The sequence below is a fragment of the Artibeus jamaicensis genome, unplaced genomic scaffold, assembly GCF_021234435.1.
Source record: "Artibeus jamaicensis isolate MK-2021 breed Jamaican fruit bat unplaced genomic scaffold, CSHL_Jam_final contig_497, whole genome shotgun sequence".
Classification (NCBI taxonomy): Eukaryota; Metazoa; Chordata; class Mammalia; order Chiroptera; family Phyllostomidae; genus Artibeus; species Artibeus jamaicensis.
The window spans coordinates 10880416-10996271 of NW_026521863.1; the positions used below are offsets into that span (position 1 = coordinate 10880416).

At 43.0% G+C, this 115856-nt stretch overlaps 3 protein-coding genes across 9 annotated transcripts; 2 read left to right on the forward strand and 1 right to left on the reverse strand.

Annotated features, from left to right (window-relative positions):
• Positions 1-14685: 14685 nt before the first annotated feature.
• Positions 14686-26999, reverse strand: ARMT1 (acidic residue methyltransferase 1). The gene is made up of 5 exons (XM_037156843.2): positions 26847-26999; positions 24492-24597; positions 23505-23749; positions 18999-19164; positions 14686-16394 (listed from the first exon to the last, which is right to left on the reverse strand). The coding sequence occupies exons 1-5, from the start codon at positions 26885-26887 to the stop codon at positions 15627-15629; spliced, it is 1326 nt and encodes a 441-aa protein (XP_037012738.2). The 5' UTR covers positions 26888-26999; the 3' UTR covers positions 14686-15626.
• Positions 27000-27311: 312 nt separating this feature from the next.
• RMND1 (required for meiotic nuclear division 1 homolog) lies at positions 27312-70752 on the forward strand. Of its 3 annotated transcripts, none has more exons than XM_037156856.2 (12): positions 27312-27439; positions 32031-32545; positions 40646-40754; positions 49745-49820; positions 54524-54563; positions 54742-54842; positions 56469-56575; positions 57438-57502; positions 58239-58315; positions 60331-60451; positions 68932-69048; positions 69425-70752. In XM_037156856.2, the coding sequence occupies exons 2-12, from the start codon at positions 32045-32047 to the stop codon at positions 69455-69457; spliced, it is 1347 nt and encodes a 448-aa protein (XP_037012751.2). In that variant the 5' UTR covers positions 27312-27439; positions 32031-32044; the 3' UTR covers positions 69458-70752. The 3 variants fall into 3 exon arrangements, with proteins under 3 accessions (XP_037012751.2, XP_037012753.2, XP_037012752.2); XM_037156858.2 differs by lacking the exon at positions 27312-27439 and adding an exon at positions 27644-27664; XM_037156857.2 differs by lacking the exon at positions 27312-27439 and adding an exon at positions 28944-29033.
• A 12311-nt stretch (positions 70753-83063) lies between these two features.
• Positions 83064-109053, forward strand: ZBTB2 (zinc finger and BTB domain containing 2). 5 transcript variants are annotated; one of them, XM_037156852.2, is made up of 6 exons: positions 83064-83362; positions 89407-89681; positions 90481-90598; positions 91563-91726; positions 98486-98670; positions 106332-109053. In XM_037156852.2, exons 5-6 carry the CDS (start codon positions 98498-98500, stop codon positions 107701-107703), a joined length of 1545 nt encoding a protein of 514 aa, XP_037012747.1. In that variant the 5' UTR covers positions 83064-83362; positions 89407-89681; positions 90481-90598; positions 91563-91726; positions 98486-98497; the 3' UTR covers positions 107704-109053. The 5 variants fall into 5 exon arrangements, with proteins under 5 accessions (XP_037012747.1, XP_037012749.1, XP_037012745.1 ...); XM_037156854.2 differs by lacking the exon at positions 91563-91726; XM_037156850.2 differs by lacking the exons at positions 89407-89681; positions 90481-90598; positions 91563-91726.
• Positions 109054-115856: the final 6803 nt, after the last annotated feature.

The window sequence follows — 115856 nt, forward strand, 5'->3', positions numbered from 1 at the left end:
CATTGGCTGCGAGTTCGCTGTTAACGAATGAACGATATATACTAAACAAAGTATCTTTAAATAGAAATGCATGTAAAACAAGGCTATGGACTGATCGGTTCATGAAAATGCTGTGACCAAAGGCTAACGTTGCATTTCTCCTAGGAACAGTGATTCAGTGTTTGCTAATTCAGTGTTCGAAGCAATTTTACATAGAAAATAACTACTGTGAGTAACAAAAATCCACTGTATTCCACTGCAATCAGTCACTGATTAGAGTTGACATTCGCCCTGAAGTTTGTACGATCTGCTGATTGTTTATTATACAGAATGGTTGGTATCTTTCAGTTCCCAATTTAAATCTACAAATATTTCCACTGTGAGAACTGCCATTAAATAATTAATACTTAATAATGTGATCCTTAAATGGGATAAGCCAAATGTACTTCCAACCAATTCAGGTATATGATCATATAATATGAATTTTTTAAATTATATATCCTTAAAAAATAAAAATAAAGTTATATATTCTTGTTCAAAACTATCCACCTGAAGTAAGATTAGATTTTCCAAAACACTCTACTGATACAAACTTCTGGAAATATGTCACACATGACAAAATAATGAAAAAAAAAACCTGTGAATCTTGGGGTTTTTTTTTCTGCCTTGTACTATTTTTTATTCTATATTTGAAATTCTTTAGGAATGAAAAAATGAAAAAAAAAATTAAAATGAGTTCAGAGACTTGCAGCATGTATCATGCAACCTGAAAAGCAGACCAAATGTTACTTCAAAAAATAATTAACTTTGAAATCTATTCGCTCTGTATTAATTTGATAATAAAGCTAATTAATTTAATAATAAAGTTAGTGGTATCAGCAAAAAGAGGCAGAGGTCAAAATTCACTGTGCATAATGCCTTTGAAAGCATCAAAGAGACTATGAAATTCTTTGGAGAAATATGAGGCCATGATGCTTACAAAATATCTGTGGTTGTTATAAAACAGTGTGTTCTTTAAGAGAGAGGTTTACAGTATTGAAAGAATACCCCTGCTATGCCAATGCAGTGCATGTACCACTGAAAAATCAGAACTACTATCCACGTAGTTGACCGGTTCCTCCCAGACAAGAGCCAACCCTTGGTGCCAGACTGGTACTGGAAATATCAAGGGAAACATTTTGTAAAGTATATGATTGTCTAACCACTATGCTTTGTGCCTGAAACTAACCCAAAATAATATTGACTGTAAACTATAATTTTTTAAAAACACTCCTTTTAGGTAGTGGAAAATAGTAGACTGGCTGGTGAAAATGTTGTAGGGTCAAGCACTTCCCATTTTAACAAACCTGGCAATCATACATGTGCCCTTCCTTGAAATCGTTGGAAATAAGATCGCATTCTTTTCGTATATATGAAAAAAATAAAAGGTACCAATAAAGTAGAAACTTGTGTGTCAGAGATCCTGTCCTTTTTAAGAAAACACTAGAAGTCCTTGAGTCTGTCCCTGGGCCTGGCGGTCTTCAGACAGTGGTTCAGCGGCAGGGGCCCGGAGGCGGGCTCCCTGGGATGAAGTCCCGGCCATTCCCCAGCCTCGTGATCCTGGGCCGATTTGCCCACCTGGTGGGGCCCACTTCCCCATCTGTACTTAACTCAGGGGTTGTTGCAAGGATTGCGTGAGTTAATGTATAAAAGGCCCTAGCAGAGAACCTGGAACAAAACACAAAATAAGTAGCTATTAGCATTATTTTAAAACATGGAGTAGAAAATTCCCACACAACACACTACGGAAAAAAAAAAGATTAGGAAAACAAAGTGTTTACTCTTATTCTAAATTACTCGGAACTATGGAAGATCATAGGCTTAAAAACTGTTTTGACTACTCAGTAGATGAGAACAGATTCTTAAAGCATTTTTCATATTTTCAGAAAATAAGGGTTAGAAAGGGCGGGGAGGTGGAAGCAACAGAGGCACCTCAGCTCCAAGAACTTAGAAATCAATTGGCCTTTGCTTAAACCAAAGCAGAGATATGCGGACATCTTTTTTGTATTTGCCTGTACTTCTCTGAATACATTAGCATATTTTTAAAAATACATGCTAGTCGCCAGGGCGGCCTTTGTACAAGGACAGCTCAGGGGGAAGGGGTAGACCTCAAACACCAATGTCTCGTCCATTTAGTAGCTTTATTTCTCATCTGAATTAATCAGCACACTTTCAGATTTTTAAAGCCTGGAAGTCCGTAGCCACGATGTCGACCCCGGGACCTCGCCTTCTTTCAGAATCCTCGTCCTCTCCAGGGTGTGTCCAGGTGCTCAGGGGAACAGGGCGAGAGGACCCTGGTGTCACAGCGAGTCTAGCCAGGATCCCCCCTGAGGGGGGGGGATCAGAGATGAAGAAACACTACAGCATTTTCTCAGGTTCTTTTTCGCTCCCGCAAGATGGTGTTCTCGAAAGACCCGTGTTAAAAATTTCATCCAAAAATATGATAACTTGCCAAACATGCCATTAAAATCAACTTCCAAAAGCAAATGTGCTTTCTAAATTAAGCAAAAACCCCAGCTTCTTCTGGATCTTTTAAAAGGTCTTTATTATTTTGGAAAATCTTAGGGCTTTGAGTGGGGGAGTGTGGGATTTTCCTGACCCCATTTTAGACATGCTTTGGGATTCTTTTCAAATTATGCCAACTCTCTTTCCAAAAAGCAACACATAATTCTTGGTGAAAAGAAACGTCTGTGGCAGTTGAGAGCGAAGACTGTCCACGCACTGCCCTGGCTTCTCAACACTGAGTCTAACCGCCTGCGAAGATTTTCGAAAAGCATTCAAACGCACTTCCGTGAGGTCCTTGATTCAGACCAGGCTCCACTTTATGAGCCACTGAGGTTTAGCCAACCCTACCCCATACTTACAAAGTGTCCCCGTCTCCCCCTCTCTGCAATGTCCCCAAAATAGTCTAATTTCTGGAAAGAGATCTTATCTTCTGCTGATTCACTGATATGACCTTCATTAAAATACCCTCTTTATAAGCTTGCATTACTAGCCATAAATTTCCTTGATCTATAAAACTGCATCTAATAAAAGAAAGAGAAGGAAGCAAGATACAGGAAGCCAAGCATCGAGCTAATCATTTTTTTTTTGAAGAAATGAATGAAGGCCTTGAAGGCCTCAGCCTTCTCAGAAACAGATGTCTCTTGAGATAGTTCCTGAAAGTTCCATCACTGACATGACACACTGATTTATGAGTGTACACTGCCTTCATTTCATTTGTTAAATCAGCCACAATTGTCACAAAATGCAACCATAAAAAAACTAGAGCAATATCAAAATCCTAGGGGGGCTCTTAAGAGCACAATTTGAAAGCCATAATTTACATTAATTCAATCACATAGGTACAGTCATACTAAACATCCTTAGTTTCCCTTATTTAAATCTTCAACCTATGTAACCTTAGGTAATAAACTCCATTTTCCTTTAAATTTTTTTTTTGCATTTACCTCCCTTCTATTTTCTCTGCCATTAGTCTCACTCAGACCCATAGGACAGGCCAATTCGCCTCAGTTTCTCCCCAATCCATTCTGCACACATTCTCTTAAGAGTCTATTCTCAATCCAACAACACAAACTGGCCTTTATAGGTTATAAATCCGAGCAGGTCATGCTCTGAAACCCTCCAATGGCTGCCCATCACAACTGGAATAAAAACTCAAAGTCCTTGAATGGTCCTCAAGACCCCACACGCCCCGGCCAGTGTCCCCACTGCTCCGTCTACACCTCCTTGTATGTCCTGAGACACGGCACACACTTTCCCAGCCCAGGGCCCTGTACACGCCCATTTCCCTACAGCTGGCCCTCTCACTTCCCAGATGGCTGCATGGCTAACTTCGTGTGCTTCCTTCGGGTCTGTAATAAAATCTGACCTGCTTGGGTGGCTTTTCCTGACCACTCTGTCTCAATCAGCCTCTTTTCCCTGCACCCTCCTCCACAAGACCCCTCACTTCCTGACATGAGATCACCCCCAGACTGGTTTGTGTCCCCTCACTAGACCGTAAGCTCCTGGAGGATGGAGTTTTATTTCGCTCATTACTATTTTTCCAACACCAAAAACAGTACCTAGCATGTACTTGCTGCTTAGTAAATAATCGAATAAATGAACAAATTTCCCAAAGAATCTGTAGAACCTGATTATTAATCTTTCTGGCTCAAAAACATTCAGGTTCCAACATTATTGAGCCAAGCTTCTTTCTACAGCCTTATTTCCTGGCTCAGGGTCTCCTGAAATATTGATACACACAGCAACATGGATGAACGTCAAAGACATGCTGAGTGAAAGAAGCCAGTCTCGAAGAATTTGTATTGTAGGATTCTATTTCCATGACATTCTGGAAAGGCCCAAGCTATAAGGAGAGAGGACAGATCTGTGGTGCCAGGAGCTTCGGGCAGGGGCACCCAAAGGGACAGCGGGGGTGGGGGGGAGCTTCGGGGGCCTTAATAGAACTGTCCCGTGTTCTAAATGGTGGTGGTGGTTACACAAATCTATGCATGTGTTCAAATCCACAGAACTGCATCCTCCCAAAAAGTCAAGTTAACTATAATTTAAAAATGAAAATGAAAAATCTGTAAAAAAATATTAAGTCCTAGAGACCCTAAAATCCAGAAAAATTCAGTGTTTGCTCTTCCCCACACCTTGTTCTGACTTTTCTGCCCTCCCCCTTCCATCTCTAGTAGCCTCTCTTGCCACTCCTCTTGTTTGTCTCTTTTCTAAAAGTCTCTGTTGGATTCTCCTCATTACAAGTCTTCTGCAACAGAACTGACACACTGAACTTTAAACATGACTTTGACCACTTCTCCCCTCAGAAAGTGGCTCCCTGCCATCTATGGCAGTGGTCTCCTTGCCTTCCTCCTTGTGACTCTTTGCTAAAGTGGAGTCTTTTTCAGAAGCCCGATATTCAGAAGACTGTTTTGGTTTTTTTTTTGTTTTTTTTTAATTTTTTTATTGATTATGCTGTTACAGTTGTTCTATTCCCCCCTTCATTCCCCTCCACCCTACCCCCCCCATCCCCACCATTATCCTGATGCCCCTGGTTCACCTAGCCGACTACAAGTGGGGTGCTAGAGTCCCACTAAAGTGCCCCCCAGGTCCCCAAAGCCTGGAGCCCCCAAGAGCTCAGAGAAGCACAGGTTGAGAACCAGGAGCCAACAGGACAAAGTCTAACTTTTCAGTGACATTTCCAATCTCCGAGATCTTACTACTTGTCCTAAAGAATTTATGGGACCACAGAAAGGGCAGAAGACTTGGGGACTTTGGGGTTCAGGCTCCAACCCAGCCACTTACTGGCTGTGTGAACCTTGTGAACCTCTGTTCCCCCACGGATCAAGTTACAATTAAAATAACCTATTTCAAATGGTAAGAGTTCCTTCTTTTTTATATCTGCAAGGTATTCCATTGCATAGCTTTTTAAACCCACCTACCTACTGTTTCCAGAGCTTGGCTATGGTAAGTAACACTGCCATGAACATAGGGGTGCAGGACTCTTATCCTTTGCAACGGCTCAGATGGACCTGGAGATTATTATACTAAGTGAAATAAGCCAGTCAGAGAAAGACAAATACCATATGATCTCACCTGTAAGTGGAATCGAATGAACAAAATAAGCTGATGAACAAAATACAACCAGAGGCATGGAAACATGGAACAGACTGACAGATCTCAGAGGGAACAGGTGGGAAGGAACCAGATGAAAGAAGGTGAAGAGATTAGCAAAGAACATACATGTATGGCCCATGGACACAGACAACAGTGTGGTGACAGCCAAGGGAGAGTGTGGCAGGGGCTGGGTGGAGATGGGCAAAGCAGGGACAACAGAGACGTCTATAATGCAATATAAATAAATAAATAACCGATCTCATGGTGCTCTTGTGGTGTACGTAGTATATGAATTCTTTTGAAGTGTATAAAGTGCTTGCCAAACGCATGATAGAGTATCATTGTTATGGAAGGCAAGGTAGGTGGTGGCAAAACTGTGGCTTTGGGCCCTTTTGACCTTGTTCAAATGCAGGTCCTGTCGCCTGCTGCCAACTGGCAAGTGTCTTACTAACAGTCGATTATCTCATGTGTAAATGGAGCAAATATCACATCATATTAAGACCTGGAAATCTCCAGAGAAACAAGAGGGCTTCCAGTAGCCTCTTTTTAAGAGCAATCATCGGAAAAGGGAGTGGTACCAATATGGAGAAGGATGCTGCAACCAGAGGTGGCTGTGCCAGGAAAGACAGAAGGGGAAAAATGACCTTCATCCTGTCATTGAACCGTATCGACTTCAGTTTCCACTCTTAGGGCCCTGTTGCTAAGCCAGGTGCCTCAAAGTAACACAACATTCCTCCATCTCATGAAGAATTTCTGCCTATAGTGTCTGCAGTCAATAATGACAAACTTTTCAATCAATTCCTTTTTTAAAATTTATTTTTAGACAGAGAGGAAGGGAGGGAGAAGGAGGGGGAGAGAAATATGGATGTGAGAGAAACATCTGTCAGTTGCTTTCTGTGTCCACCCTGACGAGGGACCAAACCCACAATCTAGGTATTGTGCCCTGACCGGGAATCAAACCTGCGACCTATCAATTTATGGGACGTTGCCCCACCAACTATGCCACACCGGCCAGGGTTCAATCAATTCTTTTAACTGAAAATAAATTTTACCCTTTGGTTTTATTTATCAACATATTTAATTTTATCTTTATGATTTGTCTTATAGAAATGATTTAAAATTTCCAAAATAGTGAACCTTGCAAAAGCACTTGGTCACATATAATAGGTACTATGGACCTGCCCAGTGTGGAGATGGGGCCATCACCTTACACATCAAAATCACAAAGGAAATCAACCCATCTTTCAATGGGTGACACAGAGACTAATAGAGAGTTAAAAACTAAGTTTGGGGTGAAGAAAAATGACATAAAATACAAAGGAAGTAGAATTCTTCACAAAGGTAAAATGCCAACTTTTGTGCCAGAAGGGTAAACAGGATTGCCTGTCTTAGTTTGTGGCAAAAAACACAATTAGATCATGAAATCACAGATGGAGCTAAAAGCAAGCTTACTGCCTCACATAAAAACAGTAGCAGAATAACTGAACACCTGGCTAAAAAAACAGTTACTTAGTAGCACTTCCTTGCCCAAGTTACCAACTCTCTGAACAAGAACTTACCTCAATAATGGACAGTAGCTAATGGGTTTTCCCTAAGATCACCATTATTAGGGTTTCAGCAGTTCAGCTCACATTCCTTTGGGAACTGGTGAAAAAAGGAGATAGAAATATAGAATTAAGGTGTATATTACAGATTAACATAAAATCACACCTCATTTAAAGTGGCTTATCACTAATGCTGTCAAAAACCAGACAAGAAGTGGAATCATATATATGAACAGACTTTGGACTTCAGAAAAACATATAAACAATTTTTGGTTGGAAGAAAGAGCCAGTTCATTCTCATCAAATCACTTCCATCTGTTTTGAAGAATAACTTCAAAATAACCACCCACTGTTCTGCAGCTTGTTGGTGGCATGAAACATAAGAGGCATCCCTTCATTGCTGGGTTTGCTGACTTTCAACCCTCTGCATCAAAGGTTTTACAAGACTTCCTTTTCCAATGTGGTGTTCAGCCTATTGTAAAATTCCATGAATTCACATGTGCCCAATGACATGACATATGATACAGAAACACAATGTATTCTCACCCACCCCCATTCTAAACCATTTCAAAACATAACATTGATATTCAGCTCAGTTTCTTACTTCTACTGAGACTTCGAAGTATTATTAACTCATAATATGACTTATGACCCACATCATCTGATAGTGTATTTACTCATTTTTAGAAAGAATTTGATTACATGGTTACGAATTATGCTGATGACATAATAATGTCAAATAAAAGCCCTAACTTGAGTTTTGGAGTCCAGCAGACAGAAGGTTCCATTTTGGCTCTGCCATCAATCAACTCATTGCGTGGCCTTGTGTTACTTGAAATCACCAAGACTTGGTGCTTTTATATGTTTAATGGAATTTAAAAAATCGTTTCCAGAATTTTTATGAGGACATCATGCCACATTATGAGTAAAGTACTTAATACTGTGCCTGGGACTCAGTGCTCCATAAATGGTACCTATTATTATTAGAGTGCACCGATCTGTTTGATACTCACTGATTGTCAATTATAAAATCATGTGAATGTATGTGAAAGAAATTTTTGTTGAATCTTCCTGCTTTATATTTTAAATAGCTCTTTCTGACTTCTTATTTTTAAGGTCTTTAAAATATTTAAAGAAAAAGACATTATACTTTTTTATTTAAAAAAAAGCTCCTGCCCTGGTGGAGGTAGCTCAGTGGATTGAGCGTGGGCCTGTGAACCAAAGGATCGCAGTTTCGATTCCCAGTCAGGGCACACGCCTGGGTTGCAGGCCAGGTTCCCCAGTAGGGGACACAAATGAGGTAACCACACATTGATGTTTCTCTCCCACTCTCTTCTTCCCTTCCCCTCTAAAGATAAATAAAAAAATCTTAAAATAAAAAAAAAGCTCCTAACGATAAGGTGAAGGAGGACTCAAGCCACGTGCATGTACGAAGCCCTTTACTCCCTCTAAGGACCCTGGAAGGCACCAAGCTGGACAACGGAGGATTGCCAGTAAGTGGAGTGTGAGATGGGGAAAAAAGTACGGTATAATGTATCTCTCCTTTGCTTCAGGAAAATAAAAAATGAAAGTAAACCTAACATGCCTTTCACCATATCCGTGAAAAGTGAAGAAAGAAAATTGAAAGGAGAAAAACAAGAGGTGTTCTGAATCTGCTTTTGTGCCATGTATTTCTCCAAAGAAAGTGTCTAAATTTTTGATACAGTGATAGACAGTATTCCAAGATAGCTACAGCAACTGTAGTCTAACATGAAAAGACTCATGCTTTCTGCAGGTGACTAATGTACTGGTACTGCTAGTATGTGACTTTCATGGCCCATATTTAAAATTGAAGGAATTGCTAAACTTCAATTCAATATTCATAAAAACAAAGGTGAAATTTTTTTTCCACCCAAGTGTACAGACCACCTGTGGATTCTATCTGCTGAACGCCTTGGACACCAGAATTCCTGACTCGGAGACATACTGAGCGCCATTTGTATCTTCATAAATAGAAGATAGAATTGGAATATTAGCTCCTTTAAATTTTTTTCCATCATGGTAGAAATTAATTTTCTATACTAAAACTTACAAAATAAGGAAACAAATAGAGTATTACTGTCCTTCAAACAAAGTTTAAGCAAATAGAAAGACATCATTTTCATACCAAGTTTCTTCTAGTGTGACTCTTCTACATTATTAAAATTCTTTTTTTACTTTTTAATCCTTTTTTTTACTTTTCCCAAATTTTCATTTCACTTTCAAATTCACATATTTTGAGATAATGCTATGATAAGCCACTGTAATATTTTGTTGTGGCATAGTATACATAAAATGTCAGCCAAGACAGGAATGAGGACACACTTTTATGGTCTTTGACCTGACTGTGACCATAGTGGATGCCAGAATCCTCGCTCCAGCGCAACGATTTTAAAGTTGAAACCACAGGAATGTGTGCAGTCAACAATGAAAATCAGACCCTGCCAGTTTCTCTGGCTGAAATCTCTGCACTAGAGTACAGAAGGAAAACCTAGCCACTTCACTATGCTAAAGGATCTCCCCCTTGTGCCTCAACTTTGTATTGAACTCAAGCAGGATCGAAAGTCATCGGTATGGTATACGGTATGAATTTTTTAAGAGAGGAGAAAAGCAACTTCCTTTCTTACACAATTACTCAATATTGAGGGTTTGGGGCTATAAGTCTAATATGAATAAACACTCTTCTAGGAGGACCAAAGTAACGGGGTGGCTTCAGTAATAAACAGTAACTGAAGACCTGCAAATCTTAATGGGTACTAAGTTACCAAAAGATGTTCATTTCAGCTTCTGTAATAATAGCAAAAAATTTGAACACTTTCCACAGCAGAAGAAAATATGACCTAGCTATATCCTTAAATGTTGGCAACCATTTGCCCTGGCTGGTGTGGTTCGGTTGGTTGGAACATCATCCCCATAAACTGAAAGGCCGTGGGTTTGATTCCCAGTCAGGGCACATGACTGGATTGCAGGTTCCACCCCAACAAGAAGCAGCTGATCAATGTTTCTCCCCATCTCTCTCCCTTCCTTCCCCCCCTCTAAAATCAAAAAGCATGTCCTCTGGTAAAGAATGTTAAAAAAAAGTTTGTAGCCATTTTTTAATCACATTTCTAGAAGAATTTTTAACAAATAGAAAATTGATCACAATATTAAAGGAATAAAACAGTATTCCAAATGCAGGCAAAACTCCCAGTTATATATTTCTTTAATTCATTCAACCGGTACTAAAGAGCATCACCTCAGACTTTGAAAATCACTTCAAATGCTGGAATTCATCACCCATCAGTCATTCTCTGGGCACCTGCTCTGTGCTCAATATGTGTGTGGGGGGGGGGGGCAAATACAGGAAGATACCGTTGGTGGCTGCCCCCCAAAATGTATGACTAATGGGAATTGATACTTTAGAAGTGTCTTCCATAAGAACTGGTTTTCCCTTCTATTTTCTAAAAGATCTGAAATTGGGTGACTATCTTAAATACACTGAAAGGCGGAAGGCGACCCACCAAAGCAAAGCAGGAAGGCGGACAGTGATGTGAGTGGCAGTCTCTAATGGGATGGCTCAGGTGTACTCACCACAGGCGGCAGAATTCCCCTCCCTGCCTCTGGTTTACAAAGCAGATCAGGTTTAAGGAATATCCAGGTGGCCACTAGAGGACGCCAGAATGCTGCTCTCAGCAGGCCTCGTTTCCCTAGGGAAATCGGGATTTGGGATTGCACGTCGTAGGAGCTGACCAGAAATAACTTCTCCTTTTCCAGTAAAACTGTGAGAATGTGACTTAGGTCACACAGTTGACAAGAAACCAGGGATTTATGAGTCCCAGACCACCACTGGGTCCCAGGTCATAACTGCTATCCAAGGAAAAAAGGGGAAAACAAAAAACCCAAAAATACTTCTCTCTCTCCAGGAGGAAATAATTAGTAAACTGGAATAAAAATTACAAAAGTAAAATGACGATAGCAAAAACTAACTAATCAGACAGAAACTTTAGGATCTGAAAATGTACCTTAGAATTAAACAGAATTTTAAATGTAAAATTTTTATTAGAAATGTAAAAAATGTCTATACATGGAGAAAACAAATACATGTATCAAGATCTTAACAGGGGTATTTGAAGGCGGTAGGGCTATGTTCTTATTTTCCTCATTTTTCCCTCTGCTTTATGCATTTTCTACCATTTAGAGACATCACATGTTGCTTACTGTGTCTGACCTGACATTAGCACCTCATCCAGGCAATTGGACAAGCACGTGAAGCGTTCAGTCTCCCCGATCCCAGCATAAAAGGACAGCGTAGAAAGTTTTGTGGACGCAGAAGCACCAGGACAAGGCTCAGTGGGGTCTGGGGCAGAGTAAGCTTTTAGAAAAATGGGTGGAAAAGGGAATTTTAATTAATCTAACTCTGAACTGTCCTCAATCCTCTAGGATTTTCAGAACATGTAAGTTAAGGGTTCAAACTATGGTGATATTGCCTTTCGTGAAGGGTATTTCTTTTATAGAAACATGACCTTGAATTTGAACATGGGCTCTGATTTCATAAAGGTTTGGAAGCATTATTGCATTTTGTTAAAACACAAAATACGAGCTGAAATTATGTTGTTAAAAGCTGAATCGTCCCCACAAATCTTGTTCATCTGTCCAATCAAAAAAGTAGCATAAACTACCATCTCCATTTAATAATTTACCTGCCCTGCATCCACATTTCCATCATAATATATTGGAGATATTAAAATCTATGTCTGGATAAAATGTCTTGCATGAAGTTTATGAGCTGCTTTCGGGAGTTACTTTATTCGTAACCGAGTGCGGTATCAGCAGTTGAAACAACCGCAGGTGCTGTTTTGGGAAACTTCCCAAGATGCCTCAGCCCTTCAGTGGCAACCCCCGGCGAACCTGAGCCTGAGCTTCCCCGTCGTCGTGCTGCTCCGCACCTGTGCCAAACACACACAGGCCGAGTTCGCTGGAACGAAAACAAGCGGGGCGGCAGGAGAGGACCGTAGGCAGGGCCCTGTTCAGTGGAGGACTCAGTCCCTCACTTTAGTGGCTCTTAAGGATGTTAAGGAGCAGTTCAAAAACCAATGTTTTGCAAAAATAAAAAGGAGAAAGATAAAACTGCATCAAAATCTAAAACATCTGCCCTAGGCTGGTGTGATACTGCTGATTGAGCACCAGCCTGCAAACCCAAAGGTCGCAGGTTCGATTCCCAGTCAGGGTACACACCTAGGTTGCAGGCCAGGTCCCCAGTTGGGGGCCTGTGAGAGACATCGGATGAATGTATCTCTCGCACATTGATGTTTCTCTTCCTTCCTTCCCTTCTTTCTAAAAATAAATAATTTAAAAAAACACTTCTGTGCTGCAAATGATACCAGCAAGAAAGTGAAAAGCCGCCCTAGCTCTGTGGATTGAACACCAGTCTGCGAACCAAAGGGTGGCCAGTTCAATTCCCAGGCTAGGGCACACACCTGGGTTGCAAGCCAGGCCCCCAGTAGGGGGCATGCAAGAGGTAACCACACATTGATATTTCTCTCCCTCTTTCTCCCTCCCTTCCCCTCTCTAAAAATAAGTAAAATCTTTTTTAATCATTTTTTTAAATATTTTATTTATTTATTTATCTTTAGAGGGGAAGGAGAGAGGGAGAGAAACATCAATGTATGGTTGCCTTTCATGCAGCCCCTGCTGGGAACTGGCCTGCAGGGAACTGGCCTGCAACCTAGGAATATGCCCTGACTGGGAATTGAACTACGATCCTCTGGTTTGCAGGCCTGTGCTCAATCCACTGAGCTACACCAGCCAGGGCCATAAAATCTTTTTTTAAAAAGCGAAAAGCTAACCTACTGAATGGGAGAAAACAATGAGACTTGCATATAGAATATATAAAAACTTGTACAACTTAATAAAAAGATAATCTAATTTTAAATGGACAAAGAAATGAAAGGCATTTCTCCAAGACAAATGGCCAATAAGCACAAAAAATATGCACAATATTAATCATTAGGGTTATGCAAACCCAAACCATGATACTACTTCATACCCAGTAACATGGCTAAAGTAAACAACACGGACAATAACAAGTGCTGACAGGATGTGGAGAAATCGGAGCCCTCACACATTGCTGGTGTGATGTAAAATGTAGCAAACACTCTTGAAAAGTTTGGCAGTTCCTCAAAACATTGAACATACTTTTGCATTATGATCTAGTACTTTCTGTCCTAGATATATTCCCAAGAGAGCTAAAAAACTAAGAAAAAAAAACTTGTACATGGATGTTAACAGCATTATTCCTAAGTGGAAAACAACCCAAATGTCCATCCCCTGATAAATATATCTACATGTGGCATACCCAGACAATGGAATATTGGTCAGCATTGAGAAGGAATGAAGTACTGATACACACTTCACCTCATGAACCTTGAAAAGAAGCCTGTGACAAATGACCAAGTATTTTATTACTCATATATGAAAGGTCCTACCAGGCAAATCCTGAGACAGAAAGTAGATTATTGGTTGCCAAGTGCTGAGAGGGGAATGGAGTGACTGTTAATGGGTACACAGCTTCTTTTAGGGGTGATGTAAATGTTCTGAAATTAGATTTTAATCCTGGCTGCAGGACCCTGTGAATACAGTAAAATACTATACACTTTAAAGGAATGAATTATGTGAATCATATCTCAATAAAAGCTGGTTTAAAAAAAAACCCACTGGCCCAACTACAGGAGCCCGCCCACCCCCATCGGCATTTTTCAAGGCCGCCCTGACCCCCCTTCCACACCCTGACCCCCCTTCCACGCCCTGACCCCCCTTCCATGGTGCCATCTTTCCTGCTTCCTGCAGTGCTTCCTCGCTCCTTCCTGTAGACAGGAGTGAAGTGTTTCCTGACAACCTGTTCTTAAACACAGTAAAAGAAATCCAGTGCTTTGGAAAATGTATTACATTAGAGCTCACGCTGTGGCTAAGAAGTCAACACAAATATAAAGCTGTGTTCTAACTTGTGTCAAGTGTCAACTAGTAATTCTAGTATGTGCCATGACTGGGGTGGCTGTTGGCTGGGCATCATTCTGCAAAGCGAAAAGTTCACCAGTTCAATTCCCAGTCAGGGCATATGTCTAGGTTGCAGGTTCAGGCCCCAGTTTGGGATTGTGCAAGAGGCCACTGACCAATGTTTCTCTCTCACACTGATGTTTCTCTCCCTCTTTCTTCTTCCCTTCCCCTCTCTCTAAAAGTAAATTTAAATTTTTTTTAAATGATTCCAATACACTCGATGTTTAAGTAACTTAATGTTTACAACGGGAACACATGTAGACAATGAAAGGGTAAATTTAAGCTGTGCAGGTTTACAAGGACATTTTACCAAGAAAATCTTAAGCACTTAAAGGCATACTCGGTAACTTCACTTAAGTGACAGAACTTAAAAAACTGCTCTGGCAACTTCTGCAACACATGAGTTGCTTCATTAAATGCACCTTAAGTCTTCCATTCATGACCTCCTCCCATTGGAAAAGAAAACCAATGTGACTCTCTGTATAATTCGTTTTATTTTTTAGTGTGAGAAAACATTTCCAGGTTTTTCCAATTTGAGTTGTAAAAGCGCATGTTTGCAACTAAAAGACAGTTTTTAAGATCTGACAATCGCAAATAAATGTGTAAGAACATAAAAAACGAATCAACTCCAAATTCAGTACACAACTTTTCTCTCTAAAGCACTTTTAAAACTGCAGAACAATCTAAAAATCTGTTCATTTAAAACACTTATCTGTTAAAATAATATATTTCAGCTGATTATAGGTATCACAAATAGAATATAAAAGGTACTGCATTTTTCTTCAAATATCAGTTCTTCCGTTCTGTTCAGTTTTGTGTTTCCTACCATCCATCCCAAAGGTCAATCAAAATCTAAATGCAGGCAAGTAACACAGGCTATTGAAATGAAATAAAAATTAAGGACAAAATTACAATTAACTTATGAGGTAATTTTTACTTTCATGTGTTCAAATATCACAGTTCTAAGAAACATGTCTCCTAACAAAGTGTGTTTTTAAGATGTATATTTTCACAGAGCCCTTATTTCTAGAGCCCAAAATCAAGTTAAATATAATTCCATGCTCCCTAGGATATCAAATTCCATGCGCCGTTATAATATAAAAAGTTAACTTACTCATTTATATTATGCTTTCTGCCCAATGAAAACCACTTGAAAATATGCATTTAATTTGAAATACGTTAGATTCCAACAAAAATGTAAATACCTGTAACTAGCTTAATCCATCTGTCCCCAAAACAACATATGGGCACAACGTTCAAAGGAAAAAGCATCCAGTGGGTGTAACTGAGCACCCAGAGGCCAAGCTTCCCCGAGCTAATGCACAGCAGTCAAGTGACTAAATTCACATGCTGCTGCTCTGCGGATGAAGATTGCCTGTCAGATCTTTCTACACAACTCAGAGTTCCCAAACCAAGTCAGAGTGGACCATCGAACTGGAATATTCCGTATTTCCCAGTGGTCAGCCAGTTGGGCTCGGAAGCTGTGAGCTGTTCACCCTGCCCAGGGTGCAGGCCAACCTGGACTTCAGCTTTTAAGGTTCGGATGCTGCAGAGCGGGGCGGGATGGAAGCCGTTCAAAGCCTGATGGAATGGAACTGTAAACTCCCATTTTCTGTCACCTGTCAACTTCCTGTAATTCAAGTCGCCCTTGAATAAAACTAAATGTGCCTTTTGTAGTTCAGCATATAAGTCAGGAGCAACTTGAGACATGGCACAGAATTCATGAGGCAGCGTCCAAAATATATGATCATGATAAACCCACCTGCCTACTTTAACACAGTTTTCCCAGTCAACCCCACACTTGGACACCCACTTATGATTAGACCGCTTTACTTCTTCGATTAACCAGTTAAAATCATGTATGGTGGTATCAGAAACAAACCATGGAATCGTTTTTCCATAAAAATGGACCTCGGTAGCCAGTTTAGAAGACAACAAGAAGTCAGCTAATATTAAATCTGTGACAAGTTCAAAGCCAGAATTATCCAGAACAATATCCACTCTAGTAATAGATACTTCTTCTCTTGTTTTCTTGCAACTGCTAAGTAACGACCAAAGATGTTCCGTGTCATTCACTAAAATGAAAGGCTTCAGGCCTTCCAAAGAGTTTATGATGTCGCTCTTCTGAGAACTGGTTTCCCCACCTGACAGAGACAGGTCACACTTATTTCCCCACAGGGAAATCTGAAAAAGAAAAAGGACAAAACTTTTACATTTCTTCTAAGTGACAGAAAAGCCATGTAGGATGTGGGGGTGGGGAAAAAGTTGCTGCAAGTATTCATAAATTCATTTCTGTAGAACTACTCAGTATAAAATATCCATCGAGTCTACTTAGTCTAGTAACGCAGACTATGTTTACATGTTATTGCACAAAAAGGTAAAACAATGGAACTCTAACTGGTCAATACATGGTGAACTTTAAAAAACTGGTTTGAATGATGTTAATGACCCATTATCATTTAATCAGAATGAAAACTTTTGCATCTTGCAGCTATGAGAACATGATCAGATGCTGTACAAATAAGCTGCAAAGTTTTGCTCTTTTTGCTCTTTATTTTTTTAAGCTATAACTAAAATTACATGTTTAGGAGTATAGGCTCTGGAATCAGCCAGTCCTGGGTGCTAATTCCAGCATTTCCAATTAACGACCACTGGTACATTACATATGATCTCCAAGGCTCAGGCTACGCAACTGGAAAATGAGATAGTAACAGTACTCACCTTGTAGAGTTACTGTGAGAATGGACCTGATGGGTGTGAGCAGTGTATACAATAGCCTCTGGCATGTGGAAGTACTCAATAAATATTAGCCAAAGGACAGTCTACTCTTGTGATTCAAAATAAGAGGAAAATGCATATGCCAACCAAGAATACTATTTATTTTTATCTTTTCAATTTTTCTTTAAGTGTAAGTCCAAGTCTGATGCAGAAACTTCTGATGGCGTAGAAGAGGCCCCCCCAGCTGAGGTCAGGGTCCCCGCTGGCCGCCCGCACGCTTCCTTCACACCGCTTTCCTGTCTGTGATTAGTTCTGATCTGTGCCCTTACTTCGATTGACTACAGGCCCTCAAGCCCTGTGACAGCAAGGACTGGTCTGTCTTTCGTGCCATCACATGCCTGGCATCGAGAACAGTGTGTAGACACCAAATGTTTGTGTGGAGAGAGGGAGAGTTCTACTGCTTTTAAAAACAGATCAATACTTGAGCTCCTTGTAGGAAGTCCACCTGCTGGTCAACGTGAGCACCAACGGAGAGCAACTCTGGCCTCCTTTACTGGACAGCAGAGTGGCAGTTTGGGGCAGCTGGCCGAAGCAGGTGACAGAAAATAGACTGGTACTCTTCCTCGCAATTTCACTTATGGGACAAAGAACGTGTTCGAAGACTATGAAAGAGTGGGCTGTTACGGGTGAAGAGTAACATGCTGCTTTTCTTTTTTTTTTAATTCTAAGCACAAAGAATAGTTCAGAGGGTAAAGGATTATGAGGTTTGTCAGCAACACCCCGACACCTTCTCTTCCAAACTCAAAATAAGCCTTCCCTCTGAGTCCCTCAGCTTACGCTGCTTGCCCTGAACATTTCACCGGGACTTCACCTGTCCCACAGCCTGTCAGCACGTCCTGAAGCCTCTACTTCCAAAGGGTACCCGGAGGTACAGGGCACCCACGTAACACCTCTTATGCTACCATCTCAGCCCTGACATCCCTCACACGGGTCATTTTAGTAACTCGGTTTCTACCCTGAGCCTCTTCGGTCTGTTCTCAGAAGCAATCCTTGAAACAAGTCATTTAGTGTTACTCCTCTGATCCAAACTCTCCAATAGCTCTCCACTCCATATTAGGGGTTAAAGCCGAGTCTTTCCCTTTGCTTACTCGGCGTTCTGAGGCCCCTCCAGCCCCTCCCCTTACCCCTCTCATTCCCTACGGGGTCCCTTCCAGGTTCTCACACCCCAGGCAGGCTCCCCGCTCGGGCCCTCAGGGGGAACGCCCCCCCAACATGCCCGGGGCCTTCTCCCTCACCGGTTTCAGGTCTTTCTGCAAGTCGCCATCTGAGCAGGCCCGTCCCCGGCAGCCCCATTCAATACTGCCCCCTCCCCTGCTTCACTGCTCTTTAAGACATTTCCTAACATCTTTTTCTGAAAATGTTTCTAACTTTTCCCAGGAAGTGAGGGTGGGGCACTACTGTGTAGAACTACACATTTTCAAACAGTTCTGGTCTTGGTAACACACATTTAAGAACTTTTTGAATGAGAATTTAAAACGAACCTTAAACAAGACAAAGGAAGAACTGTAGTAACACCACATCGAATGGGACACTCTTTCCACCTCACAACGATGGGAGCACGCTGGGTCCCACCCCGTGCAGCACTCACATGAGTGGGTCTAGTTTCTCACACCCATGACGAGGTGCACAGTACCACCTCGTTCAACAGGATGAGGAAACCGAAGCTCAGACACTCTGAGTAACTTGGCCTCAGGTCCAAACGCAAACACGAGGCAAAGCCAGCATTCAAGGCCAAGTCAGGCTGGGCTGAGCAAAAGACTGTGACGTATTCTCTCAAGAGTGTTAGCAGCTAGGAAGCCACTAAAATCACCACCAGTTGCAGCAGAAGAGATTTCAAAATCCATTTTCAAGAGATCATATGGATTTTTCATCTCCTGAATACTACTACTAAGATGATAAATGATCAATTATGACTATGTATATACATGCTTTGTTGTTAAATGTGTACCAGTCTATTTTTTAACTATTTGTATAAACAAATATACTTGGGAGATTAGTTATCACATTTACCTGAAGAAGTTTAAAAAACTCATTTTTCAGCTGATTTTCACCTAGATCTTCAATAGTTTTCTTCAACTCTTGCAGGTGAGTACATAAAGCCATGATAGAGTCCTGTGACTCAAAGAAGTTTTGCTCTTTTGATTCTCTGAATACATCAAAGTCATCAATTGGTGGACTAAAGTAAAAGAAAAACAGAAGTGAAACATTTATATAACTCTGTTCCTTTTTTCCCTACACATCTGAGTAACTGCAATTCTTTACAGGAAAGAAAATAGTAGCATTCAGTCTCAAAAATTACTGGCAATAAGCACTAGATATAACAGATCAAGTTACATTATACAAAAATAATCAAAGTACACAAAATCCTCCAACTCATTTTAATTAACTGTCAAAAGTTCCTTAATCAAATATTTTACTAGAAGTATTTAAATAACTAATGACTATATTCATAATTATTTAGCCCTGGCTGGTGTGGCTCAGTAAACTGAAAGGTCTCCAGTTCGATTCCCAGTCAAAGCACATGCCTGAGTTTTGGGCCAGGTACCAAGATGAGGGCACATGAGAGGCATCTCTACACATCAATGTTTCTCTCCTTCCCTTTCTCTCTCCCTTCCCCACTCTTTAAAAGTAAATAAAAAACATCTTAAAATAATGATTTACCCAGTAGGGTTTCCAAGGCAAAAGAGAGAATTTCAAGACAATAGTTTAACAACCACGTTTGGGGGTGCTCAATGTGGCAGGCCCCAAGTAACATATGGATAGAAACAGAATATTTGCATTTAACGTAGTAATCAGTCAAACAGAAGCATTATGGGACACAAAGACTACTTCAGGTAAATCAAATAATACAATGTAAATTTTATTATAATGACCAACTTTGATCATTTATGTGTAGATGTCTCATTAATTTTTTTTCCTGACAACTTTTACTCCCAAGTTGAGTCTGACCAGTGGTGATGTATACACCATGGCTACATCTTCATGCTGTTCAATGAGAGTTCAAATAATATTCATACCAGCCTAAGAAAAACATAACTAGGGAGCCATAAATGCGGACGGAATAGCCTTTTCAGAATCAGCTATGAAAGACACTCGGATTATCTGAACTCCTACATTAGCTACTTCTGTCCGGGGGTCATTCACATTAGGGGAAAAACAGTCTGACTAAGTTACGGGATGGACGAAAACGCAACCACCTACCAGAACGCACACATCCAAACGACGGCTGCCTCCTTCCCGTCAGCCACCTTGGGGGGTGCACCCTCACCCGAGGACACTGCCATTGCTCAAAGCACCTTCAGAATTCCTCGTGTGGGATCTTCTGCAGAGCCTGGGGCACGTTATTAAACGCCCTGTCAGTGACAGCGTGTGTCTTCGTCCTTTGGAGTTCATTGCTTTTTGGAAACAGCCAAAAGTCACTCAGAGCAATTTCAGCAGAATGAAGTGTATTAATCAAACGGAGTAAAAAACATTTTTGGTCAAAAATGAAGAGTAACTAAAAAAATGAGACTAATATTCTTTTTTGAGGCTTGTGGACTGGCTCTGAAAAAGTTCCAAAGAATTAGAAGGTGATTTTAGCAATGGCAGCATTGCTGAAATAAATCAGTCTTTCAAGGTGACTTAAAAGGATAAAAATTATTTGGATACACAGGTCCAAGTGTTGGGGTCAGCAAACGACGGCCTGCAGAGCTAATCTGGCCCACCACCTGTTTTGTATGACCTACAAGCTAAGGATGGTTTCACATTTTTGAATGGCTGGAAAGAACCAAAAGAATGTGCTGTGCCACACGAAATTGAAATCTCAGTGTCTGTGAATGAAGTTTAACTGGAACACAGCCATGCTCACCCATTTCTGTGGCACACAGGGCGGCTGCTGCCCTGCAGTGACATAGCTAAGGAGCTTCAACACAGAGCATGTGGCCTACAGCCTAAAACGTACACTGTTTGGAATGTAAACCACCGAGAAAGTTTGCCAACCTTTGTTCCAGGGTTTTACTAATAGATCACTCATTCAAGTCACACCTTGTATTAAGAATCTGCTTTATTTCTTGTATTTAAGAGGGAAACCCACGTAACTATATATATGGTTTCCGACGTTCAAATGCTTGCTATTTTAGAACCTACTAAAGCTGCCTGTGTGCATATACTCTGACCCTGCGGTCCACTCCTAGGTATGCACTCAGCAGACATGAATACACACAGGTGTTCGCCAGAACACGTGTTTGAATGCTGATGCGGCGCTCTTCCCAATAAACCCAAACTGGGAACTACTCAAATACCTGTCAACAAGAGAACAGGCAAACGGTGTGATAGAGTGACACACTGCAATAATATGTAGCTATGAAAATGAATGATTAACAATTACATGCAAATAATGTATCAATAGATGAATCTCACTAACGTAATGCAGAGTGAGAGAAACCAGATACAAAACTACACTCTATGTAATTTCACTTAAATGAAATTTAAAAACAGGCCAAACTAACACAGGTCAGGATAGTGGTTAGTTATCCTGAGGGGCTGTGATGGGATCCTACAAAAGTTTAAAAAACCAAAACCTCTCTCTGCTCACTTTGGAGCTGCCAGGACAGGAATGACTCCTGCAAGAGCCCGGACAAATCGGACACCTGAAAACTACTCCTGGGCTCGTGCTGCCGTGAGCGGGGCCCCCCCTCCGGCTGCCCTACAATCTGAGCTCTGGTACCCAGCTCCACAGGCCCCAGACCCTCTGATATCTGCCCGGGAGCTGGCGTAGGAGAGAGGTCTGCATCCACTGCTGACTAATACTCTCATTCCTGGAACTCGGAGCTAAATTTTGCCTCTGCCCCTTTTAACACGCTCTTCTTGTCCAGCAGACATCGACCCAGGCCGTGCAGACTCTGAGGTGTGCCAGAAAACCGCCCCCCCACCGGAAAATTAAATCATCAGTATTTCTTTTAGTATAGTGATTTCAAGTTCTGCATATAAAAAAAGTATCTCCCCAGCTGGGTTAGGTGCAGACGGGTTTGTGAACTTCTGCTCTAGATCTTTCGTTTTGTTCTCTGACCTGATCCACCTCTGAAGTAAAACTCAGAAACAGCACGCATTTTGTCCTTCTAACTTCCACACTCCGCTAAACCCAACTCCATCACCCAGTCCTTCAACCCTTCACCAACTTTGGCTACTACAGATAAGTTTCCAAATCCTAAAACTATCACCCAGAATTTCAGACTAACCCTTGTTCCTGACGTACATGCAAATGTGCTGCTTGGAAAAACATCTGACGAGGGCCCTCATCTAATTTACACAGACGAGGCTCAAATACTGGCTCTACCGTTCACTAGTCATGTGATCCTGGGCAATGCAGGCACCTGTTTGGGCCTCAGATTCCTCAGCTATAAAATGAAAACCATAGTAATACCTACATTTCACTGAGCTGCAATGTACTGGAACGCACGTGGTATTCAGTGTGTGAGAGCCCCTATTATCAACTTTATAGTCTTTTGCCTGGATGCTTCTGTGTGCCAGGGAGTGGGCTAGACTTTTAATACATTTGCTTTTAGAACTGAAGTCCTAAAACATACTTGTTCAGCAAAATCAACAAATTATAACTTATAGAGATTATGACAGAAAAAGCTAATGAATAGACTCCAATTTATTCATGTTTCCCAAAATTATTTTTTAATTTTACTTTTAGTGCTGGTTTAACTGGTTGTTTTAAATTATCCTATGCTACATTTAGATAGATACCAAGATTCCTCTCATTCTGCAAATCTGTATTTTTTAACCTGTGAGCTAAAAGAACGATCCACGTTACATTTTCTTCTGCTCTAGTAAATCAGTTCTTTACCAGAATTGTTTAGGAAAAGTAAATTAATAGACACAAGTGTATAAAAAGTTATGTAAAATGTTTGTTTAACCTTTAGTCTGTTTCTAATCTAACCATTAAAAAAAAGAAAGAGAGAAAGAAAAATAGGCCTTGGCCAGGCAGCTCAGGTGGTTAGAGCATCGTTGGAATCCGTGGAGGTCCCATCCCCAGTGAGGGCTCACCCAAGGATTAACCAACGAACGCACAGTAAGGGTAAAAACACGATTGTTTCTCTCTCTCCCCTTTTCCTCTTCGTAAAATCAATTTAAAAATAAATACATACATAAAACAGGGCTCAAATTAAGACAATGCTAAAACAACAGACTGATTCACTGCTGTTGATTCCTTATACCAAACTGACAAGTTTATCTATTTTTTTTATACAAAACAAGCTTACTTTGTCCAGTCTTAACTTTTAAATAAGTAACTATTTCAAATTAACATTTTTCCTCAATAAGTACAATTTACTCTAGAAGAAAAGTATCTTCATAAGGATTTTGAGTTCGTTCCTACAGATACTCGATCTTCTACCCATTCCGGGGCAGTGGCACTAGTATCTGCTGAACTGAATTCAGGTTTTCACTGGTTTTTATTTTTAAACTTATCATCTTGTCATTTCAAAAAAAGAATCAATTACCTACACATTTATCTGATGATCATACACTCACCTCTGGAGAACTGCTTCGTGAATTCTACGATACATGTAGCATTCCACAAACAGCCACGGCGAGTGGAACCACCTTGGTTTCCCGTCACTTTCGTTTAAAAGACTCTGCTGATATTCTAGGTACTGATTCCATATGTCAGTATCAGCAAACTTCTCAACCAAGGGGGTGATTGGCTTATCTGTTTGTAATTCATTCCGCAATTTAGAAAGAAGAGAAATAGCTTTCTTTTCAGCCTCCATGCCTTTCTGCAGAAATATGGAAGAAACATTTATATATTTAAAAAATATATAAATAATCTACATACAAATAATTAAGTTGTATATATAAATGCTTTATATAATATATAAATAAACAATTCCCCTAAGATAACATTTTTATGGGCCTATACTTAAAAAGGAAAAAATACTACTATTACCTAACTACATTTTATGTCTTCACAAACTAGTATAAACATTTACATTTAGACTCTTTTAGAAGTTTTTATTTCCTTTTAGAGAGTGGGGGAGGGAGGGAGAAAGAGGAGAGAAACATTGAGAGGCTGGGTGCCTCTCCTGCCTCAACGGGTGACCCAACCACAACCCGGGCATGTGCCCCGACCAGGAAGTAAACCAGCGAGCTTCTGCTTTGGGAAAAGAGGCCCAACAACTGAGCCACACAGGTCAGGGTTAATTCAGAATTCTTAAGCTGAAAATCAAAGTACACACCCAGATATCAACATTATCCTGCTTATCTATTCTGCTTTCTTTTAAGATTCATCTTATGAAAAAGAGTCCTTTCATCTTTTAAAACCTTCCTAGACAAATAAAATTTAAAAAAAGAAAAAATAACTTCGAACCCCCCCCCACAAAAAGAGTCCTTTCATTATTTACAAGTGAGATGACCATTATCACAGAGGGGAAACTGCTGACTATGTTTCTGTTGAAGATTTAAGAAAATAATTAAAATTCCGAAAGCATAAAAAAAAAAGAAATTCAAATAATTTCATACCTCTCCATGTTTCTCAAAAATTTCACTTTTATGTCGATGCAATGTATCAATAGCCTTGGTTAAGATTTGTGGTATTCGGTCTTTAATTGTAAGATATGCAAATGATCTAGAAGAGAGTCACAAACATAATTAATGTATTACTTAATAGTATTAATACTAGAAGATGGGTCATCTTTCAGTTTCTGAATCACCCCATTTAAATTAAAATTCCTTTTCATGCAACCATTACAAGGAAAACCAACAATTTCTGGCTACTACATTAAGACACAGGAAAATCTGAAAACTTCTCTGGTATGTCATCAAAGCCGAGCAGTCTTTTTGATTCTAATCTCAGATTCTCTCCTGGAGTTTATCAAATCATTCTTACCTTTCCCATTCTATTCCCTTTATTTTCCCTTGTCAGAAAGTAGTTTTAATGATGTGACTTGGACAGAAAAAGAACTATCCTAAAAATCAAACAGGTTCTCCCCTCCCACATCAATTACTAAGTGACTACTTAGAAAAATTAATGAGGCGTGGATGTAAAATGGCCTAAAGACTCTACTGTGTTAGAACATAAAGAAACATGGGTATAAACCTGCTTATTTTCTCTTAGACAATTTTAATTTTCAAAGGGTTTTCCTGCTGCCTCTCTACCTGCACAATTACTCCTTCTGTCCTGTTTTGTCCCTAAACAAAATCAAGGCATGTTACCAGCTCACACTCCCAACCAAAAAAAATAGTGAGTATCAAAGAAAGCTAGAGATAAGGAAAAACTTGAGTATACTTGCATAGAAAAAAAATTAACAATAGTCCTGATTTTAGACATACAAAAACCAAGATCTACAGGTTATCATTCTAAATGTAATTAGTTTTTTTTTAAGAAAATACGTGACTCAGAAAAAGCAGGCCTTAGTAAGTGGTGACATCTGTACAGATTTTTAAATAGAGCACAAAACTTAGCTGGTCATTTCACTTCTACTTTCACAGGCAAAGTAAAAACAAAGTTGACACAGTAATTTTAAAAATACCTCTGCCAATCACCTATTCTAACTTTAACTTGGGATCATCACAGATATAACAACTCAAATATCTTACTGAAGTTTTTGAAAAATATTGGGTTATGATCTGAGTTTTTCAAGGTTTCCTCAAATGATAGCTGTAAAATTATAAACAGTAAAAACAAAAAATCACAAAATAATGATCTTGTGGCACTCAACCTAAACACTGATTAGGTTTTAATAGGTGCAATTACTACTGTGATCAGAATTTAACCTTTAAAATCACTATTAATTCCTTGGAGAAAGAGTAGGAATATTAAATGAATTGACACTCCAATTTTCCAAGGCAGTTGATACAAAAAGAAGTGACAGTTCTTGGAAGATTGTACCTAATTGGAGACTGCGTACTACTGTTTTTCCAGCTACTAAATTTCCTCAGAGGCCTGAAGGCCGGGGCAAGGTCCCGGCCAGGTCAGAACTTGACGGTGAGTCCAAAGGAGCCTGGGGCTCAAACTTTAAGCAAACAGCCCCTGTATCTGCACAACCTGAATGCCCGCTTAAATTTTGGGCCACTAGTACCTCTCATGCCTCAATCTACTCCCGGTCAAGTCACTTTGTTATCAGAATTCTTGTGTTTTGCAGTATTTTGGAGTAGGGGCGTATCTCAAATATAAATCTGGCCGTTCAATGTATACAAATGCATATTTCTTACGGTGATCTACACGATGCCTAAAAAGCAAAATGCACGTTTTACAGTGGCATTATGAATTCATCTGATCGGCAATATAAGAAACACATTTTTTGATAGATGAGATTCCTAACTTTTGCATAAAATTTTAACGCCCCTCCCCCAAAAGTGCGTTTATTGAAACATTGAAGCCACGTTCTCTGCAATACCCAATAAACTCTTAGGGCAATCATGCGGGAGTTAAAAAAAAAGGGCACAAACCACTTTAAAAACAAGTGAAATGCCCAATACGAATTAATATAAACCTACTAAACGCTTGAATAATCACTGCAGGGAGAGGTGGGGTAACTGGAGGATTTCAGCCCGAGCTCTAAGTGCGTGCCGGTGTTAAGGGAAGAGGCCACAAAATTCACCCCAAGAAAGATGCTGCAACGCGGATCCGAGTCCTGAGCGGGGCGAGTGACCACAACCAGGAGACTCAAGTCTCCGGCCTGCCTAGCCCCCACCTTAGCGTGAGTTCGCGCCGCTGTCCCCGGGAAGTGGAGCCTAACGGCAGAACTGAGCTCGCAGCCGGGGGCGAGTGGGCGCCTTTTCGCCTGCCGCAGCTTCCCTGCAAGGCCCGACTTTACGCAAAATTGGGGAGGAGGTAAAAGAGCCGAGGAGCCGAGCGAAGAAAGTGACACAAACCCTACGTCCTGTCCGGAAAGAGACGCTGGCAGCCCCGCCATCACCTTCCAAGTTCCCCGCGCCAATGCTCGGCTCTCCCGGCGTAGGACGAGAGGCTGTACGGCCGCGGAGGAGGAGCCGAGAGAGGCGGGCACCAGTGGTTAAAAAATGCTTTTGAATAAAAAAACTTTATTTGGCACCCCTGGGGCAGACAAACAATGACCAGTTTGAGGCCTCTTCCGGGGACGAAGGCGGGGAAAGCGAAGGGCTGCAAGAGAAACGGAATAAGGAAGAAGGGCGGAAGACGGAAGCAAGCAGGAACCGGTAAGTCCTAGACACCAGGGTGCGGAAAAGGTCACGGCAGCGCGGGTCACGTGGTCTGGCAGTCACGTGGAAAGGGCGACTAGCTTAGCCGGGCACAAAATTCTGTGCGCCTGCGCAGCCGGACACTGGGAGGGGCCCCAGTGCTGGAAGTGTGTGGGTTTTTTTGCGGGAGGGTGGGAAAGAGAGGCAAGGGGTGGGAAAGAGAGGCAGACGCTGCAGCTCTGCCCTTTCTCTGCAGCCAGGCGGCGGAAGCTTGCGGTTTGGCGTCCCTCTTCTCTTCCGGCGGCGAGGTTAGTGCACTGCTTTACCCTAGAAAGTTGTGTGGCCCTATGTGGTGATCCCTTGCCTTTGCTCCTGCTCCCCCTGAACCTCTCGCGTCACACTTTTCACCGGGACCTTTACGGTCCCCTGCCGCCAACAGTGATCTTTGGTCGACCTAGCTGGGAGTTAAAAGCACTCAATCCACAAGCAATTACGAAACGCCTTTGAGCCAGTGTATAGCAGTAACTGCAAAGGTAATATAACTTTTCAGTTTGAAGAATTGGAAGATATGTTCCCAAAGATTAGTGCCACTGAGCCATTGAATCATAGCCCAGCTGATAGTGTCTTAGTAGAAAATGTGCCCATGAGCTGAGTAGTTGCTTTGTATTTCATATCAAAAAAATATGACCTGTTGTGTGCTGGGCACTGTGGTCACAGGAGACAGGGTATGAATCAAAGACAAAACTCCATCCTCAGAAACTCCAAAGGGAAAGAGACAACTCTGTCCCTTCCTCCGTTATGCCTCCTAGCATCGTCACTATTTAATATGTGTTGTGCTGATTTACCATGTTTATGGTCTGTCACTCCAGTGTGATGTAAGGCTCAAAAGGTAGGGATTTTTGTTTATTTTCCTATATTTTCGGCAAGTAGGACAGGGTCTGCCACATGATAGGAACTCAGTTCACATTTGTTGTATGAATTAAATTTAAAATACTAGGTATGTCAGCGACGTTAAATGCAATGGAGAAATATAAGGGGGTGGAAGATAGAGAGTGGTGCTGATTGTGTTTTAGATGCAGTGGTTGGGGAAGACTTCGTGGGTGGGGGGTTTGAGCCAAGGCTTACAGATACCTGGGGAAAGAGCATAAAGAACAATAAGTGCAAAGATCCAGAGGCCAGAGTGACTGGAGCAAAATGAGCAAGGGAAAGAGGTATAGGAGATTAGTTAGAGTGATAAAGAGCCAGAGAATGCAGGGCCACACAAACTATTTTTAAGGTCTTTGGCTTTTATTTCAAGTGAAACATGAGACCACTGTCAAATTTCATACAAAGGAAAGATGTGACCTGATTTAAGTTGTCAAATGATCGCTTTGGTTGCTGTGTTGAGAAGAAATCTGTATGAGGCCAAGACCAGAAGTAGGGAGGATAAGATAGGGGGCTATCACAATAATCTTTGGGAAAGACAGCAACTTGGACCAGGGTGGGAGCAGTGTTGATGGTCAGAACTAGTTGGAATGAAGCCAGTGGAGTTTCCTGAGAGATTGGGTGTGAAGAATGAACAAAAGAGTCAAGGTAGACTCCAGGGTTTTGGCTTTAGCAAAGGTAAGGATGTGATTGCTATTTCATGAGTTGGGGGTGGGAGCGGGAGGGCTGAGAAGAATAAGATTTGTAGGAAGATTTCAGAAGCTGACATTTGAGCATGTTACACTTTTTATGTGAATGAGAATAGAGATGAATATTTGATATTCATTCATGTGTAGGATGGTGTGAGAGACCATGAGATCGGGTAAAATCACCAAGATCCAAGAATAGAGAAGTGGTTCAGATAATAAGCCTTGGCTCGTTCCATTTTTGAGGGATTGAGAAACCAGCAAGAGACCAAAGGTGCAGCCAGTGTGTTAGGTAAGTTGTCAGTGTGGTCTCCTAAAAGCCAAGAGAAGGTTCTTCAGGTGGGTGGAGGTATCAACTGTATCAGATGTTGCTGATAAGTCAGGCAAAACAGAGACAGAGAAGTGACCATTGGACTTAGAAATATGGAGGCTATTGGTGGCCTTGACAAGTGGGTTTTGGTGAAGTGGTAGGAATGAAAGCCTGATTGGAGTGGGTTTGAGAAAAGTCAGAGTCGAGGAGTTGGAGACAGCAAATAAAACTCCTCTAAAAGGAAGGGAGCTCAGAGAAAAGGTATAGTATATGGAAGGGAAGATGGAGCAAGGGGACAGTTGTGTTTTTATAAGATGGAAGAAATTAAAGCATAGTTGCATGCTAATAGGAATGTGCCAGTAGAGAGGAGAAAATAAATGGCATGGAAGCGGGAGGAAGAGTTTAATCATTCCTTCTGTAGGCAGGAAAGGATGAGATTCAGTGTGCAGCTTGAGGACCTGGCTCTAGATGGAACAGCAGAAGGGATGACAAAGTCTGTGGGCACAGAAGCAATATGTGGGCAGGCAGTTGACGGCAGAGAGCTTGTGGAAGTTCTCTGTTTTGTCAACCTGAAAGGAAGCAAGGTCATTACTGAGAGTGAAAAAGGAAGAGGAGGCCTTGAAGGTGTGAGGAGAGAGTGGAGAGAAGAATATGGGAGGGACACAGGGTTAAGATGTTGAGCAGTATGAAAGGCCCACCTGAAGTGAGTGGTCACAATTTTAAAGTAAGGCCAGATGGCATGCACGGTTGGTCAGTGGATTGACTGGTTGTCTCCAGCCATGTTCAGCTGCAGGAGTCCAGGCACAAATTAGGTGAGTGATACTTAGTTCAGACTAAGGTTATGTCATGTGGGTTAGTGGCAGAGAGAGGGGTGCAAGGGATTTAAGGTGGGGGTGGGGAAGAGATTACAGAGATAGACCATGAAATATAAACCGGGTCTGGAAGAAGTGAAGTGGAGGGTGAGGGACGGTAGGAAAGTGGTTGGATCATCTAATTGCAGGTTGCATCTATTTGGGTTGAAGAATTGCTGGAATTGGGTAATAGAGGCAGTGAACATGAAAGATCGGAAGTGGTGTTTGGAGAGTAGTGTGCTTGAAATTGAGAGTATGAGGTTGCAGTTACTGGTGTTGACAAGGCCCAGAGCAGCCCGTCCAGTGGAAGTGCAACGCAAGCCACATTTGGAACAAGTTTTCTAGACACTTTAAAAGTATAAAAGTAAATGGATGAAATTAATTTTAATTCATTTTATGCATCCCAATATATCTAAAAATATTATTTCAACAGATAACACAAAAATTATTGAGATCGTTTACTTTTTGTATTAAGTACAAAGTGGGGCAAAAGTAGTTTATAGTTGTTCATATGGAAAATAACACAATAGTTAATAAATAATACAAGAATAATGTTTCACATTACTCACAACTGTAAACCTACTTTTGCTCCAGCCTGTATAAAAGACAACGTACAGGAGAAATTTTTTCTTATTTTACTGAGCCACATTTCGAGTGCTCAATAGCCACTTAAACCTAGTGGCTATCGTACAGCTCAGAGCATATGAGCCTGAGGTGTGTTCTAGTGTTTAGTGAAGCCTGAGCATTTTTGCATGTTGGACGCCTTAAATGCGGCGCCTCTGTCTTTCTCAGCAGAGGGACAGAAAAACACACTTCTTGCTTGTCCTGGAGCTTTTCTTTTCTTTTCTTTGTCCTGGTGCTTCACGTAATCTCTACATGAAGGTAGTCTTTAGAGTTTGGAGGTAAGAAGTTCCTAGAAGAGAGTGGAAGAATCCAGGTCTGTGTGTACAAATTTTCTATGAGTATTTCCTTCAAAATCCACTGGTTCAACTGGCAGGGAATAGTACTAATTAGAGGTGCACTATAATATCTCATTGGACTAGGCTGAGATACGGAATTCCAACTTGTCAGCACATTTTGGAAGCAACAGGTTCCACCTCCTAAGTATCACTGGGACTCATCCTTGTCCTCTTCCTTCTGACGGATGGAAGGTGGTACACTGCAGTTGTTACAGGTGTTATATTTGAATTTGGAAAAGCCTGTGTTTTAATCACATCTCTGCAACCTGCTAACTGTGACCAGTAGTCTCTCTAAGCATCAGTGTCCTGACCTGAGAAATGCCTTCTGGGTAATTGTGAGGTGAACAAAGGCACTTGGTGCGTAGAAAGTTCTCGGTGAGTGATGCCTTTAGCCTCTCTCCAGTCTTCTTCTACGTCATTACCAAACATACGTTTCTGAGATGTACCTTTGACCGTGGGAGTCTCACATTCGAGAGCTGTGGCATAAGCTCCCAACCTGCAGAAACTCTTCCGGATCCCTTGTCATCTGGCCACTGGCTCTGCTTCTGTCCTGATCTCTCAGGCCTCCCCTGAAATTAGTACTTGATTGTCAGGTGAACAAAACTGGGGGCCTGGGTGTTTGATTTGCCCTCTGCCCTGTTGAGACCCAGTTCAAAGTGTCACCTCTGAATTTGTCCTGCCCATGTCTTACCCCAGACACTCCCTGCCCTGGGCCCCACAGTAATTTGTGTTGTATGTTCCTCCGTTTTAGGGCTTATCACAGTAGTCTGTCTGGTTCTGCTGCTAGACCGCGAATTCTGAAATCAGTGATTCATACCTGAATCCCCCACACCTAATGTGTTATTTTTTTGAAGAATTATTATTAATTGCCTACCACAGGCTTACTTTTAAAGAGCAAATTATCTTAATCTATGGAAAAGTGGCAGAAATACTCCTATTTATATTTTAACCTTGGTGGGGTTTTTGAGTTTTGTGTTTTGTTTTTTGCTAGACTCAGGTTAGGATGTATCTGGTTTGCAGATATTTTTTACAGAAATATGCCTGTTACCTAGGAAAATTTGTATTTATTTTTATTGTTGACACTGTTACAGGTGTTCCCTTTTAGCCCCCTTTATTAAGTACTTTTTGAAACTCTTTTTAAACCTGCTCTTTGAATTCTTGTTCTTTAGCTTGGGATGTGGTCATGTCAGCTGGACTTCTCAGGGCCCTGACCGGGCCTCACCGTGTCTTATCAAAAGCCCATCGATGCCAAAGACTCATTCGTCGAACAGGAAAACTGCTTAAGGGATTTGAGAGTGCAGCACGTGGCACCGTGACAAGAAGTCAAAACTTGGATTTGTTCTTTCCTCATACAGCAGCTGGTAGTCTGACCGAGTCCCAGATTTTGGAAATGAACCGGAACATATCGGACACAAACATATTCTGTGCATTAAACACTGCATGTTGCCGAGATGAACGAGTGCACCTTCCACCCAGGGAGTCGGGTACTCCCTGGAAGGCGACTCACAAACCAAATCTGTTTGGTCTTAAGTGGTTTATAAAAATACTAGCGAGGCATTACTCATCTGCAGCAACAGAAACACTGGTTTCTAAACGAGACTTTCCGCAAATCAAGAGACCACTGAAAGCATCGAGGACCAGGCAGCCCTCCAGGACCAACCTTCCAGTTCTGGCTGTGAACGAGGTAAAAATGTGCGGTGGGGGCCCTTCTGTTCCGTAATAGCCGTCCACTCGTAAGCTGTAGATCACACGCATCCTCGCCGCAGGCGTGAGGGAATTAGCGACCAGCTCCACAGTGTTTTCATCCACATCTTCGAGGCCAGTAGTAAAACTTGGTCTATCCAAAGGGAATCAAAATCTTAATTTGAAGAATTCGTGATATTTATAAAGACAAAATATAGGCAATTAAATGTAAAAATATAATTTATAGAAGGGTTAGTTATTGGCCCAAGGAAACTTTGAAAAAGAAGGCTAGTATTAAATTCAGTCTAGGAGTGGTACTGTTAAAAAACACCCATTTGAAAAAAAGTGAAACTGTAGGAATTCTTTATTGAATTGACAATTTTTGTCATAGCTATGCAGACAGGTAAGCATTCATTAGTCCATGGTGACGGCGTGGGAGGAGAGATGAAATGGCGTTGTAAGGACAAATCAAAAGGCAGGGGGAAAAATTTTTTTAAAGATTTTATTTGTTTATTTTTAGAGAGAGGGGAAGGGAGGGAGGAAGAGAGGGAGAAACATCAATGTGTGGTTACTTCTTGCAGGTGCCCAACTCTCAGACCTAGCCTGCAACCCAGGCATGTGCCCTGACTGGAAAGTGAACCTGCAACCCTTTGGTTCACAGGTTAGCACTCAGTCCACTGAGCTACACCAGCCAGGGCCACAGGGGAGGGTTTTTGCTTTTTTATTCTTTGAAGGTTGAAGGAGGTATTTTCATTCACTTTACAAGGTATATGGGAATTTGTCAGCTGTAATCATATTTCTCCTCTAAATGATGAATACTTAGGGTCAGGGTCAAGCCCTTTGTTAACTTTATTATCTTACATAATACCTAGAACTGTGCCTTATACTTGATAAGTGGATATTAAGTTATAAAGAATGGAAAAGAAGCAAAAGGATTTTTATGTCTGTGTATCTCAACATTTAAAATAGGAATGTTGAGCCCTGGCTGCTGTGGCTCAGTGGATTGAGTGCCAGCCTGCGAAGCAAAGAAAGGGTTGCTGGTTTGATTCACAATCAGTGCACATACCTGGGTTGTGGACTAGGTCCCCAGAAGGGGGCACATGAGAAGCAACCACATTGTGCTATTTCTCTCCCTCCCTTCCCCTCTAAAGATAAATAAATAAAATCTTTTTAAAAAATTAAAAATAGGAATGTAGACTGTTTAAAACTTGATCGAGCCCGCTCAATCTGTCAGAAAACAGGTAGCATGTCTGTCTAAACAGAGTAGACCCTAAGCATGTTTAATTTTGTTGTATTTTTTTACCACCTTTGAAAAGATGTGCATACCATCATCACCCATCTTCAGGTTATGAAGTTAGGAAGCAATGAATGATTTTTTATTTGGATTCTAGTTTATTTAAATTCGTGTATGGTTTCTCCAAACCCAGGATATACAGGACGGGAGAGGTGTGTATGCGCTGTTCTCCCCATTTCCTCCTCCTGGGTCCTGCTTTTTCTGTTGCATTGTTTAGATTTGTGATAGTCCAGGAAATCCATTATCTCAGTGACTGAGATAAAACCCTGAACCCGCAGCGCACACAGCAAGAGGACGATCAGCCGCCTGCTTTCTTCTGTCACATCTCGCAGCAGTGCCCAGCCCAGTTTCTTACAGAGACGCTGGCGAGGACAGAGATGCCACCTTTTCTTGTCGTTGTCGGTTGTAAACGACCAAAAGGGCATTATTTCTCTGCGCTGTTCTTATACTTGGAAGCAATCTTCCTCAAGTCCATTTTTTATTTTTCTTTAAGATTTTTTTTGAGGACTTCCGCCAAGATGGAGGCATAGGTGTAGATGCCGTGCTTCCGCACACAACCAAGTTTAGAGACAACTAAATAATAGCAACAGAAAACACAGCCAAAACACAGAAAATTGAACTTTTCGGAAGTCTGATAACAACAAATTCTTCAGCCTGACCGGTAAGAGGGACGAAACCAGCAGCTGGCAGAGCGGGGTAGCACAGGAAAACTCTGTCAGACGGACTCAGGTGCGCGGAATCCAGGCGCAGGGTTGGACCTGGCGGGCAATTCAGCAACCGCGGGGAAACAGCGAGGGAGCAGGGCTGCGGGTTGACTGTGGTCGCACATTCGTGTGCAGATAGACAAGCGAGTGAGTGGGCGATTAGATGAGAGCCAGCAGCCCCAGCAGTGGGAGGCAGCGGCCATTTCCCCGCTCTGACCCCGCCTCCACATACAGCGTCACAACCCAGCAACCTGGGAGTTCAAGGCTCCACTCCTCTTACTTAATGGGCGCAAACAGACCAAAAATGGCTCAAGAAGATCTCAAAGCCCCAGAGCCTATAAATCTAAGCGATGAAGAAATAGCAAAACTCTCAGACGCACAGTTTAAAACACTGGTGATCAGGATGCTCACAGATCTGGTTGATTATAGCCACAAATTAGACAAACATATGAAGGCGAAACTAGTTGAAATGAATGGAATTGCACAGGAAACCAATAGCGATGAGAAGGAAACTGGGACTCAAATCAATGGAGTGGACCAGAAGAAAGCAAACAATGGCCAAAGGGAAAAGAGTGAAGAAGCAAGAATTCAAAAAAATGAGGAGAATCTTAAGAACCTCCAGGACATCTTTAAACACTCCAACATCCAAATTATAGGAGTACCAGAAGGGAAAAAGGAACAGCCACCAGTGGAAAACTTATTTGAACAAATAATAAAGGAGAATTTCCCCGATCTGGCAAAGGAAATAGACTTCCAGGAAATCCAGGAAGCTCAGAGAGTCCCAAAGAAGTTGGACCCAAGATGAAACACACCAAGGCACATCATAATTACATTAGCCAAGATTCAAATGAAGGAGAGAATCCTACAAGCAGCAAGAGCTAAGGGGACAGTCACCTACAAAGGAGTCCCTATCAGACTGTCAGCGGATTTCTCAAAAGAGACCTTACAGGCAAGAAGGGGCTGGAAAGAGGTATTCCAAGTCATGAACTCCAAAGACCTACAACCAAGATTGCTCTATCCAGCAAAACTTTCATTTAGAATGGAAGGACAGATAAAGTGCTTCTCAGATAAGATCAAATTCAAGGAGCTCATCATCACCAAGCCCTTATTATATGAAATGTTAAAGGGACTTATCTAAGAAAAAGAAGTTTAAAAAAAAACATGAACAGTGAAAGGACAGCAAACTCACAGTTATTAACAGCCACACCTAAAACAAAAGCAAACTAAAAGGACAGCTAGATCAGGAGTGGAAACATAGAAATGAAGATCTCAAGGAGGGTTAGCACCAGGGGAGTGGGAGGAGGAGAAGGGGGGAGAAGGTACAGAAAATAAGTAGCATAGACAGTAGATAGAAAATAGATGGGGGGACAAGAATAGTATGGGAAATATAGAATCTAAAGAACTTGAGACACATGGTCATAAACTAAAAGGGGGGTAATGGTGGGGACGGGGGCGTAGGGTGGAGGGGAATGAAGGGGGGAATAGAACAACTGTAACAGCATAATCAATAAAAAATAAATTTAAAAAAAAGATTTTTTCTTATGCCTCCATGGAAGGATTTGAAGTAGAGTTTCAAAATTTAATACAGTTTCAAGTGAGATGATAAAAGCATTACCTTTACAATAGAGCAAACAATCGACACGAACAGAGAAATATATGTTATCGAGCACCTGGTATGAATAACTCATTCAGTTGAACATGGAGTTCTGAGAAGCCCAATGATTAAAGAAAGAAGGAAGTCCTCCTGGGTTATATATTTCTTGTTGCCTGGTGGGGTGGGGGGAGAAGGAAAACATTAAAATGTCTTACAAGAAATAACTTCCTCCATCATGAAATTTAAGGAGTCATTTATATCCTGGGTCCTTTCTATAGGAGAGATTCTGTAACATAATGGATGTGACTTCAGTTGGAGTTTTACAGAAACAGAAAAAAAAATATGGTTTCTCTCTAAAAGCCCAGGAAAATATTAAGACAAACTTACATTTCTAAATCTAAAAAGCCTTTCTAAAGTGATCTGCAATACTATAATTTTGGAACATTATTTTCTGGTGATGTTACTTTGCACAGGTGAACACAGTCTTAAGATGTGACTAGGTACTTGCTCCCTGGGGCTGAAAAGTGCCCCAAATGCAGGACCACTCCATCTCTGTGCAGGCAGCACAGGGCTGGCGAATCCGCTGTGACACTGTAGTCCTGTCTGTTCCTCTGGATCAAGACAGGGAGGGACTGTCCTTGGTACCAGAAAGGGGGCATGATTTGTCTCATTCCCCACAAGTGCCCCTGAGCTCGCCCACTTTCCTCTGCCACACAGCACGCTCTCAGAAGTGGCGGGGTGAGGTCCAGCACCCTCTCTGTCAGAATCAGCTCTACCCGGTCCTATTGGCAAAGATCATAACCTACTGAGATACTCATCCCCCTCGCACTGGCTCATACTCTATCCCAGCAACGTCTGTGCGGCCAGGCACGTCCTGTCTGTCAGGAGTAGAAGGCCGGAGCATGAAGAGTGCCGCTCCGAGCTGCCCAAGCCGAGCCCCGCACGAGTGAGGGCTGCTGGAACGCCCGAGGTTGGTTTTCCTATGAACCCCCACAGTGTGTTGTAAGTTTAACTAGCGGGTTGTTGATTTTTTAATTAATGCAATAGAAAAGGAAGTATAGGAATGCCTTACAAATGGTAAAGGTAAGAAACATTGGGGAAGCTTTGTGTCAGTTCTTGGTGTGTGTGCATATATGTATGTGTGCACTGTGTATATGAAATGATTTCTCACCATAGGTTGCAGTCAAAAAGCTAAAGTAAAGCATCATACCAGTAACATAAAGTGTATCTATGTTAATAACATTCACCTACAATGTGTACATAACAGGAAAAGCATGCATTTCTCCCTTTGTAACATACAAGCAAATTTCTGTAATTCAGTAATGTTCTCCAGTCATAGAATGTGAAAAAAATAAACTTCCCTCTTTATGCAAAGTGTTTCATCAACGCGTGTGATGCTCTAAAACAAGAATCATATATAGATTTCTAGCCCCATCTGCTGGAACATGTTTTTGCTGGCCAGGGTGAAAAAAACAAAAAACACATACTGAAAATGCTGTGGTTTTCTTGGCTTTGGGTTGTTTTGTTTCAACATTTTAAAATAGAAAGGCCTAAATTTAGTTCTCAACTCCAATGACTATTTTGATTGCTTTGGCACATTTATTTAAGAATAAATTGTTGACCCCATTTTAAAACTTTAAATTTGTGCTGTGTGTGTATATGTATAAAATGCTTACTAGGTAATAATTCACTATAAAAAAACTAAGAAAGACCTGTATGAAAATGAACATCTCACAAAGTTGCAACACCTTCGATTAATAGGAGAGAAATGCAAAAACAAGACACTCCATTGTCTTCTTTTCCTTTACTAAATGGATTTAAATACAATCTTGAAATTTAAAAGCAAAAGAAATAAAACCATAAAACAGATATGTCTTCCAAGTCAAATCGAAAAGCTTTCTGAGTCATTTGTTAATAGAAGAAGCCATAACTTAAACAGAGATTCAGATTCAAGTCTAAGGATGCGGAGAGTAGTGTGGTAGGCCACATACGCCATGTGACATTGGCCAGAACTTTGAGCCAGACTAAATAGGACATGGTGAGAGAAGGAAATGGGACAATCTTCAGAAAATCTGCAAAAAAGATCTTTGGAATGGCTAGGCGAAAAACAGATTGTGTTTTACAGTTTATTTATAATCTGACTGTTTGGAGCTCAGAATACATTTTCTCATGGAAATGATTAAATGCCTTGCCTTGCCCCATTTTTGAGAGTACAAAATAGTATAAATTTTCAGCACAGATGGTCAGTGTCTGGTCAGTTTCAGGGGGAGGGGGGTGGAGCAGGTGAGACAGTAGGGAGTGGGAAGAACTGCGTGGGCTGGAGAACCCAGGCCCCTTCCTCAACCCTAGTCTATTTTCCCCTTGATCAGAAGATGGTAGGAATGTGGGTTTTGTGTGAAATTGCTATTGAGTGTGGCTGGATAATTCGGATCTTAAAAGCACTACGGGAGTCACCTTGGGTTGGGCAGCAAGTTTACAGTTCCGATTCTGGAGACAGTCGGGCTCTGCCATTTCCACTTGGTAGGAACAGATCCCCCACGGAAAGCGCTGGACCTCCTCCTTACCCCTGCCTTCTCCTCCGTCTCCTGCGCGTCTTACTCCAGCCCAGACAAACTAAGCATGTCAGCTTTGTCGGTCACTGAGGTCATTCTGACATCCAGCCTGGTGGACTGTGCTTTTGCTTAGCAAGCTTCAGAAAATTTGTCTAGTCTTCAAGAGTAGGACCAGCCCACTGTGGCCTTCCTACCTGGTCTGCCGCCTCTTAAGAGGATTCCTTTCTGTCGGTTTAATCTCATTTCCCGTGAGCTCCTTTTTAACTTTGTGGACCCTTAAAAGAACAAACAGTACTGGCAGTTCTAAACCTTACGTGCATAGCTAATGGACTCCTAGGCTCCAGGACGTGTGCTTTCACTGTATGGATCCATATGATCGTTTTTCTACCCTCCTATGTGACCATGGGTATCGGCTTCACTGGAAAAAGGGCAATACATTGGCTCATGCTCACCATGAACAGCAGCTTCAGCTTTGTGTGGCTTGTAATTGTTCAATTGCATTAAAATCATTTTGCCCATGAGGAGATACTTGATCACCTTCAGGTTTTTCAGTTGGTGAGTATCCTCAGGTCCTCGGTGAATACCTCTGCTACTTTTTGAACCACACGTTAGAACTAACAGGTTGAAGAAAAGGCAAAGGGGGGGGGGGGGATTAGGCCAGGTCTTGAGAAAGGGCCCAGAGTTCAGTTGCAAAAGTGGGAGGACACAAGGAATTAATATACTGCTGTCCTTGAGTTTCATACCAGGAATGGACCAGACAGGGAAGGGATTCAGGAACGGAGATGAGTAAATCCTGGGAGTAAATTTGGATTTAGTGACTCTCAAACCTCTTTTTACCAATGATGGGCCAAAGCCCCATATATATCAAAAGAATAGAATCAGTAATGTTCTGACCAACAGATACAAAACACAAAACTATGAACATATTCAGACGTAAGTTACTTGACAGACTTTTTAACCTCCATAAACTTTGATGGTTTAATAACTATAAGAAATGTTAAACACTGTGTGCCAGTAGTGGCTCAAAGCCATTGTCATCCATCAGCTCGTTTACATTTACAACAAACCTCTATAAAGTGGGCATTATTGTTATTCTGATGTTCTTAAACAAATCTGTGCATGAACTCTTAGCACCTGTGCCAACAGCTTTTGAATTTTATTGACCACATTCCAAAATGAGAAACATATTTTATATGTCCATGGTGACCTTATATACATACTTAGACATATCTAAGTGACAGAAAACTTCATAAAATAAAACATCATTACTGTGAATGATGTACTCTAGTGTTTTTTAAAGCTTGTTTAGGCCCCTAAACTGATAGCAGGACTCAGCAATGGGTTACAGCTTGCACTGTGACGTATTCCTAAACCACGGAAGTTCACAAATGCTCACAGACGAGACTCAGTGCAGGAACCGAAGCACTAACCAAACCTGGATGCTGTCTCAGATTGACAGACTTTTTGTTTAATATCAACCAGGGTAAAATTTTGGTAATTTCTTTGTAGATTTAGAGCTATCTTTGCTTTTACAAGACAAGGCCAGCAACAAGCTATTAAGTGATCTTAAATAATAATATTGCTCTGAAAAATACCATGGAAAATCAGGGGTGGGGAGACTTTTTAAGCATCATTTCATCCAGGCACCTATATGATGCTTTCCTCTGTATCTTTTGTTCAGTCTGTGCTTGAAACACTAGCAGGTGGGGAGCAGCTTTCCTTTCAGCATAGCCTGTTTGGTCTTTTGGCTTGCAGGAGCAAATCCTTTTGTACATTGAGCTGCATTCTATCTCCCTGTTGCTACTTTCTTCTCATCCTTAATATACATCTTCTATGAGCCTTTGAAATGTCTGAAAAAATACTGTCTTTGCAAAACAGAGCCTTGTAAGGTGACAGCAATCGTTGCAGACACTCCAGCCACTCGCTAACTTGTGTCATGCTAATCTCGCTAAAACAGGACCTGATGCACTGCACAGCGTTTGCAACTGCGGACGAGTATCACCTTGGCACTCTTTCTCAAGACCTGACCTCTCACGGATATGTTGAAGTGACAAGCTTGCCTAGAGGTACATCTTTTTGAACCTGGGGCCAAGTATGTTAAAGTGCATTAGAAAATAACTTTCCTATGATACTGTTTGAAATATGCATGTGCTTAAATTTCATTTTCTATTTAAGGGATTGCATCATAAAAGTGGTGTTGAACCTTTTTGTAGACATACAAAAATAAGATATTTTAAAAATTTACAGAGGACTAAGTTCTCAGATTAAAATCAGTAAGATCCATTAAGCTGTAGAGCATCACTAATACATACTTGGGATGGTCAGAGGCCATGACCCTTCATTTCCGGTCGCATTAAAAAGTTGTTTTAGTATTACTGAAGAACCAAAAAGTTGATAGAAATGTTGGGGAGAGCCTTTTAAGAAAAACTTACAAATTTTTTAGACTTGGATTACAAGTAATCCAATACTTTAAGAAAAATAAAAAAAAAGATAAACATAATACTAAAATGAACTGAGGAGATTAGAATAGCATCAGAAGGATTCTTGAGAAAATAGCCTACATTATTAAAAAATAAGTAACTTGGAAAACTTTGATGAAAATTCATGAAGTTACCTCAAAGTAGCAGAAACAGTAGGTTGAAAACCCTCCTGCTACATAGAAAATTCTTAAAAGTCGTTGATCCCAGAAGAAATAGTTGAAATGTTGTTATGCTTTTTCAGCCTTGATGATCTGAACAGATCGTTTGCTTTATTTGGTGGCAAAAACAGACGTAATTGACTTAGAAAAACAGAGCTGTGTCCAGGGTCCCTAAGATGGAAAATTGGCCTTGGCAATCAGACTGGGTGGCCTGCCCACTGCACAGGTGGGGGCTTTGTGGACCATTCTCACTGCTGAGTCTTCCATTTCCACTTACGGTGCTCTTGCCTACGTAGGTGAACGCCACTCTCTGTAGGATTTAGTGAAGTTTTGAGTTCCACCAGAAAAGATAATTTAGGATTTAGTCTCAATCCGTATCCCCCAGCTTCTACCAGGAATTCTGAAATTTTGAGGATCCTAATCTGAGGTTAAGTAATTATATATACCTTTTCACAAACAGAAGAAAGGGCAACCATAGAGCATCCTGACCAGGAAATCAAAGAGACCACACCACTGAATCCCACAGAATTCCTACCGTACAAGTTCACCCTACAAACACAGCTAGCAAAGCAGAACATCAGAAAGTGCAGAAACAAACAAAAAAAGTCACCTAAAATAGGGAGACGAAAAACCCCTGCAATCAAAAGGAATGGAAGACTCCCCACTCAAAGAGCTAAATGAAAAGCAGGTAAGCAAATTATCAGATATAGAATTCAAAATAATAGTAATAAGGATGCCCAAGGAACTGAGTGAGAACTACAACAGTATGAAAAAGGAAATCGAAACTATAAACAGAGACTTCCGCCAAGATGGAGGCATAGGTGGAAACACCTTGCGTCCTCGCACAACCAAATCTAAAAACAACAAAGTTTTAACAATAATAAACGCAACCAAACCACACAGAAAATTGACAATACGGAGTCCAAAAACAACGAAATGCTCAGCTAAACCGATAAGAGGGGCAAAGCCAGCAGCAGAGCAGGTTGGCCAAAAAGATCACCAACCAGGGTGGTGTGCAGGCAGCCGAGGGCACAGATCCCAGGTGCGGGCTAGCTAGGGGCTGACACTGAAGAGGTGTGGCTGGCTGTCTATGGTCGGTCGAGCATTTGCATGCAGATAAACCAGTGAAGAGGCGAGCACTGAGACTGCATGGCGCAGGGTGGTGGGCTCGCACATTTCCGCTCGGATAAACAGGCCGGGGGCGAGCGGTGGGAGGGACTGGGCGAGGGGAAAGGACGCCAATTTTCCCTCTCTGACCCCGCCCCCACATACAGCATCACAAACCAGCCACCTGGGTGGCCCTGCCCTGGTAAACAACTAAGGCTCCACCCTTCATACGTAACAGGCACAAACAGATAAAAACATTGCTCAAGAACAACTCAGAGCCCCAGAGCTGATAAATCTAAGTGATGAAGAAATAGCCAAACTTTCAGATGCACAGTTCAAAATACTGGTGATCAGGATGCTCGCAGAACTGGTTGATTTTAGCCACAAATTAGACAAACATATGAAGGCTAAATTAATTGAAATGAATGGTAATGCACAGGAAACCAATAGTAATTGAAAGGAAATTGGGACTCAAATCAAGGGAGTAGACCAGAATGAAGGAAAAAATGACCAATCAGAAAAGAATGAAGAAACAAGAATTCAAAAAAATGAGGAGAAACTTAGGAACCTCCAGAACATCTTTAAACATTCTAACATTCGAATTATAGGGGTACCAGAAGGGGAAGAGGAACAGTCATGAGCTGAAACCTTATTTGAACAAATAATAAAAGAGAACTTCCCCGTTCTGGCAAAGGAAATAGACTTCCAGGAAATCCAGGAAGCTCAGAGAGTCCCAAAGAAGTTGGACCCAAGATGGAACACACCAAGGCACATCATCATTACATTAGCCAAGATTAAAATGAAGGAGAGAATCCTACAAGCAGCAAGAGATAAGAGGACAGTCACCTACCAAGGACTTCCCATGAAACTGTCAGCAGATTTCTCAAAAGAGACCTTACAGGCAAGGAGAAGCTGGAAAGAAGTATTCTAAGTCACGAAAACCAAAGGCCTACAACCAAGATTGCTCTATCCAGCAAAGTTTTCATTTAGAATGGAAGGACAGATAAAGTGCTTCTCAGATAAGATCAAATTCAAGGAGTTCATCATCACCAAGCCCTTATTATATGAAATGTTAAAGGGACTTACCTAAGAAAAAGAAGATAAAAAAGATGAACAGTGAAAGGACAGCAAACTCACAGTTATCAACAACCACACCTAAAACAAAAGCAAATTAAGAGGACAACTAGATCAGGAGTGAACCATAGAAATGAAGATCACATGGAGGGTTAGCAACAGGGGAGTGGGAGAAGGAGAAGGGGGGAGAAGGTACAGAAAATAAGTAGCATAGACAGTAGATAGAAAATAGATAGGGGGAGGGTAAGAATAGTAGGGGAAATATAGAATCTAAAGAACTTGAGACACGTGGTCATGAACTAAAGGGGGGAATGGTGGGGGAGGGGGTGCAGGGTGGAGGGGAATGGAGGAGGGGAAATAGAACAAATGTAATGGCATAATCAATAAAAAAAACTGTACACAAAAACCAGGAAGAAATGAAAAATACAATTTCTGAAATAAAAAACACAGTAGAAGGAGTTACAAGCAAGCAGTATGTAGCAGAGGACCAAATTAATGAGCTGGAAGACAAGGTGGAAAGAGACACGCAGGTAGAGCAGCTGCACAAAAAAAAGACTCAAAAAATATGAACGTAGCTTAAGGGAGCTTGTAAGATAATATGAAATGCAACAACATTTGAATCATAGGAGTACCAGAAGGAAAGGCAAAGAAACAAGGGATAGAAACCTGATTTGAAAAAGTAATGACAGGAAACTTTCTGAACCTAGAGAGGGAAAAAAACACGAGGAAGCACAGAGGGTCCCAATTAAGATGAACCCAAAGATGACTACTGCAAGACACCCCATAATTAAAATGCCAAGTTTTAAAGACAAAGAGAATCTTAAAGGCAGCAAGGGAGAAACCAGAAGTAACATACAAAAGAAGTTCCCATAAGACAAGCAGCTGATTTCTCAACAGAAGCATTCCAGTCAGGAGAGAATGGCAACAAATATTCCAAGTAATGAAAAACAAAGGCCTGCAACCGAGACTGCCCTACCCAGCGAGGCTCCCGATTGAAATGGAAGGCAAAATAAGGAGTTTCCTCAACAAAAGGTGGCTGAAAAAATATGCTTCCACCAAACCAGCTCTCTAAGATGTGCTAAAGGGTCTACTATAAGAAGAGGAAAGAAAAGAGAGCAAGAGAAACACAGATAAAAAGGGTAGAAAATTAATAAATCCCTATCAGTAATAACCTTAGATGTTAATGGATTAAATACTTAGGGTAGCTAAATAAATAAGAAAACATGACCCACACATGCTGCCTACAAGAGACCGACTTCAGAACAAAGACCTACACAAACTGAAATCAAAGTATTGGAAAAAATATTCCAAGCAAATGGACAGAGAAAAAAAAGCTAGGGTAGCAATACTCATATCAGACAAAATAGACTTCAAAACAATGGCTGTAAAGAGAACCCAGAAGGGCACTTTGTAATACTCAAGGAAAGAATCCATCAAGAAGACAAAATTGTAAACATAAATATGCACCCAACATAGGAGCATCCAAGAATATAAGGAAAATCATGGAGGACTTTAAGAAAGATATAGAGGCAACATACTTATACTAAGGGATTTTAACACCCCACTGTCAAAACTGGGTAGATCTTCCAAACAAAATAACAAGGATATTGTGGAAGTGAATGACGCATTAGATCAAATGGACATAACAGATATAGAGAGTGAGAACCTTCCATCCCAAAGAAACAAAGTGCTCATTCTTTTCAAATGCACATGGAACATTTTCAAAGATAGACCACGACAGGACAAAAAACAAACCTCAACAAATTCAAGAAAATTAAAATCATATCAAGCATTTTCTCTGACAACAAGGGACTGAAACTAGAAACCAACCTCAAGGAAAAAACTCAAAAACATTCAAATGCATGAAGATTGAATACCATGCTATTAAACAATGAATGAGTCAATAATGGGATCAAGGAAGAAATAAAAAAGTCTCTGGAAACAAATGAAAATGAACACACAACAGTCCAAAGCTTATGGAACACAGCAAAGACTGTCCTGAGAGGGAAGTTCATAGCAATACAGGCCTGCCTAAAAAAATATAGGAACATTTCAAATAAAAAACCCAGCCCCACAATTACAGAAACTGGGGGAACAACAACAAACAAAGCCCATAGTGAGCAGAAGAGAAATAACCAAGATCAGAGCAGAATTAAATGACATAGAGACTAAAACAGTAATCCAAAGGATCAGTGAATCCAGGAGCTGATTCTTTGAAACAGTAAACAAAATTGACAAGCCTTTAAGCACATTTCTCAAGGAAAAAAAGAGAGAGGACCCAAATAAACAAAATCAGAAATTAAAGAGGAGAAATTACAACTGATAATACAGAGATACAAAGGATTATAAGAAATTACTATGAACAACTATATGCCAAGAGATTGGAAAACCAGGGTAAAATGGAAAAATTTCTAGAAAAATATAATGTCCCAAAACTGAATGAAGAAGAAGCAGAAAGCCTGGACAGACCAATTACAGCTAATAAAATTGAAGCAGTAATCAAAAAACTCCCAGCACAGAAAAGCCTTAGACCAGATGGTTTCACAGGAGAATTTTACAAAACATTTAAAGAAGAGCTAACCTTTATCCTCAGACTATTCAAAAAAAAATCCAAGAAGAGGGAAGAGATTCCCAAACTCTTTTTACGAAGCCAGAAGCACCCTAATTCCAAAAGCAGATAAAGATACAACAAAGAAAGAGAAGCTATTGGCCAGTATCACTGATGAACATAGATGGCAAAATCCTCAACAAGATATTGGCAAACTGCATCCAGCAATACATTAAAAAGACCATACACCATGATCAGATAGTGGGATTCATCCCAAGGATGTAAGGATTGTACAACATTCATGAATCAGTAAACGTAATACATCACATAAACTAAAGGAAAGGCAAAAATCACATGATCATATCAAGAAATGCAGAGAAAGCATTTGATAAGGTGCAGCACCCATTTATGATAAAAACACTCAGCAAAGTGGAATAGAAGGAGCATACCTCAACATGATAAAAGCCATATATGAGAAACCTACAGCCAGCATCATACTCAATGGGCAAAAACTAAAAGCTTTCCCACTAAGATCAGGAATGAGACAAGGATGTCTGCTTTCATCACTTCTATTCAATATTACTATATTGAAAGTCCTAGCCACAGCATCCAGACAAGAAAAAGAAATACAAGGCCTCCAAATTGGGAGGGAGGAAGTAAAACTGTCACTTTTTGCAGATGATATGATGGTGTACATAGAAACTACTATAGACTCCACCCAAAAACTATTCAAATTTGCAAAACAGCAGGGTTCAAACTCAGTATTCAGAAATCAAACACATTTTATATACCAACAGTGAAAGATCAGAATCAAAAATCAAGAAAAAAAATTCCATTTGCTATAGCAACAAGGAAAATAAAGTACCTAGGAATAAACCTAACCAAGGAGATAAAAGACCTGTACTCAGAAAACTACACAACACTGAAGAAAGAAATTAAGGAAGACACAAATAAATGGAAGCATATACTGTGTTCATGGATTGGAAGAATTGACGTCATCAAAATGTCCATATCACCCAAAGCAATTTATAGGTTCAGTGCAATCCTTATTAAAATACCAATGACATTTCACAGATGTAGAACAAACATTTCAAAAATGTATATGGAACTGTAAGCAATCCTGAATAGCCACAGCAATTTGGTGAAAGAACAAAGTAGGAGGAATCACAATACCTGATATCAAACTATATTACAAGTCACTATAATCAAAACAGTATGATAGTGGCATAAGAACAGACACATAGACCAATGGAACAGAATGGAGAGCCCAGAAATAAACCCAAATCTTTATGGTCAATTAGTATTCAGCAAGGGGGCAAAAGCATAAAATGGAGTAAAAATAGCCTCTTCAAGAAATGGTATTGGGACATCTGGACAGCTACAAGAAAAAAAAAATGAAACTTGACCACCAACTTACACCATACACAAAAATAATTCAAGGTGGATAAAAGACTTAAATATAAGTCATGACACCATAAAAGTCCTAGAGAAGAACATAGGAAAATCTCAGATATTCCACCCAGCAATATTTTCACCAAAATGTTCCCTAGAGGAAGAGACATAAAGGAAATAATAAACAAATAGGATCTTATCAAAATAAAAAGCTTCTGCATGTTTAAAGAAAACAGCATTAAAATGAGGAGGGAGCCCTGGCTGGTGTGGCTCAGTGGATTGAGCACCAGCTTGTGAACCAAGGGGTCACTGGTTTGATTCCCAGTCAGGGCACATGCCTGGGTTGCAGACCAGGTCCCCAGTGGGGGGCATGCAAAAGGCAACCGCACATTGATGTTACTCTTCCTCTTTTTAAAAAAAATGAGGAGGGAACCAACTGTATGGGAAAACGTATTTGCAGATGATAACTCAGACAAGGGTTTGACATCCAAAATACATAACTCACACGACTCCACTCCAGGAAGACAAACAACCCAATTAAAAAATGAACAGACACTTCTCCAAGAAGGACATACAAAGGGCCCAGAGACATATGAAAAGATGCTCAACATCACTGGTCATCAGAGCAATGCAAATTAAAACCACAATGAAATACCACTTCACACTGGTGAATGTCCATGATAAACAAATCAACAAATGTTGGAGAGGTCGTAGAGAAAAGGGAACCTAGAGCACCGTTGGTGGGAATGCAGACTGGTACAGCTACTGTGGAGAACAGTATGGAATTTCCTCAGAAAAATAAAAACGGGACTCCTTTTAACCTGGCAATGCCACTATCGGGATTATGCCCTAAGGATTTGAAACACCAATTCAAAGGAACCTGTGCACCCCAGTGTTCATAGCAGCACAATTCAAAATAGCCAACTGCTGGAAGCAGCGTAAGTGCCCATCAGTAAATGAGTAGATCAGAAAATGATGGTACATTTACACAATGGAATACTACACAGCAGAAAGAAAGGAGCTCCTACCCTCCTCGAAAGCAGGGATGGATCTGGAGAGCATTATGCTAAGTGAAACAAGCCAGGTGGTGAAAGAGAACTACCATATTATCTCACCTATAAGTGGACCTAATCAACAAAACAAACAAGCCAGCAAAATATAACCAGAAACATTGAAATAAAGGACAGTCTGACAGTAACCCAAGAGGAGGAGTGAAAAGGATAATAGGGGATAATGGAGGGGGGCCCATCAAGGAGCATTTATGAAGGACATATGGACAAAGCCAAAGGAGGTGGGTGGGGGAACATGGTGGAGTAAAAATGGAGACAATTGTACTTGAACAACAATAGAGAGATATATACTTTTTACATATTAATATTAGTATATTTATTGATATATTAACATACTTATAATTTATAGAATTTATACTTATAGAATATATACTTATAACAAATATTACTATACTATTATAAAAGTAGCTTATTATTTGTATATTAATATATATTTAATAATATTTAAGTATTAACAGATGGCTACAGTAGTAATTCTCATAATTGACTTTGAAGTGGTCAGTAGCTTTGTTTCTGTATATTTTCTGTTACCCACAATTTGCACAGTTAATCTAAAATTCAGCAAGATTAGTATTTCGAGAATTATAAATAAGATGGTATTTAAAGTATGAGACTATACTAATGGTTCTTTACCTTTTATCTTAATTCTGTAGGAAGAAGTTTACTGCTTAAACCTTGGTTATATTAAAACTAAGACTTGAATAATTACTTACTACTTGTAATTACTGAATCAAAATGGCTCCAAATGAGCAGTTTCAAATAGCACATTAAGAGCACCACAGGCCGTTGAATGTTTTCTAAAAGTAATTTCGTGTGGCCTCTTCATGTTCATACATTAAATACATTCAGAAACCTTGGGAGGAAGGTGGACAGTGTGATACGGTGTGCCTCGGGGCATGTGAAGAAGTGATCATGAGTTCCTGATTAGAAGTTCATAGGTACCTGCCCTGGCTGGCGTAGCTCAGTGGATTGATTGCGGGCCTGCAAACCAGAGTATCGCGGTTGATTCCCAGTCAGGGCACATGCCTGGGTTGCAGGCCAGTTCCCAGCAGGGGACTCATGAGAGGCAACCATACATTGATATTTCTCTCCCACTCTTTCTCCCTCCCTTCCCCTCTATCAAAAAATAAATAAATAAAATTTAAAAAAAAAAAAAGTTTATAGGTACCTCTTAACCCTCGTGCCACCTCATGACATAGTGTTTCAGTGAGTCTTTTTAAATCACAGATGCAGCAAATATTTTAGTGATGGGTGTGGAGAAGTCTGCAAAAGAAGGTGATCCCGGAACAATGTTCTTCTTCAGGTAAGACAAGAAAAAAAAACCCCTTGGAGATGGCCTCTGCTCAGGTCATGTGATCTCTAAAGGTGCAGACATCCCTTTACTCCCAGCAGTAAAAGGGTTCAAAATATGGGATTTAAATTTAGCCCTTGATTCTTACTATATCCGGGAGGGTTTGTCAGTTTAGGACTCTTCTGGTAAATCTTCTTGTAAAATAATTTTTTTAACCAGTAAATAATCTTCCCCTGGCTTGTCTCAATTTATAAATCTGGATTTGCATTTACCAAGTGTAGGTAAAGCATCCTATTTTCTGTTCACCTTCAGCGCCCCTTCCTTATCAGACTCAGGATGCCTGCCCTGCTGTCTTTTCTTTCTTCTCTGCCTGGAGCTCTTTAGCTCGCACTTTTGCCCACTTTTGTCAGTTATTGTCAACCAGCCAATAATTAATGAAAGTCTACATTTTCCCCCAAGAACATGACAGAGTAATTCTAATTTTTTCAATTACAGCTTACACTCGATATTATTTTGTATTTGTTCGGTGTACATGAAATTTTACATTCTTCTTTTCAAGCCAAGTCTTTGAAACCCGTTGTGTGGCTTACACTACAGCATCTCTGTTTGAACCAGGCATGTGCCTAATGCTCACTGGCCACATGGGGCTTCTGTGCTCCCTGATGCAGAGCCCGGCTCTGGGCAGAGGGCTCACAGTTGCCCAGGCCTCCCGTCTGCCTGGCAGTGACTCGGAATCAGAACCCTGCCTGTGGCTACATACCTCTTGGATCCACATCCTGAGACTGTATGCTGGCCTGTTGCAACAGCTTACTACCTGGTCTCCTGCCTGTCTTCTCACCCCACCACCAGTCTGTCTGTCTGTTACAGGCAAGATGATTTTTTAATAGATCCTTATGATCACTGTACTCTCCAGCTTAAATTTCTATGGAGTTTGACCCAGCTCCTTATCAAAGCACAAAGTTCCTTGAAGGGTTGTCTCCTCCCTGCCTCTACCCTGAGTGCCCACTGCTTGCCCATATCCACAGCCAGTCAGACTGTTATTGGCTGTTTATTCCAAGACACTGCCCTGTACCTCCCACCTTCTGCCTGAGCCCATGGTGCGCTCTCTGCCACGCTGCCTCCTCTCATTCTCTCCTTTGGCTCCTCTGCTAGTCTTTGAAAATTGTATCCCTCCAGTATACATCAAGTATGTATGCTGCATAATTCTGTTAGACCCCTGATCACATGCTGTTGTTATTGCTGGTCTAGGTATCAGTCATTTCTAGATGGGCAAATCCTTGAGGACAGGAACTAGACCATACTCATCCTCATATCCCAGATGCTAATTATTGACCTTTACATATACCAAGTGCCTTGCTTAAGAAATGTCTGAAGATGGATAATAGGGCAGGCGTATTTTTACCTTCCTTTCATTACCATGTTACTTCCTCCAAGGCAGTAACCCGGAGCCATAGTTTCCTTTTTTATTTACTACCTAAACAGCTCAGCACATCAAACCTCAGAAATCAACAACCAGTTGGTTTAATTCCAGCCAAGATGGAGGCATAGGTGGATACACTGTGCCTCCTCACACAACCAATAGGACAACAACAAATTTAAAAACAAAAACATCCAGAACTGCCAGAAAATTGAACTGTATGGAAGTCCGACAAGCAAGGAGTTAAAGAAGAAACAGTCATACGGACTGGTGGAAGGGGTGGAGACAGGCAGCCAGGGTAGAGAGGACTCACAGTGAGGCTACGGCTGGAGGACCAGGGAGGGCAAGGTAGTGGCTGGCACAGCGGGCGATCCCACATTCGCATGCAGATAAACCAGGAGGAACAACGTGGGAGCAAGACAGACCACGTAACCCGGGATTCCAACACAGGGAAATAAAGCCTCCACCTCTGACTGAAAACACCTGTGGGAGTTAAGTTGGTAAGAGAAACTTTCAGCCTCCCAGGAGGGTTCACTGGAGAGACCCACAGGGTACTAGAACAGATACAAACCCACCCACCCTGGAATCAGCACCAGAAGGGCACGTTTTGCTTGTAGATAGTGCTAGAGGGGACTGGAAGCCAGCAGAGACCCGACAAGCAGCACTGTTCCCTCTCAGATTCCTCCCCCACATACAGCATCACACAGCAGCAACCTAGGTTGCCCCACCTGGTAAATATTTAAGGTTCCGCCCCTTACAACCTACCAGGTGCACTGAGGCAAAGAAATAGTCCCATATGAAAGAACAGATCAAAACTCCAGAAAAATAACTAAGCAATGAAGAGATAGCCAACCTATCAGATGCACAGTTCAAAACACTGGTAATCAAGATGCTCATAGAAATGGTTGAGTATGGTTGCAAAATAGAGGAAAAAGTGAAGGCTATGAAAAGAAATAAAGGAAAATGTACAGGAACTAACAGTAATAAGGAAACCAGGACTCAAATCAAGAGTTTGGAGCAGAAGGAAGAAACATTCAACCAGAACAGAATGAACAAACAAGAATTGAAAAAAATGAGGGGAGGCTTAGGAACCTCCAGGACAACTTTAAACGTTCCAACATCCAAATCATAGGGCTACCAGAAGGAGAAGAGGAAGAGCAATAAATGGAAAACTTATTTGAACAAATAATAAAGGAGAACTTCCCCAATCTGGCAAAGGAAATAGACTTCCAGGAAGTCCAGGACGCTCAGAGAGTCCCAAAGAAGTTGGACCCAAGGAAGCACACACCAAGGCACATCATCATTACCCAAGATTAAAGATAAGGAGAGAATCTTAAAAGCAGCAAGAAAAAAGGAGACAGTTACCTACAAAGGAATTCCCATAGGACTACAAGCTGATTTCTCCAAAGAAACCTTGCAGGCAAGAAGGGGCTGGAAAGAAGTATTTGCAGTTATAAAAGGCGAGGACCTACATCCGAGATTACTCTATCCAAATCTGTCATTTAGAATGTATGGGCAGATAAGGTGCTTCCCAGATAAGGTCCAAGTTAAAGGAGATCGTCATCACCCAGCCTTTATTATATGAAATGTTAAAAGGACTCATTTAAGAAAAAGATGATCAAGAATATGAAGAGTAAAATGACAACAAACTCATAGCTATTAACAACCAAATCTAAAAAAATACAAAAACTCAGAAAACAACTAGAACAGGAACAGAATCACAGAAATGGAGATCACATGGAGGATTATCAGCAGGGAATGTGAGAGGGGATAATCGAGGAAAAGGTACAGGGAATAAGCAGCATAAATGGTAGGGACACAATAGACAGGGAAGTTCAGAATAGTATGGGAAATGTAGAAGCCAAAGAACTTACATATACGACCCATGGACACGAACTAAGAGGAGGAATGCGGGTGGGAGGTGGGCTGCAGAGTGGAGAGGAATAAGGAGGGAAAATGGGACCACTGTAATCAATAAAATATTTTTTAAACCATTTGGTTTATAGGCCTTAAATTTTGCCAAAGCCAGAACTGGATGCAGAGGGCCTCCTGCGGCTTCATTGTGCAGTAGTTCTGCTGCAAGCACCATAAGGATGGGCGGCCTTGCTCCTTGGGTGACTGTGGCCACCTCAGGCTTTCATTTATCTCAGTCTCTTTATTTCAGACTGTTAAAATTGTAACCCTTCATTTTTTTCTGAAAGCCGAATCCATAAGAAAGCTGAGTCTCAACTGAAGCAGGTATGAAATAGTCTAGATACATCAAGGTAAATAAGAGGGGACCCAAAAAGACCCAGGATTTATTTGTAAAAAATTGTGCATTCGTTCTTGTTTGAACTTTAGTCACCTTCAAAGTGCTCTCCATATGATGCAATACACCTATTGAAACTTTTTCCCACTGCTCAAATTAATTTGAACTTGTTGATTTTGATACCTTTTAGTGTTTCTGCCTTTTTTTTTTTTTTTTTTTCACTTTTTCCACATCAGTGAAACATTTTCCTTTGAGGACTCTTTTCATCCAGGGGAACAAAAAAAAAAAAAGTTGCTTGTGGTGAGATTGGGGAATAGGGACAGTGGGCCACGGGGGTCATGCTATTTCTTGATCAAAAACTGCTGAACACTTAGGGCTATGTGGGCTGGTGCACTTGGAAATCGCTCATCATGAAATGGGCAAACACATTGAAAGCCTCTTCAGAAAAATTCACTGAAAGCCCTAGCTGGTATAGTTCAGTAGATTGAGTGCAGGCCTGTGAACCAGAGTATCACGGTTCAATTCCCAGTCAGAGCACATGCCTGGGTTGCAAGCCAGTTCCCAGCAGGGGACGCATGAGAGGCAACCGTACATTGATACTTCTCTCCCTCTCTCCTTCCCTTCCTCTCTAAAAATAAATAAATAAATAAAATATTTTTTAAAAAAAAACAACTCACTGAAACCAAACGCAGCCTCTCAGAACAACACCAGCTGGTCCACCAATGCAAATGGAATCCTAGGACAATCAGTGGGGGGAGCCTGGAGTCTAAGGGGCCCGCCCTCCAGAAGATAATTCCAGTTTTTGGGGGGGTGTCTTCCCTCCTATAGTATTACAATAGTTACTCTGAAAACCAAGAGATTAAGAGTTTAAAGAGTAGTTATGTTTTGGCAAATCCATCTAGGAACCATAGAGTCAAATCAGTAATAAATCATATAATAATGCATTCTGGATACATTCAAGAGTTACCTCTAAGCATGGCTTTAAATGGACGGTCCTAAACAATATATTCTACCTTTAACTTCACTGATTCTTTTATTCTTTTAAATCAGGGAAGGAGCTGCTGTGTTCTGGAATGTAAAGGACAAAACTGTAAGTATAAATGTAAAAGTATAAAAATACAGTTTTCTGAAATAAATTGTTAACCCCACAATGTGATTGTTAACCCCACAATGGTGATAACCCCACCATTGTGGGGTCATCAAATGTAATGAAAATATTATAAGCATTAACACTGTATGATTTCTAGTTAATTTTCCTTTTGTTCTAGATGAAGCATGTGTTGCAAATTCTTGAAAAACATGAAAAGCAGCCCTATGAAGTTGCACTGGTGCACTGGGAAAACGAGGAGCTTACCTACATAAAAACAGAGTAAGCAACTTATCAAACTCACAAGAAAGCACTCAGAACAATGAGATACAAGTAGTAGAGGGGATAAACGATTTATGGATTTGGAGACAAATTTTAAGGAAAAAGTTATTGTTACAAATGTGAAGCCTAAAAATACATGGGTGGGCAAAGGGAGGTTTACAGTTCAGATGAAAACTGATGCACTAATTAGTGAGTAGCAATGCAAGAATGAGCTCCTGTGTTTCACGTAGTCTCAACTGTAAACCTACTTTGCCCTCCCCTGTATATTAAAGATCAGTGCATAGACATTACTTTTGGACTTTCTCAGGCTACCCATAAATTAAAACAAGTAGGTAGTGTAACCCCACAATGGTAAGTTTCATAAGCAGCCTAAATCAGTAAAATAGTATGCCTTCATGAAAATCGAACGCTTCAAATTGTTCTGGTGGTTCTCTCTTAAGTAAATCCATTTTCCCTGTTGATATATTTTCAGTATAATGGGAAATGTAATGGGGGGGGTGATCCAAGAAAACCTCTTGAAGAAATGGGGTCCTGACATATATTCCCCAGTGAGGTACATGGGTGGGCGACATGCTAGCAGCTGCCTGTCTCGGTGAGGGGTCGGTAACAGAGCTGTTAGGACGGAAAGAGAAGGCAGTAGGAAGCAGGTTGAAAGGTCTTTTTCCTTCTGCAGTTACTTGTCTAGTGGCATTGGGGGGAAGGTTCGTGTTAAGAAAGGAAGAGATGAAAGCAGAGTTTTAGGACCGTCAGGAAGAGACGGATGGGAGAAGAGCTAAGGAACAGTAGCCGGTGAAGCCTAACTGCGCGCCCCGCCCCAGGCACTGTTTCACTGACTCCTGACAAACCCTGGCGCCGCAGTTACCGCCTCCGACCCCAGGTGGCTGCTGCCCCACTCACCTCTGTGGCCTGGGCTGAGTGCCTTCGCGAAGCGTCTTGTCAGCCCTGCTCTCTCTCGTCTGTGTGTGTGTGTTTCTTTCTTTCTTTCCCTCCCTCCCCCTGACCTCATCAGAGCAGATTCTGCCCGTCCAGCCCTCTTGGTCCATCTCTTCCTGTCTGACGTCTTCTGGAAGATTCACCCTGTAATTCTCTGATGTTTAAACTCCACGTTCCCCACACTTCCCACCTCCCCAGTCCCTTCCAGAGTTCGCTGCACGCACACCTTAGTTTCTCACAGCATCTCCTCTTCCTCCCCAGCCAAACCACATCAGTGTGATTTCACATTACACGGTGTGCATACTTTGATAGTCGACATTTTTTTCAGTTAACAATTTATTGTGATTATTTTTCTTTCCAGTAAATACCCTTCCAGAGTTATGCGTTATAATTTTTGTTGTGCGGGATACTACAGATGAACCATTCTCACATTGAACATTTAGTTTCTTTCCTAATTTTCTTACTGTTAAACACTGGACTGTAAAGTTTTTGTATACAGTCTTTCTTTGCATCTTTTGTTTCCTTAGAATGAACTTCAAGAAATGGAATTACTTGGATCAAAGGGTGTAAGAACATGCATAAGACTCTTGATACAAATTACTATAGAAAGACTGTAAGGCGACTTCTTCAAAAGAAAAAAAAACAAAGTGCTTTTTAAGATTTAGAACATTCTTTTCATTTTCCTTTTCGCAGGGGGCAGTCTAAACTTCACCACGGGGAAATCAGGTTAAATTCAGAGCTAGATTTAGACGACGCCATTCTAGAGAAATTTGCTTTCTCGAATGCTCTTTGCCTTTCAGGTAAGTTAACACTGCTTATCAAAGAAAGGATTACATAGTTTTCATTTCATCAAGGGAAGTCCAAGTATCCCATCAAGATTTGGGCATGTTTTCACAGAACACTCAGCAAAGCTTTAGCATTCCTTTCACTTTTTTTCCCTTCTAGGAGAAAAATGATACAGAGTATAAAAATAGGTATCTGTTCTAAGGCTACTCATAATTGTATTGATAAAGCTTATCCTCTCCAAAAATATTTTTTATATTGTTGTTATTACTACCTTTGTTTTCCTCTCTCCCTCTTTACATGGTGATCACTGCTAGGTGGTTTCTAGTGCAGGCAGAGAACACCCTGCCCAGTGACATTGGCACAGGCCTCTGTGTAGAAAAACACACTCTAGTTTTTCACAGGAGTGGGAGAGAGTCCCCATGGCTCTGAGGGTTTTTGGAAAAATCCACGCACCTGAATATATCTGTAGAAGTTCCCCAAGAGTTTTACTTTCACTGGTCTGCGCTAGGCTGCTGCCGGCGCCCAGCCTTACCAGCCTGGAGGCTCGGACACCTCTGAGCTATACTCGGAGCCCCGCTTTGTCCCAGGGTGTGCCCCACACTCTCTGGCTCCCAAGCTACAACGTTAGGAACTCAGCACCTCCACCTACTGGAGCTCTGGTCCGCCAGCAGGGCTCCTTCGTTTCTTCTGTCGTTTTCCACCGTAGTGCTGTCCTTTAAGATAAGGAACCTATTCTTAAATTTTAGTTTCAAGTTTTTAGCACATCTACACCTTAAAATATTGTGGAGGTGGCAGGGAAGTGCTGCGTAATTCTGCATTTTGGGAAACCACGGCTGTGATGATGGAGCAGTGACCCGCTGTGGAATTTTTCCCCAGTGAAACTGGCCATTTGGGAGGCATCGCTGGACAAGTTCGTGGAGTCCATTCAGTCAATTCCAGAGGTAACTCTGCCAGTTCTGTGTTCGTTTTCAAGGGTTAATTTCTGTTTGGGAAAAAAACCAAACTTCCCACCATAATAATATATTTGGGGGCACAATGAAATAATAATAAACACTGAGAAAGCTATACTTCATTTAAGAAAAAGAACCCCCAATTACATATAAAATGATGAATAAGAAACTTCATATTTGTTTTTACTTTTCAAGCATAAAATTCAGATTACTTTCTTCTAGTGGTACAGTATTTTTAATGCAGCGGGATTAGAGAAAAAAATCAAACTGTTTCCTCTGTAAGGAAGGAGATTGCAGTCACTTTTCTTAATAAACAAAAGGTCTTTTGTTAAATTATGAGAAAAATAGGGGCATAAAATACATATAATGTATCAAAATTAGAAAATACATTAAAAATCACATTTACTATCATTAATTTTGATTTTACGGTGAACGAATAAGCTAATTATACTTGGAATAAGATGCCCAGAATTTTCAATAAGAGATTAGGAACGTACATCGTAAAAAATGCTGGTGAGAAGGGAAATGAGAAAAGGAAATACAAAATTTCTACCTGATAAGACTGATTATTTATTTCCTCGGAGTCAGATGCCTGGGAGACAGTCAACCAGGACACAGCAGTTGCGTTGGATTAAAATTACGCCGTGTCAGAATTCGCTTTATGGTCCTGTTACTTAGTGGAGATGTACGTGTATGCATGTATGTTTTTTTTTTCCCTCCCAAACAGGCTTTAAAAGCTGGGAGGAAAGTGAAACTATCTCATGAAGAAGTTATGCAGAAAATGGGTGAACTCTTTGCCCTAAGGTAAAATGTTCCCAGTAAATAAAATATTTCATGTATTTCATGATCTCAAGAAAACACCCCCATAGTTCTGTAGCAAGGAGCCAGCACTGGCACCTTTGTGGGCCTTGCAGCTGTTTTCAGTTCATGCTTTGCACGTGTGGAGAACTCCCACCGCTGAGGAGCAGTTGGCCGGGTTGGGGCTCTGCTGGAGGAAGTGCTCCATGTGCAAAATGGAGGAGAGCCAGACCGAACTACACCTACATGAGAGAGCGTAGGGTGTCCTTTGAAGGCAGGAAGATACATTCGAGCGTTTGGATGATGGGACTTCTCAGTAAAAATATACCACTGCATCATAATGCTGAGTAGAACCAATTGCTACAGAAAAGTCCCCCCGTTCACGGTCTGAGACGCCATAAGATGCCACAGGAGAGGAGTAACAGTGCCAGTTAAAACTGGGATACGAGGCTTTTTGATCACAATCTACATTTGGCACTTGCTGAAATAGCTCTTTTAGGTTTTCTTGGATGTGGATTCTGTCACATTCTCTCTTGGGCGTACACACATTGTTGAAGGCGTTGACAATTGAGTCACAACTGCCACCTGTAAGATACCGTCAGTTACAAAGATGCCTCCCACTTTCAGAGACGTTACAATGGGAAGAACTGTGACTTAAAATTGATGAAACATAGTAAAGGCATCATTTCGAGTAAGTGTGTGAAAAAGTTTCAGTTGTTGATTCTCGTCATTTTCCCAGGACCCATGGAAGGAAACCCTGAGTCTTGTTCAGTGGTCCGTCCCCTCCAGTGTCTGGGGGGACGAACTACTGGAGTTCATTGTAAGTAGCTGGCCCGAGTTGTTCTCCACGTTCTCCTTAGAGGCGGGGCCTAGAGAGCAGCAGTCCTGAGTCTCATCATCTACGCGGTTCTCGTAGCTCAGGAGCTCTAGCTCAGGGTACCAAAAAAATAACCCCATTCCCCAGAGGCACCCACCACTGACCTACAGCCCTGAGTTCCCTGAGAAGTGGGGTGGAGTCTCTCCGCTTTTCTTGGTGATGCAGGCAGAGTTTGAGATAGCCAGTTACCAAAACTCAGGAGCCAGGGCTACACATGCTTAGGTTCGTGCAGCTCCATAGAGTCCTGCCGTCCTTGTCCCGTTTTCTTCTCTTTACAATAAAAGTCCTTACGTGTTATTAAAAGGAATGTGGCAAATCCGTGAAGAAGGACAAGTTTTCATAAAATGTGTGACTTTAAAAAATAAATCACACATTGTATATGGTATGATCACCTTTGTATAAGCCAGCAAAAGTAAGTTCATGCTTATCTGGACGTGTATGTACCATACATACGTGTGCACTCACATACACATGTGCACAGAAAAAGACCTGAAAGAACACAGGAACGTGTTGATGGGGCCTAAAGGGTTTGAGTTGTGGGTTACGATTAGAGACCCCGCTGCTGTTTTCTGAATTCTGTAGGTTTTTCCTTTTTATAGTGAGCACCGATCTGTATGTTACTGCTACAACTTAGGTTTCACTTAAAAGTGAGGTTAGACCTGTCATGTAAAAATAGAAATGAAGAGAAAGTGCGTGTGTGTGTGTGTGTGTGTGTGTGTGCGCGCGTGCGCAGCCACACGTGCAGACCCTGGAGGGATACAGGTAACTGACACTGGTTACCTGTGGGGTGGGGAAGGGAAAGAAGGGGAGCAAGACTGTTCAGGGTTTACTGTTTACTTTTTGAGCCTTGTGATCACCTGTACCCACCAGGAAAAAAATGTGTGTATATTGTACAAATTTTTAATGAAAAAATTTAGAAATAGAGAAAAATCTCATTTTGTTTTTAAATTACTTCATAAATAATCTAATATTGAAGATTAAATTAGTCTGGTTGCAAATTTTAAAATTTTAAGTTTTTATTTGTTTTTCAAAAGTATTATAAGGTCAGCTGTTACCTTAAAGCACCTTGAAAATAAAAAAATAAAGAGACCATGACTTTGAACTCAAGACAGAAAATAAAATGTATGATTTTCCCTTTTTTAAGACACCGAATCAACTTGAGTTCAGACTTCCTGATCACGCCTGATTTCTACTGGGACAGGGAAAACCTGGAACAGCTGTATGATAAGACCTGCCAGTTCCTAAGCATCACTCGTAGAGTTAAGGTATGTATTTTTCACTTTTACAGGAAAAGACACACTGTTGCCTACAATTTGCGTAACTCTGTAAAGACAAATTTTAAATTGAAAAATTGTATTGAACTGTTTCTGGAGAATTATCTTGACTTCTGCTCAGACGCCTAGATTTCCCCTTTCCATTCCAGTTCTGTATAAAATTTTCAACTCTTCTGTGTAAAAGCCTATTCGGACATTTGCTCTACAGAGTAGGTAAGACTGGTGAGAGTTTGGAGGCCCAGTGGCCCATGAAAAAGTGTCCCTCAATTTCAAGCCGGTGTTCATGGGGTCTGGAATCGTAATGGAGACTGCGAGAACAGAACTGGATTGCAGAGAGAAGCCTCCACGCAAACCAAGGGGTCAGGGAAGCCAGGCAGAGGGAGGAGGGAGGACGGCTGATACTTGCCTGCAGGTGGCAGGTAGAAAGGGGGCAAAACAGAGAGCTTTGCCCGTGGGGCCAGGAGGAGGTGAGGAACTGGTTAAGATCTTAAGTAGCGATCAGAGTGACAAGAGGACGTCCAGTTAGAACTGCCTCTCAGGCGTGTGGCAGTGTAGGGGCAAAGCGGAAGGGACACCTGGGTCAGGCAACCGTGGGAGTGGTGGGGTGGCCGTGATGGACGTAAATGGCACAGGGAAAGCAGAGAGAAAACGGAATGGACATTAGTACTGCGTGTGTGCAGTTTTACCTCATTTTATCACGTTTATCACATGTAGATCTGTGTAACCTTGCTATCAAGACCCGGCCGCCACCGGGTCACCCAGTGCTGCCCCCCGACTGTCATGCCTTCCTCTCCCCACCATCTCTGGGCCGGATGCGTCCCTCAGTCCCTTGCCACGCAGGCTTCATAGAGCATCTCACAGCTTGGCAGCTGGGTTCATCAGGGAGCAAGACGGGGAGATTGAGAAAGACAACGCACCGGAAACATGGAGTCGCAGTCTTTTGTAAATCACAGCAGTGACGCGCGGTCACTGTTAGAAGCGAGTCACTAGCCTGGCCCACAATCCGGGCGGGGACTGCACAGGAGTGGGGACGCCAGGAGGCCGAGGTCTTTGGGTGGCATGTTAGCACTGTGCCCACTGCACACTTGAGGTTTTGAGAAAAGTGGAGAAAATTTTAAAAGCCTGCTTTTTGTTGTTGTTTTTTGTTTTGATTTTGAGAGTACGTTTATTAAAGCAGGGGACGGTAAAACAAGGAGGGGCTTAGAACAGAAGTGACAGGAGAGAGACCAGGTGGGGCTGCTTTGGCTCCCTGGAAAGTCAGAGCAAAGGGGCCTCAGAGACCGGTGCGGGGGGTTTTCTGGGACTAGCTGCCCCGGCCCATCGCTCCCCTGTTGGCAGGTTTCATGGGGTCCCTTGGAGTTTAGGAGGTGCAGCGCCTGTGGGGGAAGAAGGGCATGGGTGTGCTCCTGGCAGGGAGAGCCCACTGTATTTTGCATGTATAACACGCTGCCGTGTATAATGCGCACCCACATTTTTGTGCACGTTACATGCAGTTATTATGCCCATAGTCTACGATCATTATGCCTGTGTAATGTGCATCCATACTTCTCCCTCAAAAATTTGGTCAAAAAAAGTGCACACCGCACACAGCAGAATACAGGTACTTTGTAATGACGGTGCCACACGTCACCTTCACACTGTCGTCACCTGAATGACTCCTTGCTTCAGGCCACTGAATGCCCTGCCACCGCTGCTGGTCTCACTGTGTTCCTAGTTGTCAGTGAGTCACTGCCACTTGGCCTGGACAAGGTTGATTTCAAAAGAGATCTTCTGATCTTTGACCTGGGAGGTGGCCTTCTTCATCCGTCTCCCCTTGCTGCTCAAGATGGAATTACGAACTGAGGACACTCGCCTTGAATGAGAATACCGTGACAGCCAAAAGGTCGGCCGGGTCACAGCTGAGGTGAAGCGCACCATGTAAGGTCATCAGTGGGGACAGGAGGGCTGCGTACGCCCGGCCTCTGTGCTGGCAGCTACGTGCACAGCCTCAGGCCCCAGCCCGTTTGAGATTGAGCCATAAAGGGAGTGACCTCTGCCCCTGGGTTACACATTAGCAGTTGCCAGAGTCCCCAGCCCTCGAGACTTGCGGAGAGGGCCCTGTGTGAGCCCAACCGGCCCTGGCACCAGCCCTGTGGGGGCTCTGTCTGTAGCCCCAAGATTGAAAACGGCCTGTGGAAAGAAGTAAAATGATTTCTTCAGACAGCATGACCCTGTGTGTGGAATACCCTGAAGACTCTACAAAGAAGCTACTGAAACTAATAAAGGAATTAATCAAAGTGGTAAGATGCTAGGTGAATATATAAAAACTGCTGTTTTTCTTTATATATCAAAAAACAGTTGGAAATGAATTTTTAAAATACCTCTTACAATAACATCAAAAACTTGAATTACTTAGGAATATTTTTTAATGTAAGACTTGTACCTGAAAACTAGAAAACATGCCTGAGAAACTAAATAAATGAAGATATATACTATGTGTGTAGAATAGAAGATTCAGTGTTATTAAGATGTTAGCTCTCCCAGAAGTTGACCTGTAGATTCAATTCAATCCCAATCAAAATCTCAGCAGGGTTGTTTGTGTTATTTTAGAACAAACAAGCTGATTTTAAAATGGAAATAATGCAAGGGGCTGAGACTAGGCGAAGCAATTTAGAGAAAAGGATACAGTTGGAGGAATTTTAGTATATGATTTTAAGATTTGCAGGAAATCAAGCTGTGATAATCAAGACAGTTGCATATTGGTGTAAGAAGTCTATAGATTAATGGAACAGAATAGAGAATCCAGAAATAGATTTGCACATACATGGGCAGTTGATTTTTGACAAAAACAAAGGGAACTATTTAACAAATGGTGCTAGAACAATAGCCATGTATATAAAAAATTTAATCCTGCCCTGCACACCATTTTAAAGTGACTCTGAAACCTAATGTAAAAAAGCTAAAAGCACAAAACTCGGGAAGAAAATGTAGAGAAAAGCCTCATTCCTTAACACCAGCATTCCCTGAAAATTCACTTGAATTTTTCTTTACGAGCTAAAATTCAAAATTCATTTATCTTTATAAATTACATACATTTCTACTATATTCTTACAGGATTCTGTGTTAGGAACTGGGACAAAGCAGCTAAAACTGGAAGTGGTGTATTGGGGGCAGAGGGGACTTGCGTGAAGTTGGAGCTACACTCGTGGGATTTCCCCCTCCTTCCCTAACACAGAGCAGTGAACTTGACGCTTGCCCCCGAATCATGCGGTGGGCACATCATAGACGGGGGTGGTTCAGCGTGTGGGCCCACAGGGTGAGGCATGTTGGTCGGGACCCCTCGTAGGATGGCCTGCCAGAGCGTGGTGGACGTCGGGGGGTTGAAGTACATTTTACTGCATGAAACACTTGGACTTTGGTTTCTGAAAACTTAGTATATAACACTGAAACTTTTGCTCATGGAAATTGCTTTGGCCGCTGACAAGTTTCATGGAACTCTCCTCACGTCTCCTTCGATTTGTGTTCCCAGCATCAGAGGACAGTGTACTGTTCGCTTTACCATTGTCATCCGCGTGGCTTGACGCCGTCTCGACAAGGCAGTGCTCTTATTTCATTTCCCAGTTTCTCTCTGAGACTTCTCTTTGGGGTGAAGTCTGCCATGAGTTGTGAAACATACCTAACGCTTCCCAAATTATTTTTCTCAGGTATTTTCTTAGCACCCCAAAGGGAATCAACACTAGTTGGATTACATGAAGATTAATTAGGAATTCAAAGCATTTACCCTGCCTTACTGTGTTCAAAACAATCCCGGCACTATAGATAACACACACAAAAAATAAGAACTGATCCTGACCTTCAGCAAGCTTTCTGGTCTTACAAGAAGACTTACAGAACAAAGAAAGGACAATGGTGTAGTGCGAGGAGAAGGCTGTTCCTTGCTCTATTTTTTATTCTTTCCTCGAGGAAAGATCCTTGAGCCCACACCACGACCTGCCCACACCATGACCAGTCTTCCTTGTTCTCATGACTTCTGCTCCCATCTTTTCCTGATAATTTTCAAACATGCATCTCTAACCTCGCTCTCGCCTCTGCTTTCCAGGTGCTTCCACTTGCCTCCTAAGTCTCACAGGTCTTCCACCTTGTCCTGTCTCTCAGCGTCCTTTTCGGAATTAAGTGCGTGAGTCACCTGCCACTGGAATGTAGGCTGCGTGAGATGAGAAACCCCGATTATTTTCTTTCCTGTTCAATTCCCAGTTCTTGGCAAAGGCCTCACATGGAGCATATGCTCAGTAAATACTTGTAGCATTAATCAACAATCAAGGTTCCCAAGTGGAACTCACTGTCTGTTCCCAGAAAACAGTGAACCTTCTCTGTCCTCAGTGTGGGCTAATGGCAGGACCGACCACCTCGCCTCACCCACTTGTCAGTCTGCCAGAAGCTTGACCCTCGTGGTTTCCTCTTCCTGCTTCACCCTCCACATCTAGTCAGTCCGGCTTTTCTTTCTCCCGGGTGTCACTCATTCATTTACAAATATTTATTGAAGGTTTGTGATTGGAGGTGTCCAACCTTTTGGCGTCTCTGCCCCGTGCTGGCAGAGTTGTTGTCTTGGGTGGCACATTAAAAACATTGTGACAGGTAATCACAAACGATCTCAAAGTTTTGAGTGAATTTACGACTTTGTGTTGGGCCACATCACAGTCAGCCTGAGTCCTGCATGTGGCCCACCGGCCGGACACCCCTGGTCTGCGTGGTAAATCCCGCGCTCTGGAATCGGGGAGGGGCACCGTGCATTCTGACCTCTGCCTTCACGCCCCTCAACTGTTAACGTGTACCCCACTGCTGTCCCCCTCATCTCACCTGGACTGTTCTGCCACCTTCTTCACTGTCTCCCAGCCTCTAGACTGAATATTTAAGCCAGAGATGTGTTTGTCTTACCATTCAGTCTCTTCCGCCCGGCAGTGTAGTGACCATCAAACTAACACTAAACCAAGTTCGCCCCATTACCAGAAGAATCTAAAGTTCCAGTGTTGTAGCACGGTGTGTTAGTCTTCTACTGGTGCTGTAACAAATCACCACAAACCGACTCCACGCCACGTGTCGCCATTCTGGAGGTCAGCGTGGACATAGAATGTCAGCAAAGGTCACGGTTTTGGCATGTGTTAGTAGTTCCCTGGAGGCTCTGGGTAGCACTGTTCCCTCGCCTTTTCAGCTCCCAGAAGCCACCTACCTTCCTTGGCTCATAGCCCCTCCTCCCGTCTGGCAAAAATGAGTTGAGTCCACTTCACGTTTTCACTCCGAACGCCTCTGGCTGCCACTTCCACCAAGGACCTTTGTGACTGCACCGGGCCCACCCAGGCCATCTGGGGTTACCTCCTGAAGACCAGCCGGTTAGCAACCATAACTCCTAGACGGCGCTGATTCTTGGGCGGACGTCCTTCACCTACCGCTTCCACTCGGCAGTGCCCCCCAGGGTTCGGCAGCGACTCCCCTGGTTTAGCCTCCCTTCCAAGCACCGCCTTCCAGGTTGCCCACTCTGCAGCTCTACCTGCCTCTCGTTTCCTTGGCTGGCAATACTCTCCCCTCAGCGTCACACCTTTTCTTTCTGGCACCTACTTAGAACTGACTTGCCACTTACCACCTCTGTGACCCGTCTCTGCTTTCTCCCGCTCCCTCATCTGCGTGCGTGTAACATGTGCGATGCTGGCTAAACGATGAGACAGGCAGCATGTATTTGTGGTGATTCCTCTTGCTTGAACATAACAGAAAAACGATTTGGATGGTCAGCCTTGTCTTTCACCACGTACTGGCTCACATGCCAGAACGGGGGACAGAGGGTGGGGAGGGGTGTCTGCTGCACAGACCCGCACAGGCCATCGGGACTGCTGCCCCCTGTGTGTCTCTGTGCCAGTTTGGCCACCTCCATTCCTTCTCAGCGGCATTCCCTATCGGGTGGGGACAGAAGGGTGTGGGGAGACAGAATAGTGAAGCTCCCATTTCACTCTGGCAGCTTCAAAGATTTGGAGTGTATGTTTGAGCCTGCATCTCAGAACTACCTTCCAGCTTTTCAGGGAAGAGTTGGGGAGGGTGTCAGGGTGTTGATACCAGGATCGGCAGCATCATTTGGTTGGAAGGAGAGACTCCCTAGCAGGGAGGGCAGAGGGACGGGTGCTGGGCACAGCATGACGGTGCAGCGGAACAAAGCACTGTAGGTGCACGAAGGGGAAGCGGCAGGACGTTGGAGAGGTTTCACAAAGACGGAAGGGGATGCCACCCCCTGAAGTGGGACTGGACTGAATGGTCAGTTCGGTGTTGTGGAGAAGGCGGTATTAGAGGCTTAAAGATTAGAGCTGGGGAGCGACACGGTCCAGCCTGTTTTGAGAACTCCGATGCCACTTAAAAGAAAAAATGTAAACATTCCTCCCACCCCCCCAAAAAGCAGACCGTTTTTAGGAGGTAATTAGTTCGCTGACTGTCTAGCAGGTAGTATTAAGACGTAAGCAGGGGACAGATGGAAGCCTCTTGAGCCCGGGATGACTGTAAGGAGAGGGGATTAAAGGTATTCATTCTGTCCTGAGTGAGAAGATGGTGTGACCTCATTGGAGACAGGGAACCCAGGAGGGGTAGACTTGAAAATTTTAGTTTGAGAAATGCTAAATTTTGAGGTGCTGGCAGAAAGCCCAAAAGATGTTTTATAGGCATTTAGAAGTTCAAAGAAATCAGGATTAAGCATTTACATTATCAGAAAGTTTGTCTTTCCCCAAAATGTGTGATACATACACTTGTACAGATTAAGTGACACGTGGACCCAGAAATGAGGTTTCCTGTCAAGAAAGTCTTGGGCTGGTCTCCAAGGGTCTTGAGTGGTCCTCCCTGTGCACACGTCCCCCTCACAGGTCAGGCTGAGCTTTGCGAAGGCACCAAGCCCCGCTCCACATACCACTGGTTTTCTACTTGGGGCAATGGTAGTCTCTTTACAAAGTACGTATTTCTAAGTGTGCTCTGCTGGAATTTCAGTAATAGCACAGTGGTCACACATGACCATGGTAATAGTGATGGCAGGATGGGAATGACTGGAGTTTGGTCAGTGTCTCCACAAAGTGTGAAAGGTGACATAAGAAGCGTACAGAGCCAGAAGACATGGACAAGATCAGGGCTTTGGAAGTGTCATCCAAAGGCAAGATGGGGCAGAGAAGACTCAGAAGAATGGTGGTCAGACGTAGTTCTTGGTTCTTAGGCAGGGAGAGCTAAGGAAGCATCCATTTCAGGGTGCTGTAAATTGCCTGAGTTAATTGAGCTTGAACATCTAACAAAGAAGTTGTTGGATTTACTATTAGGAGACATTTGGAAGTTTTGGGAGGAGCTGTGGTAATACAACTTACAAGAGCTAAGGAATAAGTCAGAAAATTAAGTTGAAGAACATGTCGGTTCCTTCATCCAAGTTGAAAGAAAACGGAAGAGGGGTGGGTCAGGAGTTTGAAGACAGAAGCCTGAAGATGAGCAGCACGTCTGTGGGCCAAGATCAAGCAGCCAGTAGGACTCGAGAGAGGAAGGGGAGGAATAAAACAGAGTCTTTGTCCTAAACATTTATACACATAAGAAACTAGTGTGACCATAAAGTGTGGAAACACGGGCAGGTATCATTTATGCTGACGGTGTGGCTCCATGCATCCTGTCACTGGTGAGGCTGTAACTCAGTGAACGCAGTGCACGAGCACATGTCAACAAACCCCCACACACGCACATCTCTACTGTCTCCAATTTCCACTGGCCAAACCTGCACCTACAGTATACCCCACCAGTAATCAAGGGGAATCAAACTACTTTTAAAACTATTTCCAGACTTCACAAGTTGCAAAAGAAAGTGAGCTGCAGAGATTAGAGGTATAACTTGCCAGTGGTCACATTCAAGTCTTTAAGGGTTGTTGTGTTCCATGAACCCCCCTACCAACTTGAGGGGGAGGCGTCAACAGGCAGAACCTCTGCAGTTCAGCACTAAAAGCAGCGCCATCTAGTGGTGAGTGTGCAGCAGGTCGTGTTAGTGTTTGGGGGGAGTTGCCTGTGAGACTTTCTAAATTTTAGTTAGTACAAGGTAAACTTTTTGTCACCCTAAGGCCATGCTGAAAGAATCATGTTTCAAGGCTGCCTTTCTTAACTGCTAAAAATCCAAAGGCAATCACCATAAGCCAGGACTCAGAAGCTTTCTATTTGGATCTTCCTTCAAAATCTTACAAGCTTCAGCATGCATTTCTTGCAGTTCCTGTGTTTCCTGAGCGTCCGTTGCAGAATGTCTCTAGGTGGACGCGGGAGACAGGGAACATGGGGGGGCTGCCCCTGGGAGAGGACTGAGGAGCAGGAATTAAAGGGATGATTTCTCGCTGTAAACCTATTTCTATTTCAAACCTTTGGATGTGACCAAGTTACTTATTTGCTTAACTATATGTTAAGTACAGGATACTCTGTACTTTTTTTTGTTTACGATTTTTCTAATGCAGGTCATGAATGAAAAACTTCAGCACTGCATGGAGCTAACAGATCTAATGCGGAACCATCTGACTGAGAAGAGGACGCTCCGCCTGGAGTGGATGATCGTCATCCTCATCACCATAGAGGTATCTTCTTATGAAAACAATAAAGTTGACGTAGAAAATGCTAGCGAGAAAGTATGACTGTATTCCAATTATAGAAAATGCTAGCGAGAGAGTATGACTATTCCAATTACTAAGTCTATTGAGAAGTGAGTTAAGTTTCACATGACTGCTAATATTTTGTAAATGCACTGATTTTTTTGAAGTGTTCCAGATTTTTAAAGATGGCATTTAAAGTTCTGGCTGTATATTTAGAATGTAGAGCCCAACAGTAGTACCTTTGCCTCTGATCTGCACTTGCCATATGAGAAGCACAAATATGTACTCTTCTCTCAAAATTCATTAATTGTACCCATAATTTGCCATGAAATTAATAATTCTCACTTTTTATCACCCAAAGGTGATGTTTGAACTGGGACGAGTATGTTTCTAATCAAGTGATGACCAAAGGAAAAGTATCATTGCAAGACATATTCAAGCTCTACAATCAAAGATAAATGTCCACTGTTGGGGAAAGTCTATTTAATAGGTATTTAATTTTTTAAATCAAGAAGTCGCTCTTACAGTCTCTTTCAGCTCAGTGTACTGCTGCTTTAATAAAAATGAAGAATCAGTGTTTGAGTCTGAAACACAGACAATTTGAAAGGAAGATGTTTTATTTAAAGAACTTTGGATAAACTTAGCATCTAGGAACTCCAGATAAAATTGTTACAGCACAAGGCTGAGATTTCAGACACTGCTCACCTCTACCCAGGGAATCCTAATCATGGTCCCAGCCGAGGACCTCAGGAATGTTAAAATAAACATAGAATAAGACAGGCCCTTGTTGATAAGAATATAATTTCATAAACCAATTTCAGATGGCAAAATTTGAGGTGCATGTTCCCTGGCACTTTTACTAATTTAATAATTTCCATCCCTTCTCTATAAGAGAAGTTAGTCAAAATATTCTTCCCACAGCAGCATATATTTTTTTTTCAGTTTCGCACATACTTTAGGAAATTTTAAAAATACCAAGTACAAAGAATTTAACATTTATATGCTTACCATCTTTCATTTTTAAAAAAGCAGCCTTCATCATTTTTATGCATAACTGCCTCACTGCCTGTCCCACCAGTGAATTTTAAGTTCTGTTTTTCTCATATTGATGAAAAGGATTCTTCCGTTCACAACTGGGACACTGTCATTTTGCAACTCATTTAGCTGCTATGTAGAATCCCACCAAGAAAATACACCTTCATCGCCCCCCCACCTCCCGATGCCGTAAGTTGCCGTGGCAGTGCCCCAGTGACCGTCCGATCTTTCACAGCACTCCACACTCTACAACAGTTCTTCCCACGGGGAGTCTTCCATCTAAGGTACCCATACCCCGGGAGCACCTAAGGCTTTCCAAGGAGCATGTGGGCATGGATCTCAAGAACTGCTTTCTAGGTCACGTTCTGTATGACATCTCCATGAAACTGCTGTGCTGCGCACACACTTGTGATCAATGTCAAACCTGTTCTCCTTTCCTATCTCCCCTTCTCACATTGTACAGAAGACGTCTCTTCCGCAGCTTGAATCTGAGTGTGGCCCACTGTATTTCAAAACCTTCAAGTACATTTAACCTTTGGGAAGCCAACAGGAGGACAGTTTGAAATACTGGTCAACAAAGCCTCCTTTAATAATGTTATCCCCTATCTAATAAGAGGGGAATTTAAATAAATAAATAAAGTTTGACTCCAAGTACCAATGTGTACAATTTATGGGTCAACTGTGCACTATAACAATTTTAATAAAGTATGAACATTTGATGCCTTCTGGTCATGACAAATTAAAATTATAACATATACAAATATGTTGCAAAGAAATAAGTACCTCAAGCATAAAAGTTTATTAGGACTGTTTTGTGGTGTAAATTGAACCAAAGCAGCTTTTCAAGGAGGAGAAGGAGCAATGTTAAATTTGAATCATTGAACCGGATAGTGGTGGACATAACTAATTATGGTGTTACATTCTATTAGATGCAATAGCTTTATTCTTAAATACCGATGTTTATATCAGAAATTACATGTTTTTCAACTATTTGAATTAATGACAAAAGCTTCAATGTAAGTTACAGACGAGTATTGAAATTTTTTGCAACACAAGAAAAGTATTTTCAAGGTCACAACTTTCCTAAGAACAAAATGATCAAGAAATCGTACCAGAATACTGAGAGCCTAAAGAGTTTCAGTACACACACCAGTGGCTCCTGAAGCACTCCTCAAAGTGTACCAAATTTCTATCACTCATGAGAGTAGAGCGGTTAAGGCCAACCTGGATTTTGAATTCTTGCTCCTACCAGCACGTCACTAGCTACATCACCTTGGGCAAATCACTGAACCTCTCTAGGCCTCATTTGTACAATGGGTTTAATAACAGCACTACCTCAATTCAGCATCCATACAGGAGATTAAATGGGGGATTAAAAGACCCCCAGGGTCCCCCTTTGAATCCACAGAGAAATACCAGAGGTAAAGATACATGTTAGTGAATCCTGCCTCCGAATCGATGGAGTGGTTCATTTATTTAAATAAAGCAGTATTTATATTTGTAAAGCAGTATTCCCACTGTCTCAAAGGCTGCACATTTTATATATGCCTAGCAGCTAGCTGCCAGCATGCACTCTGGGTGCCTTCTTAGACAGCCGCAGCATTCAGAGGCAGAGATGTTTCTACATATAAAACCAAAATACTTATGGTCCTCAGACCAAGTGCTCAAATAGCTGGGTGTCCATAATTACCAATTCCTGTGTTCTACCAGTCATTTAAAACCCGAGGCTGCAGTTACCTGTTTTTTTACAACTCTCAAAAGAGATTCTTCAACTTACTAAACTCTGGGGACCACTAACGTACAGCGGACTCAGTTTATACAATTCTAAGTAACTCATTGGCAACCTCCTGTTCCACTTAATGTACTAAGTACCAAACCTCAGGGTCTCAATTCTCTCCCTAACCCAACTGCATTGTCTCATCTCCCTGCTTTTGCAAACTGTCACTTCTGTGCTGGGAGGTGACGTGAGTGAGAAGGGTAATGATTTCAAATACCTCCAGTCCAAGTCTCTTTACTGGCAACTTTCTCCAATGTTTCTGAATTGGCTATTTGAAGGAAGATTTAAGGTCACTATTCTAAATGCCCTTTTCTCAAGAGGGTTAACATGATTTTTTACAGGCTACATTCTCACTCCTGCACAATTTGAAAATGTATTTAAATGTTCCTGTAAAAAGAAAATGTTTCAACATCCCCTAGACTTAAAATAGGCTGGAAAGCATGCAGGCTGTAAAACCTACTCACAGAGAGAGTCGTTTCTCCACACGTTTATGATGCATTACTTCTTGCCTCCAAGATACAGTGGTCACCACAGAAAGGGCCCCTCCTCTCATGAGGCCTGCATGCTAATGAAGACAGCAGGAAAACACGTGACTGAGTAATCTGATTAAAGGCAGAGACGCTGCGCTCTGCGTAGAGGAGTGGTGTGAAAAGTCAGGAAAGGGGAACACGATAGTTGAAGAACTTCGAGTTCACTTGAGGTTTAGCTATAACTACCTAAATGAAACAACTCAACACAGAAGAAACTCTTGGTAAGTATAAACTTAACTTCTAATTTAGCTTCTGGAAAACACTTGGAAATTTGCATACTATAGCAGAACAATTTTTTTAAAAAATATTGTTAAATAAAAATATGGACTACCCCGAGCCACCCGTGTGGCTCAGCTGGTTGGGTGGCTCATCAGTTCAACTCCCAGTCAGGGATAAGCCTGGGATGTGGGCCTGGTCCTCCCCCACCCCCAACAACTCGAGAGGTAACCAGCTGGTGCTCCTCTCCCACGTGGGTTTCTAACCTTTTTCTCCCTCTTTCCCCCTCTAAAAATAAATGAAATAAATAAATCCTTTTTTTAATAATATGGACTACAGTGCTTCTTGAACTTATTACTGGATGCACTTCTAGTCAAATCTAAACCACTTACAACTAGCCCTTAAATTCACAGCGTTGATCCTAATCTGCCTCCTGTTCTGAGTTCTGCTTACCTTAGAGATTTTGACTCTAAGCAGAGATGGCTTCAAGATCAGTTGGAAGAAATACTTGTCCAATGGCTGATTAATGAAATCCTTGAACTTCCTTTACGTGGTGCTTTTAGACCCTGGGTTTCCTGGCACTGAGGGGGTTCCTGCAGCAGCCAGACTTTCAGTGCTAAACAGGGAAAGGCGGGGGAAAGCAACCAGCTAGCCAGCCTCTCTTCAGAGCATATTTTAGAAATTAATGTTTAAACAGCTCCCTTTTTCAAAACAGGAGTCTACTGTAACTCTACAGATAAACTACTAAAAACAGGAACCTCCCCTTACCAATGATCAACCTCTTCCTAAAGAAAAACAAGTTGATATACTCAGACATGTACAATTGTTATCAGTCGGGAAGTAGTTTTTCCCTGTAAATATTCTTTCACTTTGAAAACCCCAAACAGTTCTATAAGCAATAATTCAGGCTCACATTTATACTGGTTTTATTTTTATTCTCACCCAAGGATATGTTTACTAATTTTAGAAGAAGGGAGAGAAACATCAGTGCAGTGCCTCCTGTACGGTCCCAGCCAGGGATCAAACATTCATCCTAGCTATGTAACCTCGAGACCTGGGCCAGAACAGGCAACCTTCTGGTGCACAGGATGATGCTCCAACCAACCACGCTACCTGGTCAGGGCTATGTTGCTTTTTAAAAAACAGTATTTCAAAATGAAGATAAAGTTCTTTAAAAATCAGTGATGACTACTGATACACGTTACTACTTAGATGAATCTTTCACTCAACTTGGGTGAGAAAAGCCAGTCTCAAAAGACTACATACTGCATGATTCCATTTATGTAACATGCCAGAAAAGACAAAACTAGAATGCAGAACAATCAGTGGCTGCCAGGAGGAAGGGGCTGGAGGAAAGGAAGTGTACAGAAGGACAGCATGAGGAAGAGTTTTGAAGTGAGAGACCTGTCCTGCATCCTGATTGTGATGGTGGTTACACAAATGTATACCTATATTAAAGTTTGCAACTATACACTAGTTCTAAAAATTTCTTTAAATCAGTAATTACTTAAAATGTTAATGATCCTATCATTCAGTGAGGTACTGTGCTAAGTAAGCCCCCTTACATACACTCACTTTCTTTATATTCACAAACCTGAGATAAATATTATCCCAATTTGGATAAAACAAAAAACTGCGGATCAGGGGTGTACATGCACAAAGCCAAACCGCCTAAGGAGAAAAGCCTGATTCCAACCCTGGTGTGCCAAGTCCTATATTCTTAACCACCATATAACATCCCATAGCCTCTCCCCTCTATTCATAAACACCAACCACTCTGTCTCCCAATGACGTCAGGAGGCTGTTTCCGCATCCAATTCCTAACTGAACAAACTACAGACAGTGAAAATGTGCAGGTGAGTAAAACATGATTCTAAAGCACCGATTTTCACCTTTTTCCATCTCATGAAACACATAAATGACTAAAATTCTGCGGCACACCAAAAAATATTTTTGCCAACAAAATAGGTGTAATTTTGATTAACAAAAATAATAGTAGTAATAGTAATCACCTACCCTTTTTGCTACAAAGTGACTTTTTTAAAAATCAGATACCTATACTTGTAATGTAAGGATTTCTGGTACCAAGACTTAACCAATCAGATGCAATCTTATGTGGTGCGACCAATAAAATGCAACTCTATTATGTGACCTATCTATTTATGGATGAAAACAGCATTCACAGCAGACAGCTTTGTTGTGTTGGCTGCTGTCAATACAGTAGCTGTCATTTTTTTTATTTGATCATCTAAGGAAGAAAAGTCAGTGCCCCTTGCTAAATAGATATTGCACATCTTAAAACTTCTTGTGGCACACCAGTTGAAATTTGCTTTTCTAGAGCAACACTGTGCAATATAACTTTTTGTGACAATGGAAACATACTTTAATATCTGTTCTCCAATATGGTAGCCTCTAGTCACACGTGGCTATTGAAAGCACATGTGGCTACTGTGACATGTTAATTTATATGGCCACGTGTGCCTGCTTGATACTGAACTGGACAGCACAGTTCTAAAAACATAAAACAAGAATGTGCATGCCAATTAAGAATAAGCAACTTATCAAAATATAATGACAATTCACCAACAATAAAACAATGCACGGTAGATGAATACTGAAAAAGTGGAGCTGAGAAATGCACAATGTCCAAACACATCATAAAACTACTGAAGATCTGTCTTAAAGATCTCCTTACCCAGCAGGATTCGGTTTAAATATCAACTTCATTTCTACTACTGTGTAAACTGTATACTAAGAGGCCGTCCCTGTAAGCAGCTTACAGCAGGGAGGGGGATACAAGCTATAAGCAGACAAGTCACAAGTAAGAAGAGCAATCACTGAAGTATATACAACTGGTGCTTCAGAGAAGAATGGGAACCGCCCAGGGTCCTGGTGGTAAGAGAAACCAGAAAGCAGTTTAAGAAAAAAGCAGCCATTATCCAATTCTGTAGTAGCAAAAGTGTAAGAGAATTTCCTCTATCTCCACCTATTGCGCAGAAAGGTCTAGTCGATTTAAAAAAAAAATTAAAGGCAAGCCTCAAAAACTGATCCTTGCTTTACTCACACTACCAATGTCAGGCTCTCATCCTGCTCCTTGTACAATCAGTGCAAAACTGGCCTTAGAACAATCCTTCTTGCTCCAGTTTCCAGGAAAATTTGACAGTAGAGGGAATTCTGGCCCAGATGGAGGCGTAGGTAGACACACTGTGCCTCCTCACACAACCAAAAGGACAACAACAAATTTACAAACAGAAAACAACCAGAAATGCCAGAAAATCAACTGTAGGGAAGTCTGACAACCAAGGAGTTAACTTAAGAAACATTCATCTAGGATGGTAGGAGGGGCGGAGATGGGCAGCTAGGTGGGGAGTACTAGCAGCAAAGCAGCAGATGGCAGAGGAGGTGAGCAAGGCAGTGGCTGGGGGAGTGAGTGGTCCCACATTCACATGCGGATAAACCAGGAGGAACAACTGGGGAGCGAGACAGACTGTACAACCCAGGGTTCGAGCCAAGGGAAATAAAGCCTCAAAAACCTCTGACTGCAAACACCTGTGGGGACTGAGGCAGCTGGAGAAACTCCCAGCCTCTCAGGAGAGTTGAGAGACCCACAGGGTCCTAAAACATATACAAAACAACTTACCTGGGAATAAGCACCAGAAGGGCCTAATTTGAAGATAGCAGTGGAAGGGACTGGAAGCCAGCATAGAGCTAAGCAAGCAGCACTGTTCCCTCTCGAACCCTTCCCCCCCATTCAGCACCACTGCGTAGACAAGTGGGTTGCACTGCCATGCCAACACTAAGGCTCCGCCCCTTATTATGTAACAGGCACACGGAGACAAAAAAAAATTGGCCCCAATGAAAGAACAGATTAAAGCTCCAGAAACAATACAACTAAGCAGTGAAGAGACAGCCACAGCCAACCTATCAGATGCACAGTTCAAAATACTGGTAATCAGGATGCTCACAGAATTGGTTGAGTGTATGGTTGCAAAATAGAAGAAAAAGTGAAGGCTATGAAAAGTGAAATAAAGGGAACCAATAGTGAAGGGAAGGAAACCAGGACTTAAATCAATGGTTTAGACCAGAAGGAAGAAAGAAATATTCAACCAGAACAGAATGAACAAACAAGAATTCAAAAAAAATGAGGAGAGGTTTAGGAACCTCCAGGATAACTTTCAATGTTCCAACATCTGAATCATAGGGGTGCCAGAAGAAAAAGAGAGCAAGAAATGAAAAACTTATTTGAAAAAAAATAATGAATAACTTCCCCAATCTGGCAAAGGAAATAGACTTTCAGGAAGTCCAGGACGCTCAGAGTCTCAAAGAAGTTGGTCCCGAGGAGGAACATACCCAGGCACACCATAATTACATTACCCAAGACTAAAGATAAGGAGAGAATCTTAAAAGCAGCAAGAGAAAAGGAGACAGTTACCTACAAAAGAGTTCCCATGGGACTATAAACCGATTTCTCCAAAGAAACCTTGCAGGCAAGAAGGGGCTGGAAAGAAGAATTTGCAGTTATAAAAGGTGAGGACCTACATCCGAGATTACTCTATCCAGCAAATCTGTCATTTAGAATGTATGGGCAGATAAGGTGCTTCCCAGATAAGGTCAAGTTAAAGGAGTTCATCATCACCAAACCCTTACATGAAACGTTAAAGAGCCTTATCTAAGAAAGAAAGAAAAAATATGAACAGATAAATGACAACAAACTTACAACTATCAACAACCAAAACTTAAACCAAACACAAACTAAGCAAACAACTAGAACAGGAACATAATCACAGAAATGGAGATCACACAGAGGATTGTCAGCAGGGAAGTGGAGGAGGGAATGGGGAGAAAAAGTATAAGAAATAAGTAGCATAAACAGTCAGTATAAAATACACAGCAGGAAGTTAAGAATATTATAGGAAATGTAGAAGCCAAAGAACTTATATGTACTACCCATGGACATGAACAGGGGTGGGAGGTACAGGGCTGAGGGGAATAAAGGAGGGGAAATGGGACAACTGTAACAGCATAATCAACAAATATATATATTTTTAAATTTCACAGCAGAAAGTAAGGGTTCTTTACACTCAAACCCTAATTATCTTTAAATTATAACATCTTTTAGGTCCTGGAAATCTGCTAATTGGTATTGTCATACAGTAGTACAATCTTGTGGACAGATATAGACAGCCTCTGAACTTAACAATTAGTTTGAATTCATTTAGTAAGTACCTTAAACAACACAGCCTTGAACTGTGCAGGTCCACCTATATGCTGAATTTTCTCAATAAATATAGTTGGCCGTTCGTACCCACAAGCTTCACACCAACCAAGAAAGCCAACGGTCTTCAGATTCAACCAACCACAGATCAAAAGCAGTATTTTCACATTTCCACATCAGTTTCCCAACCAAGGATCTAAACTATACTTTTTGAGCCCCAGCCGATGTGGCTCAGTTGGTTGCAGCATTATCCATACACAAAAAGGTTGCAGGCTCACATCTCCAGTAGGGGCACATATGGGAAGCAACCAATCGATGTCTCTCTCTCTCTCTCTCTCTTTAATATCAATAAACATATTTTAAGAACACTTTTTAAAATACTGTTTTCAACATGGGGTTGGTTGAATACACAGATCTGAAGGGCTGACTGCAGAGAAAAGTTTTGATTGGCCCTGGCCTGGTGGCTTGGTTGGTTGGAGCATTATCCCGTACACCAAAAGGTTGCAGGTTCAACTCCCAGGCAGGGCACATTCCTAGGTTGCAGGTTCGATCTTCATGCAAGGAGTATTTGGGAGGCAAACAATCGATGTTTCTCACATCAATGCTGTGCTCTCTCTTTCCCTTCCTCTCTCTAAAATCAATAAAAAACATATCCTCAGGTGGCAACTGAAAAAAGTTACAATCAAATTTTCAACTGGGGGGGAGGGAGGGAGTATCAGTACCCTTAACCCCCACATTCAATTGTCAACTGAGTATTTTCTGTCTTCAAAAACATCAAAGGAGTGTAGGGGAGATGCTGGTGTGAGGAGTCTAAAGCCATAGACATTAAGCATTACCTGTAGGACAAAGAAGTTGCAAGCATAACTAGATTACATAAAAGCTTACAAATTGGAAGACTACAGAATAAGTTATACACTGTAACTTTAGAAAAAAATTTTTCTTAAAGATCAGCCAATTTTCTCATTTTTATTAGCACAGATTATTCATGACAAAAATCAGAGAAAAATCTATTTTTTTCTACAATGAATGGCCCTGGGCTAGTTCATACTTAACTTCTTTGAGCCTGCTTTCTCAGACTTCAGACTGAGGAGTGAGACTAGATACCCTCAGAGATAACAATGAATTAACTATGATATTCAAAGATAATTACTTGCAGATTGACTTCAGGAAAGCTTCCAATTCAATCCTAATTCATCCATAAACAGGAAACACGTAAGAATTTTGCTGGTTATTAAAATATGTCAAATTCTTTGATGCTCCTCCCTTCAAGACAAGGAGCTTAACACCTTTCCCTTTGGCCTTAGGCTGGCTTTAATGACTTTTGTTTTCTTTTTTAATCCTCACCCAAGGATATGACCACTGCTTTGAGAGCAGGAAAGAGCGAGCATGTGAGAGAGTGAGAGATATCGAGATCTTAATGTGAAAGAAACACTGACCAGCTGCCTCCCACAGTCCGACCAGGAATCAAACCACAACCTAGGTATGAGGTCTGACCAGGAATCCGAATGGCAAGCTTTTGGTACAAGGCACAGCATTCCAACTGAGCCACCCGGCCAAGGTATGACACTTGCTTTTAACTAACATTATGTGGCAGTGATGGTGTAGCTTCTTCCTGGCTTTCTTGATTCACTGTTTCTGGGGGAAGCCAACCACCATGTTGTGAGGAGACTCAAGCAGTCCAACGGAAAAGAACAGACCTGCCATCTTCGAGAACTAATCTGCTGGAGCACAAGCCACCTTAAAAACAGATCAGATCCTCTGGCCCAGTGAGCATATTGACTGCAACCTCATGAAAGACCCTGACCCAGAACTACCAACCTAATTAAGCTACCCACCCCCAGATTCATGACCCACAGAAACTGTAGGAGATAAAACAATTTTCAAACTTTGAAACCTGATCCATTTGTGATCAATGAAGTCAACTTTAGGCTCCACAGTTGGTTTTTTAAAATGAATTAGTTAACCCGGCTGGTGTGGTTCAATGAATGGAGTACCAGCCTGCTAACAGAAACGTCGCCAGACTGATTCCTGTCAGGACACATGCCTGGGCTGCAGGCCTGGTCCCCATTTGGGGGCGAACGAGAGGCAACCAACTGTTGCTTATCTCACACATCGATGTTTCTCTCCTTCTCTTTCTCCCTACCTTCTCCTCTCTCTGAAAATAGATAAACTTTTTAAATGAACAAGTTAGAAAAGATAGAAGACTATATAACAGGTAACAGGTACTATTTCCTAAAATTCTGTTTCAATTTCACATGTATATATATATACCAAACAGCATTTACCAAAATATATTTCTTAGCCTCGGTAGTGAAGTTTGAAACCCACAGCCTATACTTAGGTTTAAGACAAAACATCCCCTAAAGTATAGGGAATCTTTATGGAATGTGGTCTCGACAACAACCAACTATAAAACAGGCATTTTTCCATAAATTTTATAACAAAACCAATGATATATAAGATACTCTTAAAATACATCTTGTCTGATTTCTATGTTAAGCTTGACATAAAACCCACAGGGCATGGTAGACTTGTAGGTCTAGCATGTAAAAGCATATTGTTTTCCAAATCTAAGAGGTTACCCATAAAATGCTGTAACGAAAAAGCTGCTATGGGACCTACCCACAGTTATTATTTCCTCTTTTAATAATCAATGTTAAAGGAAATTCCATCTTCAACCTGAGCACACACACCTGCAAATTTCTACCACAAAAAAGAAGTCAAGTACAGTATTATTAAATCACTTTCTGCCCACTGTCCAAGTCTCACTGGAACTGTCTCCTTCAGAACATAAGCAAGCACATATTTTTCTCATGCCTCAGCATTACATATCAAAACTTTCAGCACTACAAGAGTTTGCAGAATATTTATGTATAACAACTTTTGATGAAACCACTTAGATTATTTCCTTGCACTGTGGTTTTCTTTGAATATGTGTGAAACTATTTTTGAACTCCTAAATTGCCAAGTGTACTTCCAAAATGCAAAATAAATCAGTGCATAAACACTAAACAGATGATTTAACGTATTTTTCTTATTATTTATTCCGGGCATTTGTGAATTTCCCCACCACACTAACAGCCTCTCTTGGTCCTATCCTGAGATACACAGCTAGCCCTTCTTGCAAGGATTAAGGTTTTCTCCCCAGTCTTTGCATAGGCATCCATCTCAATATTTAAACTTCTTGGCAAGCTGTAAAAAGCAGGTATGATCTGCATAACACTTCCTTATAATGCTATGAAGTGATAGTGACTAAAAATCAAAATAATTAGCATGCCTGACAAAATTCAAGTTTGCATGCCTGTCCTGAGAAAACTAGCACCTCCTGAAGAGAAAGCAGACTGGTCCTTGATGGCACTTGCTCTAGGAATGAGACTGAGTTTCAGGAATCACCCCTGGGTCTATTTTTATACATCTACATAGAATATAGTACTGAGAAACTACTGGCTGATTTTAATAAGCAGTTTCTTTGATTCAAAGCCAATTACTAAACACATAAGCAAGCTTCTATACAATAGCTTCAACCTACAACTTTAACATTAGTTTTGCCCACTTTTTTCCTTTAGTTTTTTTTTTAAATCAGTTCACTCTCCATGTGAGCACTCACTCCATCAGACCATAAACTTCAGAAAGTTCAGAGTCAAGGTCTGAAAGAACTGAGAACCCAAAGATGACTTTACTATGACTTTCTACCAATCAAAATCACTTTAATTTCCTAATAAGATGAAACAGATCTCAACTGTAGAGACATTCCAAGACACCAAGCATACCAGTCTGAAGGCCCACTTTGATGTTTTAGTGATAGTGCACCAGAAATACTTATGTCAGGGACAGAACTTGGTTTTGCTGACAGACATTTAACTACTCGACAAGTCATTTATCTAGCTGATCAAAGAACAAGAAAAGTTCAAGGCAGGTATGCACTAAATCTGTTACTCACTTTGGACTACTACAGTTACACAGCTGCTTATTTATTCTGTATTCAAAGAAAGAATTAGTCATCAGCAGCCCTAGTACAACTAACTAGATTACTAAATCAAACTCAAAGAGTTTTAGAAGGGAATTCTAAAAGTATGTATTTATATGAATTGTTAAATACATACAAATTAACTGTCTTAAGATACTGAGTTTGCCTTAAATATTTGTGAACTATGTGCCAGGGCACTGTGCTATGTAAACCAAAGTGGGTTCAACACCAAATCAAGGACCTTATAACCAAGGGAACATGCTTTAAAACCAGAGTACCTTGGAAACTGCTGCCACCATTCCCTTACAAATCAAACCACATTCTTTTGAGTCTTCAAAATGTTGTACATGGAAAAATAATAAATGGTTAAACTCAGTCCTCAAGGGACTGAAGTGTGCTTCCACAGATATAAAATTCTATCAAAATGACAACAACACAACGATTAACTGTAAAACAGTAAGACTGACTATCAGAGAATCTAAGTCCCTTGCCTGCCCTGATACATTTCAGGACCTCCCTGTTAAAAAAGATTTCAGCATCTCTAAATTTACAGAATGGCCAACTCTGGACTCTACTGTAACAGTACTTCAGAACCCAAACCTCACAAGAGAATAAACTGTTTTTAAGTAACAAACACGCTTTGCACACTACTGATATTTTTGGACCAAAGCTGCAACAGGTAAAACCCAATTACTGAAATCATATTCAATACTAACGAAAACGTCTAACTAACGGAAACGTCATTTATCACACTCAACTATTCTATAAATTAGCACCTCTACCTCTACACACAGCAGAAACAGGCATTTCTCCTCGGTATGACTTTTCGATTACCACTGGTGATACGAGACTTATAATTATCTCCGATTCTCAACTCCACTCCAAGTCTTAAACTTAAAACTTATGCTAACACAGGAAGTCAAGGGACAAAAGCATACGCCCAGAGATGTCAAGCAGAAGCTTGCAGAAGGATTCAAGCACCAGTTTCCCATCCCTTTTCTGAATATCTCCAGGATCATCCTACCTAAACACTTTATATAAACACGGGGCTTGTGACTGAAGCCTCCAGCCCCAGTAAGTGGAGAGAAGTTTCCTTGCTCGCCTCGGCTGCACATGGTTTACAGAAGTTTGGCCGGAGCAGAGCGGAGCCTGGGCGGGAGCGGCAGTGTAGTCAGTGCTGCAGGCGGCGGCGGCGGCGGCAGAGCAGCAGGAGGCGGAGGCGGAGGCGGGCGGGGGGAGGGGAGGCGACGGGAGGGGGGCGGAGGGGGCTCTTGCCGCCACAGCTCTCTCGCCGCCTCTCCCCCCCGGCGGGAGCCGCTCTCAGCCTCTTTGCACTAGTCGCTCCACTCTCTCGGTCATGTGACCTTAACGTAACCGGACAGGAAAAGCCCCGCCGCCGCCGCCGCCGCCGCGCCGGAGACACCGACCGCGGCAGCAGCAGCAGCGGTAGCAGCAACAGCACCAGCTAGAGGGACAGGCGGCGGCGGCTGGCAGAGCGCGGCCAAGGCTGCCCAGCGGTGCCTCTTCCACACCCCCTGCCGCAGCAGCACCGGCGACAGGTAAGCACGCACCGCCTCCGCCTCCCGGGGCTGGTGCCCACGTGCCGCCCCCGGCCCGGGCTCCGGGACGGCAGTGGGGGGCGGGGGCCACCGGACCGCGCAAACGGTTCCGGCAGCGACGGTGGCAACAAAGAAGTCTAATGACCCCGGTCGCGGGGCTCCGGGTGAAGGCAGGAGGAGGGCCCGGGCCACACGGGGACCGGGTTCTGGGAAGTGAGAGCAGGGGCGCCCCTGGGAGCGGCGGCGGCTGCGCCTGGCGCCGGGGCTCTGGCCGCCTGACAAAACCATCCCCCGGAGCCAGGCGGCGGCGAGTCGGCGGCGGCTTCATCCGGGGTTTTGCAGGAGGGGGAGGGGACGGAAGCCGAGAGGGCGGGCGGCGGATCGGAGGAGGGAGGGAGAAAGGGGAGGGGGCGATTCGCGTTCCGTTCCCCGTCGCCGGTCCCTCCCTTCTGGCCGCCTCCGCGAAGTGCGTCCCGAGCGGCGGCGGTCGGTGAGCGTCCCGCGCTGGAGCCCTAAGAGGTGGGCCCATCAGGTGCGTAATCCTTCCGACGCCTCGCCGCCTTCTGCTGCTGCCGCCGCCGCTTCTCCGGCGGCAAGGCCGCGAGCTGCGGAAGTGGGTTTGGGGGAGGGGAGCGGTGAGGGAGGGGGAGGGGAGGGATCCGGTCCGACCGGAGCAGGCCCGGCCTCTCTGGCGCTTCTCCCAGCTGCAGCGGCTCCTACAGCTGCTGCCGCTACTGCTGCGGCTCCGCCTCCCCGCCCGCGGGCGGGGGCGCGCACGCGCGCTTCCGGCCTCTGGGTCTCGCGCTGTCTCCGGCTCTCGCGCGCGCTCTTCCCCTCTCCTTGTTTGGCCACCCTCCGCCCCCGGCGCCGGGACTGTTGCGCCGGCCGGGGCGTTGCGCACGGCGTAGGCGTCGGCATTGTGTTAAACTCCGCGGGACTTGGGGCGAGCGCGCGCGCGCACATGGGACGGCGCAGCTTGAGTGCGTCGCCCCTCCCCTCCTTTCCTTTCTGGCCCTAGGGAATGGGGGCGGGCCGGGGTTCGCGGCGCCTGTTCCTCTGGGCCCCTTGGAGTCTGGCTGGCCCCGCCCCCTCGATCGGGGCGGGGCAGGCAGGGTGATGCAGCCGTTGGCTGGCTCTCCGGCGGGCCAGGAAAATATTTGCTTTCCTAGATGCTTCGACTCTCGCGGGCTGCTGCCGGGACAGCGGGTGTGGGTGCACAGAGCGGGAAGTCTTCGGCTTCCGCTCCACCGGCGATGTGCGCCTCCGATAAGGCCCACAGCTGCGCTGTGGTTTCTACCTGCTTTGTTTCGCGGCGTGAGACTGGCGACCTGGAGCCACTCTCCGTGCCCACGTAGTCTTCACACCCTGTAGCGCTGCGAGAATGGGAGGTCTGGGCACGAAGGCCGCTTCCCAGCGCCTGGCTTTTTCTCTATGTAGGTAATCCCAGGCCATTAATGTTTAAACAAGGCTGCATAGAGAACTGGTAGTACAGAAGATGCTTAGGAAACGAGGTTTTTGTCGCGTTTAGCTGGTAGTGATTAAAGAGGGCAATAAAGAAGAAAGCAAGGGTAGCAGAGCAGGCAAGAAAGTCATTGGGCAGAGAGTCAAAGTACAGTTAGTTATTGCTACGCCATTTACTGCAAGAATTTGCAACTACTCAACTCCTAATTATGCCTTAGGGAAATAATCCCCGGCTCTTTGCTCCCCGCCCCCCACCCATCTGCAGCGTTCACTTCATCATAGAGTGAGCTGGCTTAGTGTGTGAGTTTCAGTCGTATTCCTTTCCATAGGTTGTTGTCTTAAAACATTAGAAGTCGGAGTTAACGGGCTCACTGAACTCCAGGGTGCTCTAGGTTTCCTTAATTGGGCTGCTCTATCCTTGCTAGGACGGACCATCTATGTTGGCCCTGACGCAGCTCAGGAGCAGCGTGATATAGCACTGGTATTTTAATTAGAGAGGCCCGAAATTTCATTAAAAAATCAGAATTAAGACATTTTAAATCCTCATTTCTCTGATTTATTACAGACCAAAGTTAATTGTTAAAGTTTATGTTGCATTCTTGGTGTCTATTGAGGGTGTTTTAAAATTGTTAAAAGGTAATTTTTAAGAAGACATTACTACTAATACTACATTCCTTTAAACTGGGGGTTTCTCATATGTGTGGTGTATATGTTTATCTTCTAGCCAAAGAATTAATCTTATTGAAACCATTGTCAGCTCGAAAAATACAAAGAAGTAATATACCAGTGTTACTAAGTACCACCAATAGTAAACAGTGAAGGAGTCCTTAAGAGATGGCAGGTGGACCACCACTAATGCTTAGTTGTACAGTCCTACTCCTTGTAGTTTTAAAGCTTTTCTTCAAAGAGAGTGTAAATAGATGGTGCTCCACGAATTCTGCTACCAAAATAATCCAGCAGCAGAGAATAAACACTAGGCATGTTTTAAGCCATAGAATTAAAGCTGCCATACCGACAGTTTCATTTTTATTTTAAAGATTAATATGAAAAAAAGATTAATATGAGCTTTCCACTGCCCTCCAAGTTCTGTGCTGTTGTGCTATAAAATTTTTTATGATATAATGTAAAATTCACCCCAACGTCCAAGGATATGCACCTTGAGAACACTGCATATCTCTGCATAAGGGGATCTGCTTTTCCCGGCTTGAGAATTACTGAAATAGAGATAGGGATTGAAGGAAACATCTAAGGCTGATACGTGGCATTGCCTTGGGATCAGCTTCTTTGGCGCTGGAGACTCTCCTGCCATCTCCTGCCTGTCTCAGTTCTTCATCCCTAGACCCACTCATCTTTCCCTGGAGTAACTTTAAGGTTGGGCAAGTAGTGCGGCACCAAGCTGTCACAGTAAAGGAAGAACTGGTGCCTCGGAAACTCTTACCATAGATTTCAAAGTGCTCCTGGCGAAAGGGCGCTGATCACTTAACATACTGCTTTTGGTCTTCAGATTGCAAAGCATGACCGTGAAAGCCTAAAAGGGAGTTGAGAATTTTTATTTCCTGAAGAAAAAAAAAGTAAACTTCCTAATATTGGATTGAGAACATTTTCTAGGCTCAAGTAGGTTATAATTTTTACTGGTAAATTAAAGTTAATTAAAATATTACTGTGAATCAATAGTAAATAAGATCCAGGGTCTTTACAATACTGATAAGCCATTAAGGGATGGAGTCAATAGCCACAGAACACTTACCAGGAGTTGGCAGTCCAAGGCATTTAGTACCTTTTTTTTTTTATGGTACAAAGGCCGTTACAAGTCAGAGCCTGGTATCTGTGCTCAAACACATTATCCCCACTTCACATGCATGAGGTACGTATTGTGTGACCTCCTCACCTCAAAAAAGATCAGTGTGCAAAGATAGGAATTTGTAAAGCACCTACACATAGTACTTAATGATACAACTGTTTTTACTTTATAAGCACTTTTCACATACAGTTCCTTTAAATAATGTGTGTCCCTACGTTCTCCACCAACCAAGGGTGATCATCAAAATGGTCTTGAGCTCAATATCGAAGCATGTATTCTCCTACACCATGCCTAGTCACTTAGATTCTCCAAACCCCCTGAATGATTCTGAACAGGGGTTATCTAAGTTTTGTCTGCAGTCCCTTGGAGTGAATTCCAACTCCTGGGAGAATTCCCAGGAGCCTTTCAAGTTTCCCCAAGGTCAAAACTGTTTTTATAACGATGCTGAGATGTTACTGCCCCTTTCCACTGTTGAAAAAAAATGTGTCCACGTTGAGAAGATCCACACATTCAATGAGCTGATATTTCCGAATGACCAATTGATGATGTTAAAAATCATGCACAAATAATTCATTCCAAGTGCAAGGTAGAGCAATGAATTTTACTATCTAATAGAGTAGGAAAATATCATTCACTGACCTATTGTTATATCACACAACTTTTAAGAAATTAAAATTTGTCAGGTTTTGATGTAGTATCAAAGAATATCCACAGTTACCTGAAAAGGCTATTAAAATTCATCTTTTTCCAACCACATGGATGTTAGGCTGGATTTTCTTCGATAATCAACCAAAACAGATATCACAACAGTCAGTGGAGAAGCAGAGTAAATGCAGAATCCAGTTCTCTTCTATTAAAGAGATTTTTAAAAATAGAAGAAGATGCCACCTCACTATTTTTTTGTTGCTTTGAAAATACAATTTTTAAGTAAAAATGTTATGTCAGCACACAGTGGGATTCATACTATTTTTAATTGAATTAATACATTTAAAATTTTTTCAGTTTTAATTTCTAATATGGTAACTACCAGTAGTTATATTCTACATAAATAAGAAGTTATAAAGGGGTTCTGATTTCAAAGAGTTTGAGAATCCCTGCCCTAAAATATTGAAATAAATTACTAGATTAAGACTCTGAATTAAAACACAATTGGTGCTCCTCTCTGGCATACCCTGAGCTGTACCTGTAGGTGACTGGATGTTCTTCAGATTGATTTTACTAATCTTCATATAGCATTTAAGAAAGGAAGGCAATCTCTACTTTCATGGGTTATTTGAAGTGAATTAGATTGGGTTTTAAATTTTGCTGTGTGCTCTTCTGTAGGTGTCCTTAAAGTTTATTGTAACATAATGTCTGTAGAATTATCACTTTATTTTTTTAAATATTTTATTTATTTATTTTTTGAGAGAGGGGAAGGGAAGGAGAAAGAGTGGCAGAGAAATATCAATGTATGGTTGCCTCTCATGCGTCCACTGCTGGGAACTGGCCTGCAACCCAGGCATGTGCCCTGACTGGGAATCGAACTGCGATAATCTGGTTCACAGGCCCGCACTCAATCCACTGAGCTACGTCAGCCAGGGCAGAATTATCACTTTAATATCAACTCTTTATTAGCCATAAATCTCTGACCTGCTTCTCCTTGACGCCTAAGCTGTCCCTGAACTGACCTCAACTTATACTCAAAAATTAAAAACTAATTTTAATATTAAGTTAGGCAAAATAAGTTTCAAAAGACAATTTTTTTTTTACACATGCATGCTTTACAAAATCAAAGTAAGTGCAGTTGGTCAGTTTATGTCCCTCCTTTTTCTAATTGTAGAAGAGGATTGACTAAAGAAATGTTAAAAATACGTATGCATCAATACCAGTCTGTCACCAACACTAAATAAGATACACTTCCTAGCTTTGAAATGCAGTTTTAAAGTAGACTAAAATTCAGATGACCAGGCTCATTCATTTTTACTGTATGGGTGCTCAAGTATTCATTATTAATAATGCTAACTGAAAAAAGCAGGTTTGTTCATCCTGGTAAGTGGTCTAAACCACTTGAAAGAATCAATCTTACTTGTGGGTAGTGCTTTTCTGTTAGTGATGCACCCTGTGCATTACAATATTCATATATGCTTCACTTAAATAATACCAAGGACTTCAGAGGACCTTTTAGTGCTCTTGAAATAGGTAGTCTAAGTGGTATTTAGTATCTTAAGAGAGCTATTATCTTTAAAAAGTGCATCATCAATTCCCACAAGTTGTTTTGGCCTCCTGTTCTTACATTGAAAGTGAAGGAAGAACTTGGGTTGTCGGAATGTAATGTGATTGTGTTTGTCCCATTCAGCTGCACTTCCAAAGGCTGAGTAGCTGAAGGATCAGCCCCCACGCGGTACATGATGGAAGCGGAAAGCACTTGACGTCTGGGAGTATCAGTTATCAGTGTGGGAAACCGTGGCAATCCAACCCAAAAGCATTAATATAAAAGATTATTTACATTTGGCTCTGGAAAGTATTTTTTCCTTATTTCGACATGACATGTCTTACAGCCTCTGAATTTACTTAAGAAAAAACCACTTTGTACACTTACACATACTTAAGGAAGGCATTCTATGAAAGCTCACTTAAGTTCCATTTACATTGTTCAATGGCTGGGGGCTTTATGTATGTCTTCAGTTTCATGACTGATTTTGGCCCTTGGAATTTCAGGAGTGATCTCTAGCAAGGTAGTGTAGTGGAAGGAGCATGAAATTTACACCCAGGGTTCAATGGACTTCTGTGTGTTTGTTTACAGTTTTAACTTCTCTGAACTATCATGTGATTTAAGGATATGACTTTGGGAGTCAGACACACCTGGATTCTCTGAAGACATTAATCACAGTCAAGACTTTGGGGCTCCAGACCATTACAACCAACATGGTCTCTACATCTCTCCTCGGGTGTCGGTCTCTAAAGCATGTCAGCCCCAACAAGTCTGACCTCGCTCCATGATCGTCCCCACAAAGCCGCGTGTTGCCTGTGTTCCCTCCCTCTCCTGGTGGAGACCTCCACAATCTACCCCGTACACAGGTTAGAAATGTCGGAGTCATCTTGGACACCCGGTTTTCCCCCATCCTCCTCCACCTAATCCACCAGCCAGTCCTCTTGATTTTTTATCTTCCAACTATCTTTCAAATGCTGCCCCTCCCCTCATCACCACACCCAGTTTGTCATCTCCCCTCTCTACCACTTCTCTTTCTTTTTAATGTTACTGCTTTTAGAGAGAGGGGCGGGGAAGAGAGAGACAGAGACCTCAGTCAGTTGTCCCACATACTTAAGCATTCATCGGTCGCTTCCGGCATGCGCTCTGACAAGAGATTGAACCCACAACCTCTGTGTATCAGGATGCCGCTGTAACCAACTAAGCTACCCAGCCAGGATGTTCAGGACTTTTAATATGCCTCTCCTCACCCACCCACCTCTTTTGACACCAACACCCCAATTTAGTTACTTTTGCAATTGCAAGCATCTGATCCTGTCACCCTGCTGGAAATCCCCTTCAGTGGCTGCTCCTCACTTTTAAGATGCAAACCAAAATCGTTAACCGACTTGAGTATCCAGCCTTGTCTGCCTCATTCTTCTCTGGCTCCTAGCCCTAAAGCCACACTGACCTCCTTTCCATTCTTCAGTTGTATCTTCCTCCCTCCTATCTTGGGCCCTTTGCAAATGCTGATCCCTCTGCCTGGAATAGTCTGTTTTGCCCGGTTAACTCTTCTCAATCTCTTATCTGCTTAACTGACATTTCCTTACAGAAGCCTTCCCGGACCCCCAACCCCCAAATAAGACCCCAGTTTATGACCTCATATTTACTTACATTTTTCTTTGATAGCTCTTACCAGAGTTGGCTGTTATAAATGTGTGTACTTATTTGATGACAGCAGGGAAGACGTTGTATTCTGCATGTCATTGCATCCACTGTGCCTGGCACCTTAGAAAGCTCTCACCAGGTATTTGTCCACTTCCCAAACCTGCTTCTTTAGAGTCCGCCCTGCACGTGGGCAAGTTACCTCACTGCTCTGAGTCTGAATTTCTTCAGGAAAGAGGATCGCTGATCTTTGGCGCATAAGTGGTCTTTTTTATTAATGTGGTCATTAGTAATTTTTGTAATAATGAATATAAGAAAACAAGGTACCATATTATTTTTTAATTATTTTATTTATTTATCTTTAGAGAGAGGGGACAGGAAGGAGAAAGAATGGGAGAGAAACATCAATGTGTGGTTGCCTCTCATGTGTCCCCCACTGGGGACCCGGCCCACAACCCAGGCATGTGCCCTGACCGGAAATCAAACCGGTGACCCTCTGCTTCACAGGCCTGTGCTCAGTCCACTGAGCCACACCAGCCAGGGTGGTACCATATTATTATTGAGGATTAAATGTTTTGTGTGAAGGGTTATCATAACTATAAAACACTATTCAGAACTTAATTGTTAGCATGAACAAACAGGAATTAACATTTTAAAATTGAAATGTTCTTCCAAAATTTAGCATACAGTAAATGGATGAGAATTTTGAGGTTAATGTAAGATCAATAGAAGTAGAACTTTTACCCCAGGTCACCCAGCTAGTCAGAGACCAAGCTGTGGCTGGAGCTCAGTATTCTCCTCTCCCAACATAGAGTTATTAATTTGTTTAACAAATACTGAACACCAGACAATGTGCTGTACACATGGACAAAATAGTAAATGATAAATAAGACTCGGTGCCAGCTTTCAGGAAGCATCAGGCAGACATATGTGAACCAACTTGTTCACAGATGCCCCGTAGGCAGACAGCGCCTCCTTGTTTGAGGATCAGGGAACTTTTGCAGAGGACAGTTAGAGCTGGGGATGGGGCAGATGGCAGTGGTGAGTCCCTGTGAGTGTGGCGTGTTCATGGTCCAGCACAGGGGTCTCAGGCCCTGTTCCAACAGGCTGCCTCTCCGAACCGCGTGTGGAAATCAGGCTGCCGAGCTGCCCAGCACTGATAGTGAGTGTTGCAGACTGTTAGACCCAGTGAGGTCCTGGGCCTTCAGAACCTTCGGGTACCGGAAACTGCCCTTCTTCATCTTATCTCAGTTCATCCAGGATTTCCAAAGTGAGTAATGTAACATCACTTTGTCTCTATTATTAGCATGAATGGAACTGGATTTTTTTAATTGATGAGAGAGAAACATCGATGCATCAGTTGATTGATCCACTCACTTCTGCACTCATTGGTTGCATCTTGCATGTGCCCAGATGGGGATGGAAACTGCAGCCCTGGTGCATGGGGATAGCACTAACCAGCTGAGCTACCTGGGCAGTGGATTTCTGATAATGCTTGGACTTCAGTACAAGTTGGGATACTTAATGATCACTTGTAAAGATTACCAAGTGGACGATCTTGTATCAAGAAAACAATTAGGCCCTGGCTGGTGTGGCTCAGTGGACTGAGTGCCAACCTGAAAACCAAAGGGTTGTCAGTTCGATTCCCAGTCAGGGCACATGCCTGGCTTGCAGGCCAGGTCCCCAGATGGGACCCTGTGAGAGGCAACCACACACTGACGTGTCTCTCCCACTCTTTATTCTTCCCTTCCCTTCTCTCTAAAAATAAATAAATAGAATCTTTTAAAATAAGAAAACAGGCACAACTTAATGTCATAAGTCAAATTTTATGTTGTGATGTCTTTGCGTTAGAAAAAAAACTGTTTCCATGTGTTAAACACAGTGCCAAACCTGCCTTTCCTTTAGAAAGATATTCTGACCTTATGTCCTTTCTACCTGTTTGTTTTTAAAAGTCTCCTGTCCCCACCAGGCATTTGACTGTTTTATGTCCTTTCTTGGAAAATAAAGAGGGAGCCACAGTGTCATGGCAGCCCCATTTGGAGGTTGGTTGGTTGGTTGGTTTTTAGTAGGTCTGTGAAATCCAAAGGTCTGGAAACCATTAGATTAGATTCGCACTAGAGCGTATAGTGCAGAGTCAGCAGGGGTTGGGTCCTGCTGGCCGGGTGAGCTATGCTGAGGAATTTGGGCTTCATCCCAAAAGCAGTAGGGAGTCACAGAAGGACTTTCAGCAGGATAGGAACGTCAGATTCGCCCTCTGGGAAGGTCGTTGCGGATGAATTAGAGGAGCTAGAGCCGGAAACAGGAGATGAGGGCGGAGGCAGAGCTTAGGCGTGGCCCTGGCATAGGGTTCAGGTTGGTGGGATGTGGGCGACTGATGTGAGGCGGGAGGGACCTGGGGGCCTGAACGCTGCGTTGAGATTGCGGGCTTGGTCGAGGGGCTGGTGATGGCGGCATACACCGCACTGGGCGTGTGGAAGGAGTGAGTTTGCACCCGTAGCTTTTACGGTCCTTCTGGGGAAAGGAAGTGGAAGGAAGGGGAGGGCTAGGGTTGTTTCACCCAGGTTGAATTTAGGGTTCCAATGGGACAGCCAAGTGAAAGTGGATTGGATTGTTAAAGAGAGCCCGCAGAATGAGAGTGGGCTGTGGACCAAAGGCTGAGGGCAACAGGGAAAGAGGAATTGTTGATGGAAATGAAAATAGAACAGCCAAAGGTGAGACCTAAACCAGAGTGCAGTGACCTAGAAGCCAGGAGCATATTCACTGTGGTGCCAGAGGAAGGGTGTTAAGTGCGTGGAGCAAACTACTAGTCCGCGGGGCAGGGAAACAACGGGCCTCGGTGGCCTCCGTGAGCTGCTTCAGTGCAGGGGGCAGCGCAGCTGGTGGAGGTGGGAGCGCGGACATTCGTTTCCACAAGGTGCAGGGTAGCCTCGAGCAGGGCCAGCCCTCGGAGACCTGCACCCTCGGCCTGTGCAGTGGCTCTACTGCAAGTAGAGCCTCATGGGAATGATTATGAAGGGGCCGCAATGAGCAAAGAAGATTTAAAAAAGGCAGTACTGTTAGCTGGACAAGGCAGAGCAGGAGCTGCCAGGGATGCGCTTCTCTTAGAATCCAGGCACGGACCCCGCCCTCTGCCCTCCTCCCTCTCACCCCAGTATCTCAGGCTCATTCACAGTTGTAAGAATGGGGGGGGGGGTATCTTTCTTCCTAAGACTTTTTAGTCTCTGAAGATTTTCGGAGCTAATCTGTGTGGGAGTTTGCCATGTGAAGTGTGGACCTGACTGTTGTCTTCATTTTTTTTTCCTCTTTACACTTTCCTCGCTCCACTGAGACCCCTCCTGTGCACTTGTTCTACCCTGGGCCTAGGAAGGGCATGGTCAGTGTGTTTCCAGTTACAGAAGCTCCAAAATTGAGACACTGAAATGACTGGTGGACCCCTTAGAAAAGAAACATTTCACAGTTTTATCATGGCTTTGTCCTCACAGTCTGAATAAAATACCTATGTGGGTCTGTTTAAGGGACGGGAGGGAGCTGTGCAGTTTGCCGTGTCAAAGGAGATGATGCGTGCCTGTAAACACAGTACCTCTGATGACATTAAAACAAAATTATGCCAAAAATCTGTATAAAACAAATGCGAAAGTGAACAGTATTAGCAGCAGCTGTGACAAAAGGCCCATGCTCCTCGTACAGCAAGGATTGTACGGATCCATAAGGAAAAAAAGCAAACAACCTCAAATAGCTCGCATAAGTTCATGTGAAATTAAATGAATAACATATGAAAGTGAATGGTTAACAGTAAATACCCCATAAATAATTGCGACTCTTATCATAACATCAAGGGAATAATATCAGTGTGTTAATACTTTAGAAGCTGCTGTGGGTGGCAGTCGCTACCTAAAGCTGCCTGAATGCGCAGGTGACCACCGCCAGTCCAGGCGAGTACCTGACAGCAGCCCATCACACCTGGCTTTCAGAGGATACATGTTTTTGTAGAGGAAAGCAGGCTGGTGAGGTGGCAAAGACGGTGTTTGGGCACTGTTCAGAGAACAGCCTCGGGGACCAGCTTCTGAAGCCACGCCCTGGTGGAGGTTAGGTCAGAGGGATGGTCAGAGGGGCGTTTCTTTGGAATCCCAGTCCCTGCAACCTGACACCTTCTCCGCCTTCATCACGAATCCACGCCCGTTTGTGTCTCCCCTTCCTTATCTGAGGCTCCCACCTTCTCCAACACACACAGAAAAGGCGAGGGGGGGGGGGCGGACCTCAACTCCTGACCCATGCCACCAATGTTCACACCTAAAGGAGACCACAATCTAGGTCTTTATACTCAAATTACTGCAAAGGTGGGTACAGTTCTTGGCAGAAAACACAAAACTGAATATCCTGGATCCTTGCTTCATGACCTGATCCGTCTCTTAAAGTATCATTCCATTTGATTCATTTGCTTTGGGGAACACTTGCCAGCTTCTCAATGTGTCAGTTGATTCCTACAACAGGACGGACGGGGGGAGGTCACCAGCTGAGGAAGAATCGCTGTGGGTCACTTTCTGTTTTAAAGGTTATTTATTGGTAATGCATTCTCCACAGTAGCTTCCATATTTCTCAAGTTATCTCCTTTTTAAAATCTGGCTAATTGATGTGTCACGTGGGCCTTTTAATAAATTAAGCTTTTTTTATTTCAAAGTAATTGTAGATTACTATGCAATTGCAAGGAATGATAGCGGGACACCGTATGCCCTCACCCTTTTTCCACTAATGGAGACACCTTGCAATACTGTAGTCTGGTACCACAGCCAGCATGGTGACGCTGACACAGCCAAGCTGCAGAACATTGCTGTCACCGTGAGGACCCCTCGTGTCTCTTCTGTAGCAGAGCCCATTTCCCTCCTGCTGCCCTCACCCCTCTGCTACTAATCTGTTCTCCATCTCTATAATTTTCAAGAATGTTATATAAGTGAAATTGCACAGTATGTACCCTTTGGGGTTGGGTTTTCCACTCAGCATAACTCACCTTCATTGTAACATGTGTCTGTAGTTCATTTCTCCTTATGTCTGAGTAGTTTTTCTTACATGGGCATAGCACGCTTCATTCACCCATTGAATAACATCTGAGCTGTGTCTAACTTCTGACTATTAGGAATAAAGCTGCTGTGTATATCCATGTGCAGGTTTTTGTGTGAACGTAAGTTTTCAGTTTCTCTGTGATAAATGTCTGTGTCATTACTAGGTAAAATGGTATTTACGTATTCAGTTTTTTAAGAAACGGCTAACTGCCCTCCAGAGGACCTCCAGGGTTTTACATCTCCACCAGCAATGTGGGAGCAGTGCAGTTTCTCGGTACGCTTGCCAGCATTTGGCGATGTCATTATTTTTTATTTTGGCCAACCTGATAAGTTTGTACCGAAAGCTCATTGTGGTTTTACTTTGTTTTCTGAATTGCTGTTGTGTTAAATGTCTTTACATGTATTTATTTGTCATCTGCACATCCTCTTTGGTGCAAGTCTCTTCAACTATTTTGCCCACTTTCTAATTCAGTAGGTTTTTCACTGTTGCGTTTTGAGAATTCTTTATGTATTCTAGATAGTGGTTCTTTATCAAGAGGCTGATTTGCAAAGGTTTTCAAAGTTTTCCTCCTAGTCTTGAGCTTTGGTTTACTTGTTTTTTACCTTCTTAACAGGTTCTTTCTCAGAATGAAAGTTTTTAATATATTTTTTAAGATTTTTTTTTTAACAGAGGAGTAGGAGAAAGAGAGGGAGAGAAACATCAATTCGTGGTTACCTCTCGCACACCCCATACTGGGGACCTGGCCCACAATCCAGGCATGTGCCTTGACTGGAAATTGAACCAGTGACCCTTTGGTTTGCAGGCCAACACTCAATCCACTGAGCCACACCAGCCAGGGCAAATTTTAACAAAGTCTAATTTATCATTTCCTCCTTTTATGGATTATAATTTTGATGCCAAGTATAAAAATTCTCTACCCATAGAGCTCTAAGGTTTTCTCCCATTAACACCCCCCCCCCAAAGCTATACTTTGGTGTCTTACATTGGAGTTTGTGATCTGCTTTGAGTTAATTTTTATTTAAGGTTAGTCTTAGGTCAAGTTTCTCTTTTTTCCCTTTTTTGCTTATGGAAGCCCAGTGAGTCTAGGACCCTTCTTTGAAAAGATGATTCTTCCTCCACTGAATGGCTCCCGTGTCTCTGTGAGCAATCACTCACGCATTTTTACCTGGGCCTGCTTCTGAGTTCCGTCCTCTGCTCCACCGAGCTGCGTGGTCACCTCTCCACAGAGACCGCAGTCTGAGTGTGTAGCTCAGGTAACACATCTTGAAATCAAAGACACTGATTCCTCCTGCTTTACTACTCTTCTTAAAAATCGCTTTGGCTATTCTAGTTCCTTCGCCTTTGCATATACATTTTGGATTGTTGTCTGTATCTGCAAAAAAAAAAAATCTCACTTGGAGAGTCTCTCTCAGCTCACTAGGTGCAGTGCTGCCTGACTCTCGAATTGCTTAATAAAGCCAATTAGATGTTCCAAAAAACTTCTTAACTTGGGTTTTGATAAGAATTGTTTCAAATCTACAAATCAGTTTAGAAAAGCTGAAGTTTTTACTATGTTGCATGCACCTAACTAAATATAATGTCTCCATTTATTTAGATCTTCGATTTCTTTTCATAAGTGTTTATTGGTTTTCCACAAACAAGTCTTATGCATGTTTTGTTCAATTTACATGTATATATTTCAGGGTTTTTAGTGATTGTAAATGGAATATTTCTTTTTTTTAACTTTTTATTTTATTTATTTTTTGGAGAAAGGAAGGGATGGAGAAAGAGAGGGAGAGAAACATCAATGTGTGGTTGCCCCTCATGTGCCCCTTACTGGGGACCTGGCCCACAACACAAGCATGTGCCCTGACTGGGATTCAAACCAGTGACCCTTTGGTTCACAGCCCGTGCTCAATCCACTGAGCTATACCAGCCAGTGCATGTAAATGGAATATTTCTAATTTCAGGGTCCACAAATTCAAAGTTGGTATATAGAATTACAATTGATTTTTATGTTTATCTTAAATCTTGTGGCATTGCTAAACTCATTTATTAGTTCTATGAGTTTTTGTACATTCCTTGGGATTTTCTGAGTAACAAGTATGTCCTCTGCAAATAGGGACAATTTTATTTGTTCTTGTTCTAAGTGCCTTTTAGTTCCTTTCCTGCTCTATTGCACTTGCCAGCCAGAACTTCCAGTGCTCTGTTGAATAGTGAGAGCAAGCAGACATCCTTGGGAAAAAGAATCTAAGCATTAGGCGTACTGTTAAGTATAATGTTAATCTGTGTGTCATGGGCTTTTTATAAATGGTGTCTGGCTGTGGGAAGGAGCTGTCTCCTGCTTTGATGAACCAGTTTCTCTAGAGGCAGTTCTCCTGCTGTGGATGGATTTGGATTTGTTAGGGCTACGTGAGGAATGAGGATCTTAGAACCTGCAGTCCCCTTCCAGCTAGGTGGCCTGGGCTGTGTCACTCACACTCACACCTCTCGAAGCCCATCCAGCTTCCTTATCCCGAATGTCATGGGTGGGCATTTGCTGTCTCCTAGCCCTTGCAGGGGGCTGGAAAACTGCCCCAAACTTAGTAAGATTCACCCTGCCCTGCTGTGGCCCTACCCAGCAACTTAATTCATCTCTCTGGAGATTTGTTAAAATTTGCATATGAAATCCTAAACAGAAAGGCTAAATGACCTGGGGCTGTTTGCTGTCTGGAGGGCAGACTGCCTGCGTTCATCTCCTAACTCCTCCACTTACACTGTCCACGCAGACTTGGGCCGGGGGAGCCGTCCCTGAACTCCCCGCACAGCGGCCCCGCCAGGAGGTGGGAGGCAGGCCAGCTCCGCAGAGGGAGTTGTGAAGACTGAATGAGTGGACCGAGGGAACATGTTTAGCAGTGCCTGGCATGCTACCTGTGATCGTTACTATTGGTGACTATAAGGACACATACTTGTTTATGAATCATCTTTCTTAAAAAAATTGTTTGCTTTGCAGATTTTTAAAAAAATGGATTTGGCCAACCATGGACTTATTCTCCTGCAGCAGTTAAACGCTCAGCGCGAGTTTGGTTTCCTGTGTGACTGCACGGTTGCCATCGGCGATGTGTACTTCAAGGCACACAAATCAGTTCTTGCTTCATTCTCCAATTACTTTAAGATGTTGTTTGTCCATCAGACCAGGTAACTAACGTGGGTGTGACAATCTGATGACTGCAGGCTCTGCACTTCTGGGGCCCTCCGTCCCGCTGAACCTGCTCTTTGCCCTCAGCGAGACATGGGTCTCACTCCCTGGTCCTGGGCTCCCGGGCTCCCAGTTTCCTCACGACCTCACTCGTGTCCTCATTCTTGGTTCCTCATCCTTCCAGCAGCACTTGGGAATGATGGGCCTCGGGGCCCCAAGCAGCCCCTCCAGGGACCCTCGCCAGGGGCACTGACACGGCCCAGATCCCAGATCAGGTCCATTAGGAAGCCAGTTGAGCCAGACCTCATCAGTCTCTTCCTCTCCCCCATCCAGCCGTCACCCCCCCACCCCCGCCGGGACCCCCCACTTCCGGTATTCACGCTTGTGTCCCTAATGAGAAGCCTGACCGCGTTAATTCCCCCAATCTCCTTTTCTCTTAAAATGACTCAATCTCAGTATCTTTACTTGGCTTTTTCTTCCCGTCTCTCCTGTCTTGGAGAAAAGGGCCCCTCAGTGTTGAAGGAAAAGACTCCTGCACCTGGAGGGCCCAGATTCCACCCCTCAGTGTCCATTCCCTACGTTCAGTTTTATACTTTTAAGCCCCCGCCCCCCCCCCCTTCTGAAGAGTCAGTGCTCCCTTACACCTGAGTGGCGGTGCCCCTGTCCTCTGCCTGACTGCGGAAATGCTTCCGGGCGACTTGCCGCTGCCCCCCCCCCCCCAGCTGGCCTCAGCCCGCACTTCCTACCGTGGGCGTGGCCTGAAACCCTTGTGCAGAGGTCGCCTCTTTGTTAGAACCACTCTGTCCTCTCGGTCCCTGTGGGCCGCGTCCTCTGCAACACTTGGTGTTTTCTTCCTTCTTAAGGGTCACCGACTGCATCCGATAGCTCTGCTGGTCCCACGTTTTTCTGCCCTTGGTGAGTTTAGGTGAGCGCTGCTCTGGACTGTGCACGCTCTCTTGATGGGCGTGCACCCTTGAGGGTCGGGCCTCTGCTGGAAACCAGTTTACAGCTCTGACGTTGAGCTTTATTCTCCTCCCCAGGCCGCCTGTCTGACAGTTACCGTGTACTTCCTCCTTTATCTCATTCAGCGTATCTGAAACTGAATTAAGTCTTGCCCAGGTCCCTCCTAGCTTCCCCACATTTTTATCTTTGAAAAGCTCAAAATCTCCTTAAAATTCTGTCTTATCTGTTCCAAAATCAGGTTTTCTTCAACATGCCTTTCATATAATCCTTTCCTTCCCCTTTTCATTTCCATTTTCTAATCATTTCCACATCACAGATTAATATTCCTGAGCATTGCTTTGATTGTAGTGTCCCTTTGATCAGACACCTGCTAGACTGTGTGTGTTGTTCCTGTAACTGGAAACCTGGAGTGTGCCCGTTGCGCATCAGAATAATGTACAGGTTTCCTTATTTTGTCTTTTGAAGCCCGAGCCCCCTCTGGCCTGATCCCCACCCCACACCTGACCCACACTTTGCTGGTATTCTGCCTACCCCCTAAGTCCCAGTTCACCTCTCCGTGACCCCTGCCCAAACCAAAAGGATCAAAAGCTAGCTCTTCCTGTCTCATATTTCCTAGCACTTTATGCCATTTGTAAGATCTGTCCATTTCCCTTTGGTTGTTGCTATCTGTCCACTTGCCCCCCCACCCATTTGTATGATTCTTGAAGGCAGACATTGGGTTTTACAAATCTTTTTAAATGACTCCATAGTGTGTAGTTCAGGTATCCGTACATAACAGCCACTTGATACGCTTTATCTTGTGGCTCTAAGGTCGCCCCCTTTTACCTCATTCTCAGAGACTTCATGCTCCTGAGGCTTCATAGCTGAAGTATACTTGGAAGTCCCAACACACTGAATTAAACCTGCCTCGGAAAAGAGTTTAATTGTAGGAGTAAAAGAATACAGTGACTTCTAAACAGCTGCAGGAAACTTACCTAAGTGTCAGCAGCAAGTAAAGGACTCTCCAACCAGGGAGCATGATAGCCAAGGAGACATTAGTCCCAAGTCTAGGCTACAACGTGTCACTGCACCAGAGATGGCACGTGCCATTTGGACTGCCGCCCAGTGGCCTTGCCCCCCTCATTGGGACAAAGCAAATACTGGGTGAAGACCAGAGACATGCCTTTAAACCAGCACCTTTTTTGGAAGCCACTAAGAATTGCCGCCTGGCTACTTAAGAGGGAGGGTGAGAGGATCCTTTTTTCCCACTTTGCTCGGAGTGTTCAGTCTATAGTGACCACTAGGTGTCTATGCCATGTACACTCTTCTAAGGGCTGCAGACTTTGCCGCTCTCAAAAATAAAACTACTAAGACAGGCCTTGTTAAGTACAGCCTCTAACAGTGGCTTACATTTTAAATCTTCATTTTCAAAGTTCTTTAAGCCCATCTTAACATGCTAGTGAATGAAAAATTGAAACTGTAAATTACTGTGGAGGTTTATAGGAAGGGCTTGGAACTGTGTTGGAGCTATTTCTCCTGCATAAAAGAGCTCTGTCAAGCAGACATCTGCAAATCAAGCCACTCGGGTAGAACTGTATGTAGAGAGCCATGTTCTTCCCGGAGGACTTGGAAAGAACCAAGTGGCCCACAGCGAGCTGAATGATTAAGGAAGAAGGTCAGCTGCCTTCTTTCGTAAGAGTGAAAGCAGTCAAGGATGGAGATGGCTAGAAGCTGACACAAGGAACTTCTTAAAACAACTCTTTTACATGTTCATGTGTGTGTATGTGCTTCTGCCTTAAGAAAAAAATATGTAGTGAAGAAATCAAGATAAATTGGTGTCTGGAAACCACCCTGGGCCCTGGCGGTAACCCCGAGGGACCCTGTCTTCCTCTCCCTGGAGGTTTCTCACCAGCTCTTCGGGGCCCCTGGGAACCTGCTCTTTCCAGGCCTGGCTGAAGTGTGGACTGGGGGCTCCCCAGCCCCATCTTTTCTTTGCCATCCAAGAATACACGGAGTTCTTTAAAATGTGACATGTGTACTGTCCAGTCACACTGGTTCACAGGCTTTAGACAAAGGACGGCCTATACAATACCAAGTGAGAGGAAATTACAAAACTGACGACAAAGTTTTTATGTAAAGGGGATCTGCTTGGTGCCCCGCAGGGATGCTAAAAAACCTAGTCCCAGTTTGGGGTTTCCATCCTTTCCGTTTCTTCCTTGGGCGTCAGAAGGACTCACTAACTCTAACTCTTCCTTCTGCCTAGAGGAACGTTTCATCCTGGCAGAACGAAAGGTGCCCCGTCATCTCCTGGGGGAGATTTGCCTCCCTAAAGGCCTGTAGTTTCCCAGGTCGCTGGGCCTCCGCCTGGCCCTGGGGAGGTCCCTTCTGGTTATGTCTTCACTTTGGAGTTGGTTACATTATGAGTGTATTCTTCACCACACATAACCTTTGAAGCTTAATTCTGAATATTGAACTTCCCTAGAGCACCTGAACATGTTATAGTGTACATAAAATATTGTGGGTGCTCACCTTGTAATTAATGGGAAGAACACCTGTATCTGCATTCCTGTTTAAAGGAATATAAATATATAATTTAAAGGACTATAAAAAGAGTCCAAATAAAGATGTGAATGATCTCCATGTCTTCTTTTCTTTTTTAAATAGAGCCATGTTAAGTCTCCCCCTTTATTCTGTCAAAGCTAGTTTTTATGCTTGACCTTTATTCTTTGGCTGTCACAGTTTGTAGTCACATACTTTTCACATAATTGTTTGTATGCATTTATCAAAATATATTAGTACAGTAATACAGTAATTATTCAAATCTTTAAATTCCTATTAGTCACTTCCCCCCCTTTTTAATAGCATAAAACATTACATTTAGAAGAGCTGATTATACTGTTAATATTTTAACATATGGAAACTATTTGTTAATACAATCAACAGGTGAAGCAGACAAAAATAGTCATCATAGTAAGAGGCAGTGTAGTAAAAACTGATTCTATCTGGTCAAGGTGGTGGCGTAAGTAAATGCAGTACTCAGATCCTCCCCCCGCCACATCAGATTTGTGACTACAGAACAGCCATCATTGAGAACTTGCTGAAATCTAGCTGAACAAAGTCCTACAACTGAACATGTAAAGAAGAAGTCCTATCCAGACTAGTAGGAAGGGTGGAGATTGAGTACCGCTGGCCCCGTACCCCCCACGTGTGGCGCATACAAACCAGGATGGGTTACTGCAGTAGTGGAGGTCCCAGCCCCGTCCCAGGCCCCAAAGCCCAGGCTTTCAGTGCCAGGAAGAGAAGTCTCACAACTTCTGGTTGTAAAAAACCAGTGGGGATTGTGGCTGAGGGAGACCAAGAGTTTGTAAAGTCCCTCCCAGGTGTTCTTCTTAAAGGGCCCTCTGATGGACTTGCACTTGGACTTAGACTCACTCCCTCCGAGCCAGCACTGGGGCAACTGCTCAAAAGGTGGCAGGGACATACAGGGAGGAACTGAATTTTCTGGCATCAATGCCATAGCTGGAGGGGCAGCTTTCTCCCAGACAGAAGTGCTGGCAGAGGCCATTGTTCCTTTTCTGAGTCCCCCCCCACAGCGATGGAGGGTAGGAACCATATCTGAGTCTCCATCAACCTGGTTATCACCATTAGCCCCACCATGGTGATTCACTACCCAATTTGTGGGCCCAACACACACTATTCCCTTGACTTTTCCATGCAAATGGTCTGTCTTGGCACATGCTTCAGACTTCCCTAAAACCTCACAAAAAAAAAAAAAAAAAAAGGAGCATCTGGCCTCTGTGTACCCCGTACCTCTCAATAAGTGGCCCCAAGCCCAGCACTAGCACGACTGGCCTTGGTTGTAGCTTGGCCTCTCTCAAGTATCTCCAAAGCCAATGCAAGTAGCAGCCATCTGCAGATTGCTGTGTAGCTCATGCCAGGAGGCCCTGAGCAGAACAAAGGCAGTGGCTGACCTTGGCCTGCACCTAGTAGGAGGCCCTAGAGCCAGTATACCACCTGGACAGCTTCACCCACACCAGAGCGCCACCTGACCACCTCCATAAGCAACACACTCAAGGGGTGGGCTCAGCAGGCACCAGAGCCCAGCTGAAGTAAGTTCTGCTCTGTGGGGTGGGACCCTGCACAGCTGATTCTCCACAGTGGCCCCTGCCAATCTTTTCAGTCATTCAGCCTGGGAGGGAATCCCTTCCATTGATGTGCCAAAAGCATTCAAGTTTCGACTAGACCAGAAAATGTACATAGCCCGTGTTGTGGGGGTGGAGGGGGAGCACACCTGGAGTGCCCAGCTCAGATGAACAGGAGGCTGTGCATTGGACCCCACAGGATACCTACTACATTAGGCCACTCTACCAAGCCTGGGAGACATAGCAGCTTTACCTAATACATAGAAACAGACACAGAGAAGCAATCAAAATGTGACAAAAGAAACAGGTCACAAGTGAAAACTTGAAAAAAAACTAAATGAAATGGAGGCAAGCAGCCTAACAGATACAGAGTTCAAAGCAGTAGTTATAAGAATGCTCAATGAACTTAGAACCACAGCAGCATAAAAAAGGACATGAAAACCATGAAAAAGAACCAGTTAGAAATGAGGATACACTAACTGCAATAAAGAAGGGAATCAACGGTAAAGAAGATGAAGTTGAGAATCACTCAGTGATTTGAAATATAAGGAAGCAAAGAACACCCAATCATAACAGCAAAAAGGAAAAGAAAAAGAATCCAAAAATGAGGATAGCGTAAGGAGCCCCTGGGATGACTAGAAGTATACCAGCATTTGCATCATTGTGGGTGCTAGGAGAAGAGCAAGAAATTGAAAACCTATTTGAAAAAAATGACAGAAAACTTTTCTAACCTGGTGAAGAAAATAGACATTTAAGTCCCAAACTAAGTGAACCCAAAGAAGCCCACGCCAAGACACATCGTAATGTCTTACATTAAAATGCAAGAAGTTGAAGTCAAAGAATCTTAAAAGCAGTAAGAGAAATGTAGTTAGTTACCTACAAGGGAGCTCCCATCAGACTGTCAGTGGATTTCTCAAAAGAGACCTTACAGGCAAGAAGGGGCTGGAAAGAAATATTCCCAGTCATGAAATCCAAAGACCTACAACCAACATTGCTCTATCCAGCAAAGCTTTCATTTAGAATGAAAGGATAGATAAAGAGCTTCCCAGACAAGAAAAAGCTAAAGGAGTTCATCACCAAACCAATATTAAATGAAATGTTAAAGGGTCTTCTTTAAGTAGAAGAAGAAAAAAAAAGATCAAAACCATAAACAGTAAAATGGCAATAAATACATAACTATCAACAATGGAATCTGAAAAACAACATAAACGAACAAGCAGAAGAGAAACAGACTCATAGATACAAAGAACATTCTGATGCTTGCCAGGTGGGAGGGGGTTAGGGGGAGAGTGGAAAATGTGAGGGGATTAAGAAGTACAAATTGTTTGTTACAGAATGGCCATAAGGATGAAAAGTACGGCACAGGGAACAGAGTCACCTTCTAATTACTATGTATGGTGTCAGGTGAATACAGGATTTATCAGGATGATCACTTAGTAAGTTATGTAATGTCTAATCACTAAGGCATATACCGGAAACTAATATACTGTTGAATGTCCACTATAATTGAAAAACGAAAAATGATTTAAAATAAAAATATTTTAAAATTTTCACAAGTTTTGAAAAAACGATAAAATCTAAAGACATTTAAAGAAGGCGTCTTTGGACTTGAGCATGCATTGTTTACACGAATACAGTATATTCATGAAGTGGATGATAGCATATGCCTCATAACATGTAGAGCTGTACCTCACTGGTAGCTGACGCAGTAAAGCTTCTGTCATTGCCGATGGCCCAGGAAGAGCCCGTGGGAACGGACCTCTTTGACTACCGCTGCTTGAATCAGTATGCCTTTTCTGGGATGATGCAAACACCGAGGTCTAAGAGTTAGACAATCAGCAGCCCCACAGCTGCTTTCGAATGCGCTCCAGCGGTGCTGGGAAGGTGATCCGACGGCACTGGAGCTGGAGCGCAGCTGGCCTTCTGTCCCGCCTCTGCAGTGCCCACCGCCGTGGTGGACACAGAGTGAGGCTTATTTTTCTCTCACTTCTGTTTTGCTCTTCGGCACTTGTTCATACTAGTCCGGCTCCCCAGGTCGTTTTACAAATGAAGAAACTTTCTAATCAGGTAGATTGTTTGACTTACCTTAAAAGATCTGCTGACCTCTGGGTGGCATTGGGGTCAATAATGAATCCTAGACTTTTAGCCGAAAGACGTGCCAGGTCACTGGCTCCTAACCAGTACTGAGTCACAGGCCAGCCACCCAGACTGATAGCAAGACGGATCCCCTCCAGAAAACACAAATTTGATACAGTTTTACATAAATTACTAGGAGGAAAACTGCTTCAACAGTCTGTGTGTTAGGAAGGTCCATCTGTTTAACATGAACCTCTCTTAGTTCTTTAGAATATGGTTATTGTACTTCTGTTCTTAATGTAGTTAACGTTAAATTATATAGATTCCTGTTGTCTTCTTGAGTATTCCATTCCATTTCATTCAACTTTCAGTAAGAATTGGAAAGTGTTCGTGTTTCATTTGCCTTTTTAAAAGTGCCTGTTTTTTTTCTTCAGACTGGATGTTACCATTTGAGGCGGGGATTGGCATTGACTGACAGACTTTTTACTTGTTTCTTTCAGTGAATGTGTCCGTCTGAAACCAACTGACATACAGCCTGATATTTTCAGCTATCTCCTACATTTGATGTACACTGGGAAGATGGCCCCTCAGCTGATCGATCCCGTCCGTCTGGAACAGGGGATCAAGTTTCTGCACGCTTACCCTCTGATCCAGGAGGCCAGCCTGGCCAGCCAGGGAGCCTTTTCCCACCCCGACCAAGTTTTCCCACTGGCTTCTTCCTTGTATGGCATTCAGATTGCAGATCATCAGTTGAGACAAGCTACCAAGATTGCTTCGGCCCCTGAAAAACTCGGGCGAGAACCCCGGCCCCAGACCTCCAGGATGAGCCAGGAGCAGGCACCTGAGGCTGCGCAGCTGTCTCAGCTGGCTTCCAATCTGACCCAGGTGAACCGGACACATATGGCTCCCTCGGACCCCCTGCAGACCTCCCTGTCTCCAGAACTCGTTTCCACTCCTGTTCCTGCCCCTGCCGCCGGGGAGGAGACCAACCTGGAAGCCTCTTCCTCTGACGAGCAGCCCGCGACCCTCACCATAGCCCACGTCAAGCCAAGCATCATGAAGAGGAATGGCAGCTTCCCAAAGTACTACGCCTGCCACCTGTGCGGGCGGCGCTTCACCCTCCGGAGCAGTCTGCGGGAGCACCTGCAGATTCACACCGGCGTCCCCTTCACGGCCAGCCAGCCCGGAGAAGGCCGAGTGCCCCTGTCCCTTTGCAGCAACGCGGCGGACCTCGGAAAAGACGCCCTGGAAGTGCCTGAGGCTGGGATGATTAGTGACAGTGAGCTGCAGCACATCTCAGACTCCCCCATCATCGACGGACAGCAGCACTCAGAGACGCCACCGCCCTCGGACATTGCGGACATCGACAACTTGGAGCAGGCGGACCAAGAGAGGGAGGTCAAGAGGCGCAAGTACGAGTGCACGATATGTGGGCGCAAGTTCATCCAGAAGAGCCACTGGAGGGAGCACATGTACATACACACCGGGAAGCCTTTCAAGTGCAGCACCTGTGACAAGAGCTTCTGCAGGGCCAACCAGGCCGCCCGGCATGTGTGCCTCAACCAGAGCATCGACACGTACACCATGGTGGACAAACAGACCCTAGAGCTCTGCACGTTCGAGGAAGGGAGTCAGATGGACAACATGCTGGTACAAACTAACAAGCCCTACAAATGCAACCTGTGCGACAAAACGTTCTCGACCCCCAACGAGGTTGTCAAACACTCGTGCCAGAACCAAAACTCGGACGCTTTTGCCCTGGATGAGGGGCGCTCCATCCTGCTGGGCAGTGGGGACTCCGAAGTAACGGAACCTGACCACCCTGTGTTAGCGTCCATTAAAAAGGAACAGGAAACAGTGTTGTTAGACTGAACGTCGCTTACCTTTTTAAAACTGTCATTTTTACAAAGACTCCCTTCCCTTTCCCTATTCAGAACCGTGGTTCTATGGCATGACACAGACGGGTCCCTGGCCCCTCCCTCCGCCCCCCTCCCGCCGTCCCCTCCTCCGTCAAGGCTGTGTGCATTATAAACCTGGAACATTTCCTTTGATTCAGGGGATATCGGAAAGAAAACAGTCTGTAGTACTTTTCAACTCAAATGGATTTTGAGTTTCAGATTATTTAAAAACATGCTTGGAACTAATGAAGGGTATAACACAAAACAACCAGAATGCAATTTGGTAAGCTAAAATTATGACCTTCCCTGGGTAGTGTCTTCCTTCTCAGAAGAGCAATGTCAGAAAATACAGCGTGCTTCTTCGAGACACAGCTGGGCTCTGTACTATGCAAAATCTCGGTGTGGGAACCTCAGACCCCAGAGGACGTTCTCGGCACTCACCCTCCGGGTGTCCTATGTCAGAATGCATCCTTTGAGATTATGTCCAGTCGAGGAAAATCATTAGTTAAGGAACTTACTTGAACAAAACACAGAGAAAAAGTAATAATGTGATGGCAATCTTAATTTTTGGGTAAAACATGACAAGCTGTGAGTTTGTGTGTTCGTAAGAGAAAATGTGTGGATACTTCCTATAAACAGGTGAATTAATGCACATGCCTTATCTAAGTGCTGGCTTCTTTCAAAGGTGAACAACAGGATACTGTGTTTTCATTTTTGACAAATTTGTTGGTTTTAAAAATCAGATTTGAAAGTACTATTCAACAGATGGTTTTTCTGAATAGAATTGATACGCCATTCTAGCAGTTGCCAGCGGTAAATTTGTTTTAGCCCCAACCTGCTGCTTTTAAATCAGTGTGTCTACCACAGGAAAAAGGATACAGATCTTATGGGGGAAGTTGTGAGCAGGACCTGTGGTAGCTTTAATGGTTTTAAAAATTAATGCTAGTAGTTTACTGGCAACATTCATTGAAACATCAATAATGGCAAAGAGAAATCAGGACCAAAAAACAATTGCATTTGGACAAAAAAATGGGACTTTGATATTTAGTCCAGTATTTTTTTTTAACACCTGAAATTTTCTCTATTGGCCTGAAAGCAGGAAAATTATCCCTTTAGTCTTCCCTTAGGCCAATAACTGAACGGTCTCCCGGGACAAAGCAGAAGCCAGAAACAAGGACCGAAGGGGAGAGGAAAGAGCAGTTACTAGCTGTGCTGTACGTGTATGTTAAACTGACTATCCTGCCACCCATCTCATGTATAGTTGAGTTCTCAGATTTGTAAGTTTTTATACATACCTTCATTGAATAAACATTTAATTAAATGGGTATATGGTTTGTATCTGTGCATTCCTTTGTCAACCCAACAGGACGCAAGGAGGGGAAGTGGAGAGCATGGCCCACGGAGCCGTTCTCCGGCCCTACCTCCTCTCCGGCTGCAGAACTGGGTGGTTTCCTGACCTGAATGGCATTCTCCACGTTTGCAAAAGGAAGACGTTGATAACTGCATCGGGCCGTGACATGCTGTGACTGAAATGCGTGAGCTCTATGCCGAGATGCCGTGAACAGCCAAAGTGTGACCAGGAATGGTCTGGAGGCGGTGCCACCCAGTTTTCTTTTACAGGGAAGAAGAAGAGGCCGAGGGGTGTTTGCCTGAAGATGACACACACTCGTGCTACATAAACCTAGATTATCCAATACTGAGTGGTTTCAACTGTCTTCTCATTAAAAACAAGAACCTACATTCACATCTCCCAACTTAGATGCAAGTTTTGTGCCAAGTTCATTCTCTGAATGTCTGTGAAAGGGAAATCGGGTCCCGCCCCCCCAGCCATCCTTGCCACCCGCAGGCCACCTTGCAGGGACACGGATTGCAGCCGAGGGACAGGGTCTTGAAGAGTAGGAAGCGATGGGGACCATGAGAGATCTGGTGGGAGAGACGGGGGGTCAGAGCAAGATGCCAGCCTGCCCCCCGCCCCCGTGCAGTTCCAGCAACTCAGTCAAGGGGGGAACAGGCATTGTGTTCAGCTACTCGTTATGTGTGTGGTGCAGGGGCCTCAGTGCCAGCCTTCACACACCTCCGCTGTGGCTCCTGCAAAACGCCAGCTCCTCCCAAAAGAGTGGGGTACAGAGAGACGCCCACCCAGCCTATCCTGGGATGCTTTGTGCCTATTTAATTAACCCCAAGAGGTTACACATTTTCCATTTGTTCTGAGTTTCTCATACCACCAGTTGAAACAAGATTTAGAGGCTTCAGTGGACGGTACAAGCAAACACCTGAGCCTTAGAGCTGTCATTCTTGAGCCAGCCTTTACTAATGCCCCCGGTTCCACCGCTTCTCCTTCCCCAGGGGAGATGATAGATGGTGCCGCACTCACTCAACAGTATTGCCAAAACGTCGACTTGTTTTGTACTGGAGGGATGTAGTGTACCGTAGAGTTTTTCAGTAACACTGGTAAATAAGGCCAGCTCTGGATAACGACACAAGAAGGTACGGCAGACACACCTTGTGAAAGCCATAGGAACTGGGCACCACTGTGTTTTGCTATTTCCCCTTGTAAGAAAGGGAAAGAGTAGAGGCATTCACACTGATCCCTTCAGTTCAGAATGTCAGGCTCTGGCCTCGCGGTTCAGGTAAAACACCAAATTGCTATGTTAAAAAGATGCAGGCACTCAGAGGGATGGGTGGGGGCATAGTGTATGTGCAGAGGACACCTCCTGCAATTTGGCTGGGGGGTTGGTGGGGGCCCTGGAGCCCTGTCTTCAGGAATTCACGGGGAATGAATTCTAAGACGGTGTTTTGCATGGGGAATGTAATGGATTGTAACTTGTTCTCCAGGTTGACTGCATTTTCATGACAATTCTCATAGCCCTCAAAATACTTCAGGTGCATTTTGCTTTGTTTCAGTCGTCCATTTTAGTCCACAACAAATTATTTGCAGTTAAACAAGATTTAGGCATAAAAATTTTAAGTGAATAAAAAGTTAATGATCTTAAGAGACATCAGTTAGTCTGCCTCCTCTAAAACTTGCTCCTTACCGGAATATCAACTAAACTATTAACAGCTCTAAATAAAATAAAAATTAGATCAAGAATCTTTAGTGCAAAAAACAAACAAAAAAAAATATGGACCAGGATGAAATGCTATTGTGTCATTTCATTCTCCTTGGGAAAGACCAAAATATTTTTGAACATAAAAAGTGGGTATTTCCCTGGCTGATGTAGCTTATTTGGTTGGAGCAGCATCCCATAAACCAAAAGGTTGTGGGTTCAATTCCCAGTCCAGGCACATGACTAGGTTCGCGCCCTCATCAGTGTGTGTACAAGAGGCAGCCAGCAGATTTGTCTCTCCCTCTGCCTCCCTCCCCCTCTCTCTTCCTCTTTTCCCCTCCCTAAAAAAATTGCCGAGCCTGTCCTCGGGTGAGGATAAAAACAAAAAGTTGGTTATTACATTCTTGAATTGAGCTCTTGCATTCTCTGGAAAATGTGTAATGCCCGCCCTGCCCAAACTCCCTGGTGGTCACGAAGATTGCTCCTTGGAAAGAATTCATTGTCAGCTGAAGGGGGAGCAAGTGAGGTCCTGCGTTGGGTGTCTGTGTGCTGGGTGCCAACACTGACTCCTCCCACCAGTCCTGTCAGACATGTGTTATCACCCATGACCCCATGGTTACCATCCTGTGGGGAAACTGAGGCCCAGAGAAGTTAGGTAGTTTTTCTGAGGTTACCCAGCCAACGCTCCCATGGATTCAAACGCAGTGCAGCCAGGATGCAAACTCCCATGTGGCTCAGATACTTTCCCAAATGTACAAACCTTTCTGTGGGGGTAGAAACAGGGGGGTCACGGGGTGGGAGGGGGGAGGTCAGGAAGAGGAGAGCTTTGTCAAACTGTCAACCCATTTGTTCCATTATTGAGGCAATTAATGTAAATCCCGGTTGCAGTCCGTTACCACAGTGGTCCTGAAACATCGGTTCAGTGGAATCTCCTGCAGCGCTTGGTAGAACAGATCCCAGGCCCTGCCCCCAGAGGGTCTAATGCAGTCAGTCCAGGGTGGGCCTAAGAATCTGCACTTTGAACAGGTTCCCAGATGATGATGATGATGCCAGGAGCCACGTTTTGAGGACCAGTGCCACTATGTAATTTCTGCTATAGTATTACTGCCCTTTCTTCGTTCTACTTTTCTCCGAATTATAATAACCAGGGGCCATCAATGTGCCATTCTTAGCCAGCTCCTTGATTCGAGGCAGGCTGTCTTACTGAGGTGCCCGCAAGGTGCCGCCGGACGCCTGTCAGAGCATTCATCCCGATCGCCGTTTCGCTCCCAATGCCCTTGCTAACCTGTGAGCACAGGAGTCACTGAATACCCTAGTTTGTTTGTTTTTTTCTTTTTTTTCTGGCCCACCCCTGGCTCCTTACCTAGTTTTTGAGGAGGCCACCTCAATGGGCCTCTTTACTGTAAGAGAAGAAGGGTCAGGACAAAGAGACGGAACGGTGTTAGACCATCAGCCAAGGTCATAAAATGACTTAGTGGTAAATACAGAGCCCAGGTCTCCCATCCTGGACCCTTTCTGCTACTAGCACACTGCCTCAGAAATCCTTCTTAGCTGCTGTTTAAATTTTTGTGGTTAGCAAAAAAAAAAAATAGATGGACTAAAGAATTCTTTTATCAGTGGGGACAACTGCCATTGAACAATAAAAAAAATTTTAAAGGATTCTTTTATCTTTTCAGTTAGAGATGCCCCTGCTCGGAGGACAGAGGGCAGCCAGTCCAAGAGAACAAGCGCCTGCGCAACACGGTCTGAGAAGCTTCGGGAGGGGCCAGAGGAGAGCAGGCTGGCCCCTCCCACCGGGCCCCACCTCACATTGCCCCCTTCACGTGTTTCGGGGGGTGTGCTAGCCACAGACCCTGAAAAGGCACCAGGGAGAGAGGGAGGACAAAGAAATGCAGATGGACAAAGCGGGTGTTCCCTCTCTAAAAAAGAACATTTATAAAATGTTAGGAAGATCAATGTCATTATTCTGATTCCACCAAAATAGTCAAGGACACAGCAATCATCGGCAGCTACAACGTTGCTTCTGGCGAACAACGTTATTGAAGTTTCTCTTCTACTCGTATTAAAGCATTTCAGTGCATTTTGCTTCCCAGTTTGTAAAGCACTTTCACAACAGGAAAAATCTTGTGAAGTACTTGGTTACACATTCTATTTTTTTAAAGATTTTATTTATTCATTTCTAGAGAGAGGGGAAGGGAGGAGGGGAGAGAAACATCAATCCACCAAGGAGCTGGCCCATAACCCAGGCATGTGCCCTGACTGGGAATGGAACCAGCAACCTTTTGGTTCCCGGGACAACATTCGCCCCACACCAGCCTGGGTGGTTACACATTCTGAAATGGAACTGCTGTGACAGGGCGAACTCTAAAGCCTCGGCTTTCCCAGCCCCCGAAGCCTGTGCGTGAGATTATAAGCAACGTTGCAAGGGTCTGCCGCGGGGTATTTTTCCCTCGGCGTCTCCAGGACGGAGGAAGCACAGAAGAGCCATTGACATCTGTCTGTCCTGAACTCTTGTCTGTTTGTCAGACCCATCCACCCAGCTGCCCTTTCAGCATTTATCCTGAGAGAGCTTGTCTCTCAGAGGGAACGTTTCCAAAACTAATATTACCTTACCACCTCCACCCATGTCAGGACACGACCCCACATCTAGGCTGACAATCCAGAAACTTCCTTCTTCACCCCACGCTGCTCCCAGAACAGCCGGTCAGGTCTCCCGTCCTGTTGATTACACCTCCCACGGTCTCTTGGTCACACCTACATTTCTGCAAACTGCCTCTACTTCAATACAGGCCTATATCAGCTCCTGTCTGGATTACATGACAACTTGGTAGCTAGTCTCCTCCCACCTCCAGCCTTTAATTCTCCGAAAGCTGGAAGAAAATCTCTAGCTGCCTTGGCATTTAAGATCGAAACCCTTCTTAAAAGGGGTTGTCCTGGGCCTTGCAGGATCACGAGTACCTGTAACCCCCACTCATCAATTTCCAGTAACAACTTATATTACCCAGCTGCAAGTGGGGGGTCCCGCCGCCTGCCACCACCCTCTAGGCAAAATGCCAGAGATGAGGCAAAGATGTGGTGATAAGACAAGAGTCTGTATGCAAAAGTTACACAACTTTGGAGTAACAGCTTTCCACAAGCATGCCACTTAAGCCTATCAATTAAGGCTAATATCTTTAACACCTGGGTTCTCCTATCAATTCCCCCTGTTTATAATTATCTTATTTCCATAGTTAGTTTACAAACTAAAAAATAAGAAACAAAAGCTATACAATGTTGGAAGAATGGCAGGCACCTGCCACAAACCTTGTCCCCTCCTAGAACATCCAAAGAATAACCCTGCCACCCTCTACCAGGCCAGCCCAATCCAAGGCTGTGCCCCCGAGTTTCTTTTCCCATCCAAAATATACCCAGATTACCGTCTGTTGAGAAACAGGCAGCTGCAGCATGATCACCCAGGCGTCCCAAGGGCAGAAGACAGCCCGAGAGCCAGAGCCCTTCTTTTATTTCAAATCTTCTCACCCATAATTCCATGCGCTCTGCAGGCATTCCACTTCTCAGCCAATCGCAAACTAGACCATTTATCATTGCCCTGGGCAACCTCCTACTACCGCCCCTTCCTATTCCTCCCCAGCGATCTGATCAGATCTCTCCCTACCACCTAGCCATTGTGATAACCAAAAACTCACAAACCACAGCCCACCCCCCAACACTGCCTTGGGAATCAGTATCTAGACTGGATAGCATCACTTCCGTACTAAACTATTTTAATGGCCCTTAGGAACAATCCCATTCCTTACAATAGCCGAGGGCCAACCCTGTGGAATCATTTCTGTAAAGCCTTTTAAAGAGTCCTGATTGTGTTGAGGCAACCCCACCCCCACTTTCCCAGGTATTAGGGGAGCTTTTAAAGCTAACAGGGATTAACAGGATCAAACACAATGTGGTTTTTAAATTAGCCTAATTTATGGTATTGCCTCTGTGCTCATTAATTAAGCTGAATTGTTTGTATTAGAATATAAGGAAAAACACAGGGTCCAGTTAGAACTAGGCTTTGATGCTCCATATCCTGTTGTAGGGAAGTAACACACTGGGTCCTACTTCAATCAGTTAGAAACTGTTACTTTACCTCTGGTCTCCAAATAGGAGTGTTAGAGCAAAGCTTTTCTTAAGACAGGTGTGTCAGACTCATTACAGGCCAAAATAATTTCAGGACTGTGTAGATGTAACTACTCCTTGACTGTTAAGAAGTTGAAATTACATTCTGCCCTTTGAAGGCTCTCGGTGAAAATTAGTTTGACACCCCTGTCTTTAGAGGTCAGACGCAACTCTTCTCTGGGGTTAAAAATTTTAATGTCATTAGGCAATGCAAAAGTTTGCAGTTTTATGAGATTACAGAGTAGAATACTGTAAGGATGCCCGTTACATTTCAATACCAAGAAATGGGTTTGATTTCTAAGCTGTCCCATTAAAAAAAAAAAAAGCATTATCTTGACCACCATGCCAACCTTAGCCAAAACCCGTGTTACCACTTAAAAGGAGGTGATCTAAATTTCAACTGTCGCATAAATAAAAGGAGGCCCCAGATCATTTTCCTTATTCCAGTGACCAAGGCTGGAGATGGTAAGGAATTTGGCGAAGAGAAAATGCATTTAAACAGAAATGCAAGGTTGTCCAGCAGATGCACTTCCGGAATCACACTGGAAATGAAGTCCCATGAACGGGAAGTTACTGGACACACTGGTTGTGTGCAGGTTCCAACCTCTTACTCCTTGGATACTTGGAATCCTTGGATCACATCCATTTCCTTTTTTAAAGATTTTAATTATGTTTAGACAGAGGGAAAGCAGGTGGAGAGGGAGAGAAACATCACTATTTGGTTGCCCCTCGCACACCCCCTAATGGGGACCTGGCCCACAACCCAGGCATGTGCCCTGACTGGGAATTGCACCAGTGACCCTTTGGTTCTCAGGCCAGTGCTCAATCCACTGAGCCACGCCAGCCAGGGCTCCATTTCCTTTCTGGTAGAGTTGGGTAACAAGTTCTGTTGCTGGTGGGGACTTCAGAGTAAGTCTGTGCAATT

Excerpts from the sequence above, each read along its gene's own strand:
- ARMT1 (XM_037156843.2), bottom strand. The coding sequence starts at position 26,887 with ATGGCGGGGCTGCCAGCGTCTCTTTCCGGACAGGACGTAGG. Across the intron at positions 24,598-26,846 it reads CTTTCCGGACAGGACGTAGG|ATCATTTGCATATCTTACAA; the intron begins GTTTGTGTCACT and ends ACTCTCTTCTAG. Across the intron at positions 19,165-23,504 it reads CACGAAGCAGTTCTCCAGAG|TCCACCAATTGATGACTTTG; the intron begins GTGAGTGTATGA and ends CTTTTACTTTAG.
- RMND1 (XM_037156856.2), top strand. The coding sequence starts at position 32,045 with ATGTCAGCTGGACTTCTCAGGGCCCTGACCGGGCCTCACCGTGTCTTA. Across the intron at positions 32,546-40,645 it reads CAGTTCTGGCTGTGAACGAG|GACCTGATGCACTGCACAGC; the intron begins GTAAAAATGTGC and ends TCGCTAAAACAG. Across the intron at positions 60,452-68,931 it reads GCATCACTCGTAGAGTTAAG|GTCATGAATGAAAAACTTCA; the intron begins GTATGTATTTTT and ends TTTCTAATGCAG.
- ZBTB2 (XM_037156852.2), top strand. The coding sequence starts at position 98,498 with ATGGATTTGGCCAACCATGGACTTATTCTCCTGCAGCAGTTAAACGCT. Across the intron at positions 98,671-106,331 it reads TTGTTTGTCCATCAGACCAG|TGAATGTGTCCGTCTGAAAC; the intron begins GTAACTAACGTG and ends TGTTTCTTTCAG.